General features: G+C 33.5%; 1 protein-coding gene across 2 annotated transcripts; it reads left to right on the top strand.

Annotated features, from left to right (window-relative positions):
• Nucleotides 1-57211: 57211 nt before the first annotated feature.
• On the top strand, nt 57212-121132 carry LOC129234144 (regulator of G-protein signaling 7-like). 2 transcript variants are annotated; one of them, XM_054868039.1, is made up of 15 exons: nt 57212-57549; nt 78952-79048; nt 86476-86526; nt 89064-89170; nt 93094-93142; nt 94060-94124; nt 99188-99264; nt 104692-104773; nt 105220-105303; nt 105405-105466; nt 109317-109430; nt 110658-110861; nt 113088-113306; nt 119106-119321; nt 120932-121132. In XM_054868039.1, exons 1-15 carry the CDS (start codon nt 57484-57486, stop codon nt 121101-121103), a joined length of 1665 nt encoding a protein of 554 aa, XP_054724014.1. In that variant the 5' UTR covers nt 57212-57483; the 3' UTR covers nt 121104-121132. The 2 variants fall into 2 exon arrangements, with proteins under 2 accessions (XP_054724014.1, XP_054724013.1); XM_054868038.1 differs by having other exon boundaries at nt 89043-89170.
• Nucleotides 121133-126455: the final 5323 nt, after the last annotated feature.

Below are 126455 nucleotides of genomic sequence, written 5' to 3'. Positions count from 1 at the left end.
GTTTTCTAAAGCTCTGTATTTTATACTGAAGCCCTTTAATTGTTTTTGTACTTTCCTGTATAAATCAGATACACTTTTATATTGGATTTTTCAAAATCTCAATCCAATAATACATATAAAATTATGAGCATAAATAAATTTTTCACAGATATTAAGAAATATTCTTTATACAATTATGTATTACCATACTGGTAAGTATTTGTTTCAATGTATTATTTCATACTATTCCATATGACATCACATGAATAAAATTTTTAATTTTCTTTTTTGCACATGAATTTTTTCTTGATTTTTGAGTTTTATCCAAGCATTTGATTATATCTGCATTTACTTTCATCAGAAAACAAGAAACATATATTTTGGAACTGTTTAAAGAAAAATACGTTATTAGTGTTCATGTGAACCACTTATTTACTTAAAATAAGAACTAAGATTTGAAAAATTGTAAAGGACTATCCAATTATACCAATACTAAAACTTATTGCTACGTAAATAAATAACTTATTTAAGAAATAAAAATTTAAATCTAATGCTGTTTAATTAATTGAAGATAGTTTAATAGATATATCTCAGCAACATTTTTCGAATTAAATGCTCTTCGCTTTGATATTTTAACGAAAATGTTGGTTGAACGATCGGGTAATTAATAGTGTTTAGTCTATTAAGAAATACTTAAGAAATTGAAAAATCTAAAGTTATACATTTCTAGAGAGTGCTTACCGATTAAAATTACTGACAGACACATCAAGTTAAACACTGATCTAATTTAAAGAAAACATTTCAAGAATAACTATCTTCTACGCCGATGTATTAGAAAAAAAAAAATACTTTCAAATCAAAATGTCCAGATAATTCGCTTTTAAATAAAGTTGCGGGAAGAAGTTACTAGATTAATTCGTAACATTTCATACGGAATTCCAAAGAACAAACTGATAGGTTTCAAAATGAAAAGCCAAGAAATATTATCAAAATAACATCCGGGACTGAGCAAAATTCAATCATAATTGATATTTATACCTTGACCAGTCCATAGATTATTGTCGTCACTGTTTACATATGCATTCTGCAGAGTTGTGCGCACCAGCTGTCAATCAGTTTATGTTTCCTTGCCTTGACATCGGCTGCGAGAATTTCTGATTTAGGTGCGGGCTTTTTGGAGAGAACATTCCTCATTTCACCTTTTGAACACACCTTGGCGACAACGGGAATAAAGCCAAACTAACGTGACTGAAACTATATCTCGCCAGAACGTCTGCATTATTGGAAAAAACCGCAAAATTTACATGCCGTTTGGCATCGGTTTTGTCTTACGATTTTCCAAGTTTTCGCCGACCACTGTCGAGTAGTTTTTGCAATGAATCGTTGGAAGAATTTACCACGAGTACCAAGGACAAACAACCTTTACAGGGAGAAACCCGCTGGCTTCTGTTCCGTTCGTTCGATCATCCCTCTCTTTGCGTCCGTCTGGGTGCGTGGAACACTGCCAATGGCAGCGTCGCTGGAGCACCCTCCGATCGTCTGCGCGCGCCAGATTTGTGAGGTCGATTCATTCATGCGCCCTTTGTTGTGTTGATCTGTTTCGGTTCTTTGTTGCCCGCCGGCTAAGACATGATTGAAGAGGAGTCTTATCTCTCGCTGTCCTTTATATCGACCAGGGTGTTATGGACTGGTTACATTTAGACCAGAAAAAGCAAGAGAGAAATAAGTGCAGAAAATAAATAAAACCGGACTGCTTTTTATGATATTTCTTGCAATCAGAGTCAGACATGTTGATGCTTGTGTTGTCTCTGTTTAAGCGTCATTTAACCCATTTTTGGATTTGTTTCCCCATACAGTGCTGATTAGGGAAATGCATGCCGATGGCTCTTCAAAAAGAGTTTGTTGAGGAAAGATATGGGAAAAATAAAGATAAAAATGCAGAAAGTATTTTCATACGAAGCATTAAGTTAATCTAATTTTTTAGTATAAATGTCCGTGCTGTGTTATTACACATAGTAGTTTATTACGACATACTTAAGTTCTATGCACCACATTCCAACTTGATTGTTTATAGTATACTTGAGTAAAAAAGTTCGAATTATAAATCATACTTGTTATGATACTTAGTGTCAACAACTAATAAATATAAAGCATAGTTTTCTTTGATGTATTCCAGAATAGCAATGGTAATCTTGCTTTTCAGTCTACTCTCCATTTAAAAAAAATAAAAATAAAATAAAATAAAACAAATTATAGGGAAAAGAAAAGAAGAAAAAACAAAAGAAATAAATGTTACAGTATGACATAAACAACAGTGCTGCTGAATCAGAATAATGGAATCTTAGTGCGACTGATGTTTAGGCAAAGGAGGCGGGGTCGGTCATTTTCTCTCCGAGCCAACTGTTTCGTCAGGGATACGGTGTCCGATTCGGAGGCTTTAAATTTGTCGAAAACTGTCAATTTCTTTCCAACTCCTCAGCGCTGATAAAAATGACATAGAAAATAAAAGTCTAGAATAACTTCTAGGATAAGATTTAGAAAAATATAATAATTTCTTCGTTTAGTTATTCTTCGAAAGATACATTGAGGATGTTATTTAGTGCATATTATTTTTCATGATTTCAACCAACTGTAGTATAAAAATACAAAACAATTAGCAAAGCAGCATTCACATAAACTTCATTGATTGAACAAACCCAGACAAAATATGTCTATCCAACAAATTACCCAAAACATAAATTTCGAAAAGAACTTAAAAAACAATTTTCGTTGCGTTTCAGTTTCGCGGTAGGAGAGAAAGTAGTGTGCTCTTAGTATCCTAAAGAGTGGATGACAGTATGTTTTCAACAGTTTTAAATTTTTCAACAACTGTTTGATGTTTCTAATATTTATTTAAACAGCTAGTTATCTTGGAGAGACTGAATCATATAAGAAAAATCACGTCTAACGACGTCACAGCTGCTAGAACAATGAGTTAATTAGTGAACAAAGATACATTCGGATGCGTTTCGGCTTTTTTCTGTTGATAAGTGAAGTTTACGATTTGTCATTACGTTATTGGAAAAGAGTAGTTGGAAGAAAGTGAAACGACTTTCTGTGGTTTTTTTTTTCCACGTATCGCTGCGCACTCATCTCGCCTATTAACAGGAGCTTTTGTTTATCAACGTCAATCGTGATTGCTAGCATAAAGTGATGCTGCAATTGTTGAGCTGCAGGACAGCCAAAACCTAGATCAAGATTTGAATTGTCTCCAAACTCTTATTTGTTGACTCACATTGAAAAAAAACCTTTGCTGACTCAGAATCGTTGGAAACATGTTTTTAAATTTAGCAACTATTTTAATTCATCTATTTCTCCTGTATAGTTAAGGAGATTAAGTCAGACGAAATAAACGATTAATAAATAAGTTACCGTTAATTGTTCCCCCCTTTTCAATGAACTAATGCGATTTTTCATTTGAAACTCAATAATAATAATAATAATGATAATAATAATAATAATAATAATAATAATAATAATAATAATAATAATAATGATGATGATGATGATGATGATGATAATAATAATGATGATAATAATAATTATAATGATAATAATAATAATAATAATAATAATAATAATAATAATGAAACATAAATAAGTAGAAATAAAGAATAAAAGCGGGTTAAAGGTAACAATTGTTTTCTTCATTTTACGCAAAGCGACAGAATTAATTAAACTAATTTGATAATGCAATATAATAATTTCAACAAAAAAAAAAAAAATAAATAAAATAAATAAATTTAAAAAAAAAAGAAAAGAAATGAAAAGAACCCACACTTCATTTTTTTTCCCTTTAGGGGTCTAAGGAACCTTAACCTTCAAAATTTTCGATTTTCTGGAAGAAATACGTGTTATGCATAATTTAATTCTGAACAATTTGATACCATATTTATTGCCATACGCAAAAAAATTTTCAAGTTATCGTGAAAATGCGTAAACTTTTCCCATGGAGATTTATGTTTACAGCAGCTGGTTAAGACTTTTTTTCTCAGGTGACGGTTTCTCGTTTTGCATGCATGATATTTTAGAAAGTTTCTTATGTATTTCCATAAAACTTTTCATGCATGTTTGTCTGATTTATTTTTATGATCTGAACATAAATTTTAACTAAAAATAAAACTTAATATTGAAAAAAAAAATATTGTCACCCAAAATTTTGGATAATTTTGATATTTAAGTCGTAAAATTTCAAAAAAAAAAAAAAAAAAAAAAAAAAAAAAAAAAAAATAAAATAAAATAAAATAAATAAATAAATAAATAAATAAACAAATTTAGGTTCAGATCATAAATGTAAATCAGACAAACATGCACAAAAAGTTTTACGGAAATATATAAGAAACTTCTTGAGATATCATGCACGCAAAATGAGAAGCCTGAGAAAACGCAACATGAGAAAAAGAAGCTTAAACAGCTGCTGTTAACATAAATCTCTATGGGGAAAGCATACGCATTTTTTTAACATAAATCTCTATGGGGAAAGTATACGCATTTTTTTAACATAAATCTCTATGGAAAGCATACGCATTTTTTCAATAGCTTGAAAAGTTTTTTGCGTATGATAATAAATAAAGTATCAAATTGTTCAGACTTAAAATAGGCAAAAGATATATTTTCTAAAGAAAGTAGAAAATTTTGACGGTTAAGGGTCCTTAGACCCCTTTACCACCAGTTGATTTCAATCTCAAAACAATTTACATGATTTCTCGTCAATACTGGTGCATTATCATAAATTCTCCTTTTACGTATACAACACCAGCTGTACCCGCACGGCTGTGATCGTGGTATATATAAAAAGTTTTTGAAAAAAGCTCGTTGAGCAAATACAAATTTTCCTTCCCATTCCGAAACAAAAAGGAAGATTACGTTTCGTATATTAAAATGCGCACACATAATTTTACCATAGCTCCAAGCATATTCTATGAAGTAATAAAAAAATCCTGATATAATGACAACAATAAGTTCTCTCTAAACGTTTAAACTTGTTTTTCCAAAAAGGTGATTCTGTCACACATGGAAATGCTCTGAATAAAAATGCATTATTTCCCCCGATAAATTCATCATAGCAGGGCTATGGATCGCTGTAAAATATTTTTAAGAAATTAAAAAGCGAGAGAAGAAGCTAAACGACGTAACTATAACAACTCAAAATAAAAAATGTTAATAACTTGAATGGAGCAGAGATTTTCGAACTACAGATTAAAACTCTTGTAACTTCTTTCTAATCGAGATAGAAGCTTGGATTCTTGACCGTAGGTCGAGTTAGACCTGAGGTGAAAAAAAAAGTCGCTCTTTCCAATGATTTCAAAAAGAAAACTGTGGGACAATTTGTTGTATATTAAAATTATAATATTGAAAGATTCCGTACTGTAATAGCCGTGGTCTAAGAGTAGTAGCTCCAAAAGTTTCGACCGCATCTGCGGCGGTCATCTTCAGTGGCAGCGCGGACTCAGCTTCCAGGGAAGCGATTGCTTAGCAACTGCTGCAAGTATCGAAGTGTTGTCAGTATTTATGAGGGAAGATCTAGTGCTCTCTTGGTTCTGGTCTGGAATTGGCTGATGAACATCACTTTTAGTGATTGGATCCATGGCATTAACTTCAAAAGAAACCAAATTACTTTCAAAGACTTACTACTTTTTCGACAGGTTAAACAGAGAAGCCTTCAACATTTTCAAACATTCCAGCAATTTTAACAAGAAGGAAGAAGGAATAAAAATCAACAAGCTCTGGTAATCTGTACTTAGACGGATTACCCCGAGAGAAACCTTCAGTCAAGGGTCATTCCATAGAAATGTCAACCTCAGCCTCAGAAATGTTTTTTTTTTCACAAAGCCCTAATTGTGACTATAATTTCATTCAGCATACTTTCTAGAATAAAACTTTAGTAACAGTTTGTAAAAATTCTCTTCGATGCTTTTCTTTTGGCTCTACACGTGTAAGGTTGTAGAAAAGGCTTAGCACACGCAAAAAGACATACTTTTTAAGTTTTCTTGTGCAAGGTAAATTTTTTTGCAAATTTTTAAAAGAACTATTTTATTCTTAAATACTAGATATTGGCCCAATAAAATTGACTGTTCTTTTTAGATACAACATAAGATAAGTAATTTAATTAATTTGGTTATTTCACTATTCCCTACCTTTCTCTATTTCCGTGGACGAACTTCTCCAGATAATGTAATTGCTTTTCTTTACTTTTCTACTAAGATTAGAAGTAAATACACGTACATCTTCTGATGTAAAATCGTACGCTGGATGTATTTTTTTTTAAACAATAAACATCTAGTTACATGCTCGAAATAAAAGTGTATCAGAAAAACAGAAGGCGTTCTTTCCACCGTGAACTGATAAGATGGAGAAACTACACGTATTTGAAAATATTTAGTTAGGTGTATCGTTATGGATTTAACGCTTTTTTGTCATTGGCTTTCTTTTTTATTTATAGAAAACTGTCAAAAAAAAAAAAAAAAAAAATCCTAAAATTCTTTTAACAACTGCATATAAATGATTATTTACATGGGGCATTATTTGTTACGGTAACAGTTTAGAAAAGTATTCATAATGACAATTTAATTTTAATTGACAATAGCATCTAATACGCTGTCTATGTTAAATACAACTTTTTCGAAAAACCATGCAGTTCAGCAGAAATGGACCAGGGAAGAAAAGGCGTTTAGAATGGACATGTTTCAAATTAGTCTTATGAGGCTCAATCACACTTTGAATGTAACTCCGAAGAACCATTAAAAAAAAAAATTATTAAAAAATACTTTGAAAGGTTATCTAGTTTATCCTAAGTAAATAATTGATAGAAATATCCCGTATTTACAAAGTCTTCATTTTAAAAATAAGAATAGATCATAAACATGGAACTAACATTTAAAGAAATTTAGACGCCTTGTTACGAATAATTGACTAGCTACTAACCGAAAACTCAATTTACAATTTCATCGGATCGTAAAGTATTTTAAAAGCGAAGACTTCAACAACGGCGTTTACCGTGCAACGAAACAAATATTTAATTAACGTTTCGAAATTCAAACTTTAAATGGGAAATACCAATTTCAGGATGTGTGAAAAACTAGGACTTTTTCGCTCTTGAATGCAGGCCCGTGTCCAGATTTTCATAAAGGGAGGGGTTTTAAAGCTACCAAATTTTTACTCGAGGGGGGGGGGGGGTTCAATTCTTCAATCCCTCACAAACTTTAGTTTCACGTAAAATTACATGATCTCAGTATGGCATTTCTATTCCTGTAAGGACTGCTGTGCCCCCCCCCCCCCCAAAGGATAATTCTGGCTGCACAAGTGACCGCAATATACCTTCATTTTACCGCTTCTTTTTAATCAAACATTTTTTGTTTCGAAAAAACCATGCTTCTTTTTAATGATAACTGGTTACTCTGTGGTATATTGCAATTAGTATTACAAAATGACCGCAGATTCTTTTATAATTCAGCATGGCATCATAATGTATATATGTTTCATATTATGAAATAATCTATATATATATATAAATGAATGTTTGTCTGTATGTCATCCATGAACTCAAAAACTACCCGGCATATTTGGCTGAAACTTTCACTGTTTGTTATTTTTGGTACTGGGAATGTTTATAGACCAGTTCGAAAAAAAAATCCGATCGATAGTTCTTTTTTTATTCCAACTCAAGTCACAATCCATCGGATAAATACGAATAAAATTATCGGCAGCAGAAATTAATTCGCGTGAAAGATCTCATTGATAAGAAGTTAGCTGTTGCCATTTTTCTTGAGTTTGAACAAATAAATTCTTTCTTTATTGTTTTATGGCTTTTCATGCAACAGGGGGATTTAAAACTTTTTCTATTTGATATTTTTAGCGATGGATTGATCTTGCAAACTGCGTGAGTACAAAATTTGAGTATAGTCAAGGCTTCACTTGATACCTGGACCGATTATTATGAAAATTGCTATATATATGTATTTTTCCACGGAGAAGGTGCATAATATGCTCATTGAAGCCACTCGCCACCAGGTGGCACTGCAGAATAGCAACTTCTTCCCGGGTTCAACCGATTCGTCATGAAAATCAGTATAATGATGTATTTTTCTGTTGGCGTAGCAACGCGCGTCGGGTACAGCTAGTGCTTAACTAAACATTAAACGAAACAACAAATAACTTATTGCAGATGCAAGTTACATTACCAAACACAATCACTAATGCATCTTCATAGCTGCAACATAAGCTAAATCCTTCATAACCTCTTTAAGTAATATTAACTTTGGCAAGCAATTTTGGCTTTATACTGACAAATCATTGAGCGCTTCTTCCACCACAGTTTTTCCGAAATATTGTTCCAGTTGGTAAAGCTCTAAAAGTCGTATATTGCAGATTTTTTTACTTTATTTTTCCTTTTTTAAAGAAACACTGCACACAAACTTTTACTTTAAAACTAGTCAAATGTACATTTTCTTAATTTGGCTTATTATTTTTACCCTAATGGGAGGGGTTTAACCCCTAAAACCCTCCCCTTGGACACGGCCCTGCTTGAATGACTAGCTTCTCAGTGCATTGTGTAAATAAATTCCGTTTAAAGACTCTACCTTCACCCTTGGCCGAACTTTTAAATAACTGGATAGCTTTTTTTTCACCAACAACATCGATAGTTATAATCTCCTTTGCGGGATTCCATTGAGGCAGTGAGAAGCAAAGGGATGTGAGTGGATATTTTCAAGTTTTGAGTAAAACGACTATAAATAACGTCCTTCGTTGGTTTACATTGAATTTTTTTTCTAAATCACGCTATACGGCAGCATCTACCAGGGCTACTAGTACTATCTCTTGCCATAAGACAGAGGAGGGGTTCACCTACCATTTGTACTGGTTATCTCCAAATTTTTAATTTTGCCACTTACATCCCTTTGCTTCTCATTGCCTCATATGGAATTTTAACGACTTCAGTAATTTAGCAAATATTGTTATAATTTTAAAGTAGCATTCTGTCGTGGGAAGGTAATGCACAGTATTCGCTAATTTTTAATCTTTTTTACTTTTTTGTTTTTTGCATCGATTGTACATCAGCTGTAATGTACAAGCTTGCTTATTTGGTTTCCGCTGAAAATAGGACACTAAAAAAGCGTCGAATTTCAACACTTCCCTACTGTTGTATGGAATCCAAACGCGTTTCTTCAAATATCCAAAAACTCTTTTTTGCAGATAGTGCGCTTTACATTCCCATGTCAGTATTCACTTAACTAAAGAATAAATTTACCAGATCCTGAGATTCAAGTATTCTAACATTCCTCCAGAAAAAAAATTAAAGAAACGAAACTTTCGAATACGTTGAGATTTTTAAGATTTAATTCTTTATTAAAATAAGGAAATATAGGTTAATTTATGTACTTTATGAAAAGGGAAAAAAAAAAAAAAAAAAAAAACAAGGTACCATAAAACAACAACGTAATCAAAACACAAATATTGTATTATTACGTTGGACTTTTATGTTTACTTTGTTTGCACAAAGGTATTTGCTTATTCATTTCTTCAAAGGTATTTATGCCTTGCTGTAGTAGCAAACCAAGGTACGTATTCAAGAAGTGTTATATGCTTTAAATGCGTTTTACAAGTGTAGTTCGAAAGTATTTTCCCATTTTAGATTGTATTTAAGCATTCTTCTCATTAACTTAAGGATAAATATTTGAGATATCCTTCTTAGTATCACTGATCTAATGGAAAATTCCAAGGAGAAACACTTGATACGGGAAGTGAAACTAAATTCAGAACAAATAATGAAATCCCAAAGTTTATTTTAAATGCAAGGTTCGAATTCTTGAATTGTTTTTTTACTTTGAAGAGAAGGAGATTGAAATAATACTGTCCAACCACGGACTGCTTAGAATTTTCAAACGTCTAGATAAGACGAAGATATGTGAATAAGGGGGAAAAGTAAAAATTTGATGCCGGTATTCCGCTTATTTGAATGAGACTCTGCTTCTGCAAAAGCTGACATCGGTAAAAAATCACAGATTCGTCCATTTCCTGCTGTAAAACTGATGTTTGTCTTTCCATGCAATTCGTGGTCAGACAGTACTAGAGATCGATTTTTCCCAACTTTACAGCGCCTGGCATATGAACCTTCCGCATTTGGAGAGGGCGCTGTGTGAGTTGTAGGGATACGCTGGTAGAAGTGGTATTGGCAGTAGCTGTGTATGGGCTATTTGTAACAGTAGCAATGGCGTGGCGCGGTGAGCATCGTCATGCGTAGTGGACGAGAATATTCGAAATGTTGGATTTTATATTAGCTTGAAAAAATCCATGAAGTTTAAGTTGGATTTTATATTAGCTTAATAAATCCATTATTCTTATATTACTTTCTAAGTAGGCCATGCAACGTCGGGCAACGCAGCTAGTCCTTTCACAAAATGCAGGCGTCTCATAAACGTTCAAAATTCTAATCAAGAGTCACATATCAATGCGTATATAGTTCAACATTTTAATATCCTTTTTGAAGACAAGTGATCTAAAAGCAGTCTTTTTTTTTTTTTGAACTTTTTTGACAGATTAAAAATCAAAGTAAATTCTTAATAAAGATCTTTTCAGTCTAATTGATGTAACAAAAGTAAAACACTGGTGACACAAGTCAGAAAAAAATAGAAATAAAAGTTTAGGTACTACACTCGTTTCTTGCAATACCCGTAAAGCAAGATATAAACGTAAACACGCTGTAAAAGTCGTGTCCATACAGTGCTTCTCAACCGGTGTGCCTCGGCACAGTGGTGTGCCGCGACAAGACCCTTGGTGTGCCGCAGCAGTTTCAGAATTGTAGAAAATGGAAGAACAGAAATGTATTTTACCTGTGCAAGAAATCTGATATGTTGCTAGTTCAATTAATTGTCAAATCACATTGAAAACTGCATACCAATGGTGAAAAGTTTATTTTCCCAGCGTGAAAAGAAATCGTACGGGGAACAGTAGGTTCTGATGCAATGTATGTGGTGGTCAGAATGCCAGAGGATGTTACCAGGTGAGGAATTAGTGACATGATGGATGACATTAGAAAAACATTGGTTGATAAACTACAAATAGCTGGAACATTTTTAGTTCGAACTGATGACTCAACAGTCATAAAAAGGGTACCATTCTTCTTAATGAGGACGACCTTCAAAACACGGTTGGGTTTTGGACTATCCTAAACTAGTTTAGGACAGGACAAGTGGTTTTTACCGTCCAAAAGTGTCCGAAACTGCCTTAAGGGTCAGTCCACGGTGACTGACGTCACAATTTGACTCTAGTTAAATTCATCACTGTCTTAAAATTAAATTTTGTTTCTTCTGAAATTGATCTAAAATATCATTATATGGTACATCAGTGTCCACACACTTGTTTTCAGACTTGAGGAAATTTTTTTTGTATGAAATTAAGGGGAATAAAAAAACGTGACTGATGTTACGCAGAAGAGACATTGAAAAAAGCGACTCATATAATTTGAAATTCTCTTCAAACTAATAACGTAAAAATCCAAACAGATTTCTTCTCCTTAAAATAGAGATTTTAGACTTGATGAAATCACTTTGTTTTATTGGAAAAACTTAAAAACTGAAAGTATAAAAATTGTTTAACACCCGTGACTGATGATATAAAGATTTTGAGACTGATGCTTACATTTACAATAAATTGCTGGAAATATAAATTATTTTTCCTCGAAAAAAAATTAGCATATGTTTTGTTTAAAATTGTAAAATTGCATTTAAATTACAAGAAAAGTACATTTATAAAGTTTCAAAAGTTATATTTTTGATGTGTTTCATAGAATCAAAAGTCCTCTTGCGTTTACTACATCTAGTGCGCTATATATTTTACTCCTTTCTCATGATGTGAACAATAAATTTCATCCACATTGACAGGCTATTTCCATTTTTTCTCTACTTGAACCTTGACAGTTACTAAATACTCCTAGTTTTCAGTTTCAATGCATCTAACTTCTCGTGATACTATTTGCCATATTCTTCAAAATCCCGTTCTTTAGTTGAAGCCAACAATTTTGGAACATGTTCTGCTGGAAGTGATTCCCTCCTTTACTGTAAAAAAAGCGTTGTTGCTAAACATCTGCTGCAGCTTCTGAATTAAAAAAAAAAAAAAGTATTACTTAAATATAACTCTTTATAACGTGACTGCAAGTCGGATATTGATAGCTCTGAAATTTGCATGAAGCTGTGACACTTAGAAATATTTCTGTATCGATGATGTAGCACTTTTATTCAAGTGTAATACACGAAGAACTAAGAGTATCTGTTTGTCAAATTTCATGTTGGAATTTTTTTTTACAGCTGCAGTTCTCTTTTGTGAAGATATAACAATGAGCTCTTTGAATGTCTAATAGATTTTACCAAGGTTTCATTATTTTAAAGAGGGGTAATGCAGCTGCTGATTTAAACCTGGGGCATCAATAGTTTAAATTTGTTCTACTCTTATTCTACTTCTTCACCTAATTTCTCTTTTTTAGTCTCATTCTGTACTAACTTTGGTAGGTTTTTAAAATTATTTTATTTATTTTTTAACATTCGTTCTTTTTAGCTTCTACTTTTTTTTACTTTTTGTAATTTTCATGTTTTTCTTTATTTCTTAATTTATCTCGCCTCATTTTTCGCCTTTCTGCAGCAGTCAATGCCATTTGCGCAATTTGTTTCAGGTTTATTAACGAAAAGAGAAATGTGACTGATGTTACTGTGACTGATGTCACATATTTTAATTAAGTTTTAAAAAATCAAATTCCCCTATTTCTAAATATTTAAGGCATTGATATTAAATATATCTTAATAAATGAAGAGAATATGACCTTTTATAAACTTGGGTTTGTTTTTGTTTAAGCAATGCAAACTTTTAAACAATTTTGTGACTGATGTTACATTAGTATGAGGCCTAGTTAAAAAAAATGTTACAAGACAATTATAACAGTTAAAAGTTTCTTTTTTGGTCTAATCTCTTCCTATGTAAACTAAATTTTAATGAAAAATAAGATTTTAGACTTTTCACTTAATTTTCTAAGTGAAAATAAAGATTAACTTTTACAACGACACATGGTCACTCCCAATCCCCCCAAATGAAGGATCTGAAACAACGTAATGTAATGCAAATTGCATTTGTTACGCTTACGGCGACGAAAGAGGTATTTCTTATTTATCACTACATTTTTGTAGTCCATATTTTGTTAGTTAATGCACGAACTAGGACTCGACCGATGCATCGGCCTGGCCGATGCATCGGCGCCGATGGTTCAACAATTTAGCCATCGGCATCGGCATCGGCGGCCGATGCTAAATTGCAGGAAACATCGGCCCATCGGCCTTAAAAACATCGAAAAGCCGATGGAATTGGCCGATGTTTTTGAAAAAAAAAGGACCTTTGATGATTATTGATTACCTTTTAATACAAAGTAAAGGTTGTTTTCATATAAAATTGTTTACTAAATTTCAGTATGAATTTCTATTTTAGTCACCCCTGAAAGAGTTTTTAATACTGCATTCAGGTACCAAACAAGTTAATTATTGCGTTGTTTCTTGCTATTGGATGTATGTATCTCTCATAAGTCATAACTCCAAAATGGTAAACTGTAGAAGGATAAGTTTTCGCATGTGGGGTGTGCGTACGTTCCAGTTGTGCACTTCCCTTTTTGTTTTCGATCGGGTGTTCTGAAAAGCCTGTTTACTCATGTTTTGTGGCTATTAGTTACTTATTTCAACGCAAAACTAATACAGCGTCTCACCCTGATGATCATTTGGTGATATATTGCAGAATTGGAGACCATGGAAACAAATATGAGATGGTGAAACCGGTTTTTGTGTCATTTTGTTAGATTCCCGTTGAGCCGACGGTAATTTTTAATTTTTCGATATTTGTAATATAAATCACAGTAATGCAGTCTTTTCTGTATTGCTTCGACGGAGTTACAAGTTTGGGGCCCGTCGAAATACATTTTGGGGCCCTATTTCTCTATCACAGAAGTTGTAAAACATTTATCATTTGCATTTTTGTAACTCCTACGGTGCCCCTATGGTTATGGGGTCTCTCGTGCAATTGCAACATTTGCTATATTTTAAATCCGCCACTACACGTCAAAACAAACTTGGGTGCAAGTTTTGAAAGGGTTTATTCTCAATGTTTATGATTATTTTGAATTCTATTTTTTACGACTATTTTTTGAATTTCCGATAACACTTGTGTGCCCCTCCTCCCACTTCCTCAATTTCTGAAATTAAACTCTAGTTGCACTTCCGAGTTGTTTAAAACTAACACCATTCATAAAATTAGAGATTTTTTTTTCTTCAAACTTTATCTATTGTTTAGAAAGAATTTAGAGCATTAATGTAAGAAATTGATTAAAGACGTTTTGAATGGTGATATAAGTTGGAAATCGAAGGGACTTTTGAACTTTTTCTTCGGAAGTGCTGAAATAGATTCAAAAACTCTTCCAAAGCGTTGATTTTAGCGGTTCTGTACTAAAAAAATTAGGCCGAGGTTGGGGCCGAAGTGTAAGTCACTGCAAAATCAGAGGGTGACCCCCCCCCTTCCCATTTTGTAATGCGCCATCTCTTTTGTATCATTAATAGCGATCGATTTTTTTTTCTGTTGTAAGTAACTATTTTTATGTATTTATATAAAATCAATGAATAAGTTATTTTCGTTTTTTATAGAAAAGTTTCAAGGATTTTCTATTATGCAATTTTTTAAATTTCAAAAAAAATATTGTTAAATTGAACAATTTAATTTGAACTTGTTTGTAAAGCTTCATAAAAGATTAAATAATCAAATTGTTCAATATTATGTGTGCCAACATCAGATCAAGTAGTATATGTATTCAGTTATTAACTTGGTGTAAATATTGAGTTTGTTTATTGTAGCTGCGTTTTAAGAGCCTCGCTCTTTTCATGGCTATTTTTTTTCCAGCAAAATTTATGTCACTGTTTTAGTTTTTTGAAAAATGCAAAATTTTCTATTCATAAATTTTAAATAACTATAAAAATATTCCTATTATGATTTAGTATTGTAATTTATCTGTTACCTTTTTTGTTTGATTTGATGACTAAAAAATGTCTACGTGCAATCTTTCGAATTTAATTGCGTAATTTGTTGACGGTTTCATAGTTTTATTCCTAAATTTTTTTTGAATGATTTAGCAACATAATTTAATGTTTTTTTAACTATGTTTAGTGTACCTAAATCCATACATCATTACAATATTACTGAAATCTTAGTTATATGTTAAATTAAAAAAAAAAAAACAAAAAACAAATCAATTGGTTATTAAACAGTCTCTTTGTTTTTTTTCCCTTTTTTTTTTTTGGACTGTTGTTTTTTCTCTTTCATCATACAGCAGTCAAAAAAGGAGAAGCATAACTACACCCTATACAGATTGTACGTAGTACAATCCAAAAGCTCGGGGACAAGCTGTAAAAACCTTACCTAGAATAGTTCATATTACAGAAGCACATCCACCTTCAAAAGGTTACCTTGAGGGACTATGTACTTCTGCCAGTGTTCATATAACTTTTGGACACTCTCCTGGAAGCCATTTTTCGCTACCTTCTATGATGCAGCTTTATCTTCTCCTGACGGAAGAAAGCGGCGTCTATGCAAATGTTTTTTTGCTGAGAACAGGTAAAAGTCACACGGAGCTAAATCCGACGAAAAGTAATGTTAATTGTTTGTCATATCAGAGTACTGACCAATCGAACCGTGCATCCTCAGCATGAAAGTCGCCTTCTTCCCCATGTTGAAGTTAAAGCAGCAGCGCAAGAGGCCTTACAGGAGGTTGCGAAAAATGTCTTCCAGGAGTATTTCTAAAAACTATACGAACGTTGGCAGAAGTGCATAGTCGTCCAAGGTGACTATTTTGTAGATAGATGTGTTTCGGTAATGTGAACTATTCAGGGTAAGGTTTTATACAACTTGTCCTCCAACTTTTAGATCATACTACGTATGAGTTTTCAACTTACTATTTCATAACGTTTTTGAGTGACGTAAGTTTACGCGCATGAAGACATCACAAGAGAATTAGCGGTGATTAGCTGAGGAGGCGTTCAAAATGGATATTTCGGTCATCTACATGTTCTTAGGTACATATGCATGTACAGATGTGCCGAAAAAACTTGTGAAGTTTAAATTGGGTGTTCGTAAAATAGAAATTTAGATCAAAATCTGATTTTTTTTTTTGTGATTACAATTCTTTATTCGTAGAAAGGAAGTAAAGTGAAATAAATCAATGATCCTTAAAATCCCTGACAATTTTATCAATTTATTTCTGTTTGATTTTTTTTTTTGCCATCGGCCAACGGCATCGGCCATCGGCCATCGGCAATCGGCCATTTGGAGGAAAACAATCGGCCATCGGCCATCGGCCATCTTTGAACAATCGGCCAACAATCGGCATCGGCCCATCGGCCAAAAAATGCCATCGGTCGAGCCCTAGCACGAACGATACATTTTATATAGTGAAGATTTAGAATCTGAGATTAAAAAATAGTCCCAGATCTTGCTGTGCAGTACAGGGGTGTAAAAAGAAATAATTCTGAAGGGGCACAGGCCCGTTACTTGGAAGGTCAGGGGTCAGGGGGTCAATTGTCCTTTACGGTTTTGAAAAATTTCTGCTTTTACACACATGTGGTTTTTTGTCGTATTTTATAAAAATTTACATGGGGTAAAAACCCTCCACGGATAAAATCGAAATAACGGACCTGAGGGGCACCCTTGAATTCGAAAGTAGTCTTAAAAAGGAGTAAAAAGGAAGTTTCAGGCTTAAATTTGCTTCTATGGCACGTAAGACTCACGTAGATATGTGACGTTGATTGTAGAGTAAAACTGATTAGTTCAAACATGTTTTTAGTTGCTTTTCCTGTATAAAACAATTTTTTAAAAAATGTTTACACTATCAACAAAATTATAAGAAACAATTTCAGCATTTCTTAATGCCACAATTATAAATTTATTTTACACTTTTAAATGTACTGCAAGAGGTCTTTCTGAAATTCGCCACTGGTTCTGTAGAATATTTAGAATTAAAAAAAAAAGTACATTCACTATCTGCGTTTAAATGTAGTTTTTGTTTAGATGAAAACCCATAGATAGCGCCACTGTTCAGATAGAAAGAGATGGTAAATTTTTTTACTCTTAATCTAAAATAAACAGTGTACAGACACGAAACTGTTATTGTTTGCCATAGAGACGAAATTACTAGCTTTTTTCAAGCATTTGCTTAATACTACCTGTTTTTATTTACCTTTCAACAAAATGATAAGCGTTTCATTTAGGGAAATAGATATGGACAACGTTAAGAAGTTTTAAAGTTGCACATTATTGTACTATTATTTTGGGGGTAACAAGTTTTACAACCTCTTTTTAGGGTTTCAGGATCAGGGTGGCCCACGAAAGGGGGGGGGGGGTGCACGGTGAAAACTGCGCAATGGAAATTTTTGTGGTGGTTAATTTGAGAGGGTTTTTTCTCATCTCTTTTTTTTTGGGGGGGGGGGCGATAACCTATCACCTATGAGGTGATGGCCAGGGGCGTGCGCAGAGCTTTAGTAATGGGGGTGCCACTATACCAGGGAGCCAAGAGGTTTAGATATCCAATGGAAGAGAGGGCAAGGTTGTTGTGAATGTATGAAAATAATTGAAAAACAACTAAAAATAATTGGATGTATAAAATTGGTAGCATCTGAGTCTTTTCGAAAACATCTTAAATGTAGAGAGAGGATTTAGCTTCTGGTTTAAGAAAGAGTCATTGCTAGATCTGAAATGCATTTCAGACTACCTTTGATTCTGCTGGGGAGGGGGATTCAGGAACGCTTCCTCCGGTCATTTTTCGAAACAGAAACTTTTAACAACGCAGTTGCTATCTACAATTATGTTGGGAAGTCAGAGATTTAGGGGCTCTCCCCCAGAAACCGTAGCTTTTACAATGTGCAGTTTTAGGCGATCCTTGATGATGTAGAGAGGTGAGAATTGGGGTCTACTCCCGGAAAATTTTTGAAATTGAAACTTTAAAAACACGATTGTGTAAGTCATCTTTGGTAACGACAAAGGGACTGGCAATTTTTCGAAATTAAAGTTCCAAAAATGTAATTTTAGCCAACTTTCAATGATATGAGAGGGAGGAGTCTTCAGCAGGGGCTCTCTCTCAGAAAGTTTTTGAAATTGATTGAAGCCCTTAAAATGAAATTACGATGTTGGAAAGAGGAGGAGGGGAAGGGGATACTCTCTCGGAAAATCTTCGAAGTTAATTTTTGAAATGCAGTTTTAGACCATCTTTGGTGATATTAGTGGCAGGAAAAGTTCGCGGGGGTTCTCTCTCAGTAGTTTTTAAAATTGAAATTTCATAAAAAGTTTTAGATGATGTTCAACGATGTTACCATTGACGTCATTTCATTCATTTCATAAAAGTTTTCGATGATCTTCAATGATATTATCAGGGGGCTCGGCAGCACTCCCCGAGAAAAATATTCAAAATTGAAACCCCCACCAAAAAGGTTTCTTCAGATACACTTTGATGAAATTAAGAGAAAGGGTGAATTGAGGGATACCGAGAAATTTTTTAAACAACCATTAATGATACGAATAGGGGTGTTTTTCGGGAAATTGAGTGGAAGCGCTTTTTCTTGTAGCTTTTCGGAATTGACGTCATGAATATGTAATTGAAAGCCATCTCTGATGACGATATGCGAAGGGATGAGGTTCGAGAACTCTCCCTCGGAATTCTTTCAAAATCGAACCTTCAAAAACACTTTTGTAGGCAATCTTTGGTGACATAAAATGAAAGGATAAGGTTCGAGGACTTCCCTCTCTTCCCCTTTCTTTACAATATCTCTATCTCCACTCCCAGTTTTTCTTTTCCAACACCATTTGGGTTCTTTGGTTTTAAATAATGAAATTTTCAATTTCCAGCCTGATTTTTTTAAGCACTTCATTCTATTTTAAATATCATGCCTCCAGAATTTCCTGATAAAGTTTTGGTTTACTTTCGTTGTTTACATTCAAACATTTAAATCTACTGCATGCTCTGTCTATACATTACAATATTTTAAATCTCTCTCACTGTATAACATTTTTTTCCTAATTAAAACACATTTCAGCAACCCGTGTCTTTTTCTCCCCTTTGCTCTGATTTTCATGATGATATTTTTCCTAAAAATAGAGAGAAAAAGAGAGAGAGAGAGAGAGAGAGAGGTATACAGAAATGTAAATATCTCTGTGGCCTATATGTATCAAAAACGCACTGAATATTTTTTTTTTCTGAATAAAAAAAAAAGAAGCTTGAAACGCACGCCCGCGCGCACGTTTTGGAAGCCTTTAGTAAGGAAAATTATAGTACAGAATCTATAAGGATGTTCCCTATTAATGTTCTAAGCGTGCATTTTCTTTCAACATTTTCATTCAACAACAGAAAAAAATATCCTTTTGAGAAATTGGAAGAAAAAAAGATCCATGTGTTCCGACAAAATGTTTTTTGGAGAACTAAGCATCTTAGTATAAAATTGGCAAATCTAAAACGAAAAACGTTTCCAAGCTTCATCATTTGCCTACGAAGCTTTTATTCACTTGTTTCTTCATGTAAATGGATGCGTTTGTGTCATGTAACTCCAAATCATCAGTATTAAAAATTTGAGATTCAAAACTTTTTTTTTCAAATTTTCATTTTATGTGGTTGCGCACGCTCTCATACCGTTTTTAACTTAAATAAAATTTTATATTGAATTTGAATAGTTCTTGTACAAAATTGAAATCTTCTCACCTAGTTCTTTTCTATTTTAGATTTAAAATGTTGGTTAAAAGTTACTTTTTGAGACGCTGTTCTCACAGTTTTAATATAAAAGTTAATTGATTACATGAAGCGCCTTAAAATTTCCCATCAGTAACTTTATTTTTCTTTCTTGAAAAGCATGATATTCCTTAAAAAAGATATTTAAGTGTTAAAATGTTATGAGCCTCATTCGTGTAAAAAGGGGATAAAAAAACATTTAGACAGTGTCGAAAAGAACTACTATTTAAATTGAGAACCTGATTTGATTTCCCGAAATAATTTCTTCCTGTCTGCCACACCGTTGCATAAAAACATATTAAAAATCTATCATAATATCAATGAAAAGTGTATACAAGGTGAATAAATGATAAAAGTTGTCTTGCCAGTCAGCCACAGTCGCCCCATTTTCATTTCAGCCACCTGTACATTACAGCAAAACATAATGGTGTGCTGGGTTTTGAACCTCGTCGTTTTTTTATTTAGTTTTTTTTTGGGGGGGGGGGCTAATGGGGGCACCGCGGTACCCCTGGTGACCACCGTGCGCACGCCACTAGTGATGGCCCTTGCTTTTTCTCGTGCAAAAGACAACTTGTGCAGCGGTTCACAACCTCGGGTGGCGTAGAAGAATTTCAAGGATGGCGTGAACGTGTAAAAGTAATAAAGTTAAAGAGTTAAACTTACTGTAACTTACTCAATTTTGCTGTCCCATAATGTCTGTTTCCAGCTAAATAAATCCTTGTATGCGTCCACGGGCGGGACAGTATGAGTTTTAAAAAACACTCCTGGTTCATTATATCGTTCCCATAAAAATGTAACAGATCAAAAGTCTGACAGTACTGCAATATTATGAAAAACTGAAAATATTAAAAATAGAAAAAAAAAGTAATGAAAACATTTTTTAACCATTAAATGGTAACAAAATCACTCTAAGTGAGAAAAATATTATCAAGTTTCATACTGACACTTCTCCGTCACACTGCAAATGCATAAGAAACTTTTAAATTTATGAAAACCATAACGAAGCATCAATATCAAGTAATAAATATTATTTAAAATCAAGCACATTTACAGAAACAAATATTCGTTGAATTGCTTTGCCTAAAGTCGAATTTTGTTTTATTGAATTGTCTTACAATTAATGAAACTGATAATAACATGTAATAAAATAAAATTGCAAATAGTGAAGGAAAAAACCTCTTACTAATTTTTACAGGGAAAAAAAGACAAGGAAAATGATTAGAGCCCAGATTATATGCACTAAAAAGTCATTATGAAATGCATGCATATATATGCACTAAAACTACTTAAAATATCCACTAAAGCTAAAAAAATGCACTAAAAATGAAAAAAATTAAGAAAGAAGTAAAGAAAAATCTTGTGATAAACTCAGTAATTTGCATTTTTTAAAAGTTACCGTTTTATTGCATTTATATGCACTAGACGACAAAGGGGGCCAAAATTAGCGATTACATATGCACATATGCAAAGACGGTTTTGTAACATATGCAAAAATAAATAACTAATTAAATAAATAAATAAAACTAAAGCTTAAAAAAAACCGTAAGGTTTTTAAAAATTGAAATATTTTTAATTTTTTGAATTAAAAAAATTGGTAGTACTAAATTTGAACAAAAGTTATTAATTTTTAAATAAGCACACATGAGAAACTTTCAAAGAGTTATTTCTTTTACTTAAAATTTAAGAAAATGTTATGAGGGTAATGTAATGGGATCCCAAATTATTTCAATTTAGGATTTCGATTGCATCGTGAACAGAGGCTTATGTAAGGACTATTTATTCTTAAGTAGATGGATATTTTTATCTAAAAAAAAGTATTACGAATGGAAGTTTATTATTTTTTTAAACTACTTCATCGAAATTAGTTTTGATAAAGCTGTCAAGCTAAGAAAACTTGGGAAATGATTTCTGGGCACCCTTGTAAATTCAATTTTGGAGTTCATTCTTTTATACAATTTTTAAAGCGAACAGTACAATATTATCACGAGTGATTATTGTAAATAAATTTTTAAACTAAAGAAAAAAAAATATCAGAACAAGATATAAGAAACAAAAACTTACTTGAAAATAATTTGTTCTTGACTCTGATTGCAAAGATGGTCGTACAGACAGTAAAGACTTCTGTAGGGAGACTTAAACAAGTTCACACGTTAGAGGGCTTCAAGTTCTAGAATGTTTATGAAATAAATCTGTTCTTCAGAGAAAATCCGCGTTGATTTTCAAATTTTTTTCTAATTGGCTAAAAGTCTTGTCGGCCTGAAAATTGTGGGGTGACATAAAGAGGGAGGAGGAGGGTGCTAAAAGATGTCGAATTTTGAGCAATTTCTTTCAAAAAGAAGACGTTGATGACACCACGTTATTTGTCATATAGAAAAGAAACGAACATAGGCATTATAGGTATTTCCATTAGAGCCCGCCAAAGATAACTCACAGCCCACTATTCCTTCCCCTCCATGCAATGATCTCAATCCAGGAAACTTGATTTCTAACGAGGTCTACCATGAATGCCCACAGAGTACATGCCTTAAGGTTCCCGAACCTCATCAATGTATTGTGTGAGCTTACAACTAGATAGATCAGCGTTTCTTAATTTCTTTTATTGGTGGAACCTTTTTTTAATGCTCACTTTTTCGTGGAACATTTGATTTTTCATCACCAGTTTGCAGTGGCGTAGCCAGGATTCTGTTTCGAAAGGGGCCCAGGTTCAAACCTAAAACTATCACATTAACTATTTGTATTTGTCATTAAATAGCTAAGTAAATATATTTCAGTAACTATCATTCCAATTATTGATAACTCCTAGTTATTATTTGTTATTGTAAAATACCAATACATACACTCCTATCTGTATTTTTTTTTAAAAGGGACAAATAACCTCAGAGTTTATGAATGATGAGTTTTGATTAAAAAACATTTTTTATTAGGAAAATAAATACTCATGTTTCTTAACTGCAAGCAACACTATTAATAATTCACTTAAATTAACACAAAAACATTTTCAAACCTTAAAAATAAAAATGTCTTTAGTAAATTTTTCAACATTTTTTCAGTTATTTATAAATTATGGAGTTATACATTACAGTGTCGTCAGATAGAGTTAGAACATTTAGATGCCCTTGACCAGTACTGCTCCTTAAATTGGTCCTTGCTCTTAAGTTGGTCTCGTTAAATCTTGAAATTGTCATCTTAAATGCTGTCAAAGGTACAGGGAGAGTAACTGGTGTCAAGAGCAGAATATATGAAATTGAAGACAAAAATCGTAATTTTTAGGGTGCACGTCTAAAACTTTTTCAGTATTGAAATCACTTTTAAAATATCTTTGGTGATATTATGGGATCAGAAGTTTCTCCCAGAAAGTTTTTAAAACGCAGTTTTAGCCTATGTTTTTAGACATTAGAAGGAGGTGTTTTAGGATTGATCTTGGTAAAATTGTGAAGTTGAAATCTTGCAGGCACAATTTCAGGCAATTTTTGATAGCCTAAAATTGGCATTATTTTAGGTTACTCACTATAGGAATAAAATTATTCCTATAGTGAGTAACCCTGATGGGTAACAGCGATCAAATTAGTATACGAAAGTAAAAGTAAATTTATTTTTAATTTTGAAAAAGCTTTCGATTTTTAAATAGCAAATTTGAAAGTTGTGAAAAAAAAAACATGCAAGTCTCATGGAACTCCTGAGAGAAATTCCTGGAACCCTGGGGTTCCGCGGAACACAATTTAACAAACGCTGAGATAGATAATAGATAACATAATTTTAAACTACCCCATCTCTATAACATTGCACGTATTTTTCCAGGGGAAGAAATGTGCTTTTAGCAGTTTCTTAGCAGCGAGGGACTGAAATTCCAAAAACACAATTTTAGACGATTTTCGGGAGTGTTGCGTAAAGAGGGGATTTGTCCTGGAATTTTTCCTAAATTGTAGTCTTGAAAACGCGATTGCAGACCATCGATGGAACCTTCAGATGAAGGGATGGGGCTTAAGAACTCAACCGCAGCAATTTTTCAAAACTGAAGTTCAAATCATGTAATTTCAGGCCACGATTGGGGCCACTAAGGTATTAGGAATAATAAGGATTTATTTCAAGAAATGCTTCTCTGGGCCCTCCTTGGCTGCGGTCGTATTTTTATTTATTTTCGATAAAAATTTTGTGATAAAACTTCCTAGAGTTTTTTCTCCAAAAACATTTTAAAATTATGTTTTTCGACAGTAATATTTTAGATTTTCATCCTTGTATTTGTATTTATTGAAATACAATGAATCTCTTGTTAAAGTTTTGTTTTACTCCCGTTTTTACCTTTGAGTTTTTAACTACTAGTGTAATGGCGTGAATCTTCATTACAAACATTTAAATCCTTCTCTTTCTCTTTTATCTTTTCTTCTACTAACGAAATATTTCTGTGGTCCATGTATTTTTCTCTACTTTGTTGTGATTTTGATACATCATTTTCATTAAAAAAATAAGAAATATAAGTGTGTCAGAGGCCTTTGCTATCAAATTTCTTTATTCATTCATTTTTTAACATATGACTTGCCATCGGTTTTTACAACGCACTGAATACTTTTTCGTTCTTTAAAAAATGTTTGAAATCTATATTTCGGCCGTCCTTAGTTAGGTTTTTCCAACGGTTATCGGCAATTTGAAACATAAAATCGGGCTATCTGCCAAAAATTGCCATCGGTCAAGCCCTACTGTTTAGAGATTTTTTCCCCTTCCCTAAAGGGAGAAAATTGAAAAAAAAAAAAAAAAAAAAAAGAAAAAAAAAAAAAAAGAAAATAGATGATAATATTTTTTTCTGTAAAGATACTTCTTAATATGTAATGCTTTTACGTTTTATACAAGGTGTAATAATGCATTTAAAATGATTCTTAGCTTATTTTTTAAATTAAATTGAAGTATTTTGTATTTTTTTATTTCCTGTGTCAGTTCTATAACCCTAGAGTCTTAACCAACTATATAGTAATACAAATGAACGAACAAATAAACAATGAATAAATGATTTTAATATTAATTATTGACTTCAGAAAAACTGATTTTATTTATTATTTATTGGCTGAATTGTCTGTAGAAAAATAACAATTGAGGCAGTGAGAAGTAAAAGGATGTAAGTGCCAAAATTAAAAATTTGAAGACATCCAGTACGAAGAGATGGTGAAGTTCTCCTCTCTTTTGGGGCAAGAGATAAAACTTATCACAGTATGGGTGATGGATCAAAACAATCACTGCAGTGAATCTGCTAAATAATTAAATTATCACTTCGCTCTTGTACTTCAAACATCTAAACATAAGCTAACTCTACTGATGAATTATGTTCTGATGAACTAAATGAGCTTGAACAAGTTGAAACAGATGTCAAATCCTTGTTTGAAAATGATTTCGCTATAGTTAGATTTATAACGAAAAAGAGAGTTGCCCCATTACGAAGAGTTTGAAATAAGTTTTTTAAAAGGTAATATGCTTAATTAATCTATTTTTCCTGAAAAATTGACAAAAGTGTAGCAGATGAGAATTAATATGTTGAATTGCCACATCCAAGTAGGTTGAGCAGAACTTTAAGAACTACAACAAACGAATTGTTTGTATTTGACTTTTCAGGTTTTGAAAATATATGAATAATATAAGAATAATTATGATAAAATTCTTAATTTTATTATTGCAAGACAAGAAGCAAATAAGTTGATTTTTGTACTTATCATCGTAATTGTTTTATTACTTCTTGTAATTTTAGTTTCATTACGCTACTTTAAAAAAACATTAGTTTTATTTATAAAATATATGGTTCTTAAATGTATTGGAGAGTTAGTAACTGATTAAAAGCGTCATATTTCATTAAAATTGTGAACCTTTTTTTTATAATAAATTTTCTAGTGGAATTTAAAACAATGCTATTTTTGTGTTCACATTATTATCTTTTAAGGAAAAAAAATAAAAATATTGTTATTTTTTAGAAATATTATTTACAAAACGAAAATCCGTAGGTAAATTGCTGATCTAATGAAAAGTCAAGGTGTTTTTTCAGTTGGATCAAGTATCCCCCCATGAAGGGGTCATGTATCCCTTAATGTGGGGATAATGATCCCTTTTTAAAAACATTAAAAAAAATATTTTACCAAAACTATCTGTTTAATTTCAACTGATAAAAATACTGTCAGATAGAGGAAAAAATTTCCTTGTTTATGCATTTTTTAATAAAAAACTGATAATTTGCAGCAGAGAAAAAATGGAAAACTAAAGTTGGGATCAAGTATCCCCAGTCTCTCCTAAATGTTTATACACTCTTCTAAAACTTGAAATATCCTACACTAATATTCATATTACGAAGAGGATATAGAAACTATTCGCAAGTGCTCCCTCCTTAGGACAAAATTGCAAAAATAAAGAACTTCAGTAAAGAAAATTTAAACGTTGTCAAAAATATATCTGAATAGTTAAGCGTAACTCAGTAGGTGGCTCTGGGGATATCTGATCCCTACATTAGTTTTCATTTTTTTCCTCTGCTGGAAATTATCAGTTTTTTTTTTCAAATGATTGAACAATGATAATTCTGTCCTCTATCTGACAGCATTTTTTTCAGTTGAAATTAAACAGATAGTTTGAGAAAAATAATTTTTTTTTCAATATTTTTATAAAGGGATCACGCATCCCTACATCAAGGGATACATGATTCCTTCATGGGGGATACTTGATCCCATTAAGAAAATACATAGACTTCTCACTAGATCAGCAATTTAGCTATGGATTTTAGTTTTCTCTACATAATGTTTCTAAAAAAAAACAATATTTCTAATTTTCTTTCTGAGATGATAATAATGTCAACACAAAAATAAGTTGTTTTTAATTTTCACAAGGAAAAAGTAAAAGCTGTAATGAACTTATGATGCTTTTGATCAAATACTTATTCTCCAATACAGTTGTGGGAAATATATTTTATAAATACAACTAATAATTTTTGAAAAGTAGTGTAATGAAGCTAAAATTACAACAAATAATCGAAAAATTATGATGATAAGTACAAAAATCAACTTATTTGCTTCCTGTCTTCAAATAAAAAAAAAGAGTTTTATCAATTGACTTAATTAAAAAAAAAGAAGAAGAATATGTATTAGTTTACTTATGAAAAAGAAAAGAAAGCCTAGCATATGTTTTCAAAACCTGAAAAATCAAATGCAATCAATTCGTTTTTGGTAGTTCTTAAAACTCCACTCAACCTAGCTGTATGTGGCAACTTAACACATTCATTCTCATCTGCTACACTTTTGGCAATTTTTCAGGAGGATTAGATTGATTAGGCATATTATATTTTAACTTTAAAAATTTATTTCAAACTCTGGAAATCCAACTTTGCATTATATTTGACCTACATAATTGGTAACTCTCTTTTTCGTTGTGAATCTACTTATAGCGAAATCATTTTTTTCATTCAAACAAGGGTTTGACATCTATTTCAACTTGTTCAAGCTCGATAGGCTGAACAGAACATATTTCATCAGTAGATTTAGTTTATGTCTAGATGTTTAATGTCTTATGTGTAAAAAAAAAAACCTAAGTTTGGTTACAAGTGCAAACTAATATTTCATTCATATATTGATAAATTTTATTATGTTAGCATGGTTTGGAACGTTTAAAATTGCAGTCAACTAAGTAAACAAACAGTTGTATTAAGCAATAAATAAATACCTTTGTGCCGAGAAATAACAGGAAATATCCAACGTTGTTTAGCACAAATAAACAGATTTCAGAATACACGTGTTTCGAGGTTTCAAGGAACCCCTTTTTCAATACAAAGGTGTGAGCTTCTAGATGTAAAGACTCCCAGTAAAAGCAATGAAAACGGACATAAATTTTTTCCTAATTTATTAATAAGTGGTTTCATTTTAACAGCAACATGTATTTTATGGGTTTTTTTTACTGAATTTAATTGCTTAACGGTTTTCTCTGGGAGGGAATCATGCAATAAATCTTGACTTTGAGTTCCGTTTTGTCTTGTTTTGCTTTTGTTATTGCTTATTTTGATATTTAAACTGTCTGCTGTCCATTTTCATTGCTTTTACTGGGTGTCTTTACATCTAGAAGCTCACACCTTTGAATTGAAAAAGGGGTTCCTTGAAACCTCGAAACACGTGTATTCTGAAATCTGTTCATTTGTGCTAAACAACGTTGGATATTTCCTGTTATAACAGTTGCATTGTTCTCATTGTGTTGATATTGTCGTTGGGATACTTGACACTTGGGATCATGTATCTCTATAAAAGAAGAATCAAGTATCCCTAAGATGAGATTTTTACTAACATACTTGTTCTATCATTAACAATCAGGGGCAGTTTACTAAAAAATGTCTTAATTATAAAAAAAAAATGTCTGTACTTGACTGTAATGACTGTCTGTACTTGAAAATTACTTTACTGATTTTTTTAAGTTTTGTATAACAGACAATGTAAGCTTCAGAATGCCATCTTTAAAAAAAGTTTCCCTTGACACATTCAGACAATCATTTCTTGAGCTAAAACAAAGTGTCTGAAAAAGACTAAGTGTTGTCAGTTTTTATGTACAAGTATAACTTTAACATTTTGTCAGGTTTCAAAGCTCCATTTAATAATTTTGGTACATTTTTAGCTGAGGGATCATGTATCCCCAGGGATCAAGTATCCCTAGTCTCCCCTAGTCAGCTTAAAATGTGTTTTCACGTGATGAATATTGATGAAATAACGCACACCAACCGCTAAACCAAAGAAGTTGTCGCCACAGGAACACAAAAGAGCCCATAACTCCAAAAGTTTTGGTAAGATGTATGACACCACTGAAGAGATTTTAAAGATTTTTTGCTTGAAGTTATCATAATATAACATATAATGTACACATGTGCCCTCCTTTCCCTTAAAAAGTATTAATTTTTGTTCTATTATCAAAAAAAAAGGTTAAGTGTCCGCAGCATTAATCGAATCAATAAGAAGTTCTTGTAGTGATTTTCATTTGTTTGTCTGTTCTAATGTATCCCATTTTGTGAGTGGGGGTACATATCAAGTCTCAGGCGCTGATGTTTGAAATGTGAAATGCCATGGGTGCAACTTGTTTATTCTACGATGCAAAATTTTCAGAAGATAGAAATAATAACTCTTGGGTACAGTGCCTCATTTGTTCATGTTTGGCTCACACAAAGTGCTGGGGCCAACAATGACAACTATTTTTGTAATTGCCATTAAACTTCCTATGTTTCACTTCGTACCTTTTTTCTCTAAATAAAAACATGCTCATTAGGGTGGAGTGAAAAAAAAGAAATTGAGAATTACGTTAAGCCTGTATGTGGAAAAGTTGCCTCTTACCAAGCCTATTTATCATACAAAATTTCAGCTAAATCAAACAATATCTTTAACTGCCCATTTGAGGTTCAATTTTAGGTATTTAGACCCTTTTTTCACCAAACTGGCGAAAATGAGCTGATAAAATATAATTATCTCTCATTTGAATCTATGAATGATTGAAATTAAACTCTGGAGGATTAAATACTTAATGTATACAGTAGGCGCCGCTTAATGATCACTTTGGAACAAATATAATTTTATAACAATAACCGACTGATAACAATAATCGAAAAGAATCCAGGAGACACAAAATAATGGTTTTTTCCGATTAAGGTGTATTTATTTTGGCAACCTCAAATTAAAATCAGTAACTCAACTTTCAAATTATAAATTATTAAATTAACAGAATGGAAATATCTGAGTTATAAAAAGTTAAAGCTTTTTATAATTATGCAATTTTTAATCACATAGTAGGAGGTGAAGTAAAATATGACCGTTTTCCCTGACATTCATAAACCAGTTTCAAAGCACATTCAGCTTTTCTATCTTTTCCAGCATGGTTTTGCTTGTTGTTTAAATTTTAATTTAACTTCGCTTTGTATTCAAGCTCGACACAATTCTTTAATAGTTTACAAAGCAATGGAGGTCCTACATCAATGCCATGTCCAGCGAGCTGAATTTTTTTAGGTTCAACAAAAAGTTTTCTTAGGGGGAGTCAGTGGTCACTGGGGGGCGAACTTTCTGTAGCTTCATTCCTAGAAAAATTTTGAACTGCTATTGAAAACCACAAAATGCTACACAGAAAGTTAGTCTCGTCAGGGTTTGCCTAAGTATTTCTGTTAATTGAGGAACAATAACGGGGAAATAATTGAAAGTATATGAAAAAGTGATAACAATAAACGAAAGAGGCTGATTGCAATATCCGACTTTTTTAACGTGTGTTAACATACAAGTGTTTCGGGACTTCGTGATTCTGATAACATTAAGCGAATGATAACATTAACCGTGATCACATTAAGCGGCGCCAACTGTAGTTAGTTGAATGACCTAGGTAATTGCGAAATGACTTTCAAATGTGCATCAAGAACGCACATTGCATATGCTGTCTCAGATCTGGTTTGTCTTTCTTTGTATTCACCGCTATCTACTGGGTTCTTTGTTCTAGTTTGTTGTCTTTCTTATTTAAAATGTTCTATTTAGTTTGAATTATTTTAATCTATTAAGTTATAACTTCAAATGTTAATGAAAAGGCTGTTTTTACGTATAAATAGTTTGGAAAAATAAACACAATTAGAAGTCAAGATTTTTCTTCACCAAAGTAAATGAGATAAGCGTCAATGTCTTTAAGTGTAGCTGAATTCCATTGAAATTTATTGAAGTAATCTTAAACCCTTAAACATAGTTATCGAGTTTAGCATTTTTCACCTTTAAAGCTCATGAAGGCTCATCTCTCTCACGCATTTTCTATTGTTGACCGGCATTGACTAATATAATGTTTTCTTGACATAACTATACGTTATTCTATTAAGCTGTAAAAGTATTCACTTCCAATAATACGTGATGATTTAGGTTTAATATAATAGAGTATACTCTAATAACATATTCTGTTGAAACTTTCACGTTCTCTGATGGGCATTTTCTTGAAATATATAACCGAAAAGATTTATTAGCTGTCTTTAGCCTTCTTCAATGACTGTGTTCTTTCATAACGAACTTATTGAAATATTTCCATTCGAAATTATATTCCATATTTCGTAGACATACCATTGATCTGTACAAAGTTTACCATAGTCATCTTTTCACATTACTCTAGTTTGTCCTCAATTTCTAAACAATATCCCTTTGGCCCAGCTGTTTTTCCATCCTAAGGTTATAGTATCTGGCGTAATGGTAATTCATTTGTATGTAACTAACAAATAAACCACTGAAATGAACGTCCAATGTAAATCTCAATTTTCCTTAGAACTCCATTTTCAGAAACATGTATTAATCACTGTTTGCACTTAACCCATAGCTCGTAACTTAGAAATATTAACATTTTTCATTCAAAATGCTGTTATGCTTATCTTAATCTTATGAGAGCTACCAGAGACAGGAGGGTACTGTACATCATATTTTAAAACAACTTGGTCTTATGTTGTCTTTCTCGTTTTATTTTTTCAGTCCTTAATTTGAATCAAAGTATTGCCTCTTCGACTGTCAAAGTACATCATATTCTGTTGAAGAGTGTTATTCTTCATTTTTTTTTCAAGTCAATGGGTTTTTTTCTTCTTTACCTTCTGATTTTGCTGCGATCGACTACCTTGGCTTAATCTTCTTTAGTAATTATTCCCATATCTTTTAAAGCAGCATTTATAATAGTTGAGGCTGATCTATCGACAGCGGCGGATACAGACTACCACATTAAGGAGAAGGAATCATGCTAAAAAATTGCCCCCCCCCGTCCCCCGCACACACACACACACACACACATGAACGAACCTGCGGTCTGAGATACGAACAATTTCTGAAACTGATTGGGTGTCAATAAAAAGCATCAAATCGGTCAGGAATAAGGCACTTAGTAGGGCACAAACGTTAGCAATAAATCTCACAAGCAATAAAAAGAAGAAATATTTCAGATATTTAATTTAAAAATAATAAAGGGAAAAAATTACATATATAATTACATAGCAACAATAGAAAACGCGTGAGAGCTGAGCCCTCAAGAATGTTAACGGGGAAAAATGGCTAAACTCGATAACTATGTTTAAGAATTCAAGATTATTTTAATATATTTCAATGGAATTCAGCTGCTTGACGCTTATCTCATTTACTTTGGTGAAGAAAAATCTTAACTTCTAATTGTGTTTTTTTTAAAAACTATTTATACGTAAAAACAACCTTTTCATTAACATTTGAAGTTATAAAGATTGAAATAATTCAAACTAAATAGAACATTTTAAATAAGAAAGACAACAAACTAGAACAAAGAACCCAGTTGATAGCGGTGAACGCAAAGAACGATAAACCAGAGCTGAGACAGCATATGCAATATGCGTTCTTGATGTACATTTGAAGGCCATTTCGCAATTACCTAGGTCATTCAACTAATTATACATTAAGTATTTAATTCTCCAGAGTTTAATTTCAATCATTCATAGATTCAAATGGGAGATAATTATATTTTACCAGCTCATTTTCGCCAGTTTGTGCAGCTAAAGATATTGTTTGATTCAGCTGAAATTTTGTATGATAAATAGGCTTGGTAAGAGGCAACTTTTCCGCATACAGGCTTAACGTATTTCTCAATTTCGTTTTTTTCACTCCATTCTAATGATTATGTATTTATTTACATTGTAATTAAACAATAAACAAAAAATATTTAAATTAAAGAAAAAAAAACAAAAACAATATTAAGTGACCATATTGCCCGCAGCTCAAGTCAAACGCACCACTTTTACTTTTTTGCTAAAATCAAATTTTGAAATGTATACTAATATTCAACTGTATGTAAAAACACTTTTTTCAATCAAGAGAAATAAATTATTTGAAATTTCTAAGCACTGGCATGTCGAAGAGAAAATGAAGTTCCATATCAACACTTCCTCTACTGCTCGTAACCATTGCAGGGAAGACAGTTTCACAGAGATTGTCGAAAGAAATGTTGACAGTGACATAACTCGGTATCTTACGGGAAATTCAACAAATGTCAACAATCGACGATGACACGCCAACTTTGAGATCGATTGCCAAGTTTTCAACAAAAAGTATATCCAATCTATATTTTTTTTTGTCTCACAATTAGAAGAGAAGCTTTATGTTTCCGTTATTATTGTCATTGAGATAAAATTATTTAATGATATACAACTGCAAAGCTAAACAATTGGTTAAATTCACTTCATTAATAGGAATATGTTTAGTGTGATTATTTGAAGATGCCGCAATGATTTTGGTCATCTGAATATACATTTTCTTTAACACCGTGGGGAATTTTATCAACAAATTTCATTCTCGTGCAATGAATATGCATACGATTTGTAAGACTTCCTCATGTAAGCGCATCCAACTGCAATCATAGTCAGCGTTAGTAAAATATTCAAAATATCTTCCGACTCCAATTCATGCCGCAGTCGACTAGTCATTTCTGGAAGTTCTCTCGAAAGAATCTCATCTTGTTACACATAATAAAATAAGATTTGTGTGTTTGTGCATTGCACACTTCTCAAGAGAACAGTAGAACCTACGAGGGTCGATCCAGAAGTAAAGTTCCCACCAATTTTACAAATATACAGCACTGTTTATTCTCATTGAAATTTACATCGTTGGAAAGAAAAACCGTTTCTCTATACATAATCGCCATCGTTTTCTGTGCATTATTGCCGATGGTGCCCTAACTTCTGTATGGATTGTCACAGAATTCCACCGCCAACTCGTTGAGAAAGCGTCACTGTAATCAAGAACGGAGTGGTTTGTTGACTGTCATGTCCCACTCTCCTTGCTGTCCGGAGCTCGAGTCTAGTGATTACCACTTGTTTCCTATTAGTAAGTTTAAGGAACACTTTGATGGTCATCGTTTCCGGAGCGACGACGAAGTCAAAAAACGCATCCGAGTGAAACGGTGGAATTCTGTGACACTCGATAGGGAAGTTAGGGTACCGTCGACAATAATGCACAGAAGAAGATGGCGATTATATATAAAAATAGAGAAACATTTTTTTCTTTCAAACGATGTAAATACCAATGAGAATAGACAGTGCTGTATGTTTGTAAAATTGATGGGAACTTTACTTTTGGATTGACCCTCGTAGAATCATGAAATTTGGTGTACACATGTAGGTTTTGACGAGGGTGTGCACCTGGGAGCCAAAACTTCGATAAAGTAATTGGAAAAAAGTTATATAAAATTTTATCTGGTTTGTTTGTTCACTTTTTATCCACTTTAGCCTGAAAGAATTGTATTGACGATTTGTGCAAATAGTGGAACTCACTCTAACAGCTTCCTAACTGTTAAAAGTAAAACAATGAAATTTCCAGTTAAAGCCAGAAATAAGTATGCATTTTTGATGGTTATGCTGTGTAAGCAGTGCAACAATGTTGAAACAGTCTGAGCTTTTTACTCTTATAGAAAGGGATGGGGTATATTTTGATATACATGGATTCAGAGATAGAAATATAGAGAATGCAGAAAGAAAGAAAGAAAGAAAGAAAGAAAGAGAGAGAGAGAGAGAGAGAGAGAGAGAGAGAGAGAGAGAGAGAGAGAGAGAGAGATGGGGGTAGGGTAGATGCAGAGACGGATGTAAACAGATGTACACTAATATAGATATTAATTTAAATAATTTTATGCCACTGTTAAATTTGCTTTAGAAGTCACCGAAGATGGCGCAAGATAGTGAATGTCATAAAAAGCAAATTGTGCAAAAAGGTGAACCACCAAACGCCGAATAAGGCTAGTTTGATATGAGAGTTGGTTCATCCGAACGAGAAATATTTCAAAATTTCAAATAAAAAATGTGTTTCATTAAAAATTTAAAATGTCAGCTCAGCTTGGAACAACCTTTGAATAATCTTTTGTTGTCTGTTGTGCGACAATGTCATTTTGTTAAAGAATAAAACTGCTGAATATTATTCTATCTGTCGTAGCTAAAGTTTACGCTAGCAAGAAAAAAAAAAACTCTTTCAGTTTATCATTGCTGTTTTCCAGAGACGAAAAAAGCGAAGCAACATAAATCCCTCAGAATCTTTTCCCACTTCTGCTTGCATGGGGAGCCGACTGCCCATGCGCTCCAGTCGGCTCTTCTATCCATCGACCGCCTTCCCTCTCTCCATGCAAAGAACGTCACAGCCGAGCGCGAAAACCCTGGATTCGGAGCATTCTCTCGCGACCTTTGATTCTTCTTTATTTATATATCGTCTGACAGGGGGTCGACCGAACCTGAAAGCAGACGATTTGCTTCTCTCTTCAGCGGATTCGTCTCCATCAGGCGAGTTGTTAGATTTTTTAGCTAATATTCGTGTATTTGTGTGAGTGATGATCATTTTGTTCGGAATAAGAAAAGGTTAAGGTTTGTGTTCCCTGTGATCCTGCCTTTTTGTGAATACGTATGGCGTTCTAAAAGGGGGATTTCGCTGCACTGCAGCACGGATTCTAGGGTTATATCTCGCATAACAACATGGACAGAGGTGGAATAAGGGTTATTTCTTTGACTTGGGGTGTTTTAAGGCAAAAGAGAATAAGTTGACACTCATGCATTGTTGTGCAAAAGAAACTGACATTGTTGTTTTGCAGGGAGGGAAGGAGTAACGGGGCTGTATAAAATGCGATCTTCTTGTTTTAATTTCGTAAAACAGTTGTGAAATATGCTACAATTTAAAAGTTATTTAAGAACATTCTCCAAGGTCTAGCGATGGAGAAGATATTCATACCACTCGCATAGGCAAGAGGATAAAAAATCCGACAAAAAAAAAAAAAAATCTGTGCGGTGAAACACGAAATTTTTACGTGAATTATTAAGTTTAAATCTCAAATAAATTATTAATATATTTTATTTAATTATATAAATATTAATTAGGATATGTATATAACAGTATGCAGTAACATTGTGATGCATAAATTATTTCTAAAACATAATATTTTCTCAATACTTAGTTTTTTGAAAATGAACATTATTTTTTTTGTTATTAATCAGGATTTACTTCGTTGTAATCATCAAGAGAAAAAGAAAAAGAACCGACTGCTGAACAAAAATAAGATGCACTGTTTTTTCCCCTTAAATTATTGCTTTGCTATACATGTTGACAATGATTTATGAGATCAAGTGACTGGACTTTTTAATATATTTTTAAAAGAACATAACCATTTTATTCAAGAAAATAACAAAACTTTGAAATGAGTTTTTGCCCGATTTTCAATCAAACTGATATTAAAGTCTAATTTCTTCTCTTTTCAAGACAATTAAAATTCTTTTCAAGCAGAGGATGGATACGATGAGCTAATGGTTCCTAACCTACGGCTCGAGGGCCACATGTAGAGTTAATGCCCATTGCTGTGTTCCATGCTAAGACAATAATCTTCATTCGGTATTATGAATGACAGTTGCAAATTTGAACCCAAATAGCCAGAAATTGGTTTCCAAAACAAAGATGGAAATTTCGTATCAATAAAATAAGTTTGCAGTAATGATATCAGTAATTCTTCTATTGCAATTTTCTTTTCTTTTCTTTTTCTCTCCCCCCCCCCACGTTGGGTAGATCGACCTCTTTTTGTGAAAAATAAGGGTTTAAAACTTCTTACATGAATTGGCAGTAGTAGCTACCTTTTACCCACTTTCAAAAAGAAAACTACTAGAAAATGTTGTGCTGGTCCACTGGTTGGGGTGTTCCTTCACTGGGTTGGAAATTTTTTTCATTTCAACCTCCCCCATCCCTAAAGCTCTGATGCAGAACCATGAAAATTCTCACACATTTTTTAACGCTATCTGCAAATATCAATTAATGCGATTTTGCTGTCATGTGACAGATACTACAATTTTTAACGATGCTATGAATTTTTGAAAATGAAAATTTGCTTAAGCGTTCATTCACCGGTCGGTCTACCCTACTCTGCAAAAAAAAAAAAAAAAAAGAAAAAATTACAAAAGTACTGGCTCGCACAATTCATTTTAATATTAGGTGCGACTCTCTGGTGAAAAGAGGTTGGGTACCGCTGCGCTTTAAGTGACTTAAGTAAAGATTTAGAAGTTTTTAAAACTTGCTTAAGAGTGACATTTTGGCATCACGGCTAGTGTGATTCAATAATCTTATTATACAATACATTTGATTATTCATACAATAATTAAATCAAGCGTTTGAAAAAAAAAATCTTTTGAAACGTGCCCAGATGGATTAAGCACATTTTTAGTATTTACTAATTAGTAAACGTTACCTTAATCAAAAAAAAAAAAAGATTAATGATATATATATATATATATATATATATATATATATATATATATATATATATATATATATATATATATATATATATATATATATATATATATTGTAACGGATTCGGTGCGGCTTCAAACTTTCTTGAAAGGACGACACAGTTCTTGATGAAAAATATAGGAAATTTATTTACTCTATGTACAGGAAAGATCGTCAACAACTGCTAAATTATTCATCAGCAATTAAGCAATTATCACATAACACCGTAAACTCAATGTTTACACACGTATTTACTTCCAAATACGAAAACAACACAGCGAAATGCCTCGCAATAAACAGAGCTAATACACTCTCAGAACAAATTCTCAATCGAAACTAACTTTTTATCACGCGGGACGCTTTTATAAACATCGAAAGAAATCTCTCAAATATTCCACAAGATTCCAAACGCTTCTGGGAAAATAGTAGACCGTTATCAAATTTTATCAATGAACAAAAAAAGAAATAGGGGGTTCGTATACTTTAGCCGAATGTATAGGGGTTGTATATTCATTACGGGAAACTATTTACAGGTTACGTTACTACGATAATTACTATTTACAGAATTTGTAACATTGCCCCCTTCCCAAGGACTGCACGTCCCGGGCAGTACAATCCCCAGAAAGGGTGCCAAACTTCTATCACAAGTTCACAAATACATACATTAAATAATAACCAATAATGCATAGGAAACACAATAATAACAAGAAATATTACTAAACATTAAAAGCAAAAAATTTATCTACAACTTTTATGTTATCAACCATAGTTGTTTACGTAATACTCATGAACTATGGCCATAGTATGGGGCTAACCGATCATAATGTACAACCCTAGGTTTTGCATTAGGTGACTTTTAAATCCTCACTACGACGTCATTCAGTCGGTTAAGGACTTTGTAGGGTCCATCCCAATGTGACTGCAATTTGGGTGAAAGACCTTTCCGTCGGATGGGATTCCATAACCAAACCTTGTCGCCTTCGTTGAATTCATGTCCAGTAGACCTTGTGTCGTATCGGGTCTTCATCTTCGCCGCCGCGACAATGATTCGCTCTCGTGCGAAGTTATGAACGTCTTCCAACCGGGCCTGGAGATCCTGGATGTACTCCTCAGGCGATGAAGGCGCATCCGGAGGACGACCGAAGACGAGATCACAAGGTAGCCGAAGCTCTCGTCCGAAGAGCATCTGAGATAGGGGCAAATCCGGTAATCTCGTGGACAGCACTGCGGTAGGACAGCAGGAACAAAGGTAGCTTCTTGTCCCAATCCTGTTGATTTCTGGATACCATAAGCGAGAGATTATTCAGGATTGTGCGGTTAAATCTCTCCACCATGCCGTCCGATTGTGGGTGTAGTGGTGTTGTCCTAGTTTTCTCAATTCCGAAAATTTGACATAGGCCCTTAAACACAGCAGAGATGAAATTCCTCCCTTGATCGGAATGAATCTGCAAAGGTATTCCATATCTCGAGATCCAATGTTGGACTAGAGTCTCTGCTACGGTGGTAGCTTCTTGATCTGGAATGGGATACGCTTCGGGCCATTTGGGGAAATAGTCGATGGAAACAAGAATATATTTGTTCCCATCAGCAGTTCTTGGTAGAGGACCCAGAATGCCGATCCCAATTCGTTCGAAAGGAGCTCCAACGTTGTACAGATGTAGCTTCCCTCTGTTTCTTTTCTTCGGTCCTGTACGAGCAGCACAGGCGTCACAAGAATGGCACCACTTCTCCACGTCATCCTTCGCCTTGCTCCAGAAGAAGCGCTCCCGAACTTTATTGAGGGTTTTCAAGACACCAAAATGTCCTCCAGTCGCACTACTATGTATTTCTTTCAGAACATCTGAAATCCTTGATCGGGGAAGTAGTAACTGCCACCTAGATGTTTTGCCGTCATCAGATTCCCATTTTCGGTACAGTACGCCGTTCCGTAAATGGAGTGAGTTCCATAAAGCCCAGTATCTTTTTGTTGCAGGGCTGAAGATGGAAACGTCCTGCCAGCTAGGGCGCCGACTGTCACTTTCCATGAACTCCAAAATTGGTTTTATGTCGGGGTCTTCAAGTTGATCTTTTCGAACTTGGTCGTCACTCCATGGATCAGGTTCTGATGATGTTAAAGTCACTGTCACCTGATAGGCAGTAGGGCTAGTCGTTCCATACTGTTTCTCGATTCGGGAACAATAATTGCAGTTCTCAGGACAGGGTCTCCTTGATAAAGCGTCTGCATTACCGTGAGACAACCCTTTTCGGTGCTTGATCTCCTTGTCATATTCCTGGAGCCGCTGTATCCACCTGGATATCTGGCCTTCTGGATTCTTGAAGTTCAAAAGCCAAGTTAACGAGCCATGATCTGTCCGAAGCAGAAATTTTCGGCCGTAGAGGTAATGATGGAAGTGTTCTACAGCTTTCACTATGGCCAGTAACTCCTTTCTGGTGACGCAGTAATTTCGCTCCGACTTTGATAAGCATTTGCTCCAGTAAGCGATGACATGTTCATTGCCGTCAATTTCTTGGGATAAAACAGCTCCGATGCCCTCGTTGCTCGCATCAGTGTCCAGGATGAAGGATTTTTCAGGCTGAGGATAGGCGAGAATAGGCGTTGATGTTAAAGCCTCCTTCAGTCGTAGAAATGCATCTTCGCATTCTTTGGACCATTCAAATTTTTGCTTGCTCTCCGTCAGCTTATGCAAAGGTCGTGCAATATTGGAAAAACCCTTTACAAACTTCCTGTAGTACGTGCAGAGCCCCAGGAAACTTCGCAGCTGATGGATGTTTTCGGGACGACTCCAACTCTTGACCGCAGATACCTTTTCTGGATCGGTTTGTACACCTTCAGAAGAGATGATGTGACCAAGGTAGTTCACTTCCCGGCGGAACAAATTACATTTGGACGGGCTTAATTTCAGATTGGCTTCCTTAAGCTTTTGCAGCACCTTCCTAAGATTTGCCACATGTTCTTCGAAACTGCGTCCCACGATGATGATATCGTCTAAGTAGACCAGACAGGATTCGTAGGAAAGTCATCTTAACCCTGTCTCCATAAGACGCTCGAACGTAGCTGGTGCATTGCAGAGGCCGAAGGGCATCACTTTAAACTGCCATAAGCCTTGTCCAGTTGTAAACGCTGTCTTCTCTCGGTGATCAGGGTGTATCTCAACCTGCCAGTAGCCCTCTTCAAGTCCAGGGTAGAAAACCACTTGTGTCCGGAAAGAGTGTCCAAGGTGTCGTCTATCCGTGGAAGAGGGTAACTGTCTTTCTTGGTGATTTCATTCAGCCGTCGGTAATCGACACAAAATCTGGTGGAGCCATCTTTCTTTCGGACTAAGACGATGGGAGAGGCCCAAGGACTGGATGAAGGTTCGATTACATCATTCTCCTTCATCTCTTTCAGGAGAGTCTCAACTTCTTCCTTCTTAGCGAACGGTAGTCGTCTTGGATGCTGTTTAATAGGGGGGTGTTTGTAGATTTTATGCTGCGTTAACTTCGTCCGGCCCATATCCTCCGATGTAGATGAAAACAGATGCTTGAAGTCGTCCACCAATTGTTCCGCAGCAGTTCTTTGATCTTTCGATAATGGCGCACTCCCAATTAACTTCGATGTCAAGGACTCAGGAGACACAGTCTCGTGGGAATTGATTCTTCAAATGATACAGTTTACTGGAGTACAAGTTGCTAACACTTCACCTTTCCGGATATTCCTTGGCCTTTCACTCACGTTGGCGACTCTCACAGGAATTACATCCTTAGAAAGGTCCACAAGCGTAGATGCTACCAGCACTACTTTTAGGTTATTGCTTAAGTTGAGGTATTCAATGAGTCCAAATCGAAAACTATTGCTTTCTTCAATGGAGCCAGGTATTAATGATTCTGACCTTGAGGGAATCGAAAAATCTGTTTGGGTTATTATTTGATGAGCGGATTTTACATCACTTTCTGCGGGGAAAACGGCTATGTCTTCTCTCATCGAGTGCAGCTCATTATTTTTGAAGTCGAGGTTGAAGTCATACTTCTTTAAAAAGTCCAATCCGAGAATGAAGGGGTCTGTGATATCAGCAACGAATGCCGTATGATGGTAGGTGGCATTCCCAAACACTATTTCCAAGTTCACTTTACCTTCAATTTCGATTTTGTCACCTGTCACAGTCTGGAGACTTACGCGTGGCGATGTCCACAACAGTTTCAATCCAAATTCACGAGCCACATCTGTCCTAATGATTGTCACATTGACTCCAGTGTCGACAATCAGTCTGCAGGGATTCCCATTTACATGTGCGAAAATGAAAAGTCCATTACTGGTGCTACTAGAAGAGGAAATCTGCAGAGCTCTGGTGGTGGTGATTTCCTTCCCTCGCGTAGCTTGGCGAGCCGGACAACTCCTTCGCAGGTGCCCTTCTTTACCGCATTTCCAACACTTCTGCTCTTGTTTCTTTTGGGCTGTTATGATGTTCAGATGTCTTGCCAAGTCACCGAGTTGTCTCTCAAGTTCAGCGAGGTGGGACGACCTGGAATCAGACTCATCAGCTTCCTGAGTCCGGATTAGATGGCGATCCACACGGGTTGCTTCTTGGGCGGCCTCGTATCTCATCGCATATACCAAAGCGGATTTCAGGTCGTTTACATTCGCCATCCGGAGGGCCTTCTGGATTTCAGGATTTCGAACTCCGTCGATGAAGTAGTCGAGTGCCAGGTTGTCTCGAACATCCACAGCGCAGTCGCAAAAAGCAAGATGAGACAGTCTCTCGATGTCCGCCGCAAGCTCTTGCAGGGTTTCCCCGGTTTTCTGGAAACGGGACTTCAACTGGAGTCGGCTGAAATCTTTCTGGCACTTCTCACCGAAGCGAAGCTCCAACGCAGATGTGAGGGCGGCGAAATCCAGGCGCTGGCTGTCCGGAAGGGTCTGGAGAATGTCCGCTACGTCACCTCTCAGGGATGCTGCAAGATGACAGGCCTTGGTAGCAGAGTCCCATCCGTTCGCTTCCGCCACTATCATGAATTGAGTTTTGTAAATCTGCCACGAAGTTTTCCCATCAAATGTGGCAAGTTTAATGGACGGTCGAGCTACCGATGTGGGAGCGCCAAACTGTACAGAGCTGCTTTCCGCGGTCGCCAATCTCCTTTCCACGTCCTTAAAGATCTCTTCTTTAAGTAGATGAAATCTTCTATCTTCTTCTTCAAATTTATTTTCTACAGCATTGAATCGGCTTTCAACAGTATCAAATTTTTCTTCAATAGCATCAACTCGATGCTATATGTCATTAAATTTATTTTCCATCACAGTCTTTACCGAAATAAGGTCGTTTTTAATTTCTTCTTGGTTTGACGTTAAGTCCTTTTTCAGCACCGTTAAATCGCTTTTTAACTGGTCTTGATTTGCCAACGTACTTGCAGTCAGATCACTTTTTAATTGTTCTTGATTAGCCGCCATATCATTTTTTAATTGTTCTTGATTAGCCGTCATATCACCCTTCACAGAGTTGATTGCGTCAAGAAGTTGTTTTAATTGTTCATCCATTGCGCGAGTAATCACCATAAAAATAAAGTCCAAATTCAAAAAGTTTTTATGAACAAATGTCCAAAGTCACACTTACTCCAAGAAAGTCCTGAAGTAGCCCCACGTTGGGCGCCAATTGTAATGGATTCGGTGCGGCTTCAAACTTTCTTGAAAGGACGACACAGTTCTTGATGAAAAATACAGGAAATTTATTTACACTATGTACAGGAAAGATCGTGAACAACTGCTAAATTATTCATCAACAATTAAGCAATTATCACACAACACCGTAAACTCAACGTTTACACACGTATTTACTTCCAAATACGAAAACAACACAGCGAAATGCCTCGCAATAAACAGAGTTAATACACTCTCAGAACAAATTCTCAATCGAAACTAACTTTTTATCACGCGGGACGCTTTTATAAACATCGAAAGAAATCTCTCAAATATTCCACAAGATTCCAAACGCTTCTGGAAAATAGTAGACCGTTATCAAATTTTATCAATGAACAAAAAAAGAAATAGGGGTTCGTATACTTTAGCCGAATGTATAGGGGTTGTATATTCATTACGGGAAACTATTTACAGGTTACGTTACTACAATAATTACTATTTACAGAATTTGTAACAATATAAATAAATAAATAAATAAATAAATCTATACATATAATAAAATAAGATGTTTGTTTGTGTGTGTGTGTTTGTGGCGCGCATCCAAGGAAAACGGTAAGGCCTAGAAAGATGAAATTTGGTATACAGGTGCAGTTTTTGCTGAAAAAGTGCACCTCGGGCTTCGATTTTTGATATTTTTATTAGAAAAAAAGTTATTTAATGTTTTATGCGTTTTTTTGCACTTTTTAGTACTTTTTACCTCACAGACCCCGAACCAATCGCACCACACAAATATTTTTTGTACTATAATGTAGGAAATTTAGTTTTAAATATGATGATTGAAAAAATTTTGAAGATAGAGCAGTTTTTGTATTTTTTATTGATTTTTGAAAAAACCTTTATTTTATATTTTTTTCTGGGTTTAGTTTTTTTCGAAACCCATCCTGCGACAAGTATTGAACCCTCAATTCTAAAATTTTAGTTGGTAATAGTAAAAACATTCCGCCCTCTTCAGAGGAAAAAAGTTTTGAAAAATACGCAATAGTTTTTTTTTTACAATTTTTTTAATGGCAGAACACAACGCGCGCTGTTCGCTTGCCGGCTGAGTTCCAAGTTTACCTCTTCACGTGATCCAACTGAAATCGTTTGCCTTCTCTTCACCTTTCTTTTTTTTTTTTTTTTGCAAGCGCTACTTTTTGAACACTACGGGGAACAAAGAGCTTTTATTTTTGAGGGCTATTTTGATTAAATAAATTAAGTCCGCGATTTTTTGCATGATCTTCGTTTCTGTTAGAATTGGCGGTTAGGTTAGGTAGATACAGAGATAGATAGAGGTTGAGTGGACAAAAAATGTTTTTGTTTTCGAATTAATACTTATATAAATAAAAAAAGATTGTACTGTCAGGAGGTAGATATGCGCAGATCGTATAGATTGATAGATAGACAAATATAGAGTTCGATATAGCAGATGGACAGCAAGAAAGAGGCATGTCCGTCATTTAAGGAATTTCAACGGGGTGTCAGTGCCCCCCTCCCCACACACACCATGACTTTGAAAAAACAATGCTTTCACATAAAAGTGGAAGTGCTTTTTGTTATTTTTCGACAAAATTTGCATGAAGAGTACGTCGTACCCCCTCCTTTAAAAATATTCCAAACGACGGAACTGGAGATAGATCTAGAAAATATTTTATTCAAACTACTAATGATATACATAGATATAGATTGATTGATACCGCCACGAAATTTGTTTAAGCAGCCGCCGAAGGCGGCAACATCGGTGTAAAAAGGCGAATGATAATATTGAGAAAAAAAGAGAAAAACGTTGATTAATACCGTCGCTAAATTGTCTAAGCAGCCGCCGAAGGCGGCAACTCTGGCGCAAAAAGGCGAATGGCGTAAAAAGGCGGACCAGCTGGTCGCCGCAGGCGGCTAGTAAATAAATAAATAAATAAATAAATATATATATATATATATATATATATATATATATATATATATATATATATATATATATATATATATATATATATATATATATATATATATATATATATATATATATATATATATATTATTATTATTATTATTATTAGTATTATTATGAGATGTGAAAAAAAAATGCAGGGGAGGGTGGCCCAAAACGGGTAGGTTTTCGAAAAACGCTCGAAAATTGTAGTTTTTGGACTTTTAACGAAACAATTTCGGTTTTATTTCCTAGCAGGGTTCTTGAACTTCAAAATAAAAAGTGATTTTTGCATTATTTCAAACCCAATACTTATTTATTATCAAACTTTACAAATATTTGAAAAACCCGTTTTGCCCTACCAGGGAGCCCAAAGCGGGTAAGCTTAACTCATTGTGATTTGGTACATTTGCCAATCAAATATGAAGTTATAAATGATTAAAATAGTTGACTCGCTACCTGCTATTATAAAAAAATATAAAACAGTTGTACTTATCCAGTTTAAAGTCAGCACATTTGTTTATAAAACATAAAGAACTAACTGATTAAATTTTTAGACCAATTAATTGCCATCCTAAAAAATAACTTTTTCAAGTTATACTTATCCTATTGAAATCGAAAAACTAAGTCATAATACGAGTCAAGAAATTATAAATAAATAGATGATTAAATCCTATACCTGCTTTGCCCGAAGGTCCATTTTTTATTTCAATAATTATAACGTTAAATTAAAAAAAGAAACAAACAAAATTACTATCGTAGTTTGTAGGTGAATGGTGTCAGAATAGTGTAATATTATTGACAATCAAAAACATTAGCTGGTCTTCGACTAATTAGAAATTACAAAACTTCATTTTTTCACAGAAATGTATCATTTTTTTTATTGTAAGCATGATTGCGCCATGCCGCTTCACTGCTGCTTCGCTTGGACTGATTAAAATTCGGTGGCGTTCATGTAAACATGATATACATATGCATCGTCGCTTACACACCATGGGGGGGGGGGCATACAAGGGGCTATTCGCTTTGGGCCACGCTCCCCTACATACTTTACTTTTTTACATTTTTTTTTTTTGCAAACTGATGGTTGAAGTAATATTATAATAATAATTATTTTTTATTATGAATAAATATGCATATCTAGTGCTTTTAGATAACCTTATACATTTTTGTAATGAATAAAAAGAAACTTGGATTAAATGCCTACTAATAGTTTAAAAATAAATTTAAAATAAAAAACGCTCTTAAATAGCCTTATGACCACTGGCTGCCCCTAATATTTTTAAATGTTCATATCTAGTTGAAATTGTGATTTTAATAATATTAATATGTAAATTGGCTGAAAGAAATTGCATGAATCTTTGAAAATATTTTTGTAAAATTAGGAAGGAAAAGAAAAATCGCCATTCAGAAATTAACTGTTTACTATATCTAAAGTTTAAAAAAAATGAAGGGGGAAATGGTAGTATTAAAAATAATCATAATGATCATTAATCGGCCTGGCCGAATAATCGGCCGATTATCAACAGCCGATTAATCTGTAATCGGCCAATCAGCTTATCGGTGCATCCTTAGTAAAAAACCAAGGTTTTTACTGTCCTGTCCACAAAAAAAAATCATTGTGTCCAAAACGGTCTGAATATGTCCAAAACTATATTCTGAGAGAAATTGTATTTTGAGAGAAAATATAAAAAGCATGATAAAATGATAAAAGTAATTGTTTATATTGAGCATTCATTCAATGTGAACATTCAGCTTATGTATGATGCTGATTTTAATCTAGTTCCATAGAAGTTGAATTTTTGAATAACATTTTCTATTTGTATGTATGAGTTTAATTTTTTTTTCATTATTGTAACTACATTTTTTCTATAATTATGCATGTATGCAAATGAAGGTGTTAAAAATATAGTTCGATAATTGACTTAAATGTAGTAAATGACAATTTTCAACCGAAAAAAAAACTATATTAATGGTTGAGACTCTTTTACAACTTTGTGTAGATTTTCTTCAATTGACTATGGTGCCATTTCATGATCAAAAATTAAATTACCACAATTTACTTAAGAAATTTGTTTCTAAAAACCATCAAGCTGCTATAGTTTTTGTTCACTGTAGTGGCAGAATGTATTATATTAAAAATGTGAAATAAAAAAAGAAATTGTCCAAGTTTAAAAAAATTAAGTGCTTACATTTAATCCTCAATTTATTGTTCTTTAAACTATGATTTAAAAAAGCATCTTTGTTAAAATATCATGTAAAACTTACTGTATGCAGATCCAATTTAAAAAATTTAAGCTTTTTTTGCACCTAAATCGTACACATTTAATAGCATTCCTTTGAGTAATAAATGGAACTTTTTATAAAATATTTTTTAATGAACATTTCAGAGGGAAATATTATCAAATACTCATTAATTAAAACTTATTAATATTTATATTTATGCATTACACATAATGCAGTAAATACGAATTGGTTAGATTAGGCCCTTGAAGCTTTAACCACTTTTTGAACAATTTAAGACACTGTTGGACGGTATGTCCTGTCCAAAAACAGTTTTGAACGTCCAAAACCATAACCCTGATTAGTATCATGTTTTAAAAATGACTTGTATTATCATAAGCCTTGATTTTCAGAGTTGGCTATTTTCTGACTGGAACCAACTACATGTTTTTCAAATATTACCAGATAGGTGGCTATGCAAGCCGAGTGCAATATTTTACCATTTCTCTTTTCAACACACTACTAAAATATAAATTTACTGAAATATGAAATATGTTCCAATCTAATCTTCTGTATGGTCCCTTAAAACTTTGAACTGAAATATTTCCTTGAGGTTCGGTCGCACACATGTCAAGTTTTTTGTTTTAGTAATATTTTTTATGGAGATTATTCCCTAAACTTAAGTTAGGGGACCTAGTGCCCGAATAAAAAGTTAAATTCTGTATTTTTTGACTCATTTTTACTTTTAGTTCTAACTTTCAATATATTAACTCTGCATCTGATTTTGAACATTTTTGCAATTGGAAGTATATACATCTAGGATTATCGGTTGCGGAAATACAGATCTTGCTGGTTAAAACAGAATATCCTGTATTTCTATATATATATATATATATAATAATGGTGGTCCTTATTTTTGAATTTGTAGATATTTTATGCTACGTTCCCTTAATTTGTTCTATTATGCAAATAAATGATCCTTGCAAAATTTTAAGTCAATCCATGAATATTAACCCGTGCCACAAGAGCAAGATTTTCTGAGCTTCGAAGAAAAAATTGCGGATTTTCTCATTTTTATGTAAAAATATTCTTGCGTTTTATAGTTAAAGTAATTTTTAACCTCAATAGATGCCGACTATTCTCTCCGGCCATTCTCTCACTTTCATTCTGTAAAATTTTACATGTTACACAGGGTACATGTACACTAATGGCCTTGAGTCAGGCAAACTGCTCTTCTGCGCTCGTTCCAAACCAAGCGGCAGGGGAACATTTCTTTCCACCAAGATGGACACAAGAGATTCTAAATGCCATTAATGAATAGCCTAGGTCATTAATGAATGATCTTTTTTGACGACAACAATTGCCTCTACCAGGCTTTCGGGGTGTTGATTTACAAAATTTCCTGTGTATGTAATAGGTGTGGCAAATAGGTTCGCTAGGCTTCAGTGCTATAAATGTAAGGAATGGCAATTATCTTTTAATTCCCTGTTCTTTAGTTATAAATATACTTAAATGTTTATGCAATTTTTAATTTTCAAAATATAGAATTCGAAAAATCCTTGATTACTCTAACATGAAATTATAGTGTATTTTCCACATCTTAAATATAAATTTAAAAAAAAAATCCAGATCGGAATAATATCTAATTCTATACTTTAGATTAATTTTCTTCTATTTCAGTACATAGTTTTATTATCATAAAATTCTTCTTACGAGTCACAAGATTTAGAAACCGAATTGGGTATCTATCCTAACCTGTTGATCCTTTTTTTACATCTGGTCTACCACAACGCAAAAAAAGCTTGACAACTATTGATATTTGCTCGCCTTTCATCACTGTTAGACAAATGCCGTATTAGGGATAAAGATGCTGTTCATTTATTAACAGCCTATGTTGATGCAGTAAATTTAAATCCAAATGACCTTGTGATCAGTCGTACATTCCTTAAGAGAGCAAGAAAAAATCTCCGAGAAGCAAAATCAAATTTCATGAATTTAAATTTAGATTTTGCAGTTATTCACTGGGATACAAAGCTACTTCCAGATGTAACTGGAAAAAGAGCGCCGATAGATTTATCGAGATTGCTTCTAGTCCCAATGTTGAACAGCTATTCGGAATTCCTGAGATAACTTCAGGTACTGGACTTGAAATTTCTTCAGTTGTATATGATATTGCTAACTGTTTGATACAACTGCTTGCAATACCAGCCGTATAAGTTGTGCATGCAATTTTTTAGAGCAAAAACTGAACGGCGATATGTTACATTTGGATTGCCATCATCATGCACTTTAAAGAAATTATTGCATATCTTAGTTCTAGACCAGATATTCCATTATATAAGCGTTCACACATTTTGTGTAAAGATATCCATCATTTAAAACTTATAACATCTCAATCACATACACATGCCAGTTAAATTTTAAAAGACGAAATTTATGACATATATTTGTTTGTACAAAGAGAAATTGAGAAAGATCTTTCCATTTAAGATTGCAAAGAATTCTCATAACTTGTAATAAAATTTCCTGGTGAAGTCCCTCCTAGAGGGAATTTTTTTCGGCAACCTTGAACTTATCCCTGAGTTAGATGGCAAAAGGAATTATGATATGAAAATTTATATATTTAGTAAACAATTTAAATCGGCTTTACATGAAGAGAAAGCCCTTAAATGCTGTTTTACAGTTAAATAATTTATGAAAATGTGTTTTTTTGAAACTAACCCAATCGAGGCTCCTCAAATATTATAATGTGTCTAAAAACTAGCATCGTACAAAATGATGACAAACGTGCAGCAGAAGCAGCAATTGGAAAATTCATAAATCACTTATGGTATTTAGGGGATGAACTAGTAGCTTTGTCCGTATTGGATGATGGATTTAACTTTGAAGGTAGGAAAAGACTACTCCAAAAAATGCTTGCAGATAAGGAAAATTTGTCTGATGACTGTATAAAACACTTCAGATAAGAGTAGATGCTTTGGAATACTTTCTTAGTAAAGATCCTCTTTATAGAACAAATTGCAACTCAATAAAAGTGTTTAATAAGTTACAAGTATCAAAAGATTTTTTTCATATTTGATCCTGATTCATGGCAAAATGAAGGAAGTTATCTAAAGGGAAGAGATATCGTTAAAATGCTGAAAATTGTATATGATACAACTGAAAGAGGAGCGCAAATAATCGAAGAATTTCACAAGCAATGCACCAAATATGTGTCACAGAAGCAATTTATTTTACAGACAGTCCAAGACTATCGGAAAAAATACACGCGATCGAGATATGTGAAAAGCGTACGATTTAGGTATAGTTTATAAAGCATTATTTCGTTATTATTCAACGTAAAATCTTTAGACGATATAAAGTAATTAAAAAGATGAATTTTAGTCCTACCTCACTAAAAATATTTTGCAAACCTAGGAGAAACGATGCACTGGGTCTAAAGTAAAAACTCGAATATTTATGGGAAAATTATCAAAAGTGTTGAAGTTAAACATCCTTGGGGCACATGCTATTATTGACCGAACGAGTTCAAATTTTGCACACGTTACTTTATATCATAGTGTCACAAAACTAGGGGGCATCACTTATCGAATTCCGGAAAAAAATGTTTTCCAATAAAAAAAATCGTTTTCAGCCAATTCAATAATTGCTTTCCCTAAGGTGTAAACAATGTGGGAAAAAACATATTTTTCCCGAAAAAAGTTGCAAATGTGAGATCGGGGCGTGACTCTTAAAAGTCAAACTGAGTCGTGCCCGAAACAAAGGGATCATTCACGCGTATACAATGACTTTGCCAGATCAGTAAAAGGATAAGAAAAGTTTCAAAAAAAAAAAAAAAAAAGAGTGAAACGTCGATTTTTATGGAGGCTCTTCCATGATTAGATCGAAAATCGGTTGCTATGACGATTTCTTTCCAGACAGTAAACACCGAATTTCACCACCTTCTTGCAGTTAAGATTTGAGAAAGAGTCATTTTTTGCTGGTTTGCTTGCTGTTTTTCCAAAAGAAAAGACGAGTAACTTTTAAGCGAGCTGTACGTATATACCTAATTTCTTTTTCCAAATAATAAAATCAAAGATATGTCTGTCTGGTTTTCTGTCTGTACCAAGTGTAGCCCCATAACAATTCCACCAATTTTCATGAAATGTGGAAGAAATCTAGTTAGGACTATGAAGTAGTGAATTTTGAAGCGACAACTCGATGCATCTTAAAAGAAGGTACAATAAAATAATTTCAAGGCACAGTTTAAAAAATATATACATATTTTTACAGTTTTTAGAACGATTAGATTTTTTGCATTAATTGTTTTCTAAAAACTGCTGGTAATGTGAAGAAATGAAAGCAAATGTCATTTCATTTTTATGGTTATCCAGCACTAGTAATATATGCGTTTGAGAAACATTTGAGAATTTCTTCAAATGTTTGAGGAATACCAAAACAGATATATTTTGCATCAAGTCTGATGGATTTGCAAGCCCAACTAACCTAACAAAATGATTGGGAAAGCGAACCTATGGAAATGTAAATGCTCTTATTTAGAAAAGTCCCAAATTTCACTTCCTTATAAGAGGCATCATATTCTGTTATAGCAAACTGCTATCCTTCTTCATTCCTCAAGCATTTTCTGGTCATTTGAAAATAAATAACGAACAGACAAGCAAAAAAAAAAAAAAAAAATGCTTCATTATGTCACATTGCTTGTTTTTAGTATTAATCAAGTAAAGTTGAATTACTACAAGTAAAGTTGAAGTATTAAATACCTTTGTGCTTAAATGGTAAAATAAGAAATAACAAGGTTTAATTGCACAAAATTGCCAACAAAATGTCTGACAAAAGCCCTGTCCGATGTAGCCCTGAACACGTGTATTGGTTAACCAAAACGTCATTTCGCCAAGAAGCCCAAATAGGCTAAACATAGCAGAAAAAATCAATAAAAAATAATTTTAGTTTTGATTTTCATCTTTCAATTGTTGATGTTGAAAGGCAGAGGAAAAAAATAGTTTCAATAAAAATATTATTCATGTAATCGCTAAGGAAAAATGTCATTTCGTCACACATGGAATTGTCCTGAACTAAAAAGGATTACTTTCCGTGTTATAATCAACATAGAGGAGCTGTAAATCACTATAAAATAAATTTTTTTAAAGAACTTGAATTAAGAAAGAATGAACAAACGAAGAAGTTACAATACGTAACCATAGCAACAAAATAAAATGTTAATAATTACATTAATTTGAATTAGGGTCCTTTCACAGTATTTTGGAAAATTATGTAGAATCCGTAACATTACTTTTTTGTCACAACTATTTAATTTACCGTTTGATTTGCACAGCTTTTTGTTTTGAGTTTCTTTTACCAACACACAAATTAAAATAAATTTTAAAATAATGTGCTAATCAAACAGTAAATGAAATAGTTATGGGCAAAAAAAGTGTCATGTTCCGGACTCTACATTTGTCTAAAATACTGTGAAATGACCCATTTTCTATAATATTTTTGAACTCCATTTATAATGCTTATAACTTTTTTTTCTAATTGAGAGAGGAGACTTGAGTTTCGACCTTAGGTCAGATTAGATATGGGGTAAAAAAACTCTCTGTCGAATGGTGTGAAAAAGAAAATTGCGGAACTATTTGTTCACTTCTTATTGATGATTTTAGTGAAGAAATAAATGACTGGAATCGAGCAAAGTCTTGGAAAAAAAGAGTTAAAAACGCGAATAGAGAATTTATAAAAACTCCATCTGATGCAGAAAAATGAGCAATTTCGAATTATATATAGTACTAATACGTTAATACGTGCAAAATATTTTTTTCCCCCATACTTGAAACTTCGTGTGAAAATTGTTCTTAAACTGAAACAAGAAAAAAAAAAAAAAAAAAAAAAAACCTAGAAATTGAACTTCTTTGAACTGATCTCCAAACCTTTCCGGCTTTATAAGAAGCAAACTGCGAAGTTTTCAGCGAAATCAGCCGGGTAGTTTTTGAGTTTTGTGCGTTCACACGAACAGACGCTTTTCAGAGACTTCATTTTATACTCTGTATAATGCACACACACACAAAAAAAAAAAAAAAAAAAAAAAAAAAAAATTGAAGGGGGGGGGGGAAACGGAAATATTACATACAAATAATTGTTCCATTATTGTTATGGAAAAATTATATTAATATATAATATAATATAATCAAACTATATTTAGAAAATATATGGTCGTATTTTATAGTGTATTCAGATGTACATATTTTAAGCAAAATTATAGTTTCTTAAATTGATCTATTGAGAGAGGAGGATAATAATATAGCTTCATATACATCTTAGAGAAAAGTTATAATAAAAAAAACCCCTGCTAAAATTTGAGGAAAACTTTAAAAACACTAAATGTTCTTTTTAACAGTGCGCTAGAAAAAATATTGTTAATTTTTCTGCAATAGAAGTCGACTTCTAAAGAAAACTAACAATAGAAAACTCTTTCCTACGTAAGAAATATCGCAATAATAATTAATAGCATTTTTTTCATCATAACTGTTAACAACACACATTCACATTTTAATGATATTTTTGGATTCAAGTATAAAACATCGGCATCGGAGCAACATCGAACACGAAACATCGGTGTTCGAAAAATAATCGATCCTCAAACATCGATGGTAGAAACATCGATGTTTTAACAAAAACATCGATATCGATGCCGCACCACTAAGGTTCAACAGTAAATTTCAATGTTTTGCTGAATGCGGGCAGAACTGTCATTCAGGGAGGAGTTGAAAGGATATGTCAAGAGGGGAAAATGTCTTAGTTAAACATGCTTTGTAAGATGCATTTCCCAGGCCTCGAAAAACACATCTAATTTAGGTTGTATTTTTCTATTGATATATATTTTACATGTTCATCAGGGTTAATTTTGCATGGAAGCTCACCGGAGTTCAGCTCATACACGTCTTTTCAATTTAATGCACTTTCAAATATGGGGAGGAATTCTGATTAAAGTAAATTCCCGATTATCCGCGCAACTGGGTGCGGATAAACCGCAAAAAGGCTAAAATGAGTAACAAATAAGGTAAAAATTGTCCTTCGTCAAACACTTAGCTGTATTGATGCATAATACTTTCTTCAAACAGTGAAAATGTGTACAGTACAGTAAAAATGTATACAGTACAGCAAAAATGTTTGTATTTTTGTGCAACAGAACGTAAATCAATAAAGAACAGGTGTATGATCGATGAAGAAAGCACAAGAAATAAATAAAACAAAAACAACTGAATTTAAATTAACGAATTTTCGACAAAAAAAAAAAAGCCATTGGTTTTGGCTTTTTTCTTCGAAAAAAAATGTTCCTGATTGTCGATTGACTCGCGGATAATAGGAAGTTTACGGTATTTATACGTTATAAAATAAGTTCAGGAAACAATACTGCAGTGGACAGGTAAACGGCAGTAGCTGCAGAAATGAGTTTTGGAGATATTTGAGAAAAGTCAATGCTAACAATAGAGAAATACTGGAGTTCGACTTTTTTTTGCGTTTTTGTCAGCGAAAACCAAAAAGCAAGTTCGTACAATTTAGCATGACGTACAATAGATGAAAAAAAAAACACATCAATAAATAAAAATAAAATAAATAAGTATATAAAAAATAAAAAATAATAAAAATAAATAAATGAATTTTTTAACAAAAAGTAAATCTATATTTATGCTAATAATATAAAGCTGTAGAGTTTTTTTTTTTTTGAACGCGCTTATCTCAGGAACTACTGGTTCGAAATGAAAAATTATTTTTGTGTTGAATAGTCCATTTATTGACGAAGGCTATAGGCTATATAACATCCCGCTATGACGAATAGGAGTGCAGTAGCAATACAAAATGTTTTGAAAACGGGAAAATTTTTATTATAATATAAAATGCTTGGAACGCTGGCTATGCGTAGCCATGGTGGCTAGATCTGAAAAAGTGGGCTTCGCGGTTCAGCGGGCGTAGGTTCGAGCCAGCCATGAGGCAAATCTCGAGGGCATTTTTTAAAGAAAATCCTAAACGCGGCTAAAAATGGTTTGTAAAAATATATGTATACGTATCATATTGTCTTATTTTTCTTATTAATCAACTAATAATATAAAGCTCAAGAATTTGTTTGTTTGAACGCGCTAATGTCAGGAACTACTGGTTCGAATTGAAAATTATTTTTGTGTTGAATATTCCATTTATTGAGGAAGGCTATAGGCTTTTTTTTTTAAAATTAGATTGACCGAAATATTTGTAATTGCATATTGAATGTTTAATTAATTGTTTAGTACTATGAATTCCTAATAGATGGCGGCGTAAGTTTAGTTCTAAGAATTCCTAATAGATCGTGGGGTAAGTTAATTCTTCGAGAGGACGCTAGCCGACTGTGTCAATAGCTGCGAGGAACCATGCCCATGCTACGCTGTTGTGATCCGCGAACAGATTTTTTTTTTTTTTTTTTTTTTTATGTTCAGGTACATAATTTGATTTTGTAGGATTTTTCTATTGGGTTTTGTTTTCCTTATTTCTTCAACGTTTGTTTTTGTTCTTATAGATGAAGATAGTTATTTATCTAAGTAAATACTTTGATTTGTCGTATTAGTCAATTGTGATTGATTTTTTATTACATTTTTATTATAGCATTGTTTATTTGGCGAAATACTTTATATTGCAGGGGGAAAACCGCTTCACTCGCTAAAAGGCAGGGTTACGGTAGCGTGGTTGCTTGGCGCGTTAAGCGATGAACTATGCAGTTGAAATATTATTTTGAGTTTACTACTGTTAGTACTTTTATGTGTTTTGGCGAATAGTTTTAAAGTCCAAAGAGACTTAACTAGGTCTTAAGAAAAGGTGTGTACGCGTTTTAGTTGAATAAAAATGATCATTTCACATTAGAAGGGGGCGGGGGAGGGGCGTGGATTTCTTTTGTTAAACGGACCTTCTTTAACTTCTTAGCACGGGCATCGCCGTGCGGGTAGTGCTAGTAGTGAATAAATGAACACTTAAATAAATACAGTGAAAAATAAAAAAAATTGCAGTCAGTGCCATTTATCTGTCCACGGCAATACAGTGAAACCTGTGTATAACGATACTGTCTATAACGGTAATCTCTCTATAACATTATTATTTTTTTTTGACCCAGCAAAATGTCAGCATGAATAATCAAAGTGTCTCTAACGATAACCTGTCTATTACGATATTTTTTTTAGGTTCCAACAGTATCGTTGTAGACAGGTTTTACTGTATGTGACTATCGCACTTTTTTCCCTACAAATTAAGCTTCAAGCTTTAATATTTAGTAGATATCCTTTCTTGCCGCTCTCCGGAAAAAATGGAACTTTGGTAATAACTGGGAAATGAAAAATGAATTTTTTTTTTCTGGTGCCATCAACGTAAAACATTTGTTCATACGAGAAACAGGGAGAGAAAGAAAAAAAAAATGTGTATTGTTATCGAAAGAAGTCTAGTACATTAACGTAAAACGAAGCACAAGTCATAGGTCAAACATTTTATCCACAGCATGTGACCTTGGACAGTACTTAAACTTACAGACAGAGCTATCACTTGTTGACTCGAGAACACGCTGTCAAAACATCGTCGAGGAAGGGAAAACCCAAGTGCGAAATGACTGAGCTGGCGGTGTATTTCAAGTTTTTAAGTGTTTCTTTAAAAAGCGAAGCTCGTATGTACTGTGTTAGTAGTATTGTGTGTTGTAAGCACAGGGAGCTCGAATCCGACATTGGTTAAAGTCGTGCTTTATGAAAGTCTATTGGAGAGGCTTTCTTGTTCTTTTAAAATAATTTAATGGTACAAGAGTTTTTGAAATTCTTGTGATTTCAATCCTCATTCCTTTCTCAACTTCGAATAATGATCTGCCGGATATTTTTATACTTTTGTTTATAGTTCTATTCAACACATCCCCTTTTAGAAATTGTTTGTCCGAAAATAATCTTACCAAAAGAATATAGATCGCGAAATGCAAAGTTGTTATCTAGGAATGAAGTTAGTAATAAAAGATAGTTGGTTTCCTTACTAATATCATCATATTTCTCAGTTATCAAAGGAATGCTGATTTTTATTAAATACAAACTGTTGCTCTATACACTAACCAAACTTCAAAACTGGAAAAAAGGTAATGTAATACATGATTCACCAAAATTCGCTTCGTAAGATGCGCTTACATTTTACGGGTTTTAAGACAACAGCTGTATTCATATTAATTTCAGTAATATCTGCTGATAATTACCCATAAATTTCCGCTCATGCCACAGCACTAAAACTTATACACTTTCGATAATGTAATAAATGCTTAAAATATGTTTTAATTGTGAAGCATTTTTTTAAAATGATGCATTTTACTTTGCAGGTCCCAGATATTGTTTCCTTTGAGAACTCTTGAAATCATGTAAACTAGAGTTCCTACCACCTGACAAAATGTAACTTGCTAAAGCGTCATGCGTTGTCGTCGAAGAAATCAGTTCTTGTCCTCCAACAAACATGTAATTCCAACTTTTGAATGAAAACCATTTCTCGTCACCATGCTAATCCACTCGACTGCATCATCCGGCCCTTTACCACACTAACAGCCAATGTCGCCTGCGCCGGCGTGGGGGACTGACGACACAACCCCCCTTAGACACCTTTGAAGATGACCATAGGGTTCAACACCATGGAAGAAGTCAGAGACTGTACCCGTGAATCTGTCTTTAAAAAGGTGAGTGCTGAATTCAATAATTGCAAATTACATTAATGAATGTCATCAAATCACGTAGTGGTGTCAAAAGTAAGGTAACAAGATCTCTGGACGGGTGCGCAGATTCTACGTAGAAATAAAAATCACGCTAAAGATAACGAAGATGACTAGAGCTTTCAACCAGTACCGGTGGATGGTGTTGGGTGTCCCCCTAACTGGAAAACATGTCAGGTTGTGTGGACGGAATGATGTCCCTCCAACTAAACAATGTGATAAGGTTTTAGAGATGGAAGGTATTGGACTACCCTTCTTACAGTTCCGACCTCGCACCAAGTGATTTCCATCTTATTGAACCTTTGAAGAAACAATTGGACTTCCAGCATGGAAGATGTCATCGTCAAGAATGTAAAACCACATCAGGATGGCTTGGTGAATAGCAGCATCGGTTCTGAACTGCTGATCTCCCAAAGCATTTTTTTTAAGGTCCAAAGAGATATAAGTCACTTGATGCGAGGTTGGGACTAAAAGGAGGATGGTATCAATACCTCTCAACCTTATCACACTTCCTATTTCATTGGCGGGATATGTTTCCCTAAAAGCAGTCACTTCTGATATTTTGTCCTTTTAGTCCACACCCAGCACCATCCATCAGTTCCGATTGAAAGCTTTGACCGTGTCCGTTATCTTCAGTGTGATTTTTATTCATACAGAAAATCTACACGCTCCTCAGAGCTCTTGTTACTTTACTTTTGGAAATCTCCTCGAATAATCTGGTTTACTGATATTTACAACTTTTGCTTTCATGGAACCACTCGAGTAAAATAAGTCTTCGTCAGCAGAAATTTCCCCTTTCTTTTTCAAGGGAATCGATTCATTTTCTAGAAGATTTTTATTCTTTAACCCAACTTCTTGTTCAATTCACTTCATTTCTGCTGATAGCATATAGAAAATGACATTTTCCGACTGGCGCTTCTTCTAAGATGGTTTGACGTCATCGACTTCAACACTCGATAACTTCCTACTTCAAAATTTTTAGCATGGAAAACGCGAAAAATGTGTGACACAGTTGCTTAGGATAGCAAAAAGTTTCGGGCGTTAACCTTTATAAAATCATGTAAAACATTCTTCTTATTTAAATCGTAGTATGTATACAGACGTGAGCAAAACAAATCCAGCACCAGGCTTATTTTACATAAAAGTTATCAAGATTGCATTAAAAGTTGTTCTGGATATTTTTGTCTAAACTATCCTTCCTTATGAGTGACAAATAAATTAAAATACTTGTGTTTAAGAGCCTTGATACTGAATATTTGACAGTAAAGTACGATAAAAACGAAAATAAGTTCCGCCTTTTAAACAAAATTTTCAATGGTTGAGTTATGCAAGGGACACCATGTGTTCTTATGCTGCACATTGAAAAAACAAATTTGAGGGAAAATAATTATCCCAAAACAGTATCTGTGAGTGTAACCTATTCAGTAATGTTTGAAAGAAAATATATATTTGTGTGACATGCAATACGAAATCCTGTACATATAAGAGACAAATATGAAAAACGCAATGCATAGAAAAAACCAAGAACCTAAAGAAAAACATGTGATTGGTTTCAATGCCCCCCCCCTCCCATTAAAAAATAAAAAACACAACACTGAACAGAGTGGAGTGATGTGTTTTTTTTTTTTTTGGATCACAATAGCGATCCCAAAAATAGCATTTATGAACCTGAACTATCCATAAATGTTTAGAAAAAAAAATACATATGTATGAATGACTTGCAATACGAATCTCTGCAAACAGACTAGCATTGGAAAAGAAAAAGTCATTCTGTAGGATATGTTTTCCGAGGCTTAAAGAAAGTTACTGTAAGTCTAATGCGTTGTTTACGTGCAAAGAGGAATCAGCTGCTCTAGTCCAGCTTTTGCTTATGTAATCGTAAAAATCAACGGAAAATCTGCACCGAAAGTGGGGATTTCCGCACCCACACAAATCAAAAACAGCTGCGAAAACTTTTAGGAAGAAAAAGAGAATGAAGAAACGTCATGTGTAAAGAAAAATATAGCTACAGGGATTAAGAAGCAAATCTTAAAATTAAAGAAATGAAAAGATCCATGTAAATACAAATAGTACAGTAAAAATAGGGGTCGGACCCAAACATCCAAAAAAAAAAAAGCTAAACCTGGTGCAAATTGTTTATTACCCTCCCAATAAGAACAGGTAAAAAGTCCCACCCCATTGTGCGTCGGGTTTTTGAATGGGGGGCATCTAAAAATTGCTGTTTCGGGTATTTTTCCAGAATTTTTAGAGTAAATTTAAAGTGAGAATATTATGTTATACTAAATTTAAAAGCATGAAATTAAAGGTGTTTGACCCCCAAGAAGGATGAAATAACCCACCAATGCTACAGAGCCTCCCTATCCCCGTAAAACGAAGCAGTACCCCCGAACCCCCCTCCATACATTTCATATGGAAACATTATTTTATGCTAAGTTAAAGTTAGAAATCGAGTGTGTCCATCCTCCAAGATCGATGGTGCACCTCCTCTCAAAGCTACAGCACCCCCCCCCCCCTCCGTCAAATAAAATAAATCCTCACCCCCCTCCCCCGCCTTTTATTTCAAGTAGAAGTATTATTCCATGCAAATCTAAAATGCATTAAACCAGGACTGTCCACCCCATAAGAACATAGCTCATCACCCAAAACAAAATTATATACTAAAATATTATCCTCCCCCCCCACACCCTCTCTGATGGTGCACATTTGATTAAATGACCAGAAGAATTTCGCTGACCTGTTTTTTGCTTTCAAATGATTTCTCCTAATCTTGTCACAAAAAGTCTTCGTTATCAAGATGTTTTTTGGAATCTAGATCCTCAGCAAAATCGTTATTGTTGCAGCTATGTCTAACACGGTTTGAGCATATAATTGAGCACTTCAGTCCACTTTCAGACTTTTCAAACATTCACTATATCCAATGAACCCCTCAGAGCAAGCACAAGATTTGAGACGCAGAAAGTCTTCTAGAGCAGAAGGCTTGGCTGTTGCAACAGGACGCAGATTATATTTCTGTGGTGCTTTCTTTGCACCCATCAAAAATGACACTAGCTTTCCCATACTTACAAGTGACCTATACACTGCATTGCTGGCATATTTCCTTGAAGCTTACATATCATTACCAAAAATATGATCAAGCAGGTATCTTCCTTCTATTACATATGAGGCAGTGAGAAGCAAAGGGATGTAAGTGGCAAAATTAAAAATTTGGAGATAACCGGTACAAATGGTTGGTGAACCTCTCCTCTATCTTGGGGCAAGAAATGGTATTAGTAGACCTGGTAGTTGCTTCTATACAGCATGATTTAGAAAAGAAAATCAATGAAAGCCTACCTAGGATCTTTAAACGCGTTTTATTCAAAACTTGAAAATGTCCACTTACATCTCTTTGCTTCTCGCTGCCTCATACATGACACCAGCTGTTCGTTCTGTGATGGTGGACGAACCTTTTGCTTCAGATAATAGCACTTTAACGATACAAGATTTCTTACCTTCTGAAACCAGATTCATCGAATACTGATGGAGGATCAGCGCATAACTCGTACCAGAAGTTTTTAACAATTTGTTATTCTGTCTTTACTGTTCATACCATTCGGTGTAAAATATGGTTTGGGCTTACACGTCTTTACAGATAGTAACTACTCTCGCAACAGAAGCTAAAGACATAACTGTTTACCTCCTTTGCAAAGACATGCCACCAAATTGTTTGCCTTCACTATCCTTTGATGTTACTACCCGAACGTTAAAGATCTCATTGTAACTCATCTTATCATCAACGAGCAATACCACTACCAACTTGAGAGGGAAGAAACTTCTGGGAGCTTTAGAGACGTATTGTGATTTCCAAAATGGGAGACAAAAAGGTGTAAATATTTAGCATTCTATTGTTGTATTTGCTCTCATCAAGACTTGTTCTATCGTTGAATCACTACAGGTTCTAGACTACCTGAATTTGTCACTGTGTTAGATCGTTGCATAGCTGATGTTTGATGTGATCAAAAAATTTTTTATCGCATAATGTACTCAAAAGTTTGAGATATTGTTTCAAGTATATGTCTGCATATTTAGCATAATTCATATAACCAGCTGCGTAAAAGAGAGGTAGCTCGGTGTTTGCCAATGAGAACCCCCACCGACATAGAGGGTGCAGAATTGCAACATTGCCCGTCTTACTATTGGCAATTTTGGTTTGTCCCCCTTACGGTGATGGCAAAAGATTGTAGAAAAGTTGAAGTAAGTTAATCAAGAAGTAGGGAAACTTTGGTCAATTTGGACTTTTTTTAAGCTGCACAGGAATTTTGTTTTCCAGCGCTCTAAACAGTTTAATAACTCCAATCACAAATAATTTGGTTACTGAGCTCGCTTAGATCTTTTAGAATTATCATTCTGACATTACCATACCATTGTGTGGCATTTTGTACTTCGGAAAAGTTTGAATCAGGGAAAATTTTCCGTGAACTTCACTGCAACAGTTTATTTTAGAACGTAAATTCAGGTCCCCCCCCCCAAAAGCGATGGCGCACCTCTTAAGTGTGACGGAGTATCCATCCAGAATAAAAGCCCTCAAAAAAGAAAGAAATACCCCTTGAAAAAACTGCCTTAAAAATTTCAATGACGCAAAGCTGCTGCATGACCCCCCCCATCCCCCCCTCGCCTGTGCACCCCTGTTAATTAGAATTTTTTTCTGTGAGAGTTTATTATTTTACCATTATAGAGTGGTTTCTGCGAGGTTTGAGGATTTTTTTAAGTAATAGAAATTATTTTTATTTAAATAGAGGATTATTTCGTCCCCCCCTTCCCCCCAAAACCCGACGCGCAAAGTGCTGGGACTTTTTACCCCTTCTTGCTGGAAAGGTAAGAAGTAATTTGCAACAGGTTTCACCTTTTTTTTTTGGATGTTTGGGTTTGGCCATTTTTTGGCCTAATTTTACTGTACTAAAACAGTGGTGGTCAAAATGGTGGACACATTTGAAAATTATTAACTTTGTACCATTATTCTTTTCTGCAGTGTATACGTGATAAAATTATTTAATTATCTGTTCGTGTGTCGATTCCTTTTTTAAATTTCTGATTAAAAACTCCCTAAGCAGGGACCTATGTACTTGTTATCGAGAGAAGTTATAAGTATGGTTAAAGACAGGCTTGCCGGACGTCCCGGTTTTTAAACAAAATCCCGGTGTCCCGGCCGGTTTATTTCACGTCCCGGAAAAAGATAATTTTGAGTACAAATGGCCAAAAAGGTCTAAAAATAATTGGATGTTTCACTTGCCAAATCGATTAACTCCATAAAACAAAAAGTCGAGAAAAGTGACGAAGAAGATAGTGTTTGTCATCCATAGGAGTGAATGGGCCCTCGTGTTACATTTTCTGCCATCGCAGGATCCGAAATGTACTGAACCATATGTTAAATTTCAATTCACATTCTAAGCATTGATTAAGCACTATCAAAGTAGAAATGAGGATTTTTTTTTAAAAAGTGGAGTTAATCGATTTGGCAACTGGCATCCAATTGATTGTGAAGGATTATTTAGGATAATTAATTTATCATAACATTGGCTTGTAAAACTAATACTAGATTACCTAGTGATGATTTTTACAAGAAGATTAAAACCAAAAAAGACTGTCTAAAAAGTCCTATAAAATGAAATGTATATCTCAATATTATTCAAGTTTTTATTCCTCATTCAAAGTGTTTTTTCTAACTGAAATAAATTGCAAATATTTACGTCTCGAAAGTGAAATATTCAAATTTCTCGCTTATGTTATTTTTTTATTAACCCGGTTTTAGGTTCTAATTAGTAATTATTTATTTATAGCATTGAAAATAATTTTCCCTAGAAAAAAACTCCAAAAACCAGTCAGGGGCATGTACTCCTTTGAGTACTATCGACGCTGGGGGGGGGGGGGGAGGCTTTCGGTGTCTTGGTTGAACATTTCAGAAATCTGGCAAGTCTAGTTAAAGATAGCATCAAATAAATTGCTTCTCTCTCCATGTGAGCCGATCTCTACATTATTTCAAAGTTTACTTGTCAAAACCTTAGCGGCGCTTTTAGCTGTAGGATAGCAATAAACAAAACAGGAAAAGGAGATTGCGTTTTGAAATTTAGTTGAGATAGCGATGATTTACTTTCGTGTACAACGTTGTTGCTTAGTTGGCCTAGACATTTTATCGCTTGAACGGCATTGGAAATGAATTTTGCGATGTTGAAAAGCTAAGGGAAGAATAATGCATTTTATTTCAAAGAATCGAGAAAATTTTTACATGCATAATGTTAAGATTTATACATGCTAAAATGCAAAGTCTCTAATTATTCCTTTAAAAATGCTAATAGTTTACGCGTGTTTGAAAAGATTTTCACGAAATGAGGAGAAAATAAAGCTCTTACTTATAATTTTTACAAAAACCAACGGAACATGAAATTAGTTAGTTAAATCTTTTATAATCTGATAAATAGTATTCAGTAACTAAGTATAGTCCGACCGCAAACAAATGACCCTAGTCAATCATTTGGGAAATCGAGTCCATTCCTTAAAATAGATAGAGAAGGAGGAGAAGTCGTGTGCCATATTTTGGAGTTAATAAACATTTTGGCGAGATGAAAAAAAAAATGTATTATTAGTATATTTTCGTTATGTGATTGAAAGGTTTAAGATGCAACTTTAACTAAATTGAATTGAGGGAAAAAGTAAAAATCACAAGCTTTACATTCTTTATTGCAACCCTAATCTTGCCAATTTTCAATTGAAATTATTTATAGGAGGCGTTGTTCTCTCTAACCAATGGCTGCTAAATAAAACCAAGACCCACCAACTTACGTAGGATGTGACGTGTCCAATGAGACACCTGACTGACAGCACAAAATTAAATTATTTTACTTCTTTGACTAATTTCTTAAATTTCAAGGTGACGTATTTAAGCTCTAGAACCAATGACGAACTTGCAAATTCCGTTCCAACTTTCCTCTCCATATCGCCCCTTGACGAAAATGGACAATTCTGAAGGAAGGCGGAGCCAAGGGCAAAATCTTCGCGGTCAGACTTTAATTGCATTGAATGCTAAAAAAAAAAGGCATGTACTCATGTGCAAGCGTTGGAAGTTATCATTATTCAATTTTTGAAATTCCGCGGTGCCAGACTTTTCATTGTTGCACAAAACACTCTACGAAATTCCCAAATACGTTCAATCTTTATGTTTTTTCATGTTTTTTATGAAGACCATATGGATTCTACTTCTATGTAATGCGATTCAAGTTTGACGATTTCCATAACAAATATTTCAGTTTTTTTTCCTCAAAAACGGTCATTATCCCAAATCTTCACAATTTAAAATGTATATTTATTTATCTATACTAGTAATATATCGCACAACTAATGCAACCCCGCCACAAGTCAAAATTGTCAATTTTGAGTTGTATGCATGTCCTGGTGCTTTTTTGTTTGTTTTATTAAAAGGCAAGACAGCCACAAAAAAAAAAAAAAAACTTATTTTTGAGATGTGTCAGTGTCACTGCCACAAGTCAAAAATTGTCGATTTTGAGTTATGCATGTATACATGTCCTAATAATTTTTATTAGTTCTATTATAATTCAAGACAGTCACAAACGAAAAAAAAAATTAACCTTATTTTTGAGAAGTGTCAGTGTGTTACTATAAGAGTTTAAGCTAAGGCACATTACACTTAAATTGATCTTTCTTGAAAAGTAGTTTTTGCAGATGTGGCAGTATTGAACTAGGTGTGCGATACCGAGAGAGATCGCATTTTGTATATTTGTAAATTCCGGGTAATCTCAATAGCTACTGCACCATTTTGAAAAAGTCTTCACTATTTGAAAGTTATATAATTATGGTGATATAACATAAGCTATATATATATATATATATATATATATATATATATATATATATATATATATATATATATATATATATATATATATATAACCCCTTAAAATCCATAGTTCATAGTTCTATGTTTGCTTGAGTTCAGCCTTTAAATTGATTCGTAATATTAACAAATAAATTTCAGAAATGAGTAATTTCAGGGGTAACTGACTCACATTTTTTTTATAACGTTCAACGCAAAATATACTCATGTTTGTGAAAATTGCAACAACATAGAGGACTCATTAGAATATAATAAAATTTGTTGCACATGTTACTCATAGTGCTACAAATAAACGATCAGAATTACAGATCACTGAAATGAAAATAACTGACGTGAATTAATATGGAATGTAGCAACCCCGCGCAGCTATGCGAGCCCGTACATGTTTGTTATCGAATTATAGAGGTTTTGAATGTCACGATTCGAAATAGCATCCCGTATGGCTTCAATCTGAAGCCAAAGTTTTTCCGTACCAACTGCCAGACGAGACACATGGGCGAGTCTCAGACCAACGGCAATCCGAGACATGGTTGACGGGCGTCATATCCGGAAAACGGGCAGACCAAGAAGTAGCGTAACCTGGCGTGCACTGAAGAACACTTGAACGTTACGTGTGACATGTGGGCGTGCATTGTTCTGGTAAAACACTGCACCAGGGAAGCTCTGAATAAAGGGTAGTACCTCTGGCGTCACAGCGTCCCTGAAGCAGCGCTGCCCGTAATTCGGACTAGATGGGACTGCCCTTGATATTCAATAGCGCTCCAGACCATGGCGTCTGGCGTTATGCCGGTATGACGTCGGATTACACACTCTGGACGCGACATTTCCGTTTGTAACGTCTGACGCGTACACGTCCATCTTTATAGTGCAAAATAAATCTGGACTCATCCGAGAAGACGATCTGTTTGCTAGTTCTCACGCAGTTGGGTGTGTTGGTGGGCCCATTGAAGTCGGAAGTGACAATGGTTAAGGGTAAAGGGAATCCTGTACAGGAAAATTCTTGCATGCAGGCCCTGGCGCAGCAGATGTCCACGAACCGGGGATGCAGCAAGTTTTACACCTTTAGCCATACTCCAACGTTGTGCTAGTGTACGAGAGGGCGCTATACGGTCCATCACAGCTAATCGGGTGAGGTGTCGATAATCTCGTGGCGTCGTTCAGTTGCGTAGGCTTGCGCGAGCCTTTCGGCTAATTTCAACGTCCTCCGTCCATCTTTTACAAATACGCAACACATTTGAGGCATTACTCTATGTGCGGGCACTAATTTCTCTATACGTAATTTCACCCTCACGCATGCAGATTTTGTGGCTACATTCGAACTCCGTTACTTGTTTCTATGACGCTCTGCGTTTTGGACAAGGCATATTGAGTACTAGAGAAACATCTACCATTGGTAAATAATCATACAATGATTCCAAAACACCTTTACAGCCTTTTATATACAGAGTCTACGCCGCAGTTCAGAGGGCGTAACTCCGTCCACGCATGCGCGACGACTCTGTAATTCTAATCATTTGCATATTTTACCCTGCTATACATTTTGCTATGCAAACGACATTTTCTCCTGGATTATTGTATTTTGTATGCTGAGTTTAATAGTATAATTGAATTCTCGAAATGCATTTTGGATGATTTAAAAAGAAATTATCAAAAGCACGGTAACTTACTGACCTGGGACTTTTTAAAATGTCAGTCAATTACCGTGTTTTAAACAAATTTTAAAAAATCAATCAAATTATTTTTCGAAACATTCAATTGAACCATTAAATTCAGCTTAAAAAATATAATAATCCAAGAGAAATGATCGTTTGCACTACGTATATTTTTCGTTGAACGTTACAAAATAAACTGTTTTGCTCTAAAAATGTCAGTCAGTTACCCACGGAATTGCTCAAATATATTTTTCAGACTTGTTTCAGGCAAATAATTTAAATTAAACTTTAATCTGCCTAATGTAGATATGCAACAGAACTAGATTCCAAGTAAAATCCCTGCGAACTGAGTTCAACAGGTTAGTTGGCTCATCGTCCTAGCCTTGTCATGATTCCTAGAGATTTATTTCGATTTCCAGATTACAATTTTCAATGAAAATTTCTTTTTCCATCACCATCAACAAATTCAGAGGTCAAGCGTACAGTTTTACGCAGCACAACATTACGTGCGGGAACATTACCTTTCTTGCGGGCAATTTTATGTTGCTCTCTTTCTTGATCAGAAAATAAAATTCATCGATTTGCTTGAAAATCTCATAAAAACGAAACAAAAAATTTTGTGTACCATGATGTTTAAAAATAAACAGTACCTGCATAATATTTATTTAAGATACATAATTTTTCAAACCTAATATGGTGGGGGCTTGCTGCTAGTTGCATCAAATAGAAGTTGATGTCATCAAAAATCATGCAAAAAAAACATGACTGTAATTTACTTGGAGTCTTCATGGGGTGCTTTCTGAAAAAAACGGTAAACATTTTAAAACGGAATAATTCATGAATTTTTAATTTGGCTTTATTTATGGTTAAGATCAGAGTGACATTTCAAGATGCAGTTTAAGTTACGTCCGCCCTGTTTTGCATCATGAAATTAGTTTTTAGCCACAGTTTCAGCCCGGCGATATACTCATAAGATGAAAGAAAATGTTTAGGGAAAATCGTCTGTGATGTCAAAAAACTTTCCAATTGCGCAAAACGTTTCAAGTTTATATTTAACGATATTTTTTCTCGAAATGTGGCTAAAGGACGTTAGTCTCTAGCGGAGCTATAAATAATATGTAAATTGAAAATAGTGGATAATTTTAAGAGTAACAAAGGACGTTCAAGACACAATATGTTGCCCTAATTCACCATTTAAGAAAAAACAAGAAGCAGAGGTTACTTCCAGAAATTCGTGAACAAAAGAATGAATTGGATACAAAATGCGAAGATAAATCATGTCTCCCGAAGTTAACATTCCATTGTGCAGTCATTGTGTTTGTTTTTTTATGGATGGATTAAGCGAGACACGAAGCAAAGGAGTTGGAAAATCAGGAAAGATGTGGTAAACCCATTGGTAGAGTTCCATTAGGTGGAAATGTGTCTAAGGGTAAATATGTTTTGTTTCTGAATGACTGTAAAATCTCACTGAATATTCGTTTTACTTCTCCTGATCTGAATTTGATACTTAGATAAAATTTCAACTCATTGTTTATTTTTAGTTGTAGAAAATAAACATATTTACGTGTTGGCTGACAGACTTTGAAAAGAAGTTAAAGAAAAACGGTATGCGGCAAAAATATACCGAGCAGTCTTAAGCTTGGGACACCAAGAAATGTTATCTAACAAATTTTGCATACTTGATTACCACTTCTGCCAACATCACTGATAATTGTATACGAGAACTGCTGATAAATTGAATACTCACTCACAATTTTATTCGGCGCTTCGCAAAGTAAAGTAGGTGAATGCTTGTGAATGATTACATTGGGCTCTTGTCTGAATAATGTCACACTTTTTTTCAACAAATTTGATTAACTCCATCCTTTGTCACAAAGGGTCACATATCACCTTTCGCTTTCCCCTCTTCTCGTCACATGTCACGCTGATTTTCATAACAGTATTTTTATGGGAAATGAGTGATGTCACACTTGTTTCCACATCTTCCCCTTTGGTATAAATTGTCACAATTTCTCAAAACACTCCCCCCTCAAAGCGTGACATCATTCAAAGACGAGCCGGTAGTAAAATAAAGAATGAAGTTCTCACGGATTTAATCTTTCAGCAGTATCGCTTTACCTGCAGCGCGACCTGTTGCAAGGAGGAGTAATTAAATATGCAAGTTAGTGGAATAAATTCCAAGGCCGCAAACCATACATTTTGATCGCATTCCACTTTTCTTTTATTGTTCTTCAAAATTCATCTGTTGTGTTAGCGACTTCGAGACACTTCCCTCAAACATTCCTAGAACAAAAGAAATGCGCAACGATAAAAATTATTGCAGTTTGAATTTATATACCGACTGCATTTTGTTTTCTTCAAAAACACATTTTATTGAAAAGTAGTGAAAATTCGATTTTTGAATTTTTCCTGAACTTAGAAAATATTATTAATGTGACTTTCGTACAGTTGGTAAAATTCTACATGAAATGACCGGAAAACACAGAATATTGTTTGCGTCAATCGCAAAACTGATACTTATCATTTGATTTAAATACAATGACGATTGATTATTAACTCAAATGATTTATTTACGAACTTAACGTTTTATAAAATCACTCAAATTTGTTTGAGAAACACTTCATTAGAAAGAACTTAAAATATGAACTTAATGGATAAAAATCTTCGTGATTTTGATTTGTGGTGAAAAATCATATTTCATAAAATTACAGAATGTTTGAACGTTTTTAAACTGGCCCGAAAGAAAAAAACTAAACATATATATATTCTATTTTCAATTTTTTTCTACAAGAAAAAGCTTGATAAACGACCTGAAGCTACTGTGAGAGGTGCTAGTTGAAACCAACATCAATTGAAAAAGTATTGAATTCTTGGATTTGCATGTTTTTTATATTCATTTCATGTTTTCAAGAAAAAAAAAGGAAGTAAGAAAAAACGAACAATGTGTTTTTTATGCTTAAAAGGATGATTGCAACGTATAAAATTTCAATAAACACGCCGTTTTTAAATTAATTTGAAATCGATTGAAATTTTAGCTAATAATATCTAACCCTTATTTTTTTGTTTTCAGCTCGTTTTGCGGAGGACCTTTATTACATTTTACATGCGTTCGACTTTGACTGAAATTGGAATCTTAAGGCATAATCTATTCATTAGTCACTTTTAAAAGTGATTTGATGTCTAAGAACTTATTTAATAACAGGCATACAAAACGAAGAACTTTAACTCTAGATGAATTAATTTTGGAGAACACAAGGAAGAATTCTTGAATCTGAAAAGAGGAAATAAATTCGTCTCCAGGCACAAATTTCTCAAAGAAAAAAAAAGAGAAAAAACTTGATAGACGATTCGAAGCAGCTTTGAGAACAAAAGTACTGGGAGCAAAAATATTCCCCAGGCGTTATCTTTTCCGATATCTGACTGTTTCCAGTTGGGGTATGAATGCATAAATTATAACAATCTGCTGGCCGCAAGCCAGCATGGAGAGTTCCGATTTGAGCTTTCATGCTGCATATGTTCAAAGAAGTTATCCATTAGGCCGGTTTCCCGTTAAAGATAAGATTTATGACATGCTCTATTAAAAGATTAGTTTTTTTTTCATGGTGAGAACTAAGTTAAATATGAATTCTTTGTTCAATTTTTCTCAATACTTGGATTTGTGATATTCCTATTACAGTAGCGAATCCCTGGGGGTTCGCAAAAACAATACTGCAATGGCGGAAAATTAACATGTTTGTTGAGGAGAAATCTGAAGTTCAAGCGTTTTTTGTTCATCATTTATTCATTTGTCTTTTGCACATTCGAAAGTTCGATTGAACCTATGTCTTAAAAAAAATTACGGAATTAAAAAATGAAAATTTGCCCTCTATGGAAAAAAAGAGCTCATGAAATTTGAGCAGAAAATCTCTTGTAATAAGTGATAATTTTGTTCGTAAAATTTACCGTTTAGGAAATAATTAGAGGCAGTTGCAGACGTTTTTACTATTTTTCAAAAATAAAATAAAAAATAACTACGCATTTTATTCCGAACTTTTACATAAGGAAAAAAAAATTCTTCAGCACTCAAACAATTAATGTACACAGTGTATCCTTATCAAACAACTAGATTCGCAATCCTTTCCAAGAAGATGTAAATTTAGAGAACTTTCTAATTTTACTGGAAGAAAAATATCATTTTGTTAACCTGAGACATTTTCTCTAAAAGATATTTTGAAAGATCACTTTTTTTAATTGGCTGATTTAGCGTTACGAATAAATGTATTGTGACAGAAAAATACATTTTAAATTCTATTACCCCTTTTGGACAAAGTTTCCATGAGAAAAATGAATTTCAGCAGATAAATGCAGAAGGAAATTAAATGCTGAATCTAATGTAAGACTGAGCTTGTCAGACATTTGAGCCAAACTTTGAAATTATTTGTTCCACAACCATCCCATTAAAAATTTGCTCAAAGTGGGCAGAAACTCAAAGAATTATTACTGGGCTTGGTCCGTTGATTTTTTTTTTGTAGTAATTTTTTAGCCATAATTTTAGCTTGTAGCAATGTTTCTACTTCTATATTTCACAATTACTATTTTTGTTTCTCAAAAAAAAAAAAAAAATCTCTCAAATTTTACTGAATGCAATAAATGCTTCAAAAGTCGAACGCTTACGAATTTAATTGCATTTTGAAAATTAGAAATTGTGTTCCAAAAACTTACTGGTGAGTTTGAGAAAGAAAAAAAAAAAAAAAAGATAGAAATGCATGGATTACTTGGTGCCCGCAGTAGGAATGACCGCCTCTGCTGACCTGGAAATTATATATTTCTTCTATCTCGCAAAAATGTAAAATTTAAGAGCCATTGTCTGTAAGGATCAGGCAGGTTGTGATTGTTGGGATTTTTAATTTTTTTTATTTTCACATATGTTGTTCCTTATCATGAATGTAATGTAAATCCGAAATTTGAGCTTTGTCTGACTAACCTTTTTCGAGAAAACAATTTTTTTTGTTTAGGGGGCGTGGCACATTTTTGCTGGTTTTTCAAATTTACAGATTTTAATGTGCTTGTTGCTTGAAGCGCCCTTATAATGACATGGATTTTTTAATTCCATATTACTATATGGTCTTGTTAGATACTGTTACAGCTGTCAAATCGGTGACACTACGAAGGCGACGCCCACAAACTCCATTTAAAAATGACAGAAAATGAATTTTTTTCTATGTTCAAGGCCAATTTTCTCAAAGCGCCTTCATGATGACACCAACATTTTTAGATCATTTTCTAGCCACACTTACATACATCAAAAATATGTATCAAAATCGGTGACACTATAAGGGCGCCAGAAGATATTGGAACTTTTATTCGATAAATTTCACAAAAACACAAATATTTAAAATCTAACTACAACTGTCGCCCTCATAGCAGAGATCTGATACTAAATTTGGTTGATAACCAACATGTTTGTCTAACATTTGCACAAAAAAAATCGGTGTCACTCCTATTATTTTTGGAAATATAATCGTTCGAAGGTAGTACGTTATGGCGTTTTTTAATATTTATTTATTTAATCTTTTCACCCCCAGATAGTTTTTTTTGAACATATTTATTTTTAATTTAATACAAAAATGTGTATCTTTTAACATAAATAGCTTTGGGCAGTAAGAGCGTCTTTTTCTTGAATAGAAAATGCCCGTTTTGATATAGGTACAGGCGGATGTATTGTGCATAATATGTCTAGATTATCATACCAATACTCATCTTGTTTTTTCGGCCAAACAAATCTATTTATTCCAATTGTTCTTGACATACATTTGACCTCAACTTGCAAATGGATTTTATACGAAAGATGTATAGAGAGAAGCTCTTACAAACATCTTATATAAATGCTTCAAATTTTCAACTAATAAATACCCCTGCATTGCCAAAAGTTCAATTTAATGAAATTGGATGGGCCCTATCTTTACGAGCTCAGTTCAAGTTCACTTCAAAGCAGAAGGAGTATTTATAAGAACAATTTACGATTGGTGAAAATATTGGGAAAAAACAACATCCCTGTCAAGTTGCACACTAGATGAGAAATGCAGTTCGTAAAGGGGAAAAAACTGTTCGTTGCTTCAGAGTATTGTACTATGAAACAAATCCTATCCCTTTTTTTTTCGATGGAAGAAACAAAAAAATGAATGCATTCTCAATACATCAAATGAGAATATTGAAGAAAGCGAACATTCAGAATCTGAAACTGAATTTGAGTATAACGTAGACCAAAACGAAAAAAACATTAAGAATCAAATCAAACCAATTTCAGAAAGACGGTCATCTCTTATTCAAAACTGCTAATTTTGTAGCACTAAAGAATGGGAAAACATGGTATCCCAGAAAAATAGTAGAAGTTGACCATTTGCAAGTTTAGGTCAAATGCATGTCAAGAACAATTGGAATAAATAAATTTGTTTGGCCGGAAAAACAAGACGAGTATTGGTATAATAGTCTAGACATGTTATGCACAATAGATCCACCTGGTACCTATATCAAAACGGGCATTTTCTATTTAAGAAAAAGACTCTCTTGCTGCCCAAAAACTGTTTATGTTATAAGGTACACTTCTTTGTATTAAATTAAAAATAAATATGTTCAAAAAAAAATCTGGATGTGAAAATATTAAATAAATAAATATAAAAAAAACGCCATCACGTACTAACTTAGAACGATTATATTTCCAAAAATAATAGGAGTGACACCGATTTTTTTTGTGCAAATGTTAGACAAACATGTTGGTTATCAACCTAATGTAGTATCACATATCTGCTATGAGGGCGACAGTTGTAATTAGATTCTAAATATTTGTGTTTTTGTGAAATTTATTGAATAAAAGTTCCAATATCTTCTGGCGCCCTCATAGTGACACCGATTTTGATACATATTTTTGATGTATGTAAGTGTGGCTAGAAAATGATCTAAAAATGTTGGTGTCATCATGAAGGCGCTTTGAGAAAATTGGCCTTGAATATAGAAAAAAATTCATTTTCGGTCATTTTTAAACGGAGTTTGTGGGCGTCGCCCTCGTAGTGTCACCGATTTGACAGCTGTAACAGTATCTAACAAGACCATATAGTAATATGGAATTGAAAAATCCATGTCATTATAAGGGTGCTTCAAGCAACAAGCACATTAAAATCTGCAAATTTGAAAAACCGGCAAAAATGTGCCACGCCCTCTAAACAAAAGAAATTGTTTTCTCAAAAACGAAGAGTCAGACAAAGTTCAAATTTCGGATTTACATTACATTTATGATAAGGAAAAACATATGTGAAAATAAAAAAAAATTAAAAATGTCAACAATCACAAATGCTTTAAACTGCCTGATTCTTACAGACAATGGCTCTTAAGGAAACATAAGTCGGTTGTTCAGGGTTTCGGTTAAAAGAGTTAGGATGAATAGGAAATAGCCGAATTTCTGTCGTATTAAGGTCATTTCACAGTATTTCAAACAAATGTAGAGTCTATAGCATGACACTTTTTTTTGCCATCCCTATTTAATTTACTGTTTGATTTGCAATTTATTTTAGTTCGAGTTAAGTGTTTTGGTAGGACATACTCAAAATAAAACAATGTGCTAAAGAGTACATAAAAAAGTTATGGCAAAAAAGTCATATTACGAACACTACATGATTGTTCAAAATAGTGTGAAATGACCGGACCAAATGTATTTAAAATGATAGTTTTGAAATAAAATAAAAAATTATGATCAAAATGCAAAACGAATAGTTTTAAAGAATTTTATAGCCTTTTCTTTTAGTAGAGTGCAGAATGTTTTGCGAGCACAAAAGATTTTTCACTTTAGTTGTGCACTAAATTTCAATTAATTATTTCTTTTTTTTTACTCACTGTAAACCCTTAATGAATACTGACGAGTTTTTTCGGCACGTCCATACCTGCGTATGCACCTATGTATCGAAGACCGTGAAAACCGCTTTGGCCATCTCCGAGTTACTTATCACGAGGTTTCTCGTGACGTCTGTATGCATGTATTTATCTACGTGAATATGTCGCACAGCTGAAAAATAGCATGCTGCAGGATGGAATTCCGTATGTCAAATCTGTATGGGGGATTGTTAGTTAGTGGTGGACTTACAGGTTTGGGGGAACGCCGCAGTGCTATTTGGGGGCCCGTTATCTATAACAAAACTATGCAAACCATTTATTTATCATGTTCAGTTTTTAATTATCTTCGGGGCTCATTATGATCGTGGGGACGTTCACAAATTGCGACATTCGCGATATGGTAAATCCACCGATGTACGTAGCTATGACTCTTTGAGTAAATTCCGGTGTTTCAAAATAAATAAATGCATAAATAAATTAAAATAAACATACAAAACCACATTTTTGTTGCAAATCAATATAAATTTGCATGTGTATAAACATCTAGCCCGCAGCAGATGCGGTGTTTTACTTTTGTTGACAAATAGGGCTTGGAAATATATGCACATGCTCTTTTTATTACTTGTCGCAGACGTACTTCGTTTCTGATTTAAAACACAAAAAGTTAGCATTTTTTAAATGTTTACGCTACTAAACTCGTTTTTACACACACTTCCTTTTCCATTCTCAACACTCTATTGCTCAAAATTACTACGCACTTGAAGATGGCGAAGAACATTCAAAACACGACATTTATTTCGCATTTTATCTTCAAAGCACATTTGAAACTCTCCTTCTTACCTGAAGAAAATGTGCTTTCGACCTTGAAAGAAGAGGAGACAAGAAAAAAAAAGATTTCTGGTCGATATCTTACACAAAACTCTTTAGCGTTCTAAGTTCTTCTCAAATAAAAGAAACTTTTATGCCTCTAGAATTCTTCCTTTTCGAACTTTTTCTCACCCGTAAAGAAAGATTTCGCCTGGAATAATCGATTGCGAGGAACACGGAAGCTATCCTTGTTGTATTGTTGTCCTCACAATTTATGGTAAAACTTTATTCTTCGCGTTAAAAATTTACCAGGGATGCTGTCACCACCTCTAGAAACCAGACGGAGAAACTTCGTTCTCCCCAATAATTATGTTTTGATACAAATAGATAAATTTGGGAAACAGCATTGATGATTGACACAATATTTATTGATACAGGTTTTTTTAATAGGACATTTAGTAAACTGTCGTGCTAAGCACAAAAGTCGTATCTGCACTTTTTGTCAAAATTGAGTTACTGCCACCAGGTTGGTCTATGTCACATATTTTACCCAAAAAGTACAATGCTTTATGGTCATTTGTCGATGGGAAATATTTTTAAAAAAATTCTGAACAATTTTCATCTGTATCAAATACATGGAGGCACACAATTTTAAACGGGAATTTCTCATTTTGAACCCAGATGCAGATACTGTCGGCCCCGCTTAATCGAATATCGTCGGTTCCATGAAATATTATTCGATTAAGCGGGGTTTTTGATAAAGCGGGGAAATTTTCTTTACATTTATAAATTGATAACATTTGTCTTAAAACGCAATAATTGTAAATCAATAGCTGTATAAAAGAAATAACTAATGTTATTTGTAAACAGTTTTTCAAATAAGCTAAGTAAACAACAAAATAGTTTACTAATTTATTCATATACTATTATAATTTATGAAAATTATAAAAAAGGAACCTTTATCTTGAGTTGTGAAATGTTTGTCTTAGCACCTTATTTCAGTACGATATTTTTTGGAAAAAAAAATCGGTTATAGTGGATTGCTTGCTCCATTTTCCTTTCTGGTCTACCGTGTTTTGCATTCAGTATTTTTCAATTTATTATCGTCTGAAATGTGTATATGTCTTTATGTTATTTAATTTAATTATCGACTGCTCTGTTTATTGTTTTTTGTAATGGCAACGACAAAAGAAATTAGACAGAATGGGCTAAATGTTTTGATGAAAACAAGTTTTTTCCAAGTCCGTTGAAGACAAAAAATATTGTTTTATATTTTTACGTCAACAGTTGTTCTTACTTAACTTATTTCTAATTTATTCAAAAAAAAAAATTGCGAAAGCTGATTAATATTATTCGATTATCCGGGGAAATTATACGATTAAGCGGGGTTAACATTGCGTCTATCTGGAAATATTCAGTTCCGGGATGTTTTATTCGTATAAGCGGGTTATTTGTTTATCCGTTACCCGATTAAGCGGGGCTGACAGTACCACTTTTGCGCTTAGCATGACAGTATAGTTATGTTAAGTTTGTCAAACTTTATGAAACATTGGAAAATTACAAATAGAATTGCTGCTTTAATTATTTTTATGTTGCCAATTCGTTCTGCCTCATGGTTAAAAAAAAAAAAAAATCTCAGTCTTTGGGTAAAGCGAATACAATTAAGTAACTTAGAGCCAGACTAACGTAAATCCAAAAATTGCGATTTTCCGTTCATTGGTGCATCGTAGCTAGAAGCCTTTTCTGCATCGAGTAATGGGAAGGTAAATCTAAAAAAAAAGAATCCTTTTCAATTTTTTTTTACCAGAGTTAAAACAGAGTTCATCCCATTCTTTACATGTGCCAGAAAAAAAGTTTTTCCTCTCTCCCATAAAAATATCATAACGTGACGTCTTTACATCTCTGAGGTACAGAATTAGACTAAGATATAAATTTTATGTCTCTGACAGCAGCCCATAGAAAATTTCTTGCTATGATGTAGAAGTATATCTTTTGTTTTCTAGGAGCTTCGGGATGAGTTAAGCTAAATGCTACATCTTTACATCCCATTTCACATTTAAGAATAATATTTTTCCGTTCAAAGTGTCACATAAAATAAGCTTCCCTTCTGGAGAAATTTTCAGGATGTTACATTTTATTTGTGTATAGGAGAAATCCGGGAGAACTCCAATTGAAAATAAATTAATTACTGTCAGATCAATTTGTCACAGCAACCTTTTCCGTAATTTCTGAAAGAATTATCAGTTATTAGAACAAAAAGATGTACTGAAGACACATTTTTCATTGTCGATATGAGTTTATTTTTATCTCTGAAAAAGTTACTTTAATTTAATTCTTAATAAATAAGAATGTAAGGGTGGAAGAGACTTTTGTTTTATTCCTTTGAATCATAATTTTTTTTTTATTATCTGTTCCCCTGATTTTTTTTTTTTTTGAAAGCAATTGTTTTTTTTTTAAATTTTTTATTTCATAGTAAGCAGCGACTTTCGTGTGTAGAATTTTAATTGCATATTTTTACCCTTTTTACGTTGGTCTGTTAACCTATTTTTTCGGCGCAAAGACACATGTTTTCAAACTCTTAACTGATAATTTTTTTTTTGAGCAATCACGATTGCTTATTGCTTTCATTTGACTGTTTTGAATTCCTATGATTTTATTTTCTACCGCCTCTCTCTGCAGCATCACCGTCGACCGGCCTCTCGATGCTGCTCCTCTTGTGAAAACCGTCTCCAGGTTGCGTCCATATCCTACACACACACATACATGCACACACCAACACACTCACACACGCATACATACAGTCACCTACACACACTTACACACGCATACATACAGTCACCTACACACACTTACACACGCATACATACAGTCACCTACACACACTTACACATTCACACACCTACACACTCACACACCTACACACACACCTACACACCCACACACACCCACACCTACACACACATACACACACACACCTACGCACACACATAGACACACTCCTACACGCACATACACATACACACACTCATGCCTGCACACAAACAAAAACACACACGCCTACATACACACACACACATACACACTCGTGATTGCGAAAAACATAATTTGAATTCCAGATGTCAAAATTCTATTTTTTTTTTTTTTTTTTTTTTTTGTCTTTTGCAGATGGAACAGCTAGTTTGTGAAATGCAGCACCCAGAGTCTGGAGTCCCAGTGCGGAGTCAAAAACTATTCCTAACCACCATTCCTTGCGCTTTTCTAGGTGAGTCTTTGTTGATTGTTCTTTAAATTAAAAAAAAAAGTAATAGGGTTAGTAAGGGAAAGTGAAAAAGCACTTTTTTGCAGCTGAGTAAAAAATCCAATGGTGCACTTAAAAAAAAAAAAAAAAAAAGAAGAAGAAGAAGAAGAAGAAAAGAATTTACGCTGTGATATTTAATGATTAATGTATAGTAAATACAATTCGACAAAAAAGTACAAAAAAATAGTTTGTTTATTTTATTTTATTTTTTTTCTCTGCGATGCGTCACCCGTATGGTCAAGGTAAGGCGCCGCAATTATACTGGAACTGTGCCGCAACTGTCATACGAACAGAAGGAAACAATAAATACGAAAAGATTTATGTGCAACGTAAAAGCAAAAAGAATATCAATGATTTTAGCGTAGTGAACTTGATAATGTTTGAACATTTATAAATATCCGATGTTCCGTCGTGGGATCTTCGCATCATTGAAAACTAAATTTTAATCTTATTTTGTCGATGTTTTTACATTTTCGGATTTTTTTCTCTATATTTGATTTATTCGCATTCCTATTATCGATCGAGGTTAGGACTACTGTTGTTTTCGGTATTTAGTGCTTTGCTATCATGTGGCTAAGTCTTGGCGTTGGATATTTTATTTGAGTTCTTAGTAGGTCGTGATGTTTTACACTGCTGGTTCCAGGTTCTGCGGTGAATTGTTTCTAGGTATGCTGCTCAAGTACTATACTTGATGAATTTTCCATCTCTTGTGCTGTGTATACGTACCAGCGCTTGTCCAAAATAAATGATCTCAAAGATTGGTGTTGCTAAGAAAATGAAGAAAGCAAGTTCTGTTAGGTTAATTGAATCCTCAGTACCTACTCCAGTAATGTAAATATCAGTAGCATAGTAAAATAAGGCATGGTTAGATAAAGTTCAATTTTAATAAAAGCTGTATCCCGTTAAAAGAAATAGCGGCACTTTTACTGGAACATGGTGCGGCATGCATCCCATTTATACGGTTCAGAAGCCACACACCACAGTTTTCCCTCCTTGTAATGGAGAATTGCGTATACATGCACACAGTACTCTGTAAAAACCTTAATCTTCTGTAAAATCATGCATGGTTACGATTTTTAGAGGGCAAGGCAAAAAATATTTTAGCTTGAACTGTTTAAAAGCTTCAGTTGGGAAATTATGTACTGAACTCAAAAAAAAAAAGTGATTGCACAGCTAAAAGCAGTCATCGAATTGGTACGAAAGCTATACAAATGTTAAACAAATTGCGTCTGACTGCTTTTTATCACTAAACTACAGGAAACACAAGAGTTTCGGCAGCTATCCTGAGTGCGGCGATTCCCTCTGATATACCCTAATAGTTCAAAATGATACGTTGACTCTTTGCTCGATTGATTTTAAACTCTCATAGAACCATCGACTGAAAAATTCATATTTCCTCTGTATCGCATCTTTACAGCATAAAACTACGCTGAGTTTCCGTTTTTGAAAAAAAAAAAAAAAAATGTTCTTAACGTTATCATAACATGTTTTAATCACTATTAACCTGCTGTTCTTCTGCCTCCCCCCCCCCCCTTCAAACTAACAGTAATTAACCGTTGGAAAGAAAAAAAAATATATGAACAAAAAGAAGGACAACAAAAATTTGCCTTTTTAAAGTTTACGACCAATGATTTCCTTTATAGAAAACAATTTCGTGGAGGTTCACCGATAATATAAAAACAAGAAAGTGTGTTAACACGTGGTTAAGCATGTAAACACTCCTCTACTCGAGTTCTTTTGCAACTAAATAAAATAGCTCAGATAAGTACTCCGGAGCTCCTTTTTTTATAGCCTGCAAAAACGCGCTTCAACATAACTCTCGGAATCAACTCTCCGGAGTTCGTTGACTTACCAAAGGTTTCCATAGCAACGTGTTCACGGTTTTCCATCATCTGTGCTCGCGAAGTTTTGATCGACTGAGGCTCGCGTTGCCAAACGGAGAAGAGAAATAAAGTAATCGAGCCACCATTTTGTAAAGCGCTAAGATTCTAGCTTCACATATGTAAGGGTGGTGTGATTTCAAAGCGTTTATGAAAAAAGTAGAGCCATTTTGGAGTGAATTTTACAAAATTTCAAATGGAATGAGCCATAAAGGAAAATGCAAAATATGCCATCATACCTTCCCATGGAAAATATTAAAATTTCATTTTTGAACCACTTCACACTGATTCAACTTTACTGATGTTATATAAAATAAAAAATAACATCTGTTAGTAAGATATGTCCGTTCATAAAAGAAAGTTTATCAGAGCAAAATAGCTAACTGAAAATATTAAAGTTAACATCACTTACACTCATGTATCATTCATCAGCTTAAATATAAGCTAAAATTCCTCTTTATCTAAAGAAAACAATTTCATTCCGAACTAAGCGTACTCAAGCGCAGAAATTGACTTTTGTTAAAAGAAGCGAATAAATTATTATAAAAACGATAACAAATTCCTACTATTCAGCTGTAAGACATCATATTTCAGTAAATTCTAGCTGGCCGATCGTTGGTTCAAACCGACGCAATTACCAAAAGAACTCGATTTTTATTTGAAATCGCGAGGGAAAATTTGAGTGATAATTCTAGAAAAAATTTCAAATCTTCTTATTCAAAGAATAGTTCAAGATTTTTTTCTGTTTGATATGAACATTTCTAAATGCATTTTATCATGTAGTGAAAATACTTCTTCTCGAAAATATAGCATTTATAAAGGACTTGCTGTCAATGATGAAGTAGAAGTAGTAAAACCCTTAAACTCTGTTTCAATTGCTTATGAAATCATAAGGTTTCAAACTGTAAGTCAAGATTTAATTGCGTAAACTGCAAGTGAGGTTACCATGTGAGTGTGTCACGGAGAGCCGCGAAAAGATAGACTCTTGATAAAGTAACTAAAATAAAGCGCAATACTAGTATACAGTCCATGAGTTTTAGTTTTTTACTGATAAATGTTTGACTAGAACGGCTATATGAATATTTTTATTGAAACCATTTTTTTCTTTCAATACGTAAGTATAAAAAGTAGGAGAAACAAATTATACAGATGATAGAAAATTTCTTTCCCCAAAACACAATTTCATTTTCAAATTAAAAAATAAAGACAGAATGAAGTTATAACAACTTCATGCAAAACATGATACAATAAACGAATTTTCGCAGAAAAATAAATAAATAAATAAATAAATAAATAAATAAATAAATATATATATATATATATATATATATATATATATATATAAATAAAATCCTTCCCTGAAGATTTGTTCTTCCATTGAATTTCATCAATCATTAATGCCCTTCCCCTTTATTTCAAAATTATTTTTGCTTGGAAATGTTCAAATCATAACATGTTTAATTAATCGCCTTTTTTTACTGAATGTGTACAGCCCGTTCACAAAAACTCAGTTGTTGCTGGTTGAGTGGATAAGTTTTGACTACTTGACTTCAGAACAATTTCAATTTTGTATATGAGTCATTTAAAGCAGTAATTTCTATTTGAAATAATTTCATTTTCAGGTAGTCAGTTAATAATCTGCAAAAAGCTGCAGTATCCGAGACAAAATATCGCACGTTTTTAGTCTTTCACTTTACTGAAAATATCATGCAGAACAGAAACTTAAATTATACAAATACAAAAGTGACGACCAGCAACAGGCTCTGGGCCCATCTAGGCTGGTCCTAGTCAATTTACAATCCCCAGTGAAGATCAATGGCCCTCTTAAAACTATCTACTCCCTTTCTCATTACCACCTCTTCCGGTAAGCTGTTCCAAGGTTCCACTACCCTGCTAAAATAATAAATTTTCCTTCCATATTAGCCTGAGATTTAAATAGCTTAAAACAATGACTCCTTGTCCTGTTTTCAGTGCTAAACTTTAGCCCCGTAACATCTTTCATTTTAATAAATTTAAACAACTGAATCATGTCCCCTCGGTCTCTTCTTTGCTCAAGACTGTACAAATCTGTTATTCTGTTAAGATTGAAACCTTAACAGAATAAATATATGAAGCATTTTTCTGAACGCTGAGATCTAGGGTGTAAAAGTAGCAAAAAGGTCCAAAAAAAAAAAATCACTATTAGTTGAAAATTAAAATAATACGTAAAGATTGCACATAACAGCATTAGCAATACGGAACAATGTGTAGAAACAAATTTTTCCTCGTTCCTATGACAACATTTTTTCTCGCAAGCATGTATTCAATTATGTAATTAATCTATTCCGCCGGAAATTCTTTACTTATTTTTATCTCTCCAAGTTCACGGATCGTTTCGGTTACGATTCACGTGAGCAGTTTCTAAAATCGTTTATCATTTTCGAAATCGATTGCAGACCTTTAAATAGATTCCCCTCATCTTTGGCTAGCAAAATAGTACAAGATGTAACACAAGGAATATCAACAGTCTCGCCACAAAATCAGAGATTTTCGAATTCATAATTTTGTTTACGCAAACACAAAACACAAATTGCGAGAGTTAAATTTTATTTCCTAACATTTGTTGTCTAGCTTCAGAAATCATACAAACTATCATTTGAAAATTGGGCAAATCGACTGCGGATCTGGCAAAGCAAACAGCAGAGCCGTGTCCAAGGGGAGGGTTTTAGGGGTTAAACCCCTCCCATTGAAAAAAAAAAAATCAATGAATCATTAAACGATTTTCCAAAAAGTATTTCAAGTTTTAATTAGTTTTAGAGTTAAACTCTGATGCATTATTCACCATCTTTAATATTTCCCCATCTTTAGCAATTAACATTTTCCTCAATTGTAAGATTCCCAAGCACCTTCGCTTCTAAGTGCTTTAAAAAATTAATGATGGAGAAATGGCTGAAGAGTCCGGCAATGCTGTAAGCATGCAGGGCAAAATTATTTAAAAGAATATTAGACAATGATGTAGCCTCCCCCCCCCCAAAAAAAAGACTTAAGGGCAGGGAAAATGGTTACTTTGCTTACTATTGGGTTTTTTTATGGTACGCCTTTAGTGTTAAATGAATCAGTCGTTTCACACATTAGAAAAATGTTTCTATGCGAAACAGCAATTTTTTAAATAAAATTTTTTATTTTCATTAAATTCCTGTTTAATGTTATTTGATGGGAAAACAAAAGAAAATAAAAGAAACTAGCATTAGGTGGCATAAAAGGAATATGTGTGCCTTTTTTTCCGCTTTTACAAAATTTTCAACTGTACAAATAAGATTTCATTTAAAACACACACACACACACACAAAACGTATAAAAAAAGCCTAGTTATCGAACTAAAATGAACTATTCAACATGCGTAGTTAGTTTTCCTTTGACAACGTAGGTTACAAAGAGAAAAAGTTTCAACCCCTCCTTTTATGAAATCCTGGATACGGGCCTGGCAAACAGTATTGATTGGTTGATGGTATTGTAAGAACAGTCTATTTTACAAGCATGTCATGGCACCCTGAACCCCCCCCCCCCCACCTAAGGCCCCTATATATACGAGCCGACGCTTCAGCTTAAGATTAGCCATTTTGGATTGGAGCGCGTGTTTGAGTGGTTGTCTTTTCTGGCGACTTATCGCGTTTGGTGATTGTGCAGAGTGAGCAATGATTAGCGGCACGTGATATGTTTGTAAAATAAAATATTATTTTCGGCAAATTCGGCGGAATCCAAAACTTTGCTGTGGTAACCCTAGCAGCGCAACAATGAAAAATCCGATCCAAAATTGTTAAACTTAAGCTGATGCGTCGGCCTATCTATATAGCGGCTCCACCCCCACCTAACGTTTTTACGTTCATCAGTTTTAGATATTGGGGCGTTCTCCCGACAAATGGAACTTCAGAGACAGTTAGGCACCGACCTAAACGTTAAATTACGCATCCTTGCTACTCCACCATAACCACCACGTTCGACAAGAGAAATCTCGCTCATTACCATCGTTTGAGAAGCAGTGGAATTTTTTCGCGTCACGCATTATGTTTACAATGCGAAAAACATTACAAAGTCTTTGTTAATACAAACATTATATGAGAACGATAGTAATAACGTTAATGAAAATTAACCTAAGAAGAATAAAATATATTGCTTACGTTCGACGACCTCGACCGGTAGCTACCGGTTGGTTGATCACGTGAGAGCTAATGGTCACGTAGTCTAATCAAGCAATCAACAGCTTAAGACTGTAGCCGGTTGATCATAGAACGCTGCGGTTAGTAACCGGTTTGTCACCAGTCAATCGGTTGAGTTCGTCGAACGCAACCATTAAAACTACCTTTTTTTCGTTTAAAAAAAAAGATATTAATTTGAATTTTTGGCATCTTAAATTCAAATTATGTTTTTCGCAATCACGAGCGTGTGTGTTTGTGTAGGTGCATGTGTGTGTGTTTGTGTTGGCGCATGTGTGTGGGTGCGTGTGTGTATGCATGTGTGTGCGTGTTGTGTATGCAGTGCTGTGTGTGTAGGCGTTCGTGTGTGCATGTAGGCATATGTGTTTGTGTCTGTGTGCAGGCATGAGTGTGTTTATGTGTGTGTGTGTAGGAGTGTGTGTTTGTGTCTGTGCGCAGCATGAGTGTGCGTATGATTGTGTACGTGCGTGTATGTATGCGTGTGTGTGTGTAGGATATGGACACAACCTGGAGAGACGGTTTTCGCAAGAGGAGCAGCATCGTGAGGCCGGTCGACGCGACGGTGGTGCTGGCAGAGGGTGCTGGTGGGAAAATAAAATGATAGGAATTTAAAACAGTCAAATGAGAACAATAAGCAATCGTGATTGCTCAAAAAAAAAAAAAAAAAAAAAAAAAAAAAACCACTCACACACACACACACACACACACACGTTCTTCAAAAAGAGTAAACCATTAGGTTGATAAATAGATTTATTTATTTATTTTTTTCAAATTTATTTATTTAATTTTGCATGCAGTCGCGTACCTAGTTGTTTTCGTAAATAGTTACGTCTCTTTTGGATAAAACATTCTTCCTCACATACATCTAATGTTTTTTGTTAATAAAAGTCTTATTTTTGTCTTTTGTTCTTTCTTAATTTTAAAGCAACATCAAAGCTAAACCTCCTTGAGCAGCCTGTACACCTAAACAGATCAAACTTTTGACAAAATAACATCGATTCTTAGATCATACACAAATATTTTGCTCATATTTGGAATGAAAATTGCGCATTCTGTTAATAAAAAGCTATTTTTTCAAGGAGTTTCACTCTGCAAAAAACTGGAGGGATATGAAGCGTCCATTAAAAAACTCTGTTTCTAAATACACACTGAATTTGTTAACTTGAACATTCTAACTGCTTGGAACAGTTTTTTGCATCGAAATTTTACAGAATTTCCTTGCCAATGTTATCTTAAATTTTACTACTAAAATGTCAATATAAATGCAAATATTTATTATTCAGATTGTGAAATATTGAGAGATTAATTGTCTTTCCAGGTTTCGATCTGGTAATGTGGTTAATGGCGCATCTCGACATAGAAGAACTGGGTAAGTTACATTATTTTACATGTGAATATCAATCTTTTTTAATGGACAACATTTTGTAACGCTGATGAAAAGGATTAACTTTAATAGTGAAATTATTTTAACATTTTTTTCAAAAATTTTGTTTTACTTTTTTTTAAACACTTAAAGTAAACCCCAACCCCTTTTTTTTCGAAACGTGTTTTTCTATCATGGTGTTTTAAAATAAGGTCAGCACAAATTTTTTTTATTTGTGATCCAATATAATGTTATTTTTTAAATCGTTCTGCATACTTTTATGATTTCAAATTTTCAAGAAATCGAGAGCAGAATATCCATAGTGTTCATAAACCTTGCGAGGGATTAAAGAAGCAATTCCCCAGCAAGCTTCATTTAAACTTGATTTTAATACTACTAGTTGGACAATGGGGTTGCTTCCTTCAGTCAAAAGTAATACTTTTAGTCGCTGAAATTGATAGAATAAGCGAAAAAAATAACATGGACCCAGAAAATACTTTTATTTTCCCAAAAGTTATTTTTTAATTATTTCTTTTAAATGTCTAGCAGCCAGTATTGGTTTAAGCCTACATAAAATTGATTGAAATAAAAGTTAGTTATTGAAATTAGAACTTTTTTAATCAAAATCAGGGGGAGGAGGAAACTGTTCTGCCCGTTCCGCTAAATGACAAGCAAACTTCACGAGACCACGTGACAAGCACAGAGGGTCCGAGAAGTTAGCCCGTATTTACTCTTTATCATCCTAGATGGCAGCACCAGCAAACAATTTGTCCTAACTCAACAGGAATCTTCCGAAAAAACTCAACAAATCGTAAATTAAGAAAATGAACAAATGCTTTAAAAATTCGGAAATTTTCACAAAAAAGTCAATGTACAAAACTCCCCATACCAAAAATGTACGGGTGAAACACACATTTTTTTTTCTCCTCTAAAATCTGCGCTCAATTTTTCATTCATTCATATATAACATAGAATACCAATTAAAAAACTACTTTCAAGATCTGGAGCGGAGTTTGAAAAGAATTTAAAAGGTTACACAAACACACGCACACACACACAGACCAAAAAAAAAAAAGAAAAAAAAAGTTTAATAAACAAGACAAATAGACAGTTGATGTATTTCCGTCACTTTCTTTAGAAAAATTGCTTTATTTTAAACATCATTTATATTCTCAGCTGTGTTTTCAGCATTTACCGAACAAACTACAGGATAAATTGAACTTCATATAATAAATTAATGAGTAAAAAATTTAGAGATGAAAAATCGAGAAAATTGCAGAGATTCACATCACATTGTTTGGTTTCTGTTTGCCCCCCCCCCCCCCCAAAAAAAAAAAGTTATCAATAAAAGCAGAAATGATGCTTCCTGCAGATTTAGCATTGTCGCAAGTTAGAAATCAAAGTGAAATGAATTCGAAACCCCGATGACTTTATTTGCATTACTGTTAATAATTTAGCGTCATCCCCCTCCCCAAAGAACCCCGTATTTTGAGGAAGTTTTATTTATTACCCAATCAGAAAAGCTGCAAACGATTTTATTTCAAAAGCAATTACATCATTTAGGAATACTTATTATTTTTCATTCTACTTTTATCTAATTTCTTTGTTTCCCTTTTAAATCTTAGTTTTGTTTTTATTTTTTGACTTGACATTTTATCATAAGAAAAGCTTCTAAATTAGCTGTCACTGTTTTGTTCTCATTTGTGTTTGCTCATTTGGTTTTTATCTTTATTTTTTGCGGATTTTGATTCGAATTTTTATATTTAGATAAACATATTTTAATGTTTAGCTTCTCAATTTGTTTTTCTTTACTTTTTTCTCTTTAATGTTAGAAAAAAAATCGAAATCAAAGTACTCCTCGTAAAAAAGATATCAATAGTTAAAATTTATTGAAATGTGACACGTAACAGTTCACTATTTCAACTTAACTTTCTAAAATCTGTTTTAAATGCAATTAAAAAAGGTCCCTCATTTCAAATTTTTCCAAGGGATCAAAAGGTATACTAATACACATTCTATCGACCCTATTCTAAGACACCAAAAACCACTTCCACATCTATACAAATGCGTTGATTTGTCAAAGTCGGAGGGGGGGGGAGAGCAAGTGCCCCCCCTTAAATGACGGGCCTGCTTAAAAAGGTATATTTGAAAAAAAAAAAAAAAAAAAGCACCCTAAACCAGGTGGATATATTTATCAGATATATTTATCTGATTACGGAGAATCGATATTGGTGTATTAGATAGTTAGGTACGTTTAATTCTGGACGGAACCTTGTTGTTGTTTTATGTACTTCTTAAACGCATCATTTGGGCATTTGCTTTTATTTTAGATTTTTTTCAGCCTGCGCATGTTAGCTTTTCAAAAAGCTGTCAGACCATCTAGTAGTTGCCAGCATTAGTAATAGTAATGATAGTTAGTAATAGTATCTAATGATAGTAATAGCAGTAGTCTTAGTAGCAGCACAAGCAGTGTATGAATCGCACTTTTAGATAAAAGCGCAGACATACTTATTTCTTTAAAGTTCCTTTGTGTCCTTTGGCAGAAGCTGTGCATTTAGCCAACCTGTTGTGTCAACATGGTTATTTTTTCCCTGTGGGCGATACTAGGTCTCTGGCAATAAGAGATGATAGTACTCTTTATAGATTTCAAGTAAGTGCATGTTTCATAAATTCATTTGTTCTTTTTATTGTTGTTGTTGTTGGATTAATAATGACATTACAGCCACAGTATGCGCAATGTTACTCGTGCATTTCTTTTTATTGTTGTTGTTGTTGTTGGATTTATAATGATATTACAGCCGCGTATGCACAATTTCAATAGTGCACTTCTTTTTATTGTTGTTGTCGCATTAATAGTGAATTACAGCCACATAATGCATAATGCTAATAGTGCAATTCTTTTTATTGTTGTCGTTGGATTTATAATGATATTACAGCCGCGTATGCACAATTTCAATTCGCAACTCCAGCGCTCGAATACGCTACCTTGCGGTGATTTACAAAACTGCCGAAAAAACTAAAGCATTGCCACATTGCGTTCCACGTATGTCTGTTGACTTAAACATAGGTAGTTTGTTCTGAGTATTTATTAACGCAATCGATGTGTCTTGGATTGCTTTCAGCAACAGAAAGTGTTCGAGCTCCTCAAAATAATGTTTTTTTTTTTCATTATTTCCCTCTAAAAAGTGATTTGATTGAGAAATGGTGAAAGCGCGTTAACACCAGATAACTCTGGATTAGCAAACTTGGATAACGTTATACCAGGTAAAATTTTTTATTGTTTTGTGTGAATTTGTAAGAATATGGAATTTTCTTTTAATCTTAAATTAATTTAACAAACCATATTTTACAGCAGCATTTAGTTGGAATGGACAGTATGCAAAATTTTTTCTTGAATATATTATCGTAGAACGAAATGAAAAATGTTTAACCGAGAAAGAATTTATTTTGTTGCTTTTATTCTCAGCTGAAAGGTTTCGCCAAATTTGTTTAGGGTTATAGTTTTAGTATTGTGCGCGCTAAGTACCTTTGGCGAGATTCCGCCCATGTTAGTTAAACCATTTTTATTTTTTATCACGAGAGGAATAAAATGGTAAAAAGATTACAGAATTCGATAAGTAAAAAGAAATAATGGTAGATCAAATTGAAAAGAAAACTACTACCATATATCCGAGAGAATTTTGTTGATGATTTGTATAGCATGACATAATTAAATCATAACTCAGAAATTAGAAACATACCAAACAGAAAAATTTAAAATGAACCGATTCGGCAATTTGAGAAAAATAACTCAGCTACAAATGCAAAACAATTAGCGCTAGCCAAGCAAGGCAAAGAAGTATCATCTTCTTTTGACAATAATTCGTAATGTCGTATAATTAAATTTTCTAGCTTTAATTCTTATTCTTGTCAGGCCACAATTATTATTTAGTTTTATCAAGAATTGATAAATATCGAATTCAACATCGTGGAAATGGCTGCTTAGAACTACGAACTGCGTATTTTGCATTATTTTCTAACGTTTAGTAATGCTTCTTGAATTCTCATTTCTTTCTACGTGGGCCAGAATATCAACAAGACTTTGAAAATTAATTTAAAAAGAATAAAGTGAAAAAATCATGCATACGAACAAAATTTTCTAGACTTATTAGCATTTTCTTCGTTACCACATGTGTTTGTTTTAGTTTTTTCGTCCGCCATTAGACAGTGACTGCAGTGCCTCCTACAGTTCGTTGGAGTTGCGAATAGTGTAATTCTTTTTATTGTTGTTGTCGCATTAATAATGAATTACAGCCACATAATGCATAATGTTACTAGTGCAATTCTTTTTATTGTTGTATTGGATTTATATTGACATTATAGCCGCGTATGCATAATTTTAACAGTGCATTTCTTTTTATTGTTGTTTTTGTCGGATTAATAATAACATTACAGCCACAGTATGTGTAATTTCAACAGTGCAACCTTTTTATTGCTGTTGTTTTCGGATTAATAATGACATTGCAGTCGCAGTATGTGTAATTTCAGCAGTGCAATCCTTTTTATTGTTGTTGTTGTCATATTAATAATCATATTACAGCAACTTTGTGCGTAATTAAAATTGTGCAATGTTGTTTAAAAGACGTGATCGTTAATATTGTCGGCTTTATTTTAAATATTCGACTGTTGATTGGGAAATGGTCTGTGGGGAGTCAGTCTAGTGGATGCGGCGTTGGAGTAGGAATCGGAGAGCTCCGAGCTCGGAGCCTGACGCCGCGAAATATCCACCAACTACATGCGTAGTATGTGTTCTTAAAATCAGTAAAACCGCATGTCCTGAGTTTAGTTGCCAGCAGCTACCTTGTGTTTTGGTACTGTCATTTTCCTTATTCAATTTCAAAAAGAATTTCAAAAGAATCTATGTTAATTACTTAAATAATTACATGTACATGTTGATAAAAACTAGAAAATTTTAATACTACAACTCGAATGTCTGTGAAAAGTAATGAATGCGTTAAATCTCTGTAAAGTACATAAATTATCTGTTAATAACATCGGTATGTTTTCGTAATATCTAACAATCTGCACGCGTTGCTGTTTGTGAAAAACAGACAAAGAGATTATGCTGATTAAACGAAACATGTAGCCAACGCACAACAGCACTGTTAAAAATTCAGGAAGATTTTCTGGTAATTGTTACTGTAAAATGGCGGACTTAACGCATCGCTCATTTTTACGGTAATTTATGCCGGAAAAATAAACGATCCCAGCTCCAACTGGTAGCTGTGGCGAGGAAACCGTAAACTTTTACAGTAACTTTTGATTTTTACGGTAATAATTACTGGAAACATGGATGCCAGTAACAATTACCGTAAATTTTCCGGAAAATTTTTAGCAGTGAGGTCAGAAACACGCCAATGCTTGTAATTACAAAGGAATGCCAATGGGAAGAAGAGGAAAAAAAATAACAAATAAAATATGAACTTTTTGTAAGCTATGCGAAAAAACTGAATAATTTTGTTGCGTGCTTAGATCGCACTGCGACGAGTAACCGCTGTTAAAATGATTGAATAAAGATCAATATGCCGTGTTTAAAGCGCAGTCACTTCAGTTGTCGGAGATCTTTTGCATTATTAAACCACCTCTAGCAGAGGTTAAGTAATCACTTTGTAGTAAAATTTTGAATACATGTTTATAAAAAAAATGTGGGGTAAAAGGAAAAAAGTTAAGATACGTTATTACATTTTAAAAATAAAAAAATCCGAAATTCCTTTCAAACATTTCAGTACACAAAAGAGAGATGTTTTTTATGACTTGTCGTTGGTAAGTTGTTTTTCACATTTATCCACCCATGCTAACAACACAGTTAATGGCTACCTATAACAAATCATATTGTACTCCTTACATTTCGTAAAACTTCCGATTTGCATGTTGGCTATGCTCCGTATGCTCTTAAGTTTTTTAAAAACTACTCTCGAGGACTCTCCCAAGGAAGATTTATATAGGTATCCGCACATTAAATATACTTATTTCTTCCTATTTTATGAAATTTTAAACTTATGGACCACTTTGTGCGTGTATATACACAAACCTGTTTTCATGCGGGCAATAGGGACTGCATAAAAAATCGCATGAAAAAATTGTTTGAAACTTCACGAGTACCTTAAAAAGTTGTTCTCGCAACAAAGTTAAAAAATATTTTTTTTATATAAGGTGGATAGGAACCGCATAAAAAAATAACCCAAAAACTTACAAAATTGTAATTTTTAAATAAAAAGTGATGATAATTTTTGCCGTGTACTCGGACAAAATTTTCCTAATAAGGAAATTTTTGGGAGGTCACAGTTCTTCTTTTTTAAAAACAATTTCGTCAATTGAATCCCAATCTGATTAAAATTTTAATAAACCGCACAAAAAAAAAAAAAAAAAAAAAATCGCATAAAAAAAGACCGCACAAAAACAGGTTTGGGTGCACTCAATTTGTTAGAAATGTTAATCGTCGCTCATTAAAAAATGTGACAATTTTCAGAAAGATTAGTCATTGATTACTAAAACATTTATGTTAAATGTAGCATGAAAATTATTTAATTTCAGGCACCATACTTCTGGCCTTCCCATCATCAGCCTGATAACACAGATTACGGTATGTATTGTAATTTCATTTCAGTGACAATTCCACATACTTTAAATCGAAAAATGATACTAATTCAGTTGTTCTGTTGCCAAATCTGGCATCAAAGTTTCATTAAAAATTTCATAATTGTTATTCATAAAGAATTTCTTTTCGTAAAAAAGAAAGTTATTTTTACGTTACTTACATTTTCTAAAATAACTCGTATTTTCGATCCCACAGGTTGTTCTTTTTTTTTTTCTTTTTATAAAAATTTCTACTTATGTGAAGTTAAAGTTAAAAAAAAAAAAATGACTTTAAAACATTTTCACGGATAACAAAAACTCCATTCTTAACAGTTTCTTAATGATTTTAATACGATCTTGTGCAATATCTTGTTGCAACATTTTTAAAAACGATTGCGTCTCTTCGAGAATTTGCCGTCTTGAGTACATTAGATTTCCGTCGTTTCTTGCCGTTGCAGGAAAACAGAATTTTTTGAGAAGTTTGTTCCTGAATGCTAACAGCTTAGCAGACGGAAGAGGATGTGATTCTAACAAAAAAAAAAAAAAAAAAAAAAAAAAAAAGAAAAGAAGAGAAAGAAAAAAGAAAAAGATGTAAATTTAAGATTATTGATACCAATTTCACCACTTCATAACCCATATAACCCATAAATTATATTTCATTCTATAACTATGTTTGAAAATATTGTTATGGAACTGTTCATTGAAACATTTCATGCGCGTTGTATACTCATAGATGTGCACTCAAAAAATAATGAGCAATTTTGTGAACATTGATTGCATGCAATAATAGTAAAACATTTTAAGTTCTTTCTACAGAATGCTGGTAAAATAAATAAATAAAAAACTCCTTTTAAAACATTGCCTTGATGTAGTGTTTTAGTGTAGAAATATATTTCCATTGACGTCTATATAAATGTTTTATAGCTATCTACTTGCTGAAAAGATCTATGAAGAATAAACAGAAGCATAGTTTGGAAGAATATGAACAAGTAATATTTTGATATTGTTTATTGTACTAAAAAATGTTAATGCTTGATCTGACACATAATTTCTAGTACTTCATAGTACTACTAGTGGTACTCGCACGGCTTTGCCCGTAATAGAAAAATTAAAAGGTCTTTTGGCTCGCCTGTATATTTACAAATAATGTATGGCGAATTTTCTCGCCAATTGGCTTGTACCCATGTTACGGTTTCACGTTATGATAATTTCGTATCTCGCCAATTGGCTTGTGCCCATGTTACGGTTCCACGTTATGATAATTTCGTAATTTACTCGTCCATCTTATGATAATTTTGTTCTTAAAATTGGAATAGAAAAAGAACCACATCGAATTTTCGAAAAATCGCTTCGAGGTGCGCACCCCCATGCTACAAACTAACTTTGTGCCAAATTTCATAAAAATCGACCGAACGGTCTAGGTGCTATGCGCGTCACAGAGATCCTGACAGACAGACAGAGATTCGGACAAAGATCCTGACAGACAGAGAGACTTTCAGCTTTATTATTAGTAAAGATTATCTAAGCCGAAAGTTTATAGGTGCCTGTCAGTGCTTTATTTCTTGAACGCTTGGCTCAAAGTTTAATGTGTTTTCCAAGAAAAAAAGCTTTTAAATTTTTTACTTTCATCAGAGATTTTTGGTGACGAAAAGTAAGTGATCTGCTTTTAAAGCAGTGTGCTTATCAATTGAGTAAGCAAAAATTTAAGATTGCAGAACTTATATTCAAAAATTATATCGATTTCTTTATTAAATGAGATGATATCTGCCTCCAGCAGGACTCGGTTAGTGTATATTCCAGATTGATGAGCAGGCCAAGGAAGAAACTGTAGTATCTGAATGGCATAACCGGATTTTGGTATATTGCATAATAGCAAAATATTTGATAAGTGTGTACTGTTATTACTATTACTTTTTTTTTATTGTTTTTTTTTTTGCTTTTCCGTAACTGTATTCTTAACTATTCGAAAAAGCAATAAATGAATACCTTCGTGCCGAGGAATAACAGGAAACATCCAACGTGGTTTAGCACAAATAAACAGAGTACAGAATACACGTGTTTCGGGGTTTCAAGGAATCCCTTTTTCAATTCAAAGATGTGAGCTTCTAGATGAAAAGACACCCAGTAAAAGTCTTTGGTCGAGTTGATATTCAGAAAAACCAGTAAAAGCCAGTTGGCTTTTACTGGGTGTCTTTAAATCTAGAAGCTCACACTTTTGAATTGACAAAGGGGTTCCTTGAAACCCCGAAACACGTGCATTCTGTAATCTGTTTATTTGTGCTAAATAATCGAAAAAGGTTCCCTTAAACCAGTTACCTTGTACTGTTAATTTTACATTTGAAGAAAAGTACATATATAAGTACAATAAGAAATGTTTTGCCCAATTTTGCTTAAATTAAGCATTTCAACCAAATTTTAAGTATAATTTTATTTACTGTTGGGGAAATTTTCAAAACTATTGATATTTTGGTGTCCTGAGTTCAATTTAATGTTGTTAAAATTACTTTTTCGACATTTTATAAGCATGTAGTGAGGCATTGTTTAACATTAAATTCATTGCATTCAGTGCCTCTTTTCAAGGTTGTAAATTAATATGCTTTGTCTATTACTTTAGTTAGCTAGCAATGGAAATTTCCATGTCCTGTCTAGAAATTTCGCATAAACTTTATCTTTTTCGTACGCTTTCAAGCAGCTTTTTTATTTTTTGTGCATCAAAGAAAGAAGTAATACTTGTTAGTTAAACACAGCTGAAATTGTTTTACTGAACTGCTCATCTAACATTTTAAAATTTTAATGCTGCTTGTGTCCTTAAGTGCTACTCCAGGGAATTAAATATTTTTTATGTGCGAAATATTTCTTTATCGTAGTTAGCAACAGTGTTAGGAAAGCCATATTTATTTCTTCGTAGAATATGGAAGTCTAAAAATGGATATATTTATTCCTTATATGTTGTGTATGGAAATGTACAATTCAATGTGAAGAGTATTTTAATCATCTCTCATGAGTGTTACCCATTTATTTTGTAATATTTTTTTAAGTATAGAAATATATAATTAGGCAGTAACGTATTTTTGTTACGGAAACAAGAGACCTAATTAAATTTTCAAAAACACCGATAGAATTATTCCAGTGACGAATTCTTCTACAAATGTCATGAGTGTTATTTTTAACAGGTAACATTAATGAGAAAGGAGTAACACTCATGGTAAAAGAGCCCCCCCCCCCCAAAAAAAAAAAAAAAAAAAAAAAACGAGTAGATCTATAGTTATAGATATTGTATTACTTTTATTTCATACCTTTATCAAAGAGTTTTTTTTTTTTTTGGTACACATATACAGTGGCTCCCAAAAGTGTTCGTACACCTTGAAATTTTGTAGTAAAACCAAAATAACGCAAAACTGAATTCGAATATCAAGTCCATTTTTTTTTCACACCATTCCTATGCCATTCTGAATAAAATCCAGTAGTTTTTTTCAAAATATTGCTAGATTTTATTTTTGAAATTTGTTAAAAAACAAAGAGACAGAGAAAAGATACGCCACAAAAGTCATCGTACACTGAAATATTTTCGAATAAATTCATAATTAGAATTATCATATGTGTTTTTTTTAAATTATTTTTGCATTGTAATGATACTATAAAGTCATTTGATTTTAAATTTTTGTGTATTTATTCCTTAATATTCTGCTTATTGTTTTAAAATGGCAAAACAACAAACACGATTCGAAATTTTATTTTTCTCCTCACAGAAGCCGTAAATTGGTTTGAAATGTCTCTAAATTGATTAATTTATACCATTCTATAGTGAAGTGCTTGATAAAATGCTTTAAAGACAATAATCGGATCGAAAACAAGGTAAGAAAAGCTCAACTGGCAAAGTTAACAAAGCGTGATCGGAGGTTTACAGTTAAAAAAAACATGAAAAATACACATTTCAGAACTGAAAAAGTTTCTGCAGAATTGAATGAAACACTTTACGTTTCATTTTTACCTAAAATTGTTCGCCAAGTTCTCTGATTAACTGGATTAAATGGGACCTTTTCCCGCAGAAATTTTCTTGTTCGTGCGAAAAACAGTAAGCTTACGCTTTCCGTCGTAAAATCAATGATAAATAAGCTTAAAACGTTTTGGAACAACGTCTTACTTATAGATGAAAATAAATTCAAGATTTGGGGTTAAATTGTTGTATAATTGTAAATGGAAGAAGAAATTGGGAACTTAATCTTAAGAACTTAGTTGGACTAGTTAATCATGACGGTGAAGGTGTTCTTGTGTGAGGGTGCACCTCAGCACCAGGACTTGGGAATTTGGCATTTTTTTGGTGAAATAATGAATTATGCTGTTCATTTAAATATTTTAAAAAACAATTTTAAACTATTAGCCCAAAATTTGGTAATCGGAAAAAACTTTGTTTTTTATCAAGATAACGATAAGAATCACACGTTCGCGTTTGGTGCCTTAAAATTTGTCCTTAAGCTTAGAAATATCTCCTCAATCGCCAGATTTTAACTTAATGGAACATATTTGGAGATATCTGCTGGCTAGATTATGAAAATACACCATTGAAATGAAAAGCGAACTAGAAACAGTAAGACTCGTAGTGCGGCTGAACACTGACTCAGAAATTTCCCAAAAAAAGAAAGAAAAAACAATGAAATCTATTCCCAGACGTTTAAAAGCTGTTGTTGATACTGCATGATATTCTACTAAATAATAACTTTGTAAAAAGTTAGATTATTTACTAATTTTTTGACATTTTTTCAAAGTGTATGAAGACTTTTGTGAGATAAAATTTCCGGCCCTTTTTGATTTTTGATTTTTAAAAAAATAAGTTTTAATGTTTCATTAAAAATTTTCATGTAGGTTTGTTAAAAATAGATCATAGATCTTATAATAAAATACCTATTTCGAAATATTAATTCTAACCAAACGATAAGGGCCTATTTCATTGAAAGTCGTAGGTGTACGAACACTTTTGGGAGCCACTGTATATAATAAATGCACATTAATTAAAAATTGAAGAATGAACACTAACACAAAGCTACTATTCGCAAAAATGAAATTTGTGTGCGTTGTTTAGGAAAAACTCTATTTCTTAAGATATGGTACTCAAATAACTACATATTTTAGAGCAATTACAGCCAAAGTTCTGAAGTAAATTATTTCATGAACTCTCATGAGTGTTACCGTCTATCAATAAACTTTTCTTCTTAAAAATTCGTTTCAATATTGAAATTTTGTAGCTGTTCATGGTAATTGCAATAAAACATTTAACGCTGAATTAAATATGTTTTTATCGTCAACTTTACCCTTTTCTTAGGAAACAAAGTAACACTTTTGAGAAAAACAGTTATACATACTTAAAATTCTGAAATAAAAAGATATTTATGCCATTTTGACTTATTACTTAGTATTATAAATAGTTTAATCAAGGTTTGTTAGATTATTTATCTTCAGAAAATAAATTACAGAATGTTTTATAAAGGTAACACTCATGAGAAAAATGGGGACTTGCCAATAAGTTTTTTGAAATTTCTAAAATCTAAGAAAGTTGACTAACAAATAATCACCTGGTTAGAAAGCTATGAATTGTAAGGAATTTATACCTAGGGAAGTTTTTATGTTTATAACAACAAAATTTTTTTCAGATTGTGTCGAACCTAATGTGTCAATGCATTTCAAACTCACTCTTTTAGTACTTGTACTCATGTATTTAAAACGGAAAATATTCAATTAGTTTATTGTAACACGAAAATGTTGGTTGGCTTTGATGATTGTGTATGTGATTTAGGTATAATGATAGCGTTGTATGTTAAATTGTTTCAAAAAATATTCAAGAAAAGAGAAAACTATATGCAATTAACACATGAATTGAAATTTCAACTACTTTTGCTAGTGAATCTTTCTTTTTCTGCGTGAGTATTGACTAGTAATAATAAATTCTAAACCCAAAGTTGTACAAATTGAAATTTCTGTCTTAACTGTGTTTTTTTAATTCTATGTAATTCAACTGCTTGTAAGTATATGAACACTTATGAACTTGAACTTGCAGGAGGCCTTGGCTCGCCTTAAGAAATTGCTATGTCACAAATGGGACTTTATAACACTTCAAGCAGAGGAACAAGTTAAGTAAGACACATCTTCATCGCTTCTAATACATGACAGAATAAAAATAATATAAAATAAAGAATAAAATTAATACAGCCATGGAAAAAATTATAAGGACACTTTGAAATATGAGTGTTATGTGTGAAAGTAATCATCAACTGCAAACAAGATCAAACATAATTAGATACTTGTAAATAGGAAACATTAGAAACCAGTTGCTATGAAATTAAATTCCAATATAATTGTTAAATCACAAATTCACCCAAATGTATTAGGTAAAATATAGCAAAAACTATACGGACATTAAGAAATATGTCACGAAAAAATTATTATTCTACAAAGTCATTTTTTTTTAGTTACCCTCATCAATCGTCCAGTCGTTGACTCAGAAAGTTCAGTTAAAGTTTATTTAAAAATATTTTTGGCACTTAATAAGAGGGAGAAGCTTGCCTGTACGCTTTTTCATGCCATACCCTTTTGGATTCTTCAAAAATTATAAATTACTCTTTTAGAACTGTTTATCTTTCTTGTAATTTCACGTGAACTCATTCTACATTTTTTGTCAGCAATTTGTCATTTTTCATATTCAGAGAGTTGAGTGCTGTTCGGTTTGATAAAGAGCGAGATAAAGTGAATTATCTTACTGCTTAACAGTTTTTAGTTATTGTATATAATCATACCGTACGACAAAATATGCAAATTTTTGTTCTCAGTCTCAAAGCAAATGTGTGTCCTTAAAATTTTTCCAAGTGGCAAACTAGTAAAACCTTAAAAAGTTATGCATTTTAATGATTTTCAAAAATTTTAAAGCAAAGTTTGTTTAAAAATGTTTCATTTCATGTATATTTATCATAAAAATATTTGCATACTTTTCCAATCAAGTGGCGCCTAGAATTGGCGACTTTTTGCTCGTCTTTATAATTTTTTCCATGGCTGTATTTAGACGGAAATAAAAAGGCACCTTTAAAAAAAAAGTTTAAATTTTGACATTTTGAATTCAAATTATGTTTTTCGCAATCACGAGTGTGTGTGTATGTAGGCGTGTGTGTTTGTGTGTGGGGGTATGTGTGTTTGTGTGTAGGGGGTATGTGTATGTGTGTGTGGGCATGTGTGTTTGTGTCTGTGTGCTGGCATAAGTGTGTGGGTAGTTGTGTGCATGTGTGTATGTGTAGGTGTCTGTATGTATGCATGTATGTGTGTATGTTTTTGTGTGTGTGTATGTGTAGGTCTCTGTATGTATGCGTGTGTGTATGTGTATGTGTGTAGGTGTATGTGTGTATGTGTATGTGTGTGTATGTGTTTGTGTGTGTTTGCATGTGTGTGTGTGTAGTTGTGTATATGTGCGCCTGTGTGTAGGATATGGACGCAACCTGGAGACTGCTTTCGCTACAGGAGCAGCATCTGGAGGTGGTGGTGCGGAGGGTGGCGGTGTGAAAATAAAATAATAGCACGCCAAAAACAGTCAAGTAAAAGTAATAAGCAATCGTGATTTATCAAAAAAAAAAAAAAAAAAACACGGTTATTGAGTTGCTAAGAGGTAATAAAGAAGGTGGTGCTTGAGGCTGGTACTTTCGTTTCGTAAAGAGGAATCGGTATCCTGTATACGTCTAATGCTAAATTGCTAAACTTTATGCACTTTTCTCTCAAAAGTTTTAATGATAGAAACACATTTTTCAGTGTTTTTAGCAGATATCTAAGAGCTTACTGAAGCGCAATTTTAGCGCAAATCTACTTTTTTCATTATTTTATTATTTATTTTACTAATAGTCCCTTTCTGACCATAAGACCATTTTTGACCACAAAAACAGCTGTTTAGAAAAAAAGGCGAGTCTTAAAGCGAAAATGTCACTTCAGTATAATTATGAACATATAATGAATAAAATCTGTAAAATTTCAAAGTACGTGTAAAGTAGTGTTCTAGAGAAATGAACATGAGTTTTTCAAATTGACGTTTTGAGGAAAAACGCGTTTGAAAGTAAAATTGTAGGTGCACATTTTAATACATTTCTCCGCCATCGATATTTAAACAGAGTTATTTTTAAACTACATAAAAACTCATAAGTTCGTTGTCGTTTGAAAGCTCTTGACTTGAATATTTTGAATAGATCTTATTAAAAAAAAAATTGGCTTTAGTGTACGAGTTCTCTTTAAAACTTTGCAATCTGAACAGCATTTGAATGATGGCTCATATGCTCTTTTGGAAAGGGTTTACAAGATTTTCGTGTAAAATATTGTTAAGAAAAAGTAACGCAGATCACGTAAATTCGCTAAGATATGTTTTAACAAACATAGTGAAGTGCAGTCTCTCCCAGAAATGAACTGCTCCCTTTCGAGGATTTTTCAGCCTTGAGACAAATTTCGTCATTCACGACGATTCCTTTCTCCCTGGGTGTGAAACTCATGCCCAAATCTCACACAATTTCCGTCAATTTGACGAAATGTTTGCTTTAGTCATATTTTACAGAGCCATTTCGTCAAATACGACGAAATTTTTGTGAGTTTAGAATACGTTTCTGAGAGTGATTTATTTTGCGAGAAATTTATTTAACTCTTCTTTTTACTTCCTTTTACAAAAAAGGAAGTATTGTTTTCGCAAAAAAATTTTCACTCAAAAATCGACCTTAATTTCCATTTTTCTCGTTCCCGAATGAATATTGAGTTTTTTTTTTCAATCCGACCACACGTGGATATATCGTCGCCTCAGAGCAACAGTAGGACATCTTAGTATTATTTCTGGGATTAGATGTCTTACTGGTGCTCTGAGGCGACGATATGCCTAAGAACGTATAGACACCCGAAGTAGTCATTTTGACGATGCCCGAGTTAATTACAACGAGTTTTCTCGTGACGTCCGTATGTACGAATGTATGTGCGTATGTGTGTATGTGTGTATGTGCGTGTGTATCTCGCATAACTCAAAAACGGCATTTCCCAGAAAATTGAAATTTGGTACTTAGACTCCTAGTGCGATCTAGTTGTGCACCTCTCGTTTTAGTTTCATTCGGATGCTCCAAAGGGACTCTTTTACACTTTTTTGGGATAAAATCATTGTTAATTTCAATGCAAATTCAAGTGGTTTTATAATTTGGCAAACACTTGGAACTATAGTGCCAAGCTTTTGGTCGCCAAGTCTTGTCGCCAACTTGGCGACAAAGTTGGCTTTTTTTTCTTAAATCTGGTTTCAATCTGGCCATATGTAGAGAGTTAACCATTGAATCACATTAAAACTGCCAATAGTGAGAAAATTTATCTGTATAAAAGTTTTCTTTGCTTCGGTTCGCAAAAAACTTAGGGTGAAAATATTTAAAGTTTCTTTGCTTACTCCGAGGCACTATTATCATTAAATTGGAGTAAAAGGAACTCACGTGATGCACACATGAGCTCGTTTCTTGTACGCAAACATTATTTGATGCATCATAATTTTACGTTTTCTGAAAGTATTCTTATGCAATGTGATTCAACTGTTAGCTATCCAAGGGCGAAACAAAATCATAGGACCGCGAGAGTCAAAGGGTTTACAGGGAACAAAAAACAAACAACTTAATAATTTATTTTGATTTACAGTAGAGAAATCAACAAGATGATTGGCTGTGGTTTTTTCTTATAAGTTTACCAATGGCCATAGTAAGTTCAGTAGGTAAAGTCAGAGGTCCGACGATAGAGAAGCCCTTTCAATGCGTTATCTTGATTTTAATAAATTCAATTAAGTTTGAGAAATCGAATTCGAGCTTTCCGTTCGAGAGCAGAAAAAGCCATTTTACTCATGTCATCAAGCAGCAATAATATTTGTGGATAAAATCAAACTAATGAAGATCGTAGGTCACCTCATTCACTTCATATTTTAAAAGAAAATGTCCATGAAATTAATAACTTAATCTGTTATCATATGTAAAATTTAATGTTATGTGATCTAGAGAAATATACTTTTAGCTACGTTAATTGATAATATACTTAGAATGTTAACAATTTGACAAAACTTAATACTCTTTAAGTTGAAATTAACTGAATTAATATTATGATAAACCAATTATTATTTTTAAAAAATGACTTAGTTTAAGAACAAATCTTTATTAATTTCTAATTCTGGTTCTATAGAGAAGAAATGAATTACTTCTTTTAATGCTACACGCAGAAAATCAATCGAAATGTTATGGAATACATCTTCAAAATCAAAATCTAAATAGATCTAGGAGTAACTTGAGATTTTATGCTAAAAACTGCTATCAGCTGACCAGATATCGTTTTTATTACTTCCTTTTCCAAAAAAGGAAGTATTGTATTCGCGAAAAATTTTTCACTCAAAATTCGGCCTTAATTTCCATTTTGCTCACCCCCGAATTAATGTTGAGTTTTTTTTCCACCCAACCGCACGTGGATATATGCCTAGAAACGCACAGGCACCCGAAATATCCATTTTGACAACCCCCGAGTTAATTACAACGAATTTTCTCGTGACGTCCGTATGTACGTATGTATGTGCGTATGTGCGTATGTGTGTTTGTGTGTATGTGTGTATGTATCTCGCATAACTCAAAAACGGTATGTCCTAGAAAGTTGAAATTTGGCACGTATACTCCTAGTGGAGTCTAGTTGTGCACCTTCTCTTTTGGTTGCATTCGGATGCTCCTAAGGGGGTCTTTTGCCCCTTTTTTGGGGGAAATCATTGTTAATTTCGATGTAAACTCAAGTGGTGTTATAATTTGTCGGACACTTGGCGATATATCGCCAGTCTTTTGGTCGCTAAGTTTTGTCGCCAACTTGGCGACAAATTTGGCGGTTTTTTTTTTTTAATAATTTGGTTTCACTTTGGCCACTGTTGGTGATATTTAGAGAGTAAACAATTGAATCACATTAAAATTGCCAAAAATGTGGAAATGACATTAAATTGAAGTAAAAGGAAGTCATGTGATGCACACATCAGCTCGTTTTAAATGCCATTAAAATCCAAATAGCGCTGTAGTTCGATGTTAAATCATTCACTGATATCAGTGCAATATATTTATATTATTTTCTTTATGAAATATTAGGACAAAAATGTTATTAAAACCTGTATTTTTAATATCTCAGGTTTTTGAAACAAAAATTGAGTTTCTGTCATGTCTTAAAAATTATTTTTTTAGTTTAATAACCGTTTTAACATGGAAGTTTGTCTGCTTATGACAACTTGCTAATTTTGTTAGGCTTATTTTGCTGGAATTTCTCGAGCCAACCAAAAAAAGAAATAACCCTTCAGAGCTTTTTTGTGTCTTTTTCACTGTTTGTAGTTTTTGTTTCTTGTTGATTTAAAATACTTCATCGTTGTTTTTTTGCGTGTCCCCCTTTTTTTAGTCTTCACACAAACTAACATTTTTGATATAATTAATACTTAAGTGTTGCTTTAAACGTCTAAATTTTATTAATATCGATTTTCAAAGTTATATACTATACTTGCATCTTTTATTTTCCCAGCTTAGCCAAAGACAAAAAGAAAGGAGACAGAATTATTTTAGATAGTCAAGAAAAGGCGTACTGGCGAGTCCATAGGCCGTCGGTAAGTTTTTCCAAATTAAGTTAAAAAAATGTTTATTTACAAAGAACTATGCATGTTGATTGATATTTGAATTGCTTAATGGTATTTATTTGTGTTCTTTTATTTTAAAATGCTTATTTTGTATAAATTTCTCAGTTGAACACTTTTTTTTCCTTCCCGATATTCTATTTGTTTAATAGCTTGATAGATGACTTTCGTAATAAAAAAAAGCTATGGAAGCTCTTTTACAATAATACTCGACAATACCTAATTTACTTTACATGCAAAACTTTTCTTTTTCTTAACCTTGCCTTCCGTATTTAAAATAAAGAACATTTACGTAAAAATTCGATTTGATTTGACAATTTTTGAACAAAAAAAAAGTTTATTAAAACATAATAATATGGTTTTATTTATTAATCCTACGCAAAAATAGAATAAGTAACACTCTTAATGTTAATTTATAGCCTGGTGCTGTAAGTTGCCTCGAAAAAACTCCATTAGCAAGTAGAAAAGTAAAGAAAAAAAACATAGAGGATCTCCGACGAAAAGTAAGTGCAATCACTGCTAAAACTAATTATAAGGAAAATAGTTATGAATAACGTCAGTTTTTTTTAAAGAAACTACAGGTTTATCTTTAATCTTTTTGCAGAAGGCGCTGTTGCAGAAAAGCTTAAACAAACCAGGGGTAAAGGCTTCTCAAATCATTGAGAGGTAAACTTAAGCATTTCCATTGAATCGTAATATCTTGTTAATTTGTTGACGGTGTGTTAAAATTTCTTCTGGAGTTTTGAAGGCTTATTGAAAAAAACATATCACCAATGCAGCAACAACGGTGATTTTGCTGGCGACAGAAACTCAACAAGTTTTGTTTCACTAATGTTAGATTGTGTCTAACTTTCGTGATGCGGCAGAGATCAAATTTAAAGTCTAATTATTGTATCACTGGAAGAAACATGTCACGATCAATGGTAACAAATGAGGTTGGAATCTTTTGGTGTAAATCTTGTAAACCTCGTGGTTTGGGGGGCACGAACAAACGATCTGTGATGCACCCTCATAAAACAAATCGCATATGCAGTTTTACGAAGGAAGGCGATCGTGGTCGTCAAAACCTCGCCCAATCCAACCAGTAAACTCGTTTTGGAGGAAATGGCGAACTTCTGTCAGATAATGGAGGGGTACCTCCATCCATGGGCGTGCACAGAAATTTTGGGGCCCGTCACAAATGACTTTTACGTGCTCTCCTCCATAATGTTTACCCGTATATTTCATCCCTTATTTTGAAAATATTGGGCACGCTTCAGGCACGGGGTCGGGTCAACAGGTGTCCCTTCTCCCTCCTTGTGCACGCCCCTGCCCCCATCTTGTTGGAAAATAAAATGAACGACCATTGCTCGTGACATTTTACAGCGAGTGAAGCAAGAATCAGACTAAAGACTTAATGTCTGCCTCATCACGAAAGCTTCACATATCGAATATTTATAATTCTTTTATAAATGTTCGATATGTGAACTTGTAGAGTATCTTTCTCCAGTAAAGTCAAAGTTGTTGTTGTATTGGTAACATGCTTGTTTTAATTAGTGTTATGTTAATTTGTTGTCAAGTCTTCCAAACCCCGTAAGGAATATTGTGGCAGACCTTGTATTTGCGCAATCCACACATTCTTCCTTTCGAATGCCACAGAAATATGAGGAAACCAGGACAGAGGTGTACATATGTTCTTATCGTGTTGAGGGCGTGATGAAATATGTGTTTAGTAACTAGCTTTTAGTATTGTCAATCATTTGTAACGTCAGCTATTTAAGATAAAGCCCTGAATCGTAGAATAAGTAGCGACACGTCCGCCATCTTGGGGCTAAAAGATGCTTCCTTCCTATGTCTACTATGGTGAAGTAGTGTCTTTCACTTCTTGATTGTAATTTCTTATTTACTCTATCTTTAATCGACAATCAAAAAGCACTACAATCAAGAAGCTAAACACGCTACTTCGCTACAGTAGACAAAGGAAGAAAGCGGCCTTCGGCCACAAGATGGCGGACGTGTCACTACTTAAGAAATGATCTTAGCTTTTAGTTAAGAGATTTCATACATGGCATAGATGCAGTATGAAAATGCATAATATATACAGTACGATAAGTGATTAAATTTAAATAATTTCAAAAGCTGGCTCAGAGGAAACAGAACGAAGTCTGTACGATCGCCTCGCAATTCGTTATTGTGGACAAAAAAATTCGCTGTACATTTATTCACTGTTTATCGATTTTCTTTATCCTAAACAAGAGGTTCGTCAGGAACTAGACTAGTCTACTTCCTCGTATATCGTTTCTAGTTTGTAATATCAGTTAAATTTCCCTCTTTATTGGTTTAGGTTTGGAACTATTTTAATTAATATGACTTTTTCATTGGTTAGAAAATTATGAGAACAAAATGAGCATCTCTTTGATGAAAAGAAAACCGTAATTGAACATAAAAACTAAATCAATCTTATTCTTTGAAACTATTATACAAAATACGTTAAAAGATATCTTCATGAGACATTTATACTTCAGTATTAGCCGTCTAGGCTTGAAAAAACTCCAATTTTAAATATTTCAACAGAATCATTTTAAAATTTGGTACCTTTGTCTCAATACGCAAGCAGAGAAACATAAAAGGAAAAAAAAAAGATAGGACTGGATTGCAGTAAAAATTCCCTAACTGGAGAGGTAAAAATAAATAAAGTTAAACAAAACGTAGTAGCGTTAAAAATTTAAAACGAGAATATTGATGCAAAATTAACATAAGAACATAACATCTGTTTTGCTTTCTCAAGGATTTAATTTCTCAAGTAATTTAAATAAATAATTTTTGAAACATTTGATTATTTAATGCTGTAAAATATCTCTTTTAACAACTTTTCGTTCTAGCTATTTATTAGTTTAATCATTTGATTCTTGATGAACTCTTCTTGATTTATAAAGATTATTGTAAGCGAAAAATAAGTTATTTTGTCAAACACTTTAGAAACTTTCTACGTGAAAAATATCGCTTCAAATTAGGTAGATACTTGGCTCAATTTCATGATTGAATTATTCCCTAATTATTAGTCATGAAACAATAAATTGTTAAGCTTTGATTCTAATTCAAGCAATCGAAAGAAGTGCCACACTTATGATGATACATTTGTATGAAGGTGGTAAGAATTTATAATTCATATTATATACTGATCGACCATAACCTTCATAATTCTAATACAGTGGTTATCAGCCAGGGGTACGCTTACCATTTCTGGTTCCCCAAAATCTCTGAGATGTATACGTTAAAATACCAAAAAATATACAAAATTACATTGATACGCTAAAAACGAACTATGACAGAAATTTCGTGCAATCCAATTTATCGTAATCCTTCAATAAAATAAAAATATTGCAACACTTTGTTGATTAATTTATCAACTGGGGTTGAAACAGAACATAAATAACTACCAGATATTGCTGTGAAGTCCTTTTTGGGATTCTTCAACTTACTTTTGAATGAAAGAACTACCAAGTTTAAGTAAAAGAGCAAGTATTGAAACAGAATCATGATAAGGATGACTTCAGGATGATTATGATCAAGCTGGACAATCCCAACATTTCGACGGCTTCCATCCTCTGACTATTTTATGCTTGATTAATAAAAAAAAAATGAGCAATAAAACGTCTATTAACAAAAATGTTTTGTTTGATATTTGAATTATCAATGCTGCCGAGGGAAAATAAAACGCAGTATTTGCAAACTTTTCATTTCCTTCTTTTGCATTTTTGTCATTTACTGTAAGTTAGCCATTGTGCTGTAACACTAAGAGGAGAGCGAACTAATCGGTCCGTTTTTTGTCAAAGCGAGTATGGCAAAAGAATCGCACTTTTAACATTTAAACTCAAGTTCTATCATGTAAAGCCTTTTGCCATGCATTTTTCAAATCCTTAATATGTTCAAATCGTTGTGGCAAAAGAAGCGGTCTTTTGCCATTAAACAAGATGTTTTATAATGCAATTGGTTTTGCCAAACTCCCTCGAAATTCAGACCGTGAGCCTCAGTGTAGAAGAATGGGAAGTTCTCTCTCCTCTTAGTGTTACAGCTCAATGAATTTAGCTTTATTGCACAAGCTTCCGCTAAAAATAAAGCATTTCCGCTAAAAATAAAGCATTAAAAAAAAAAAAAAAACCGTTAAGTTCTAGTATTTTACTATTGTTAGTATTGGAATCCAAAACGCGTTTCTTCCAACATTTCAAACCGTCATTTCTGCAAATACTGCGCTTTACCTTCTAACGCAGAATATGGAAATAAACTTTAACATTTTAACAGTTAAACATTTTCCGGTGTATAGTACATTTATTGAAACTAAAGTGCTTTTGTTGGGAGTATGCGATGCAAAAAAAAAAAAAAAAGGGATACGTGCTGTTCTAAACCCATCTCTCAGCACAGGAGTCTACTACTCCACTACTTATGTCACTGGGGAGGCAAAGAAAACGGATTCTTTCTTAAAGTTTATTTCCTTCGTTTTAAGTGAGTGAATTGCAATCTTGTTTTCCTCTTATAGCCTCTTAAATCATTGTCAAGATTACATCGAATTCGATTCCTTCATTGTTGGTGTCTTACCTTCCAATCCTTGGATCAGTGAAGATACTACGCTATGGGCTCTCAATAATAGAGAGTAAGTATCAGCTTGCATTCAGATGTTGCTTAAAATGATAAGCTATATATATTGGTTACGATATTTTTTTTTTCTTTCAGTTTGTTGAATGAATGAGGTAATTAAGCTATTTTTAAATAATAGAACAAACTAAAGGCTCCTATGCTTATAACGTTTGCATTGTGAAGTAAAACAAATACGTTCTGAGTGCATTAAGGGGAGCTTTAAACTTAAATATTTCTTCATGATAAATATTTGAATCCTCATGATATATTTGCCTTTCCGATAAAATTATTTTTCATCGTCAATACTTCGCTTAATTACATTGCTTTTTACGCAATTGATGAAGTATTATTTTTTCTGATAAAATTATTTTTCGTCGTCAATACGTCGCATCATAATATTGCTTTTTAGGCAATTCATAAAACATTATTTTTTGACAGTTTAGAAAGCATTGAATTACTTCTACATAGTTTCTGCGCAGTAGAATGATACGCATCATTAACTGAAATGATGATCTTTGTACAGATAATGTTGCGACTGACTAAGCGATTTTAGGAAGTAAATGACACTGTTGTATACTTAAGATAAATCCAAAAGTTATGAAAAGGCTCAGTGTAAATATATATTCAGGGTGTTCCTGAATGGTTCCGTCTCCCTATAAAAACTTGGAGGGAAAATACAGAAAACTATGAACAGGCAAGAAGCACTGAGGAAACTATAGTTGCCAATACAATGCTGACGTGATACATTTTGACAAACCCAGACACTGACTGATGAGAAACAGCTCATAAATTTATTACACAAAGACGATTTTGCACTACATTTTAGATTTTTAGAAAGGTTTAAATCGGTTGTATAAAATTTGTGACTAGTAGCCCTAATATATGCGTCACTATGACAATGCAGCGACGGGTGAAAGCTTTTTAGAAAATTTCATAATTGCGACGCTCAGTGCGTTGTCATTGTGTCACGCATGTATTTCAGCTGCAACCGCATGCATTACAAAAAGCCCTTCTGAAAAACTAAAATGCAATGTAAAATCTTATCTGTGGAGAAACATATCACTATTCGTTACCTGTTTCGCATCTTTCAATGCATGACTTTGTGTGCATGTAGTGCGTCAGCACTTGGTTTGTACTGACTGATTGATCTTATTAAGGTGTTCTGTACCTCTTCTTTAAGCTCGTACATGGCATTCAGTGATACCATGTATGTAATCATGATATATTTTTTTCTTGTTTATAGAGTGGAAGTCCCGACAGAACAACGAGTTAAGCTATGGGCTATTTCGCTGGAGGATCTGCTAAATGATCCGACCGGGATCAAGGAATTTGAGCGGTATCTCAGGACAGAGTACAGCCACGAGAACATCATGTTTTGGAAAGCGGTACAGTCCTTACGGAGAGGAGGCAAAGCAAATATTGAGAAGAAAGTCCACGCGATATACAAGTACATCTTTTATTTTATTATTTTGCGTTACTGCTAATCATAAAAGGCATGGTAAAAATAACTAAAGGCTGGAATTTGAAAATTATTCGAAAGTAGTAGGAAAATATATTAACTGAGCGGGTGAACTAAACTTACGGGAGGTAGTTCAAATCTTCCTCAAAATATCGCAAAAGAATTGAAAACAGAGTATTTTGTCTCTGGAACAACTTTGCTATGGTAAAACTATTGAAAATACACTAATTTAATATCTAAAACGAAACTTCTCTTTTGAGAATTTTGCTTTTGAGAATTTTGTCAAGTATCATTTGTATTAAAAATCAATTATATTAATTTATGATTGAAAATCATTTTGATTTTCAACAAATCTTCAGATAATATACTTCCTATTAATGAGACTCGATTTTCTAATTAAACCACATTGTAATTAATTTAAAAGGTGTCACAATCCTACAGTCTCGTCCCGTAGTCTAAATTCTAATGTCGTGTCCTTGCATTATCAACCAGATTGTACTGAGTTAGAAATTCGTGACTTAGACTAAATTTCTCGCATCTAGGTGAAAATATTTTGACTGTCTCGGTATTTTAAGGAAGGAAACCTAAACAATGGTGTGCGCAAAAAGAGAGATAGAGAGATAAACATTGGTTTAAGAAGAGGTGGGGGGGGGGGGATATCCCTCGTTGTCCGTCAAGTGTCGTCCTTTATCACTCTATGATCTGAAACAGGACTTTCAGTATTTTGGTATTCATACATTGTTTCTCATTTCTAACTTTGGCCGCGGTTGAGCTATTAAAGAAGCAATAAAATCTTTGGGTCCGAAAATATTATTTTCAAAAGAATTGATTTTCCATTTTTAGTATGTTTTATTACATTTTTCTAACAAAACGTAATTTGCAATAACAAATAGTTAACCATATCGTCGCCTCAGAGCCACAGTAAGATATTCTTTCTGAAATCCAAAACACGCATTTTATAGCCCAAGAGAAATATCAGAACTCGGGGACAATTCTCAGGCATTTTTTGACATTGAAGTTTTGAAAATGCAATTTGGATTACATTTTGAAACAATAAGGAAGGGGTGGGAGCTCTCCTTTCCCTGTACAAGTTTTCGAAATTTAAGGGCTAAATATGCAATTCTATGTTATATTTGGTAACTTAAGGGATATGAGATGGGTCCGAAACTATAATTATATATTTCTTTTGAAATATGATACTTTAAATACGTTAGTATCTTGCGTTTACACATTGTTAATGTTATTTTTCTTTCTTTTTTTCAAACAAAATGTGGCGTAATTCAAAGTCTGAGCAGCACTTTAGCTTTACAGCGCTTAAGCTTTTCAACACAAGCGATTTGGTTTAATTAGAATTAAGAGAAATGTTTAACCTTTCATTAAAAACAGAAAATTCATCCCTACCAATCTACGTACACACTTATCTTAAAATTTGATAATGTTTGATTTATTGAAATATTGGTGAAGAGAAAAGCGTAACACTTATTCAACCCTATTCAAATGTTTTCGAAACATGTTACCGCTATTACATTTTCTTTTAATTCCTCATAACGTAGCGTCTTTTACTTAGATTTCCTATTAATACTATATGTTATAGTAAATAAAAGGCATTGCTTTGCAATTAAACTATTGTAGCCGAAAACTGTAGACATAACACCCCCAATGCTTTGCAATAACTGTCTAAAATATTTTAAATGGTGGCCTTCACGTCTTACTTCAGAGTTATTAATATTTAATTAAATTAACATTACTGTGAACAGTGAAATAAGTGCTGCAGACTATTTGCTCATGTTTAACTATGTAATTTAGAATTTCCCAGTGTTTGTGATCATCTTTTTGTAATAACGTTGCATGTGTAACGTTATTAAATTATATTGTTCATTAATGTCTGTATATGTGTTAAATATTAGCAATTTTTCGTTTCTATTAAAGTTTTGAACTTTCTTTCTCCCCCCCCCCCCAAAAAAAAGAAAAAATGCTGTTGTTTTTATGCGTGAAACGGACTTTTATAACTTCTTGTAAAATATTACCACGCATGAGTATTTGGTGTAGTAGTTCTTTTATCATTATTTTAAAGTGAAACCTTAATTATGAAGACCGTATGCAATATAAGTTTACTTATATGTATTTATCGGAATTTACAGTTTATATTTAAAAAAAAACTGATGCTGCTTATACTCCATAACATTGAAATCTTTATTTATTTAAAAATTTCAGTGAGTTTCTATCCCCCAACGCACCGTGCGAGGTAAACTTGGACAGTGTCACAGTAGAAAAAGTCCAAGAGGCCATGAAGAACCCATCACGGTACACTTTTGACGAAGCCCTGTTGCACGTTTATTCCTTGATGGAACAAGACACCTACCCCAGATTTCTCAGATCCCCTCACTATAGGAACTTGCTCCTCAATTCTTTGCATCCTGCACAAAAGAAGAAGTAATTTTCATTTTCCCATTTTTGTATTTTATTTGATTTTACTTTTGATTATTTTTTAAGCAATTCCAATTTTTATTTTTGATGCTCAAGTGGATGTTATTAAAATTCTCCCAATTCCATGAAGTGGTTACCAATGCATTATTGAATGAAAAGAGACACTTACAGTCTGACTACCAATGAGATGAAATGGCAAACATCCGGTTTACAGGCGGAAATGGACGCATCCCTTAGTTTTCAGGGATGTCAGCTCTTACAAATGTATGTTAGCCTTTACATTAAGCAGAGTCACATTCAAATGAGCGGAACAGCTAATCAAATTTTTAATTTTCCCCCTCATGACTCCTAACTGGAAATTTGCCAATTCTATATAAAGCGTGGGTAGACTGTGCTATGGATTTTTTTTCTCAAATTATTTCACTTTAACAAGTCACTCCTCACTGCTTTGCATACTGTTTAAAAGGAAGACCTAACAGCCTCCTTTTCCTGTTTTTACTCTTCATTTAATTTTACTTTTGAACTGAATAGTTTAAACTATGTTATAGTATATACAAGATGAAATTCAAAGAATTGCGTATATGTCGAATGAAAAATTTATTTTGGGTATTAGAAATGTATCATGAATTCCTTGACTGATTAAAATTATACTACTGAAGAATATTTTCTGTGATTGGTTATTGTTATTCCCTTATTTTATTTTTTTTTTACTATATATATATATATATATATATATATATATATATATATATATATATACACACTCAAGAGCCAAAACATTATGACCACCCCTACATTTTGCAATGAACTCGCCTGGATGACGTGGAAGGCACGTGATCAGGTGGAAGTGGTATTTAACTGCTGCTGGAGAGTCTAAAGAATCATTCTTTCACTTACTTTCTGTGTGTGATGGGAAAGGCTGCGGATCCAAGCGACTTTGATAGATCGCAGATTGTAATGGCTCGAAGGCTCGGAACAAGTATTTCAGAGACTGCACGACTCGTGGGTTGTTCGCGACCTACAGTTGTTAGTACTTATGCAAAGTGGATGAATGACGGTGAAACCAGCAGTAGACGACATGGTATTGGACGTCCACACGCTATCGAAGAAAAAGGTCGTCGGAGACTGTCTCACATGGTGAAACAAAACCGGAGCCAGACAGTGGCTGAGCTCACAGCCCAATACAATGCAGGGCCAAGTAGAATAGTATCGAAGCACACTGTTCAGCGGACACTGTTGGATATGGGGCTACGCAGCAAACGTCCCACTCGTGTGCCTTTGCTGACCAAGCGTCACCGCCAACTGCGGCTGCGCTGGGCCCGGGAACATCGCGACTGGTTCATGGATCAGTGGGAGAAAGTTGCCTGGGCAGATGAATCACGTTTTGTCATGCATCACGGCGATGGCTGTGTCAGGATACGCCGTCTTCCGGGCGAACAGTTGCTCCCTCAATGTACAGTAGGTCATACACAGGCCGGTGGTGGTGGTATTATGCTTTGGGGAACGTTCTCTTGGGAGTCTCTGGAACCCATGGTTATGGTACAAAAGACCCTGAATGCCACAGGGTATCTGAACATCATTGCGGACCAGTTGCACCCTTACATGGCCTCTTTTTTTCCAGCTGGAAATGGAAAGTTCCAACAGGACCACGACCCGTGTCACAAGGCTAAAAGTGTGTTGGAGTGGTTCGAGGAACATGATGCTGAATTCCAGTTAATGTCCTGGCCGCCTAACTCACCGGATCTCAACCGATAGAACACATTTGGGATGTCATGGGACGGCAGCTCAGAGTTCAAAGACCACCAATTCGCAATATCTCGGATTTGCGTAACAATTGCTTAAACATCTGGTACAATCTGTCTCCGGCCATCTACCAAGGACTAGTGGCATCCATGCCAAGGCGGGTTGAAGCTGTGTTGCGCGCCAAAGGTAGGACAACTCGTTATTGACAGGTGGTCATAATGTTTAGGCTCTTGAGTATATATATATATATATATATATATATATATATATATATATATATATATATATATATATATATATATATATATATATATATGTATATATACAGGGGCGGACTGGCCAGATCGGCTAGTCGGGGATCCCCGACTGGGCCAAGCGCCGAGTGGGCCACTTCAAGCATTTTTTTTATTAAACTCAATACATTTAAATTGACGCGTAACATTTTTTAAAGTGTTATAATAACAACAAGAGAAAAAAAGGAATTTGTTTAATCTATGTAAAAAAAGCATTTGGAAAATGGTTTATTTATTTTTTTTCCATCCTAAGCAAGGACCAAAGTAAATGTCTGTGGGAATGTTTTCCTCTCTTATCAACTTTCTCTCTAGTTTTTAGAGCTCTGGGGGCCCTTGCTCCCACATTGAGGAAACGGGAGGGGGCCAGAGGAATTGGAGTCCGACGCGGCCTGAAAAAGGGCCCGGGATGAAAAAAGAGCGTTAAAAACTTATATTTGTACGTCTATTATCAAAAATTGAAGGGGCCTGCATCATTAGATAAAGCGGTCCAGGCCCTGCAATAAATGCGTGGGACATGCTTTGGGGTGTTGATACATGAGCAGGGGCATACACGGGAGGAGAGGAGCATCTGTTGACTCGGTTCCGAGCCTGAAGAAGATTCGAAATTTTTTAAATGAGGAGTGAAATATACACTGTAAAAACGATTCAGAAACGTTCCTGGAAAATAATAGGCAGCTGATGTGCCCAATTTCAACCAGTAACACAGCTTACAAAAACCAGGAACGTTTTCCGATAAAAGTCAGCAACCTTTCTGAAATATTGGAAATCTCCGCTGTTGAAGCCATTCGTGAACATTTTAGAAAAATTAAATAGGTTTTATGTATTTGATTAAAACCTTCCTGATTTACCAAGAAAGCTCCAGAAGCATTAGAGCAACCATATTCCTTTCCTGCAATCCCTGCCTTTCAAAGACTGCAGCTATCCACGGACTTAATCACTCTCTTTGGGAGCTTAATTAGCCTGGACGGGCCATAGCCGAACAGAAGCTGATCCTCTTTATAAATACGCTCAGTCAATCTTTAAACTGGCAGCAAAAAATATTTTTTGAACCTGTGCGAAATCTGCTTTCGTACATCTTTTAGCAATTCAGGAAACTTTTTTGCGAAGATACTTGATTTTGCGGGGAAATAGGTGAAAACCTCTGAAATCCAGAAACGTTCCACGGAAATAACCAGTAACGTTTCGAAATTTTTTTACAGTGTATGTAGGGATGTGGGGTAAACAAGATAGAGGGGGCGCCGTAAAAGTCATTTGTGACAGCCCCAAAATTTCTGTGCACGCCCTTGGTATTCACTGGTTCTGACAGATTCAACTAAATGCTGTCAGGTGGCTAGATATTTCATCGATCTATTGTAAATTATCGCTATACGAGTATTTTCATCTCAGAATCGCATACGGGAAAACAAGTCTGGAATACGATAAACAGAATCGGAAACAGGACAAAATTTCGACTTGGAAGAGAGAACTCCTGAACATACTCGGATTTAGGACTGAGCTTCAAAGGAGGGGGGGGGGGGGGGCAAGGTTTCTTTTTTTTTTTGAAAAACATTAGCTGTAATCAGGGTCAGATTTATACTTAGCAGGGTACCTAAGGTATTTCAGGTATGAGGTCCCTTTGTAGTCCTAAAGTCACCAACGATATTCTAAAGTCTACAGTTGTGGACTTTGATGCAAGAACCAGTTTAGTCCAAACTTTTTTTTTTTAATTCATTTTTGCGTGTGGAGAATATAAAAGTTCCGATTGGTGCAACAACGGTTTACAAATGTAAGCTTAGACCTCTGTTTTCTGGTATAAATAATGTGAGAAAGATATTAGCCTTACAACCGGACACTGATGTTATTTGTTGGTCTTACCAAAAATGAGTGAGTCTGGACTTACCTGGTTATTGGTTCTTGGTTCTTGCATCAAGGCCCTCAATTGTGTTTTTCAGATTTAAATATCGAAAAATTGCCAGACCAAGTCTTTGAATCTTCGACATTCCCTTAAAATCACTAAAGGTAGCTTAAAATTTCATTTTTGAAAATTTCGTGGGAGAGCTCTGTAACCCTTTTATTTGCACTATAGCTTAAAATTGAATTCAGTTTCAGAAGAAACAAAAATGCTCAGAAGGAACTACTGTTTCCCCAGAACAAAAAATGGCCATGCGCTTTCAGATAAAAGGGTATTTTTTAAGAGAAATTTTGTAAAACACAAAAGGTGATTCTTTTATTTTTTGGTTTTCTAGGTACTTACTAAGTTCAAGTGTTTTCGATAATAATTATTTTTAAAATATTGAAAAGTTTTTTGATGTTTAGTTTTAAAGGTAATGGAAAAAACATTCAGATATATTCTAATCAGATTATACATTTACATTTTAAAATACAACATATAACAATGCACACACATACAAACAAACAAGATCACAGACAAAATATAGTTTAAAATTGGGTAGAGAATACTTCAGTTTTTAATGCTTCCAAATGAGATCACTGAGCCTCCTCCTCTCTCAAACGTGACCAATGATAGTTTTGCGTTTTTTAATAGTTCAAAGTCGAAACGTTTTCATAGAGGGCTCCACATGCTTCCCTGTTCCACCCATTTCGGTGAATTTCTGGGAAGAGCCCTCGACATTCTATTGTAAACAAAAATAGACTAAAATAGGCTTCAATTTTGAAAAAAAAAAAAAAAAAAAGAGTTAAAAAAACAAAATGTGGGGAACCCTTTCTTTTCCCTCCCCTCAACGTTACCGAAAATTGTAAAATTGCGGTTTTCGACATCAACTTCGAAAATATCTCTTCGGAAGGGAACTAAAACCCTTTTTCCCGATTCTTTTCGCCTTATGCTTACATAGACCAACCAAGTTCGAAAAATTTCCGGGGGAATTTAACTGATTCTTCCTTTTCCTCGTGTCCTTCTTATGTTGTCAGTATATAAGCCTAAAGATGCGCCTTTTCAGACTTATAACCATTAGTATCCTTCTTTGAAGGCACATAAAAAATGTGTTAGTGTTAGCTTTATTTTACGTTTCACAATTTCCTCTTTTTAGAACTTAAAAACTTGACTTAGAATTTTAAAGGAAAATAGGAACTAGCGGTAGTTTAATGTCTTTACTCGACTCGGAGGAATCGAGATTCAGTACTGGTTAATTTAACTTTTTTAATTTACAGAGGTGGGCCAAAATACTTTTTGCCGACTCGGCCAAAGTCAGCCAGTCCGCCCCTATATATATATATATATATATATATATATATATATATATATATATATATATATATATATATATATATATATATATATATATATATATATATATATATATATATATATATATATATATATATATATATATATATATATATATATATATATATATATATATATAGAGAGAGAGAGAGAGAGAGAGAGAGAGATTTATTACCATATGCGTTGAAACTAAGGGTTTTAGGATAGGTTACCCCTCAACTGTCCCCTTGATGCGTCTGTGCGTTAGACAAGTAAATGATTGCGTCTATCAACAAATAGAAATTAGTGGCTTTAACAGATAACACTTAGTGTGGGAAATATATGTTGTGATATCATCAAAATAGAATAAATTGTGATGATTTTTCTTTGAATATTGTGATGATACTGGAAATAATCAGCATAAAACACAGGACTTTACTTATACTTCAGATCATTGACAAATAATTCTTTTTAAAACAATTTATTTTCTCGGTAAATCTTGGAGAAAACGACATTGTTTATTGTTACGGCAATGTGTTTTTCTGTCTATGGTTCTACTATTTATAGGTTCTTCAACTTTGGCGCGGGGGTCAGGAAGAGGATGGTGAGCGCGGGTGCCAAGAGGAGACCCAACCCCAGCCACTTGTCCGGTAGCTCGGTGGACCTGACCCACATGAGCCACAGTCTGGAGATGGAAGAGCCTTCAATGTCAAGCAGGCACTCACACTCGACCAGCGACCTTCACGACCTGGGCATCCCCGGAGAGAATCTTGCCTCCAGCAGGTGGGTACTCAGGGGAAATATCAGTAGAGAGATTATTCCTAATCACGAGAGGGACTCCTTGAAGATCTACAACGCATTCCTCTTAGTGCTATAAAACAGATTCACAGCGTCTTTAATATCGGGGAAAATATAGTGCAGCTCTGGTTAGTTGAGTTGTGACCTTGACTATGTTTACATGATTTAGGGGAGTTTAGTGAAAAATAGACGTGTTATTGGCTTGGATTTTAGCTGGAATATTATTGGAAAAGTACTAAGAAAGTTTCTCAACTCAACTTAGCGTCTATTACCCTTCCCTATTTACCGAAACAGAGGTAAACATTGTCAGAGTCGGAGCTCAACTTCTCAGAGCCTCACAATACCATTGTTCTAGACTTATTCAAGTGACTGGTTCCAAACATGAACCCTAAGTAGCTGTGTCACGTCATACGATTTTGAGTTCTAGTAACTACCAATGTTTAAATTTGGCATCATGAGATTGTTTTATACAACTGTGATGCAATGATGTTATAAGTTAATAAAATTTTTGGAGCGATGGGGTAGTTTCCGAGGGTTTTGATCTCGTTTTGATTTTGTTCATGGGGATGTTCCGTAGCATTTGAAGGGAGTGCGTTGTCCCACTTGGAGAGGAGGCATCCCTGATTCTCGCGCAACATTAGTCTCCGTGTTCAGGAAACACTAAACGTCGCCTGTCATTCAGATAGCAACAGAAAACTAAATAAGAAGATATACTATTTTTCTTGCAGCCCCTTTTTCAATATTTTTTATCGAATATCTTACCTGAAGTTGAGCATACACGTTTAAAATCTGCTTGTTTTGTGAACAAACAATTTATGAATTGAATTTCATTGAACGAGCATACTTAAACATTTATTATATCTAAATTTTTTTCCTTTCTTGTTTGTGAAAACTATCCATGCCTGATGGGATTAGATACCTTTTTATCTTTATGTAGACTAGTGAGAACCATGGTCTCATCACGCAGTAGGGCAGTGGAATTCGTGGTCTGATATAGATCTGCTATAGTCCGCAGTTGTCGTATGTAATTTCTTATACCATAGACACCATTGAGCTCAGATGAATAGATATTTGTTCATAACTGAATATAATTGACGGAGCTTTCTTATTTGTGATAAACAGGAAACATTTAGAGTTAAACCTACCGGAAGTGTCAATGTGTCTTCCTGAATAATTTCTGAAATTTCTTCTCTAATGAGTCAAACGTATTTTGAATTTTGATCTGTATGTTGAGTGTTGACTACTATTTTTTCTTCTTTTTATCAAATTTACGACGAGGCAAGTTTAATGGGTTGTCTTTTGGTTTGGTGCATTGCAGACATTTTGAAAGTTTTAGATTAAACTATTGTTATGAGCCCTTCTTTACTTCAAATATTCTTGAAATTTCAGTTCTTTGCAAAATACTCATAAAAATTATATTGAAATGCCTTCCAAAGCAGGAAAAAAAACTGCTTACAAGTAAAAACTCAAAAAACAAGCTAATTAACTGAATTAGCTCCAAATTCAGCAAGATTACAAAAAAATTAGCTCATTGAAGCACACAAATTACATTTATATACAAAATTTCTAACACTGTTGTACTTTTGCTGTTTCAGGTTGTCTTCTCCATCAAGTTCTCGCGACAATGTACCGGAGGACAATCCGCACACTCTTCAGGTTCCTCGCCTATCACCTGGTGGTGCTGAACCAGAAACCACCCTGGGGGTGTCCCTCACCGTTCCGAGCAGGCCTGCCAGCGTCGTCGCTCCCTGGGAAACAGACGACTGAAAATCACCTCTCTCTCTCTTTCTGAGTGCAAGCTCAGTGCCTGTCTCTAGGTCCAAACAAATTTTATGTTTCATTTTTCATGCCACCATTAGCAGGAATCAACAGATCGGAAAGCGCGAGAAAAATTTCGCGGAGAAGATTTGTTTTTTTTTTGTTACTTGTATATTTTTTTTCATCAGGAGTTTATTATAGCATAAATATTGTTACAGCAGTATTCTGTGCTTGGCATTATGTATTTTACGATGTTCAATTTCAGGGTATGTAGTTCCTAACTGCAAATATCAATTTCAAAATTGAGTAATGTGGGAAATTTGGTGGTTTATTTTATTGCCAGTAATATGACAGTTATTTTTTGAAATGACTTTCTCTGTACTTATTTAACTGTCAATTTTTTTGAAGGGGTCAAATACAAAGCAATAATATCCTTAAAATTAAGAAGTCATGGGAATAAAGTTGTACAGTACCCGCCACTAATAAAATCACTGTCTTATAAAATCAGCCGCTTTTTAAAATCAAATTTGGAAAAACAGAATCATTGCAATACCAAAACATGTCAAAACCATCCTTTAATTAAATTACTATCGCCGTTTTATAAACTCAAAATTTTAGACATCATACTCAAAAAATTGATAAAGAAGCACCAAGAAGTAAAGGAATTGATCTCAGAAGATGAGGAAATCTCAGCGCCAAATCTGCCTCTTCAGCGGATGCTAGAAAAGCGCTTGATGATATACCATGCACTTTAGAGCAAAGAAAATATAACGTTGTACGTTACAAAACATTTAGTAAACTCTCCAACGATATTGAATCTTTACTCTCCAATTCTGTTAACCTAACTGCAATACGCCAATGTTTTAAGACCCTTGTGTAAAAATATTTAAAAAAAAACTCATGTTTAGTTAAAATGACAACTATATTTTAAAATACTTAAAACAAAACTAAATGTCGTAATTCATTTCGTTTTTTAAAATATTTAAACTTCAAAACCTTTCCTTTTTTTTTAAAATGTAGGTATGCCGGTTTTTAAAATCAGCCGCTTTATAAAATCAAATGTCCTGAGAACGGATGTGATTTTAATAAGCGGCGGTCACTGTAGTTGTAATCATTCTGAGTCCGAGGCACTAATAGATAATAAATAAGAACTTAAATGTTCGCAATAACAGGTTAGCAACACAAATCCAAAAGTAGATTTTTGATACCTCATTTCCAGCAGTAGGAAAAAATGTCTATTTACGAAATTATTATGAAAGCGTTTGCACTTAAGAACTACATTATCTAATGAATTACTTATTCATTTTTTTATTTCGTAAAATAAATGCCACTTTCATCAAATAATTTTGACCACACTGTATTTTTTGTACGATTTTTAAGGCAAATATCAGATGTATATTTTCATATTATTTTAATGTCGTTTCAAAATCCTGTATGTATTTAGTTTGATTTCAAAATTAGTTCTTAGCATACGTTTACTATGTTTAATTATTTTACAAATGTTGTTTTGTATAGTGAAAACACACAGTGTCATTAGTTGTTTTTGTGTTATCATGAGATTTTGAATCTATATGGTGATAATATTTGCAGTGAGACATTACTTGAGGATACATTTAGATTAATGGTAAAAAATATGCACTAAGTAAACTAAAACGTTAGAAATTGTTTGCCACCACACATCATGTACTGATAGACATTTAAGAAGTAATATAGAACTTTCGTGGAAGTTTTACATAATGCTACTAATGCTTCGTAAATTTGTTGAAAAATGATATTGATAAATTATTTTTTATCGGTCATAAATTTTAAATATTTCAACAGTTTTGTTATCAAGGGCGGAATGTAAAACAATTTTTTTTATATATATATATAAAAAAAATAAGGATAGAAGTTTTTTTGAAATCTATTTTTAAAACCACCGGAAAATTAAATTTTAGAATGGCTATAAATTTTTACTAAGAACTAATTAAACCTTTTTGTTTTAAAACTGTCTTAAGATGAGTGAATTCGTTAATTATTTTTATTTCGCGAATTTATGATATTCGTATGGCACAAAGGACTATTTCTTGCAAAGTTGATGCCATTATGTTCTCATAACATTAACTTTAAGCAATCAGTGTTTGAAATATTACAAAGCTTTACGTAAATTTGAGGTGAAAATACATTTACAGATTTAATCATTCTATACGCATAAGCAGTTAGAAATATTAAAAGATCAGAAATAATTGTGATCAGACATAATTGGGGTTTGTTTAGCTTGTATTCCTTGCTTCCATTTCCTTTTTTTCTCGGATGCAGCAGCATTGTCAGAAATTCTAAAAAAAAAGTCTGAAGGCCTTATTTCGAAAAAGAAAAAGGGAAAACTTAATGTTGATCAAAGGAAAAGGTGATGTTGATCAAAATTAAATACAAAAAATTATAAATACATGAAATAAATGAACAGTAATCTTATATTTTGTTTGTATTACGTCTTATGACAAATCAAGCAACAAAATGAAGAAATAAATGCTGTATTTGCCCTATTACTGTACAAAAAATATCTATGTTTCGGTATTTTACTCATACCACCTTAAAATAATTAACTTCCATAAGATACTCATTTAGTTAAAAGGACTTTGTTCATTCTTAAAGTCCCTTCATCCGCCCTTGATTTAGACTTAGGCGCGAAAAGGAGAGAGTAGGTGACATTTCTAGCAAAAGTGTCCAAAACAAGAACCATTTCCACATGGTATGCTCGTCCTAGCATTGTTCTTCGTGGTTCGATGGCTGTTATAGAATTTCTTTTATTACTGTAGGGCATTTGTTGCAACTGTGCAGACTAGAGACTTTATAAATCATAGACTGCGACTGCAGCCAGTGATAATGCTGTGAGAATGTTTTTTTTTTTTTTTTTTTTTTTTTTTACATCAAGCATAAAATATTTGGAGAGAGAGTTCACCTTGTTTGTGAGCTATGAGACAAATGGAATGAGAAACCTTTTAAAGCTCAAATCATTTTGAACAATTTTACTGCGGGAATACTTTTCGACAAAAGCGGTCCTGTTTTCTGTATACAGTGTTGCAAGCGGATCTATGCAAACTCTTGATTTGTTTTGAACATGATCTTTGTTTTGTCTGATTCCTTGATAATTTGTGCAAGACAATAAGAATTTTTTTTTCTACAAGATTGATAATATACATTGTGTAAATACACCAATCTTCCTCTTCGATCGAATAAACATTAAAATGCGAAGTTGACAATATTGCTGTTCCTCTAAACGAATGCATTAACATGCAATAATAGTCTTGGATATCCATACTTATTGCCAAAGATCTCACTACATTTAATTTTGTCTATTTGATATTTGTTTGTAACATTCCAGGATACAATGGTAGTCTTTATTTGAGATCTCTTATACATAATTAAGAACTTGTTTTCTACAAGGTTACCAATATGCATTTTGTTGATAGATTATTCTTTCTTTTTGAGTTAAATAGACATTGAACATTTTGAAACAGATAATACTGCGATTGAGTCATAACGCGTGCATTTACATGCAATATTAAACAGTTCCGTCTAAATATATACGTTGTAATTTTCAAAGATTTCATTGCATTTAATGTTACAAATTTTAAAGTAAACTATTAGCCATTTTTACTTTACAGTGTAGTTGACGCCTTAAAATACAGCTAACTTAATCGAATTTACATGTTTTTAACTAAAGAACAAAGACCGATGATTAAAACAAAATATTTTACTTGCAAACAAAAGTTTTGTTACAATATTGTATATTTTAAGCAGGGACACCACTAGAGAAAGGAGATAAGGGTTCAAGAATTGTCGGCTCTGAGTTCTGACTGTCAATCCTAGTATACTAAGACCTAAGCTTTACTTGCTAAGGTTGCTTAACTTGCTTTGCTAAGTTATCAATCATACTGAATCGACATTCAAATTGATGACAAAAACTCCAACGAAATATTCTAATCGTTATTTAGAAAATGTATAAAATTTTTCAGCATGAAAAACATTTTAATACACATCTTATTTTCGAGTTGTATGAAAAATCTAACCGATTCAAGATTGCACAACTCTTCTAAACTATCAAATGACAAAAAAGAAAAGAAAATTGTGTGTGATACTCTCTCTCTCTCTCTCCACATAATTCATGCTCGATAAGTATTCAGATGAAATAGTTTTTTCTCTGAATAAATTACGGTTTCAACAAGAAAAGTTTAATGTGATATATGTATAAATAGTTTTCGAAAGTGCAGAATATTTTCATTGTTTCATTGCAAAAAACGTCTGAATTTATTTTAGTAACATTGTTTTCGTGATAAAAGTTTTAGATTTTTCTTAAAGTCTATTTATTGTTTTTAAATGTTTTGTTATAAAGTGATTTGAAAATAGTTTATTCGTTTCAAAAATCAGTTTCATAAAGGGTTCGAAATAATGTTGCACTGAAAGTGCAACATTTTTAGCTCGAAAATTAAAACACCTTTTCGCAACTGCAACGTGAATTTCGTGACTTTAATTAATAGCATTTAATTTAATATGTTTACAATTGTAAATATTTTTTGTTATTTGTTTCTGTTATTATTTTTAAAAAGGGGAAATGAAGCGTTTTGTTACATTTTAATTTTAACTAAAAGTAAAACAAGAATAGGTAAAATACTTTTTTTTTCCTTCTTGTTTATAAAAATGTTTATAAACGAAATTGCCCGAATATATGCCATTTACTATTAAAATTCTAGAATGTGTAATTTACTCAAAACCACACGCATTTTTCATAATTATTATAAAAGAAAACAATACAAGAGTTATTATCTTTCAAAAAGTATTTTTGCATTTCAAACACTATCATCTTTAACTATTTTAAGTATTTCTCTTTTGATTATTTTAAGATACCGGCTTACAGATTCTTACGATTAACTAAGCTCTTTTTATTTATTTTTTTGGTTTTTATCGTTTCTGCTGCTTGTTATTTCTAGTTCAAATTATAAAGTGATGATAATTTGTACTTAATGGTGCTTTAGTAATATAGTATGTAAAATTATTTTTGGAAAGTGTAAAAATTGTTCAGAATTTTTTAATTTCGTAAATAAATTGCAAAAATAAAAGTATTTTTGCCAAGATATTTTTCCTCTATTAACTTCAGATTCAACTGATTTAATGTATGTTCTGCTGTATATAAATTTGTCTTACAGAAATATAATTCTAACATGTTTATATTTTTCGTGTTTTTTTTTTTGCAAATGAAAAGGCGTTTAATAGGCTGAAATTTGTTGTTTTTGTTTTCATCCATCGTCATTTATCAGGTTGTTGCTAAATTTAATGTAAGTAAAAGAATTCTGAATAAAGTTTGTTTTACTTTAAAAATTATGC

This window comes from Uloborus diversus, chromosome 1, assembly GCF_026930045.1.
Source record: "Uloborus diversus isolate 005 chromosome 1, Udiv.v.3.1, whole genome shotgun sequence".
In the NCBI taxonomy this organism is placed as follows: Eukaryota; Metazoa; Arthropoda; class Arachnida; order Araneae; family Uloboridae; genus Uloborus; species Uloborus diversus.
This window is presented reverse-complemented; position numbering and strand designations above follow the sequence as displayed.

Bases quoted from the DNA above. Each gene is read 5' to 3' on its own strand.
- LOC129234144 (XM_054868038.1), top strand. From the start codon at position 57,484: ATGACCATAGGGTTCAACACCATGGAAGAAGTCAGAGACTGTACCCGT. The intron at 104,774-105,219 runs GTAAGTTTTTCC...GTTAATTTATAG, and splicing joins GGCGAGTCCATAGGCCGTCG to CCTGGTGCTGTAAGTTGCCT. The intron at 113,307-119,105 runs GTAATTTTCATT...TACTATTTATAG, and splicing joins CATCCTGCACAAAAGAAGAA to GTTCTTCAACTTTGGCGCGG.